Source organism: Oryza brachyantha, chromosome 9 (genome assembly GCF_000231095.2).
Source record: "Oryza brachyantha chromosome 9, ObraRS2, whole genome shotgun sequence".
NCBI lineage: Eukaryota > Viridiplantae > Streptophyta > Magnoliopsida > Poales > Poaceae > Oryza > Oryza brachyantha.
Window position 1 is genome coordinate 12,001,678 of NC_023171.2, and position 123,327 is coordinate 12,125,004.

Here is a 123,327-nt window from a genome sequence, read left to right on the forward strand (position 1 = left end):
AGTCAGCAAGAACATACATTGGTTAAAATGTCACGTCAGTGAAACCACCATTCCATACAGCTCTAGGACCTATTTTAAACGGTATTTGTAAGTTTAAGATCCAACATTTCTGGTATTGTGGTTTAGAGATGATTTGTAAACTCGACGTTAAGTTAAGGGACCTCTTATGAACTTTTTCCTTTTATCACTAAAGGGAAGCAGTGGCAAATCACGATGCCTAAGAGGCCCAAAAGTTCTGGCCCAATCATAACAACTAACTAGCCTGTTTACAAGTTTAGTACAGGCCCGACCGAACTCAGCCCAAGGCTCAGTAAATCTGGGCCTCTTTTCCAGCCCAGCTCTGCACAAAACACACCCTAAAAGGTCATCTTTTGCACCAGCAAGCTGCACACAACACTGTCCTTCCCGTGAATACGTACCAAAGCTTGCTTCGGCCAGTGACGAACTGACAACTGAAGACGGAGACGTGCCTGCGTCCGAGGGATTTTGGTTTATTAGGTGACGACAGCCGAACAACGAAGTATTTACGAATGAAAAATAGTTTATAAATAAAAATTTCATATATGTGTTTTTAACAATTTAAAAATTAAGACTTTAAAATAGACTATGATTAAAAAACCATAACCTACATAAAATTTAAATTTTGACTTATAAATATAAAAATAACAGCAGTTTGCTTTGCCCGACCATGCGGCTCGCTGCACGTACGCGGCAGCTACTCCCGGTTGCAGTACCATGCGTGCATGCCGCCGGCCGTGCCCCTGATAGATGGTCGACCAGAGCAACGGCATGCATGCATGCAGCAGCGATCCGCTCTTCTCGCCGAGACGACGGACGATCAGCTGATGCCCCTCCACTGCATGCAGCAGCATGGAGATCCAGACTGATCAACCGTAGACACGGACACATGCACATATACGTAATATAGTCTTGTCAGTGACTTGATCAATATCCAAAATCCTGAACTTAAGGTGGTGTTTAGTTGCTAAAATTTCAGATAAACGAATTTCAGATTGAGCCCTGACCTCAAATCTACGCACGTACACAAGTCATAATTAAGGTGAGATGTACAGTACGTATATGCATAAAGAAATGAAACGAAACCTCTAGCTACCTTTCTCTTAGCGTACTTTATAGGTTGTTTAGTTGGCTAAAGGATAACAGACGTGTGATCGGATGTCGTAAGGGATTTTTGGACATGAATGAAAAAACGAATTTCACGGCTAGCCTAGAAACCGCGAGACGAATTTTTTAAGCCTAATTAATCCGTCATTAGCACGTGTTGGTTACTGCAGCACTTATGGCTAATCATGGACTAATTAGGCTCAAAATATCAGTCTCAAGATTTCTTTCGCAACTATGTGATTAGTTTTTTAATTCATCTATGTTTAATGCTTTATTTAGATATCTAAAGATTCAATGTGATGTTTTTGAAAAAAAAAATTTAAGAACTAAACAAGACCTTAATTTGTTCCTTCTGTCTGCTGTATCGATACACTGTAGATCTTATATCATTCATTGATGTGTCTCTCGCTGTGTGGGGACGGACATGGATAAACACTTATGATTTCTGTCCCAAAATAAACAAATTTCTATATTTTTGATAGAATTTTTGACTCTAGTCTTATTTAAAATTTTTTTATGATTAATTTTTTTATTGTTACTACATGATAAAACATAAAAAATACTTTACGTACGATTAATTTTTTAATTTTATAATTAATTTTTTAAATAAAACGGATGATCAAACGCTTTGAAATACAAAATCAGCTCTTTTTTTTTTGGACAGACTAGTACGCCATTGCACCACACGCCTTCAATTGATCATTTGGATGCACACAAACGACGACGCGCCCCCCAGCATGCGAGGGTGTAGGCCACAGGACCGGCCGGCCATCGCATGCAGCTGTCAGATGCATGGTCAGGCTCTGCCTGCTGCCTGCTAGATCGATCGATCTGTGTACCGGTGTACGCTTGATTCGTCTTCGAAAAGCGTTAATGAAATCAGGTATGTGTAACGTACGTGTTCCAGGTATTGTATTCGTTTCGTTCATTGACGGTCCGCGTTCTTTTCCCGGTTAACTAAACCACATTTATATTGCTAAGAAGCTGTTTTCTTTTCACGAAAATTTATATTGTAAAATTGATTTCAAAAATCATAAAATCTATATTTTAAGGTTTTATAAATAAAAATTAAATAAATAATTATGTATTAATTTATTATTATGTTTTTGGTGTCGGTTACTCGTCCAAAGAAAAGGGCGACCGTGCTAACCCGTTCTGTGATGCAAGAGAGAGGAGCAGAAGCAGCTAGCTAGCTAGCAGCATGTAGCGGCAGAGAAAAGTGAAGAAGCTGCAGGCTATGGCGATTGCTTACGACGTGTGAATCGTGATACTATGGAGGAGTCGAGCAGAGAGGAGCATGCAGCACATGCCGTGCTAGCAGCTTGCCGCTGGATGCCGTTATGGGCAACTGGGCAGCAATGGCATGGGCAGTAATGGGATATGATTGTTGTTTATCAGGAGGTATGTTTGTTCAATTCGGATTGTTCATGCACCCCTGCCTGTCCCGGGTCTGTGACTGTGCACCGTGCCATGCATGAATACATCTTACTAAAAAAAAGGGAATGCATTATTTATTTTGCAAGTTTATTGCTAGCAAACATACATAAATATCACTTGAGGAGAGACTGGATTATCTGCATGAAAATTATTTTTCTACATTTGATTAAAAAAATTATAATGTTGTGTCAGTGTAGTAACTTTAAATACAGAGAAGCTATTCTAACACTTCGAATTTATCAGGTATTTTTTAAATCTTATTGGTCTTAGCTAGATAGCATTTGATATATATACCGCTTCTCTACCAACGGGAGAGGCGGGGAGGCTGGGCAAGAGTGGGAGATCGAGGGAGAGAAGATTGGGAAGTTAGAGAGAGGCGAGTAGTCTAGGAGTGCGAAAGAGAGGTGACTTAGCACTATCTCATCCAATTTGTCCCACTGATTTTTATATCCGCTATGATTTTTCACCAACGAGCAACTTAAAAAAAAACATGCGAAAATATTTATGCTTTGGTAGACAGGACTCTTAAGGAGATGTTTGTGAAAATAGAAATATTTGTAGATGTCTCCTTAAGAAATTTGCTCTGTCTCAGGAGGCCGGCCTGCAAACATAAACTTTAACATGTGAGCCTTCAATGGGGGAGTCGATCCTATGCATTTCTGATTTTGCCCATTTGTAAAAATGCAGGGGAGTGGCTATTTCCACGGTAGCTCACAAAGGATATGATGCTCTGACTACTTAAACACTCCAAAGTAAATACGCTTACTATAAGGGGGTAAATCATGAGTACGTAGATGGCGGTGGCTGACTAAAAGTGCTGAATTATTCATATATAATTTTGCTATGGTAAATAATTAATCATCCTTTCTCTTCTTGGAATGCTCCGGGAGAGAATGTTCCTTGGTGTGCCATTTTCCCCGTATACTCATTCATCAGTCAATTGTCATATGCATATCTGTAGCCGCGTTCGGGGGAATGAAAAGAGTGGTTAGTTATCCGGCACAGAAAACGTAATATAATTTTCTGTACACAATTAATTAATTATAAAAAATAAATTAGATTAATATGATTTTTAAGTCAACTTTCTTATATATATATATATTAAAAAAATTACACCGTTTAACCATTCGAAAAATACGTAAAACATGCACGTGAAAAACGAGAAAACGTGGGGTTAAAAAGCTAGCAGCCGAACGCGGCTCTAGTCAGTCATCTCTGAATTAACTCTCCCGTCCCACTAAAGAAAATATATATTATTTCCACCGCACATTGAAGGGAATTGAATGATCCTTGAAGAGGATAAACCATGAACAGATAATGGCGGCTACTAAGCAAAAACTCCAATTTTCATGTTTTAAGGGGTGATTAAAAAATCAAACAATATTTTTACAAATAAAAATAATTTGTAATAAAACTTTTATGTAAATGTTCTAAGCAATCTAAAAGCTAAGACTATAAAAAAAACTATAATAAAAAAAACTCAAAATCAACTCTAAAATTAAAGCTAAAAATTTAACTTTTGGCTTATAAATATAAACAGAGAGTATTAATTCTGCAACTGTCAAATGAGGTTTTTTTTTTCTCTTGGAATGTTCCAAAGAAGCATGTTCCTTGATGTGGCCTTTTGCCCCTAAGCTCCTCTGTTCGTGGTACGAATGTTCATCATAGCTTTAATTTAGACCACTCTGTCACGTCAAATACATTGATAAATCATCACTAAATTAATCCTCAAAAATATCAACTCCAACTCTTCCCGCGTGCCAACGAATTCCACAATTATACCCTACAGAGAGTCGTCTCGACACCGACAAGATTGTATTGGCATGCATGTCTAGGTACTGCACGCACAAACAGCCAGCTAAACCCTCAAGGGTAGGGCAAGCGATGATACATGCTCCGGCCTACTTGATCAGACCATATTGATTCAGGCTTGTTTAGTTCATAAAAAATATACACAAAAACATCACCTCTAATCTTTCAATATTTAAATGAAGCATTAAATATATATAAACATTAAAACTAATCACACAGTTACGAGGGAAATCGTGATATGAATCTGTTGGACCTAACTAGTATATGATTAGTCATAAGCGCTACAGTAACCAATATGTGCTAATGATGGATTAATTAGACTCAAAAGATTCGTCTCGCGGTTTCCAGGCGGAATCTGAAATTCGTTTTTTCATTCGTGTCCGAAAACCCTTCCGACATCCAGTCAAACATTCGACGTGATCCTTTTGCCAAAAATTTTTGGCAACAAGGCCTCAATTCACATGAGAAACCGATTGCAAGGCAGGTATTAGTAGCTAGCAGGCAGGAAAAGGTGAAGGGAAAAGAGAGAAACGAGAGAAGAAAAAATTGTGCCTGGATTGTGACGGCCGTGTGGAGTGGGATTGTGATCGATGGTTTCCCTCTCCTTTTCCATGTCCTTTGATTTAAATGCACACACCCATTTGCCCTACCGTGCAACCACATCACTATTGTACGCATCACACCACCACACCCCTTGTTCTCTGGCCACTATTTCCCATTCAATGCCACCACTGTTGGGTCCTTTATTGCTTATACCTTGAACCCACTCTGTCTGCTGGGATCTTCTACCTCAAACAAACCTAATGCATGGATGGAGCATACCCATTGGATGCCATGTTCAAATCAAAATAAATATATATATTTATGGCACACTATTAATTAGTAGTATATGCACTAATCTCATTGCGACTTTTTGGAAAAGAGGGTTGCTAATAATTATGTTTGTGGAATAGAACATAATATATTGAAGAAGATACGTGATCATAACTTCATCCTATTAATAGAAAAGAATTATACAAGATTTACGAATGTAGAGGGCGATGGTTTGGCGGCATATATATAAATAAAAATTAATTGTAAATAAAACATTTATATATATATTCTTAGCGACCTATTTATAAATAAAAATTAATTGTGAATAAAACTTCTATATATGTGTTCTTAGCGATCTAAAAGCTAAAAACAGAAAAAAAAAACTTTGATAAAAAACTCAAAATCAACTCTAATTTTTTTTAAAAATTTTAAATTTTGCCTTATAAATATAATAGAAGCAAAAGGATAGAGATGATTGATCGGTCATATGCTACAGGCCAGAGGTGATCCTGTACTTTTCTGGTCTAATTTATTTGATAATGGGAAAATTGAGTTTAGTTCACCCAGCATCGAATATATTTAACCAGAGTGAGAGAGTAGTATTCCTATACGTACTTGATAAAGCTCAAGCAAATTAATCAGAGCAGTATACTCCTTTCATTTTTTTAACGTCGTTGAAAGCCAAAATTCAATAACGCTAAATAAAAAGAAATGGAGAGAGTATACCGGGAGGCCGGCCATAATTAAACCTTCTCCAGAATCGACATTCCCTCTCAAAATTTAAAGAAAAAAAACACAAGTATATATATATATATATAGACACACACCAGCTGCAAAACTCGATCAAAGGTCGCCGTCGCAGGTGATGCAAGATCGATGCATATATAGCGTAGGAATGAACGCCCAAAACCCAATTGAAAACACACGGCGGCCTCGTTTTTGGTCCAGTAGTGGACCAGACATATGTATATGTATTAAGACGCATGTGTTTCTTCAGGCAGCTGCATGAATGGATCAATTACCTCTTAAATCCCCACCGGCTACGCACAGAGATCGCACCAGCTGCCCTAATTAATTGGAAACAGTAGACGGCTAGCCGTCGAGGCCGGCCGGCCACCTGTGTGGGCATTACGCTTCAATGCTCTCCCACCCCGACAATTCGATCTGTCTATGGCTTCTTAATTATGTCATGTAGCCCAATACTACCACAGCAATTAGGTCGGTCTAAATGTATGTTTTATAGGGTGTCATGTATATTAAGTAGGATGTCATATCAGCAAAATTACTGACTTGGCAGTGTCACTGAATGAGAGAGTTTCATGAGATGAGAGAGAGGGGTTTCATCCCCATAAAACTTATCTAGGTAAAACTCGGTTACCTAGTTTACAGTCTCGTTAACTATGTCATGACACTATGCATTGAGACTAGCATTAATAATAATCTCTTAACCAATTATATATGCGCTTGATCGATCAAATATTCAAACAGGGTGGCTATAAAGTACCTGCCCTGCAATAAGTTGCTGCTTCATTATGGCAGAATAGGGGAGCCAACATGATAGGCAATTAATCATGGACGATGTATTATTTAGTCTTGTGAGTCGTTTACAGTTTTATACCGAGTCGCAGAATTAATTGGACGAGTCATGCAAGTTAACTGGTCAGCTATACATCTTATTTAAAATATTTAGTATGCATATATAAAAAGAAAATTACAATGCGTACGACTCAACCATCCGACTTACGTACGACATAATTGATCAACAACTGCAGTGTCACTCACTTTACCTTCTTTACCTAATTAATATTTATATTGTTTCAGTCATACGTAGTTAGTATGGTTAGGTTGTACGTATAACGGGACTGATATAAAAAAAGATTAGTCATGCTTTAAGCATCTATGATAAATGGAACATGTGATTCTAACGATGGAACATGTGATGTCTAAAGCTTTTAACAGCGTTCTATTTAGAAATAGAAATGAAGGGAGAAGATCTCTAATTAACTATCCAAGTGCTCTAACATATTATATATCTGCATATTTGAAATGTAAGAACAATGTTGTAAGGAGTTTAATTAATGGAGATATTTTTAAAGGAAAACTAAAACTAGTTGAGCTGACTAGTCAATGGTGGTCCTTAGCAACAACTGGGTGTTGACTCTTGAGCTAATGATTTTTCCCAATTATTTTGAAATATTTCGTTAGCTATAATATACTGATTAGTTTGAAGGTTTGTACTTGTTCTAGTGGCAAGTTCCAAGCGAGCATCCTTTTGTCGCCAGTAGAGTTGTACTCTTAATAAATTTCCATACTACTAATTAAGTTCAGGTTAGCATGAACAATAATTAAGATTAAACCCTACACTAATTCCTAATCAATGAATGGTACCGCTAGATCTGTCCATTCTTCCCGGATTTATTGCCTGGCTTGGGATTAGCCCTCACTCGCATTCTCACATCGATCATCTACAGGGATTGCACGGGCCACTATAGCTAATTGAACAGTAACTTGCTGGTAAGGCCGCCTATATCTATAGTAATACTGTTTGCTCCTTGAATGCTAGTTTGAATATATCCTACTCCACGTGTAATTAATTAATGACATTTAAACTTATTCTTCTTTTCAGGTGTTAAATGTATGCATAGTAGTGGACAGAAAAGGCTAATCATATATGATTCTAGAATTTATAGCCAACTTGGGTACAGAGAAAAATAGGCAAAATATAAATGACATTTCTATCGATCGTGCAGTGTGCATCTCTGTCACCTCTGTGCATCTCCAGTTTAAAATACTTGTCGTTTTGGGTAAGAACATGAGATTACATTGTTTTGCTTATGATTAATATGGTAAATTTAAAAATCAGAGCTTTATTTTAGAATTGATTTTTATTGATGTTTATTTTTCAACTTTTAAAAAATAAATATTATAAATATGCATATAAAAATTTTACTCATAAATTATTTTCCGGTTGCTAATAAACCATTTGGTTTGTATATTTGTAACTGTTACTTTCTAATTAATTAATTGCTAGAAAAATTAGTCCTAACCTTTTTTTTTAAAAAAAATGTTTCCAACAAGCGATACGATGGGTCACCAAAAATAATCTTTGGCAATTGTTCCATTGCAGTATATAGAAGTATCATATATTGCTTTTCAAGATTGATCTATACATATATATATCTCCATGTTTCTGAAGCAAATGTTTTAAACATTATTTATAGTTAAATTCATAAAAGTTTGACATCAACCTTATCTAAAATGATATATATATAACGAGAAAATAGAAGGATGGACAATAAGAGATAGCCATCAAATGATTTTTGATACGAGCTGTAGGAAGTTTAATTTAATCCGTGTCATAATACGTTTTTTCTTGGAAAATATGGAATAGCCTATGGCCTATGCATTCATATATATGCATGCTCGGTTTTCCGTCCATCCTATCCTTTGAAACAAAGTCACCCTTTCTTATGATTATTTACCGGATTATTGAAACTGCAGGTTATTCTCTTCACAAGCTAAATATATGTTTTCTCAAAAAAATATTTTATTGTATTACTTAAGTTTGTGTTCTTTCTCCATATTACTTTCAGATTTTTTTCCCTTGGTTTTTTTCACACACGTTTCTCAAACTACTGAACAGCGCATTGCTCGCAAAAGCTTCTATACCAAAGTTTGTCATCCGATAATTATAAACTATATTTTTAACTTAGCAGTAGTTAATTCCACCGTGTATACTATTAAACAACTATAAAAAATAAGCTAGAAAATAACACAACCTTAGACTATCTATTTTAAATTATTTATTTAAATTTATTTTTAAAATAATAGTTAGATAGTCTATGAAAATAATCCACTCTGTAACCTCAATCAAATGGGACCAAGAGTGTCCACTTGGAATATATATATATATATATATATATATATATATATATATATATATATATATATATATATATATATATATATATATATATATATATATGAAAATTGGTCGTGTATTAGCAGACTATATATATATATTGGTTCATGATGCATTGCCACTCGAAATCAAGATATTGGAATTGGGTTAGTCAATCGATTCGTAACTGCCTTTCGAGCACAGCCATTTCGAGCACAACCAATATATATTAGAACCCCATTTACTTGCCGGAGCACGTCTTGGATCTGTCAATTATGTTATGGTCGGAGTTTCACTCATGCCGATCTGGTCGAATTGGGGGAATCCATAGGTATTATTGCCGGTCAATCTATTGGGGAGCCAGGGACTCAACTAACATTAAGAACTTTTCATACTGGTGGAGTATTTATAGGGGTACTGCCGACCTTGTACGATCCCCTTCAAATGGAAAATCCAATTCAACGGGGATTTGGTTCACCCCACACGTACCCGTCATGGGCAGCCTGCTTATATATATATATATATATATATATATATATATATATATATATATATATATATATATATATATATATATATATATATATATATATATATATATATATATATATATCGATCTCATACAATAGTACTCTCTCTGTCCCCAAAAATTCAACTTTTCGGTCTTTGTATCGAGCGTTTGACCATATGTCTTATTTGAAAAATTTTCAAGAAATTTTAAAAAAATTAGTCACACATAAATTACTACTCATGCTTTATCATCTAATAAAAATAAAATTATTAATCATAAAACTTTTTTAATAAGACGAAAAGTCAAATATTGTATCTAAAAATTGAAAAGTTAAGTTGTTTTGGGACGGAGGGAGTACGTGTATGCAAGTCAGATCACATGTACAATTTTTTCTCACAACTTGTAAGCAAAACAACAATATTCCTCCTCTGCCTGATGATCCAATGATTTGTGTAGCTAGATAGCCATCGAAGCGGAAGTGCGAGACATTCGCCTCGACCATATATTTACTACGATCACAAATGGTCCAGGTAAGAATCACACCATTTGCTTTCAGATGGCGAAAAGACGAAAACAGCATTAATTCAGCACTGTTCGTTGGTCCCTTGCTCATTCGTTCTCTCTAGCTAAAATCTCGCTACTTGCCTATTAATTTGTACTACGCGCAGTCAAAACATGAAATAAAAATTATAAATAAAGATAAAAATATCAGCATTTTGATTAATTATGGAAATCATACTATTATTTTTAAAACTATTTTGTATATTTAATATTTTTACAAATATACATTTTGAGAAAAAAAATAATAAAACAAATGCATTCGAGTGCCGATGTATAATACATCCATCTATCGACAAGGGAGGTAGTGATTAACTAAGTTTTCTGCGCAAGTACCGCACTCTCGATCATTACATCAAAGAATATTTTACGCTGTTAATTTCCATTTTTTTATTCCATGATCTGAATTATTTTATGAGTATACCATTGTAAAGAAATTCAACTCAAAAAAATATGTCAGTAAGATAGATGTGTCCATGTTTTCTTCGCTAGCTGTGCTTATATATTATTGTCTAGAGTAGCTAAATGACTTCTCAAAAAGAGCATATTTATATACCATTAACGTCACATGTTACACCCTTTTATATTCTTACTATACGTTTCAAAATACCATTGATCCAGTATGGCAGTATGTACATTTATAGTAAGGCAGTATCAGTTGTAATATCCAACGATAATTTCGAAATTTCAAAATAATATTTAAATCAGTTTTGTAAACTTTAGTTTGGTACTTCAAGCAGTAACTGTACATAAAACATTTGATAATTTCAAGCAAGCAAAAATGAATACTAATTTATTTAAAAACACCAGTAACTGAATCCATGGACTGAACCCACCTTCCGTACATTCTTTGGGAAAGGGCGAACTGGCAAAGTTGTGACCAAAATAGATACTACTATGGATATTTGACTTTTTTGGTTGCAACATTTGACCATTCATCTTATTTAAAAATTTAGTACAAATATAAAAAATAATAAGTCGTTGTTAAAGTTCTTTTGATAATAAAGTAATTCACAAGAAAAACAAATAATATTTTCATAATTTTTTGAATAAGACCAATGATCAAACATTGCAAGTAAAAAAGTCAAACATCTTACACTATGAAACGGAGGGAGTATTACAAACTAGACTTAATTACTACCTCCGTATCAAATATACTTCATTTTTAGCTTGTTATGTTTGTCCCACGAATACTTCATTTTTGAGCATTTATTACATGAAATTTAGTAAATTATGGGAAAATGTATTGAAATTTAAAAAATTAGAAGACAAATGTATTGAGAATTAAAAAAGAAAATAACATTCTACTCTTTATAGCTTTCTCTAGAAATATGTGAGTTAGACTTAAAGAAATCTTTTTGGAATGGAGAGAATAGTCGCTAATATGCAAAAATTTGACGGCAATGTTTTTTTTCCCGTCATTACCAAGGGCTTTCACGGTTGCTGTGACATGTTTCACCATGGGATATTGAAATATTTAGATGAGTAGTCATACAATAATGCTATATGCAAATTAAAATGCCTCAACAAATATTTTAATATAGATTAAAATTCTGCTATGTTCTATATAGATATATTCTCTTTATATGGACAAATGTTTGCAATACATGTTCCAAACTATCATGTCAAAAAGGACTAGCATCCAAACTATTTTGTAGCTAGCATACACAACTAGATTGTGCCCCTAGAATTAGATTAGTGATGTTGATGTTATTTGTCTTTTGACATGAGCTAGAGCTCATCTTTAAATCTCAGCATCTCATTAACCCGTGAATTGTGGCCCCAACCAAACAATTGACCATTAGCAAAATGCTAATAATTAGTGTATATAAGAATCAACAGTACCAGGCCGAAAGGAAAGACAACCCATCCAGACAATATTATTTCTCCATCAAAATTTTAATTAAAAACCTAAACCAGATATATATGTGTAATAGTACATGTACCATCACTAGGGCACACATAAAAATATTCCTCTAGCCCGAAATGTGCGTAAACTTTAGTTGACTTGTTATGCTGCCAAATCGCCTAAAACTGTTTTGGTAGACGCAACAACAATGAATCGGTGCCAATTTGACTATAAATCATTTTCATGAACGAGGACAATTGGTCGTCATACATGATTTGGTTCCCGTTAAATAACACGAAACTCTAGATTCAAAAAGTCTAATCGCGCATCTCTGGAATTAACACAGCTGACTTTTCTACTCAAAGTTGTATCATCCCTATTTCACATCCCCAACTAGATTCATATAGATACTAATAAATTTTGACATATACACGACATATACATTGATCCTTTGATGAATCTAGTTAAGATCAAAATATCTTTTTACCATCAAACGGAGGGAATGATATAAATTCACCATATGATGGTAATGTTTGGAGAAGCCGAAGACTCTATGAATCATTTGCATGGTGAGTGGTTCAGAACCACCTCAATCTTTTCACTTTTGCTTATGCTTATAAGCCAAATTTAAATTTTTAATCTTAAATTTCAAGTCGATTTTGAGGGTTTTTTTAAATTTTATTTCCAGCATTAGCTTTTAAACCGCTAAGAATAAATATTATTTATAAATTATTTTTTATTTACAAATATGACGTTCAAAAAATCAACCCCTATAAAAGAGCTGGAGTTCAAACAATCTAACTTGGATTTCCAGCATTATCCAAGTTAGATGATCAAAATTCGTCGAGCTTCTTCTCTCCTACAACCATGCACTAGCTAATTTACTTTAAAAAAACATCTCTGTACACCTTATATTTATAGTAAATTAAGATACTAAAATTTTACGCTAAAAACTTTAAATAATTCAAAATACTCGTTAAAAATGGTAAAAAAGCCCAGTGTAAATACTGCTGCTCCTCCCGTCCATCGCCTTCGCCCTCACGCTCACACGCCCTAGGCTATAATAACCCCTCGCCAACTACCACGCCACCACACACACGCTCGACCTGTATCCCTCTCTCCCTAGCTAGCGAGCTACCTGAGCTTGCTTGCTTGCCATGGAGAACCCCTACTACGCAAGCTTCCTCAAGAACCACCGCCGCCGCTACTACTGCTTCTCCGCCGCGCCGTCACCGTCGCCGCCGAGCGCGGCTTACTCCTCCTCCTCCTCCTCTTCCTTCCCGTTCTTTACGACGGCCGGGGTCACCGCGACCTCGGCGGCGCCTCCCGCCGCGGCGCCAACGCCTCCTGCCCCGCCGTCGCCTCCGCTCCGGGAGGCCCTGCCGCTGCTGTCCCTCACACCCGCCCCGCGCGGCGCATCGCATGAGGAGCAGGAGCGGCGGAGGGGGGGACAGGACACCGACGAGGACGACGAGGAGGATGAGGAGGAGGCGCCGGGCACGGCGAGCGGCGGTGGAGGTGGAGGTGATAGACACCATCGGCGCGGCCGCCGCCGCAGTGCGGGGAGGCTCTTCGCCGACCTGAACTCCAAGGCGGGGGACCCGATGGATGTGGAGGGCGACGGCTCCGGTTCCGCCGCGGCGGCGGGGGACGTCACGGTCGCGCTGCACATCGGCCTGCCCAGCCCCCCGAGCGCCGGCGCGGCCGACCTCATCTCGGGGCTCTCCGCAGCCGGGAGGTCCGCGCGTGGGGAGGACGACGACGACGTCGGAGGAGGAGGAGGAGGAGGCGCCGCTGCTAGCAGGGACGAGCTAGGCGACGGCGAGGCCGACGCCGCTGCGCCTCTAGGGTTCGCGTCGACGCCGATCGGGCGGCTGAACAAGGGGCAGTACTGGATCCCGACGCCGTCGCAGATCCTCATCGGCCCGACGCAGTTCTCCTGCCCCGTCTGCTTCAAAACGTTCAACCGATACAACAACATGCAGGTCAGCCATTACACTGCACTGCAACGTAGTTCTTCCTAAAATTCTTCCTAGCTAGCTTCTGCTGCAACTGTTCTTGCTTGAATTAGATCACTACTGCTTTGAATAATCTTCATATATTCTCCTCTTTCTGTGTGCTTTTGTTTAGTTTTGCCGCAATTCACAACTATGAAGTGATTAATTTTCTTGAAATCAAGACACACATGCATGATCCCGAAGTGGTGCGTATTCCTCCCCTTTGTCGTCACAGCATGACAAAGCATATATATGATCTTCTTCATGTAGATAGATAAATCCCTTTTCTTGAGCCAAAATAAATTCGATCTAGAACTGGTATTTTTCTTTAATTCCAGCGTATCCTACTTGCAATCACCTAACAATAAGTGATGCCGACAGTGGGATACGCAATTCCCCTCTTTTCTTTCCAAGATCTGTCTAAGCAAATTTCTACAGTGGTGTCGTAATTACTTGCTAGTTCTTTCGTCTGAATAATGTTTGGCAATGCGTCTCTCTCATTCTATGTATACCTCTCTTGATCTCATTAGCGTATGCTTCTTATACTAGCTTCTATCGGCATGCTAACAAAAAACTGAATTTGTCTGCTTACAGTACTATATATGCACTCCATTTCCACCTCTTTGCGTTATAGGTATCCTCCTGCTAAACATATTGTCTGAAATCCTGAACAAAAAACTTCTACTCCTGTGTAGTCCTGTTGTCTTGCAACTAATCCATCCTGGAATTATCGCACACAGGCGAATCTCAAGTGTGTCTACTCCAAGAACCAAGCTAGCTACATGCGTCTCATCTTTTCTTTTGCTCGATCCGTTGGACCTAACAGTGAAGTTCCTGAACTGTAAGGCGCGATGTATGAAGCTAACAGTGAAGTTCCTCATCGATGCCATGGCTAACTGCTCCTGCCTCTAGCTCGTACAGTAGTACCTTTCGTTTAGGTTCTCGTGTGAAAGACGCCAAGTGCTAGCACAACTAGTAGCAGCAAGCTTAAGAGAAGGGAGTTCATACATGCGTAAGATTTGCTTCGGTCCAACAAAAAGTATTTCGAGATATCAAATCGTTTTTCACCATTGGATATAGCTGAGTAGGATGTACACCGTTAGATCAAACAATCAAAAATTTGATACCGAGAGAAACCGGTACCGCCGTACTTTTTATTGGAGTGAAGCAAATCTCTACATGCATACACGTGCTGGTGTCTGGTCTGGTCTCTGATCACCGGAGATTGAGCTGAGCCTGAGCTGAGGAGGAGAGGTTGCACTGGCACAGTGGCTGCCTTTCCGTGTGATTGAACAAGACAGATATGTCCAGGGGCAGCCATGCATGCACGCGACTTTTATGCTTTTCTGGGGGCTCTTGCTTTTCGGGGGACTCTCTTTAGAAATGCGCGAATCATACGAGTGGTGTGGTTTCAGAGCTAGCAGAGATCCCAGTGAAGATCTCCTCCTCAGGCCTCACCTTTGCAATGAATCAGCTGCATCTGCATGCATAGATAGATTAGATGGTGTATCTCTTGATGGATGGAAAGAGAGATCTGCATTAGCATGCATGCAGCTTAGCTATAGTGTGCCTGATACTCTGATCTGATGAAAAAAGCTAGCTAGCTCTGGCTCAGCTGCAGGCAGGGGCCAGCAGGTGCCTGGTGCCACTTTCTTCTACGCCAATGGTGTGACAGTATCTCGATCGCAGCCAGCATGCAGTCCACTACACCGATCTCTCTTTCGGATGATGAAAGCTTTTGCCAAGCTAGGTTGGATGTTTGATGATCTGGGCACATTAACCTTTTCTTCCTCCGTTTCTCACTTGTCAATCTTTGAGTATGGTTAGGCATATGGATTTTGGTTTGCTACAGCTGCCGTTTACCTCTCCCAAGAACTCCAAGAGATCTGCAGTGCTCTTGCTGTAGCTTAGCTCCACTGTCCCTGACACAGCCACTGTGCTCCTCAGATGCAAGCACGCCACACACTCTCTTCATCTCAAGCAACACAAAGCCAGTCACAAACATACAAGCAATGGTCTACTAGCTAGCCTTGTCTGATCTGAAGAGCCCTCACTTTCAAAAGCCTGCCGCTTCTCCGGTTCCACCCCTGACCGAGTGACCGGAAAGTCTATTGAGAGCAAAGCTAGGAGACTGTGATGAGCCATTCTGATCATCCGTAGATGTTTGCATATATCTCAAGATAAGCCAATGCATTTAAAAAAAAAAAAGCCAGTATACGATTTGGTAGCTCCACCACCGCTGCATGCTCACATGGAAACCGCCTTTGCCTGAACCCAACCTGCAAATGCAGCATACGATCATATCATATATATGCAGATAGCAACGAGACAGTGTTCTGAACTAGTAACATGTATGTACGTACTAAGTAGCAGCTAGCTGCTGGCAGTTTTTCAGGAGTTGTGTGTTGCGTAGTTAGGACCACCACAGCACAACGCTGATCGAATTATGTGTAATGTTTTGATGTGGTGGCAATGGCAATGGCATGCAGATGCATATGTGGGGGCATGGGTCGCAGTACAGGAAGGGGCCGGAGTCGCTGAGGGGGATACAGCCGACGGCGATGCTGCGGCTGCCGTGCTACTGCTGCGCGGCGGGGTGCCGGAACAACATCGACCACCCGAGGGCGAAGCCGCTCAAGGACTTCCGGACGCTGCAGACGCACTACAAGCGGAAGCACGGGCTGAAGCCCTTCCTGTGCCGCAAGTGCGGCAAGGCCTTCGCCGTCAAGGGCGACTGGCGCACCCACGAGAAGAACTGCGGCAAGCTCTGGTACTGCCTCTGCGGCTCCGAGTTCAAGCACAAGCGCTCCCTCAAGGACCACGCCCGCGCCTTCGGCCACGGCCACGGCGCCCTCGGCGGTGCCGCCGCCCTCGACGAGGACGACGACGGCGCCGTCTCCGACCTCGACCACGACTCCTCCTCCTCCGCCGCCGCCGCCGCCGCCGCCAGATCCCTCTGACCACCTTGTACATGCATGCGAATCAAGAACCAATGTGTACGTACTACTACCGTATACGAGCTGATCGATCGAGTACGTTGCTCATCGATTTCGCTAGCTAGAGCTTTCTTGCTGCTGCTGCTGCTGCCGTTCGTGATTGTCTTCTTCTCTCGTGGTACTGCGTGGTAGATAGCTACTGTTCATAGGGGGTGTCGCCATCTCGTTGGGGCGTACACGCCTTGTTCTCTTGTTGATTACACGTACTAGTGCGACGATCCGTGATCGATCTGGTACTAGCTCTCATCGCTTTGTGTTAGCTAGCTAGCTAGCCTTTGCTAGGGCGATCTCAAACTGATCGCGCCTATAGCTTTGTCGCGATCGTGGAATCGATCGATCGTGTCTTAAGATTTTTTCTTTTTGTCAGCTTTGATTTATTGGTTTGGCTGCTGTACTTAGTGTGGAGTACGTGGCCTGTAAGCTGTGCATATATTGCCTGTGAATGCAATGTGTGTGCACGTGTACGTTCGCGCCCGTCGACGTGTCGATCTGCTCGATTTGTTTCGATCGCTCTCTCGTACTTTTCGTTGATCCAGAATGCTGCATTGCAATTTATAAGGCCGTGATGTGCGTCAATCCATTTGCTTTATTCTTTTTCAGAACATGTAGTACATGGGAGTTTTTGTTTTACCATATATTTGTCGAAAGGATCAGTGCGTAATTTCGGTCCTTAAAATGTACCAGGATGGAGTCAGCAATATCATTGAGCCCGAGTGAGTACTGACCGAACATTTTTTTTTTCTACATGTGTAAAACAACGGTCACCAATGGAGAATTTATCTCGGTGCTTTCTCAAAAATCGTAAAAATCTCTCTTATGATATATACACATAGTTTTGGTGGAAGGAATTGTTTATGAGAGTTCACTCTTCACCCGGAAGGCATCAAGAGGCTGTGCTTATCTTCTTTTGCTACTATTTCGACATTATGCTGTCGGTGGAAACACACGTTTCTATATATATTTGCCCCCCCCCCCCTTCGATTCGGCTTATGTTTATAAGCCAAAATTTAAATTTTCAATCTTAAATTGAATTTTATTATGGGGTTTTTTATCGAAGTTTATTTTGTAGCCTTGACTTTTTGATCTCTAAAAATACATATATATATAACAATATTCATAAATTATTTTTTGTTTGTAAATATGCCATTTGACTTTTTTCATAAAAACATCAAACAATCAGCCCAATGGTGAATGGTGGGTATGTGTAACTTGACTCGTTGGGTTTAAATTCGGAGCTGATATTCATAAATATGTGTACATATCAAAATTGTATGAATATGACATAGTTAATATATCGATAGACATTGTGTGTTGGGGGTGCTAAGGTCTTAAGGCATGCCTCGTGTTTGTTTGTGGGTTCCATGTGTTTGCCAAAATAGTGTTGCCATTGGCATTTTATGTTCTTGACAAAAGTAAGCACCAAGAATGTACCATCACACTTGGATGCACATGGAACGTGGCCCTTTATGGGCTTGAGATGGCAACTAATGAGCAGTAGATAGCATATATAGGCCAGGATCACACAAATTATCTATCAGAGGCATCAAACTAGAGAACTGGTGAAGCGGTAGGCAGAGGAAAAGTAATAAGAGAAGCGGAGGAGTGAGGGATGACATTAGGCAATGACGTAGTCAGGAATTTTTTGTTGGGTAGTCATGTCATACGTAGCCATGATTTTTTTGTTTAGTAGTCAGGACTCATAAGTTAGCATCACAAATATAAAATTTGATAATATCCCATATATAAGTCTAAATTTAGTTAAAGATGACAAAATCATAGAAAACTAATCAATAATTGAATGGTAACATCTTGCTCGTTGGTTTGACATGCAAGGCGGAGGTCAGAAAATTGAGATTACATTGAGTGGTGGGAAAGAAGTTGTGGCAACATTTTTTTTTTGCTGCTAGGTCCTGTATGCATAAATTATTTTTTTAATTGAACATGGTGATGTAAGACTTATAATTTTGTACTCATTTTTATTAAAATAAGTTTATATTTCTAATTTAAATTTAAACAAAAAAATAAAGTTATTTTAAGACAGATGAAGCAGTCTTCATCTGTTGATAAAAGAAACAAGGTATTCTTCTCAAATGAACGAATTCCTGAAGAATCTGTAGAGGAAATGGACTAAATTTCCTATCAATATCCTATAAAATTCTTACGCTGCAAATGAGTACAAAATGGGTTTCTAATAAAACAATTATTAGTAGGCACACCCCAAGATTTAAGGGAAAAATTGGAACGACATATTTGCAAACGAAAAATAATCTATATAAATTTTTATATAAGTGTTTTTGGTGATCTAAAAGCAAAAGCGAAAATTTAAGATAAAAAAATTTAAATTTTGACTTATAAGTATAAACAGAAGCGGAAATTTTTCCATAGATCTCTTTTTAGTTTCAACTGAACATGTCGGTTGAAATTTGAAACAATTCCTGATTTGCTAGCTATGCATTTGGGATGGATCCAATTTTATCATCTTCGTCTCTTGGTCTACATCTGGAAAACAATAACCTAGCTCCCAGCCAGCCCTGTATTGGTCAAGTTTCTACTATAGCCATGGTGTTCTTTCCTGTGCAAGCATCCGAACCTCCCTGCAAAAAGGCTGTGAGAGGTGTCCAGTTGTTTGTTTGCCCTAGAAAAGGGAAAAAGGGGTGCAAGGGGTATTGTAGCTGGAGATACTTCCAAAAACAAAGATGTCTCCTAGCCCAAACATTTATACTCGTCCCCTACACTTGCATATGCAGCTTTGACCTTCCTGTGCATTGCATGTACTGCTACTGTAAAAAAGAAACAAAAGCAGAGATGTTTGTGTGTGTCACTGCGTGCAAGTGAGAGAGAACAAAAGCTTGGGGATCTTCTTTTCATGAGCAGATAGATGGAGATCAACTTTTTGGGCGCACTTGAAGGCTCACGGAATGGCCGACAAAAATATGTCTAGGCAAGGCTGATGGATGGATGGATGGAACATCAGATGTACATGCTCTTGCTACCCTGCTAGCTGCTGCAGCTGCACACACACATACCATGAGATGTTCATGTCAAATGATGAGCTTTTTTCATCTCTTGATAGAAAGGGAAAGATGATGCCATGAGAGGGAATCAATGGGGGGACCTGGAATATTAATTATTATTGCAGCTAGCTTAGCTAGTCAGGCATGGAGGAAGTTGCTCTTCTGCCAGAATAACGGAGACGTGATTAATTATTTGTAACAGCTAGCTTAGCTGCGTCGACCGATGGGAAATAGTTTTTAGCACACGGATATATATACATCTGTATGCTTACATGTCATCTAAATAATCATCAAAAAATATAAAAAATTTTGATAATATGAGTTGTATCACTTTACAAACATACAAGTTTAAATTCAACTTTTATAAGTTGTAGCAAAAAAACAAACAAAACTAAAACTAAGTATACACATATCATAATTATTTTTGTTATTTTGCTACAATTTATAGAAGTTAAATTTAAACTTGCATGTTGGTGGAGTGATATAACTCATATCAAACTATCTTGTTAATTTTTTTATATTTTTTATGACTATTTAGATGACATGCAAACGACGGATATATATATATCCATGTCTCGATGGAGGGTTGGTGCTATGACCACTGCATGCAGAATTGCCTGCATGCCCTCCTCTTTGTCGTTCTACCCGGCCCTCATTAACACTAAGTTCATGCGTTAGTTTTGGCGCTAAACTGGCAGGTAAAAAATTGGTTCCCTCTGTTACCTTCATTTTCCGAACAATTTAGTCGTGGATTTTACTACGGGCGTCTTGCGTTTGCGTTTGATCCGGCGTGCAAAAGCAAGGCAAGACGGCGAGCAGGCAGGCAGGTGGAGTGGATCGGCGCGACGCTAGCTGCCGGACGGGTCACCTCAACGGACGCGACGATCCGGCCTCCCGTCGTCCATTTGGCCGCGGCCGCGCGCCGCGCAGGTCGCCGAGGAGATCGAGACCGGGCAGGGCAGGGCAGCAACGTGACCCGGACTCCACCCCTTCGCCCCTGACCCATCTCTGCCCCCCTAGCTTCTCAGCAATCTGCCACGCAGAAACCCACCATCAATGCGCTCTTCCGCGCTTGCGCACACTATGGCCACTGCGTTTCTTTTGTCAAGAAAAAAAGACGACGAATTATTTGATTCCTGTGATTGATATATTTAATAGCATACACGATATAATTAATTATTAATAAGTTGAAAATTTACTTTGTAAATATGAGATAACAAACTTATAAATATTAGGCCCTGTATAGTTCGCAAAAAGTTTTCGCAAAATCATCACATCGAATCTTTGGACACATAAATAAAGCATTAAATATATATAAACATTAAAACTAATTACATAGTTATGCGGGAAATCGTGAGACGAATCTCTTAAGTCTAATTAGGACGTGATTAGCCATAAGTACTACAGTAACCAACATTGCTAATGACGGATTAATTAGACTCAAAAGATTCGTCTCGCGGTTTCCACGCGGATTCTGAAATTTGTTTTGTAATTAGACTACGTTTAATACTCAAATGTGTGTTAAAAAACTTGATGAGATGTTTTTTAAAAAATTTTGCAAACTAAACATGGTCTTAAAAAATCGTGGGAAAGTATACGTAAAGACTGTTTCTCTCTCAGCTGCCAGTAGCACACTGGGTTTGGCTGCAAGAATGCAAGTACATGGGTCTTTTTCGTGGAGAGAAACTGGGAGATATGGAAATTATTGCTCTGCTATGCAAAGTCTAATCAACACCAGCAGCTTGATCAGTCTTTGTCCTGAAAAGTTGGATATGCCGGTGCCCAAAAGTACAACCTGCCGCTACCGCCGGCCGGCCGGCCGGCCGACCCTCCCGCGCCTAGTGATTTTTTCTTCAAGAGACAAAAATATCTTTAAAAAACAGAGTTGACCTTTTCTTGCTATAGCATTTAGCAGTACCTGCAAATATTATGGATTAATTAGATTACCGTTATAACTTTTACTCTTTTGAAACTGCCGTTACTATTTATGTATTTGGTTATACGATAGTTGATACGAAGCCATCTTTCCTCAATTCGTCCAAAACGTTAGTAGCATGTTCAGAGTATTTGATCCCCTCCTAAGCATAGGAATACGAATTTAAAGTCGTTGCATGAAACGTGGCCGATGTGTCAAGGGTATTGGACCTCCCAACATGAATAGGACCACCCACCTAGCAAGAGTTATGTTGTAAAAGCTAAAGTCTATATTATCTATGAAGTGTTTTTTCAGCAATACAGTAAAGGCATAAATGATGAAGATGCAAAGGGATTAAGCACTCAAGGAGGGGTATTTGACAAAAGATGATATGAAGCTTGCCAGTTACTCTTCCTCAGGATATTCCCTCTAAGATGCCTGGGGATCAGCACTTAAGTGTTATTGATAGATCATAATGTGGTTCTAAAATATTGCCTAGATTACCAAAGTACCCATAATCCTTAGTAGGCCGAGAGTGAACTACTAATATGTCTAGTCAACAAAGACAATGAAAGAGTATACTTGAGCAAAAACTAGTGGAGATAGATAATAGAGGCATAGAACCGAGGAAAAACATAAGTATTTGAGTAGGAATGAAAGGAGAGATATGAATTAGAGGAGCCGGATGATATTTACCATAAAAAAGAATTACTATGGAAAAGGAGAAGTGGTGTACGGCGGTGACTTGGTGGGAGATGCTAACAGTAGTGAATCCAATATGAGTTTTGATTTACTTATTTATTTTTGGAGAACGCACACACGTAAACCCACCATCTTAGAAATTGAAGTAACCACAGGCGTATCGCTATTAATGGGTACGTCGCCTACAGCTAAAAGCCCAAAGCTGTTAGAAACCACAGGCACATCGCTGTCGACGGGTACGTCGCCTATCACTAAAAGCACAAAACCGTTAGAACCCAGAACCTTAAGTGCTACTGAGGCCCTTGGGCTACGTGCCCTTTCGCGTTGAATAGCCGTATTTTTACTTACTAGCTGTATCATTTCACATTGGAGAAAGCTTCTTTCGCTAAGTTTTGGTTGGCCTTTTCCTTTTGCTATGTAAAGAGTTCGATTCCCATATATTCTCAGTTAATCCCCCTCCCCCTACTTCCTACATAGCCTGGTTACTTTTCTTTGAAAAAGACATCGATTATCTTTGAAAATCATGTTTATGCAGCAAGATATGTAAATCTTGAATGCTCGCCCTTAAAATCCAGCGCCCACTGCTACTGGATGCTAACACATTTTTCTTTCACTGGGTTGTCAATGGAACAAAGAGGAAGAGATATATTTTCTCCCAACAACAGGTAGAAACCACACCCACATATATCCCCAGCAATTTCAGGTACGCAAAAGAACTATTTGGAAAAGAACTAGAACTACCTAACGTACACTTGCGACATGAGGTTTGGAGTGAGGAATTGAGAGATTATTGTTCCGGGTCGTTAAAAACCATCTCGACCCTCAACATTCGGCAAATTAACAGGTACGTACATTGAATGTCCAATGTATCAGTTTGTTTGCGTCTGTTCTTGATCGATATGTCAAAATTCAGTTATCTCTCCCCATGCAATTCAGGAATCAGGACTACAAGTTGGAGGCAGACCGACCTGTTTAAATGCCTGCTCGGCGAAATTGGGTACGCAGGTGCACCACAGGACATTCACCCATGTCGATTTACATGTCCGAGGCCTTAGTTCCTAAAATTGTTTTTCAAAAACATCACATCGAATTTTTAGACACTTAAATAAAGCATTAAACATAGATGAACCAAAAAACTAATTACACAGTTATGGAAGAAATCTTGAGACGAATCTTTTGAGCCTAATTAGTCCATGATTAGCCACAAGTGCTACAGTAACCAATATGTACTATTAATGATAGATTAATTAGACTCAAAAATTCGTCTCGCGGTTTCTAGGCTAACCGTGAAATTTGTTTTTTCATTTATGTTCGAAAACCTCTTTCGACATCCGGTCAAACATTTGACGTGACACTTCTCCCAAAAATTTTTAAAATCTAAACACCCTCTGATTCAGTGATGAGCAGAGACAGGCATAAATGCTATTACTCTCTGTCGACCTCTCCAACGCAGCAGATCGAGAGAGAGAGATTGAGAAACGTGATCCATCCATCTGCGTGTTCTAGCCGTTGCTGTAAATGTGGAGACCAAGTGGCACTGTAAACGAACAGTTGGGAGCTACTGGTCAGCCAGGACGAGGAACTGAAGGATGACGGGGAGCTGGAGATCGCCAGAAAAGCTGACAGCAACCCACTCGGGGAAGGCAAGAACCGAACGCAACGCAGAGCAAGTCAGGCTCGCCGTTCATGCATTGCGAGCAGCTGCTTCCTCTGCTCTCTGCGTCGTCATCGTCCTCGCCGTTCAAGTCTATAACTAATCGCAGTTTCAGAGTTTTGTGTGTGTTTAGGGCATCTTCAACACGTAGTGTTAAGACAAGTACTTAAAAAAGAGAAAAGGTTAAGCACTTTAAATAAGAGGTGTTTCAACGCAAGGAACCAAGCACTTTAAATAAGAGGTGTTTCAACGCAAGGAACCAAGCTGAACGCTTGACTGTGTATGTGTATGTGTTTGTGCTTGTTTGCCGTTACATGCATGTAGTTAAAGTGCTCATGCGATGCCAAAGAAAGCAGTGGCCTCCTAGCATAAGCGTCATGTGAAAGGAAAAACCGGTTTTTTTCTCTTAAGCATTCATCTAAAAATCGTATTGCGGATGTCCTTATACTGCTTGTTTGGACCACCTCCACCTTCCGATGGTAAGGACCATGGAGGTGATTGTTTGCGTTTCGAGGAGAAGCCAAATGATATATTTGTAAACAAGAATGATTCGTGAACAAAAATTTTACATACGTGTTCTTAGCAATATAAAAATCAAGGTTAAAAAATAAACTAAGATGAAAAAACTCTAAACTCAACTCCAAATTAAAAGTTAAAAATTTTAATTTTATCTTATAAATATAAGCATAAACGAAAAATGGGGGATGGCATGGTACGTCAATGGCTGGATGTTGGTAGGAGTACTGCCTAGGTAGAAAACCTGGAAATTCAACTGCACGGAAGCATAGTTGGTTGGTTCAAATGCCACAAGATCCTGGTCCTGCCGTCCTTGCCATGGAGAAAGACACGGGCACATGGCATTATCAGACTCAGTATCATGAAGTGAAAACAGTTCGAAAAGTTCGGAACCAGGAGCATGTTCACCGAAAATGACTGAGACAACCATATTTACCGATGAACTCCATTTCATATTATAAGATTTTATGGATTTATCTAAATTTATTCATGTAACAATATATGTTTTGTATATGTATTTAGATCTAGGGGGACGCTACCGTACGGTAGCCCGTTGATTAACGGGATCGACACACTGATTCCGACACGTAGCAACAAAAACACAAAACAAAAATTAGACTCCATGTTGTTTCTTCGTGCCCACGTGCTAGTCCCAGCCTCGGCTGCGACGTCCGCGTCACTGAGTCCCTGCCTCCGCGCTTCCTTGCCGTCGCGAATCCTGACGCCGCGCTTCCTCGCCGTTGATTCCTGCTCGGTGTCGCGCGCCTCTACGCACTCTAGCTAGCTCAACGTCGCCGGCGAGGAGTGCGTCTGCTGCAAGCCGAGGAACGGAGCAGGAGCTATATGGTTCTGGCTCGGTCTCGCGGGCCTCCGCGCGCTCCACCTCGCTTAACGTCATCGGCGAGGAGCACGTACGCTGCAAGACGACAAATGAAGCAGAAGCTGTGGCTAGTTTCGGGTCGGTCTCGCACGCCTCCGCGCGCTCTACCTCGCTCAACGTTGCCGGTGAACATGTATCAATTGATTGAACTATTACACAATAACAACATCCCTATGTGTCATGTGATGTCAATTTTAGGTGATTTGCATTGAGGTATCATATATAAATGATGCCATGTCAAATAACATGGTACATCTGTGGTATCATGGTACTGTTCCATGTTTGATATCTCAAAGGTATCAGGCAGGGTTATATGTCTAATTGTCTGGTAACATGGTTCTTGAGACTCGGGTAACATGTGTTAACACCAAAATTTCCAGTTTTGACGTTAACAACATGTTACCACATAGGTAACATGTTTGTTACCTTAAGGTATCAACCACGAAACCATGTCTGGTAACATGGTTCCTCTTAGATAGCATGGTACCTGACAAGTACCATTCATTGTATCATGAGTAACCATGGTACCACACATATATTATGCTTGATACCTCAAGGTATCAGCCATGGTACCATGTCTGGTAACATGGTTCCTCTTAGGTAGCATAGATCCTGACAAGTACCATGTATGATATCATCAGTAAACATGGTATCATGTCTGGTACACATTGTTCCTCTCAACTAACATGGTACACTAACAAGTACCATGTATGATACATACCTAATAGGTATCATTCATGGTATCATGAGTAAACATGGTACCACACATGTACCATGTTTGATACCTCAAGGTATCAGTCATGGTATCATGTGTGGTAACATGGTTGCTCTCAGATAACATGGTACCTGACATGTACCATATTTGATACCTCAAAGTATCAGACATGTTATCAGTAGTAGCACCCATGTTATCTATGTTAACAGTGTACAAAAAATGTCAGGTTGCCATGGTGCCATGACAACGTGATGGTGAGTGGCATAGCATATCAGATATAATGCCAACAAAGAAAAGGATAAAAGAGAGGTCATTTTTCTATTACATATGTACGAATGATACCCTTGGGAATAAATTGACAAAATGAAGAAAAATAGATGATGTAGAAAAATGGATCATCGTCTTTGTCGCCACCGCCGCCGCTGCCGTCACCGTGGGATGCTAATCCCCATTCCACACATCCACCCAAAATTTGTTGATTCGTACTAAGGAAGGGGGAGAAATGGGGTAAGAAGCATTGTAATACCAGAGGGGATGGAGTGGGATGGAGTGCGCCGCCACTGCCACGGTCGTCAGCGTTGTCATCGTTGTCACGCCCAGAAATTCCTCATACGAATTTCTGAATTTAATTGTGTATTAAAATCCCTGTCCAGGATCAGCCAGGGTACACAAAAAGACAATGTTGATTACATAACCATCGTTCTTAGAAACAACTGAAAATAACACTTATTCTAACGAAAATGCAGCGGAAAGAAAGGTAGACTAGCTCCGGCGGGTACGGCTCTAGTCCACAGGCAAAGCTTCGACGGCAGACCAGCTCATTCCTGAGAGTCACCTCCATCGGATTCCACTTCTAACTCTGAAGGGGGAAATGGGGTAAGGCTGAGTACAAACCACCGTACTAAACAAGTAGCATGGAAAAGAGAGGAATAAATGATGCATAAGGATCATCAAGGACAGGCTTAGGGTTGGTTGCAATAAAGCAGCACTTAAATAAATAACAGTGAATAAACCGAATAAAGGTAATTAAATACGTTAAAGGAAAGTAAATAACAGTTGTAAAATACCACAACACTGTCCAACGTTACACCACGTTGCAACAGGCCCAACCACTACTCAACGTTATGCCACGTTGCAGTAGTTCCAAGTGAAAACCAGTTTACCCAAGTCATTTAAAGGTTCACTAATCACAGTGAAGCTGGGAGTTCGCCTGTAACCATGGGCACGGCTATTCAAATAGGTTATACTCTGATCAGAGGTGTACTACTGTACCCACAAGACACGACTCCACTACACTCGAACGTGCGCCGACATACCACCATGCCATACTGAAAAGGAGACCGTGATAGGACCCGTCCCATAACCCTCCGTATTTAATCGCACCGCACTTCAGGTTTCACCCCTCCTTTACACCAAGTCGGGCAGTCCCCTCTTGTGCCTTGGTAAATCCGGAAGCAGCAAAGGCTTTTGTTACACCACGATTGCCCGTCCATACTCCATCACGCCTATCCTTGCCTTGGTACGTCAGATAGTTCGAAGCCATGCTCCAGATCCCACCTTACCCATTCGGCATGTGGTTAGCACTTAATTACTTCAAGGGTTTTCCGTGAACCGGTCCTTAATTACCATGGGTACGACTCTCAAAACCATGCACCCACAGCCCACCATTATCAATATGAATCATTATTACAGCTATTCAGAACTAAGCATGAGTAAATGTTATTCCATGAGCTACTTGTTCTAAGCACGGCTAAGCATTAACCTAGGCCTAACTCTAATCAAGTTACCCCTGGTCTAGCATGAATAAAGTTGGATAAATAACGGCATAATAATAAGGTTTACCCGAAACATAAATACAGTAAATACTTTAATTAAAACAATGTATATTTGAATGAATAAAGCGGGGAATTTGCAATAATAGGTTCAATATGATCAAGATGAGTGCCACTTGCCTTGCTCTGGCCCCTGGGGTACTTCAGCGACGATCTTGAAGTAAATCGACTCTTCGGTGGGGTCCGAATCTAAGCGACAAAGCACAAAAATAAATAAAACAGGCACAAACTCTACTGAAATAGTAAAAGAAAGTATTTTTAATGGATTCTTGACAATTTTATGAATCTAATGAAATTTGAGTGGAACTAAACGGAGACTAGATGAATTACTTATGAATTTTAGAAGTTTTCTGGGTTTTTTAACTAAACAGAAAAGTCCTAAATCAATTATTGCGCAATTAATAGGCTGCTGACGTCAGCGAGGAGAGAGGAGGCGCTGACGGGTGGGGACCACCTGTCGGTGAGAGAAAGGGGAGATGGGCGGTTGACAGCTGGGCCCCACGGGAGGAGAGAGGGAGGAGGACCGACGGCAGCTGACAAGCCGGGCCCGCACGGCAGAGAAGGGGGGACAAGGAGGAGGAGGGGTGGCTGACGGGTGGGGCCCATCGGTCAGAGAGGGAGAACAGAGGAGCAGGTGAGGGGGCGCTCGGCCGACGACGACGACCGGCGGGCGGCAACAGCAGCAGCGCACGGCGACAGCGCACGGCGCTGCGGCGACGGCGCGACGATGACCGGCGGGCGACGACCGACGACGGCGCACGGCCGGAGGTGACGAACACGGCGGACCACGGAGGCGCGACGAGGATGCCGGCGACGGTGCACGGGAGGGAGAGACGACGGCGGGCGCCGGCAGCGGCGACTTGGCGACTTGGCGACCGCGCGGCGACGGCGACGTCGGGCGGAGTTGCGGCGACGAGCGCCGGCAGCACACGACACCCGGCGACGGCGCGGGTGCGAGGAGACCCGGCGGCGACGGAAAAAGAGAGGGAGAGAGGAGGGGAGGGCTCACCGGCGGCGACGGAAACCGGTGGAAGGTCGGCGAGTTCGAGGCGACGGTGGCGATGTGGAGAGGCGGCGACGTCCGGCGCAAGGCGACGAGATCGAACGGCGGCGGCGAGCTGCGGAGCGCGACGGTGGTTCGGTCGAGCGGAGGAAAGGCGGCGGCGGCGCGAGAGCGAGGGGGTTTTATAGGGGAGGGTGGCGCCGTTAGGGTGGCGAGGTAGTTGGAGACCGAGTCGGCGACGAGGCGGACTCAGCGGCGGCGGTTGCGGCGGCGCGGCGAAGGCAGGGCGGAGGCGGACTCGGCCGACGCCCGGATCGGTCACTGACAAGCGGGCCCCGGCTGTCAGTGGCGCGAGGGAGGGGGCGGCAGACTTCGCGCGGCGCGGGCTGGGCGAGCCGGCGAGGAAGCTGGGCCGAGGTGGCGGCCCAGGAGGGAGGGAGGAGGCACGCGCGGGAGAGGGAGGCCGGTCGGCTGGGCCGGCCCTGGAGGAGGAGGGAAGGAAAAAGAAAAGGGAGAAGGAAAAGGAAGAAGAAAAGAGGGAGAAAAATTGGACTTCGGCCCAATTTGAGAAGGGAGGGAAAAAGAAGGGAAAAAGAAAAGCCTCACTTTTGCCGAATTTTAAATTAATTTGTTTGGCCAAATTTTATACTTCTTCAATTTGAGTTTAAATCCAGTTAATCGATTTGCGAACCACGATTTAATTAAATTAATTTCTTTTAGAGGGATTTTTCCTGAGTTGATTAAGCCCATTATTATTTACGAATTTCCTTTACGAATTTAAGCTTGGGACAAAACTCCGGGTGTGACAATCGTCGTCGCTGTCGCCTGCTCCGTTGCATGCTTCATCGCCGATTTGTTTCGTGCTTGCACCTGTCTGCTTTGTTCCACCCAATTTGGCCATCCGAGTGAGCTGTTAGTACTAACCGTAATCGCACCCCTAAGCCGTTACTACTAACCGCATCTCGTCGCTCTCCCTCCGGACGGGCTATCATTCGATAGCATTTCCGGAACTAGACACCGGTATCTCGTCCCTAGTGCTTGGTACGGGATTGGCTTGACTTGTAGCCACATTATTTTTTACCACAATTCTGATAGAGAATCGAGACGCTCAACACTATTGCATGCAACACGCTTCTCTGCTCAGTGTCGATCGCGCTCCTCACCAGCGAGGTGCTGATTTCTTGCCGCCGCGCTCCTCGCTGCCGCGACGTCCATTCCTGCCGCCATAGCACTCCTCGCCGTGAATGACTGCCATCCACGCGCCTCTTGCCGCCGATTGTTGCTCGGTCTCGCGTGTCTCCGCGTGCTCAACCTCGCTCAACGGTGCCAATGAGGAGAGCGTCCGCTGCAGGCAGTTGCACGAGGTACCATGTTATCTAACCATGTTACCAAGACTGGTACTCTCAGATAGCCCCCATGTTACATGGGAAGTAACATGTTACTTGGCTATGTTACCAAGTTTGATACCTGAGAGGTATCATGTACCAAGGTACTATGTTATCTAGTTTGATACCCTTCAGTTACCTACCTGATACATTGAGGTACTAATTTATCTAATGCATCTTCTTTATATTGACTATAAAGCTAGCAAATAATTCTTGTTCATGCAAAACCCGGAGCAAGATGTCAATCTAATCCCTTATCCACCCAAAAGTTGCTAATTCATCCAAGAAAAAGAAAAAGAATGAGGTAAACAATCCTTGGCTTGCCAGAAGCAGGATAGACTGCATCGCCGCTATCATCACCATCGTCGTCGCCGCTGCCGGCGTCGGCGTCGTCGTCATCGCTGTCGCAGCCACTGCAAGCCATCGATGCCGATGTCGCCGCTGCCGTCGTCGCAGCGGCAGCCGCAAGCCGCTGCCGTTGCCGCTGCTGTCTCCGCCGCTGCCGTCGTCGCTGCTGCAGCACCCGCAAGCCATCATCGCTGCTTCTGCAGCCGCAAGCCGTCGCCGTTGCCGCTGCTGTCTCCGTCGCTGCTGTCGTCGCTGCTGCAGCAGCCGCAAGCCGCCGCCATTGCTGTTGCTGTCTACATCGCCTCCTACCCTGTGTTATCGTTGTTGTACCCGTGTCCTAACAAAGCTGCTAGTGCTAACGTATCTAACAAATCCGTCGCTCTCGCTCCGGACGGTATACCCTCCGGTAGCATTTCCGTTAGATTTATTAGCACGTAATAGCTAAGAAGATCGGATTAGGCGTACGTCTCCAACACTATCTGACATATCTGCAGTTTTGGGCCTTTTGGCCCATTAGCCGAGGCCACGTCCTGAAATCTGTTTGTGTGCGACAAGTGCGAGCTCCATTAGCGCACGCCACAAATCCAAGAAATCCCGTCGCCTCTCGCCATGGCGGGCCCAGCTCTCGCACCGGTCCGCACGGTGCCAGTGCCACCGAGGACGTCGTCGCTGCCATGGCGCGGAGGACCGTCTCGCCACCGCAAGGCGGCGGCGCCGGCGCCGGCGCGGCCGCCTGTGCTGTCGCAGATCAGCGCGTCTCCAGGCGACGGCGCGGCGGCGGCGGCGCAGGGCGACGAGAGAAGGGAGGAGGAGAGGAGGAGGCGGTGCCTGCGGTGCGGCAGCCTGTACGCCGACGAGGACAACTCCCCCACCGCCTGCGCCTTCCACGGCCACGTCACAGGTAGACCTCGCCGATAATATCTTCCTCTTCACCGGCTCGTTGTCTTGTGGAAGGCGTCGCGGCACTTCGGCCCATCTTTGAGGCTGCGTGTGTTCAACTTTTTGCAGGGGAGAAGGGGTTGTTCTCGCTGTCGCCGCCGCACCAGGGGATCGACGGCGAGTGGAGCGACAAGAGCGGGGTGATCGTGTACAGGTGGAACGACAGGGGGAGCCGGCCCAACACCGGGAGAGCGAACTGGAAGGGGAGGTGGAGCTGCTGCCAGGAGCGCGACGAGGGCGCGCCGCCCTGCCGCCTCAGCCGCCACGTCTCCTACGACGACGGCTTCACCCTCTTCTAGTTCTACCCTACATGTGAAAGACTTCCACATTGTAGAAATAAAAAGCCAAGCCACACCCTTTCTAGCCTACATTTTGTATGATGAGGGTATTACCGATCTTGGTTGTTAACAGTGCTGATCAAGTGGGCAATACGATGAAAACTCACACAGGTTTGGTTGTGAGCAGCCATATGTTAAGAGTTCGGCCATGAGGACACATCGATTTTATACTGACCAACTGCTAATCCTCTTTGCCCCCAACCTCTGATCAACCCAAAACCTCTGCTTCCACTAACAGTACTCTTCCTATGCAAAGACAGAAAGAAAGAGAGCAGATACAACCTACGCACGCGATAGTAGAATGAGCAAGGCATTGAGGCTATCTTACAATGAAAACAATATCAGCTAACAGTGAAGTACCATTAAGTCCTTCGGCTTTTGAGTCTTTCCATAAAAAAAACATTAAGTCCTTCAGCTAACCACGAGTTCTTCGAGTAAACTGTCTTTAGGAGAAGATAATAATACTTCATAATCGCAGACAAAAACAATGTGTAAGATAAGATACCATGCTCCATTACATCCTAAATAAACCACCAGTACAAAATTCAGTCTCTCAGAAAATTGCATTGCAACCCAGAGGATAATCGAACACGGGGGACAGAAACAGAACTTCTTGATACTAGGTGGAGAACGGTGTTTATGCATCCTCTGTGATGGTGCCCTTGTCGCTAACATAGATACCATCCAAGAACTTCCTGATATCCTTGTTCTTCACATGGCATTTCTGTTTAGAAACAAAAGTTAGAAATCAAAAAGAGCAAACAAATGGTGACTCATAACAAACTAAAATGGAGGATAAATCACATTGGCAAAACAATTGTTGTATAACTATGGCATTGTACAATCACTGAACTTGAATAAATTCCTGAACATATAACAAACTGAACTCTGAACATTGCCAGCGTTTTCCTAAACAAGGTTAAGCTACTAATATTGCAATTTTAAGGCACAAGTACTAGAAAGGTAGAAAGGAGGCATGGTTGTTCAAGCTATGGATTTGTCCGTTACAAATATGTTTATGGAAGCATGCTACTTAATACTAAACATAACTAGTTCACATAAAGACGGTGAAATGGATACCCATACCTGAGGATCCTAAGTTGATGATCACAAATTATGATATTCACAATAATTACGACCAAATTTAGAGAATAGAACGATCCAATGCCATGCTACATCAGCAATATCACCGTACTACAGTCCAGGACTGATCGTGTTTAAAGGTTAATCAATCCAGTAAAACAGGCAGTGTTTTCACAGAGGGTGGAAACATTCAAATGATTCACCTGGTTGATGAGGGCTGCCGAGCGAGAGACGAGCTCGATGTCGTTGCCGTCGAGGACGAGCTCATCCTTTACCTTCTCGGACCGCAAGATGGTCACTCCCTCGAGCATGTCAACCTTCCTCACCTGCAACACCAAACAGACAAACGAAGACGCGTCAGACTCTTGAGATTTGCGGAGATCTAGCATGATCCACGAACTGCGACGAGCGGCAGCAACACGAAGGTTTACCTTCTTCTCGCCCAAGAAGTTCCTGATCTCGATGGCGGTGTTGGAGTTGGTGATGGAAGCGTTGATGGGAAAGTGAGCGTAGACGAAGCGCATCTTGTAGCGGTAGCCCTTGGTGACGCCGGTGATGAGGTTCTGGACGTGGGAGATGGCGGTGCGGATCGCGGCCATGGTGCGGCGGGTGCCGAACCAGGCGTCCACCTGCAGCTTCCGGCCGCCCTCCAGCAGCTGGAAGTCGAGGTTGAGGTGCTTGAAGTTGCGGGTCAGCTTCCCGCGGGGGCCCTCCACCGTCACCACCTTCGCGGCGACCTGAACCGTCACCCCCTCCGGGATGTCCATCGTCTCGGACGCGAGGATAGTCTTCATCTTCGCCGGCTTCCTCCTGCTCCTTCCTCGGCGGCGGCGGGGTAGAGGAGAGGGTTTGGGTGGTTACTCGAGATAAGGGCGGCGGCGGCGCGGGGAGGAATGGCCTTTTAATATCTCAGGCGATGGCGCAAGTTAGGGTTTCGATCTCCGCCGTTGGATCGAGAGGTCACTGCGATTTTTGAGCCCAAAAGCCCGGGCCATATTACGATTTCATGGGCCAGCTAAAATTCATACCATATTTGAGCCCATTGGTAGTCAGTCCTGCTTTGGTGCTGGGCTGGTAGCTTCATAGTCCAAGCAAATTCAGCCCAAATATTTGCAATTACTTAGAAAAATAATAAAACAAGCCAGGTTTAATTCCCCGCGGAAGTCGAATAGCATGACAACATCGGTCGGACGTCGCCATCTGCTCGCAGATCCTCTCGACGACCTGGGATTAGGGATGGCATTGAGTAAATACCTAACGTGTATTGGTATCACAGATTTATACCCACTAGCAAATTTTTATATCATAAAAATATCCATATCTATCACGGGTAGAAAAATTTTCCCAGACCCATACCCGCTTGGGTAAACCTTACCCGTCGGGTCACCCATATACCCATAACAGTTTAAAACAATCTAAATTGTATAATTTTCATATAGTATAGTACACTAGATAGTTAAAACATCGCTTATTCATATAGTATGTTGGAAAAGATATAGATGGTTTAAATACCTAGGGTTTGGTTAATTGGGCTAGGCTAATTTGATATTGGACCATGACGTGTATTTAAACTTGCGGGTATTTATTACCCATGGGTAAACGGGTATGGAGATCATAAGAACGTTTCCGTACCCACGTATCCATCGGGTGAAGGTATTTATCCGATTACATACTCAAGAGTAAAATATTTAGTTCATACCTACATTCTAATAGAGTGTCCCGTTGTGTTCAGCGTGAACCTCTCCGCGCATCGCCGCTCCACCATCTCTACCACCCAGGCCGCCACGGACGCGAGCGGCGCGCACCGTGCACAGGGTGCTCGTCTCCTGCCGGAACAGAGGATGTGCCAGTGTGCGACCCCGCCGCGTCCCGTGCTCGGCTGGCGGTCCCGCTGAGTGGCCGGGAGACACGCGGTGGCGAGCGTCACAAACATGTGAAGCCGCCGCCGTTCGGGTGGCCGTTCAACGGGGGAGATCGCACCACCTGCCGTACTGCCGGCCGGGCGCGTCCAGAACCATAGTGCAGTAAACGGCGAACCCGCACCTGAAAAACGTTTACGAGTATAAGCAGCACTTGGCAAAGGTGATTGATTCTAGGGGATACAAGGCGGCCATCAAAAGCCAATCCAAATATCCACTCACCAATCTGCGCATCGAACAGACCGATGGTTCTCCATCTGACTATGTTGCTTGCTACTATTGCAAAGAGGGCGACGTGCTTGCCGCAGTAGCTGCCAACATGATATCTTGGGCGGATGTGCCGTTCCTGGTCCTTTGACATCCACATCAAATAAAAACGAGCAATACTTTCTTCTAAAGCCTACATTTCATTTGATGCATGTATGACCGATCTTATCGTGCTGATCAAGCGACATTACGATGCAAAGTCAGGCGAAAAACACATCGATTTTATACTGACCAACTGCTAATCCTCAAACCTCTGCTTCCACTAACAGTATTCTCTTCCTATGGAAACACAGAAAGAAAAGAGAGAGCAAATATAGCCTACACACAAGATAGTAGAATGAGCAAGGCATTGAGGCGATCTTACAATGAAAACAATATCAGCTAACAGTGAAGTAATATTAAGTCCTTCAGCTAACCACAAGTTCTTCAAGTCAACGGTCTTTAGTTGAAGATAATAATACTTCATAATCGCAAACAGAAACAATATGTAAGATAAGACACCATGCTCCATTACGTCCTAAATTAACCACAAGTACAAAATTCAGTCTCTCAGAAAATTGCAACCAAGAGGATAATAGAAAACGGGGGGCAGAAACAGAACTTTCTTGATACTAGGTGGTGAACATTGTTTATGCATCCTCTGTGATGGTGCCCTTGTCGCTCACATAGATACCGTCCAAGAACTTCCTGATATCCTTGTTCTTCACATGGCATTTCTGTTTAGAAACAAAGGTTAGAAATCAAGAAGAGCAAACAAATGACGACGGATTACAAACTAAAATGGAAGATATATCGCTTCGGCAAAACCGTTGCTGTATAAGTATGGCATTGTACAATCACTAAACTTGAATAAATTCCTGAATATATAACAGACTGCACTCTGAACGTTGCCAGAGTTTTCTTAAACAAGGTCAAACTATTAAAAGTGCAATTTTAAGGCACAATTACTAGAAAGGAGGCAGGGTTATTCAAGCAATGTATTTGTCTGTTACAAATATGTCCTCCCTCCGTTTCACAATGTAAGATTTTCTAGCCTTGCCTAGATTCATATGGATGCTAATGAATCTAGGCATATATATAAATTATATACATTCATCAATTGATGAATTTAGACAAGACTAGAAAGTCTTACAATATGAAACGGAGGTAGTATATGTAATTATTATACTTAATACTAAACATAACTAGTTCACATAAAGACGGTGAGACGGATACCTACATGTCTACACCTGAAGATCCTAAGTTCATGATCACAAATTATGATATTCACAATAATCATGACAGAATTTAGAGAATAGAACAATCCAATGCTATGCTACATCAGCAACCTCAACGTACTACAGTCAGTAACCAGTAACCGCTAACAGTGCTAACAAAGAACAGTGGTTACCCTGCATTACATAATTGGAACAAAGAGGAATAATTCCTACAGCAGTGACAACCTAACGAATAATATCAGGAATTCAAGATTGATCGTGTTTAAAGGTTAATCAATCTAGTATAATGGGCAGTGTAGTGTGTTCTCAGAGGAGAAAAGATTCAAATCATTCACCTGGTTGATGAGGGCTGCTGAGCGAGAGACGAGCTCGATGTCGTTGCCGTCGAGGACGAGCTCATCCTTTACCTTCTCGGATCGCAAAATGGTCACTCCCTCGAGCATGTCAACCTTCCTCACCTGCAACACCAAACAGACAAACGAAGACGCGTCAGACTCTTGAGATCTGCCGAGATCTAGCATGATCCACGAACTGCGACGAGCGGCAGCAACACGAAGGTTTACCTTCTTCTCGCCCAAGAAGTTCCTGATCTCGATGGCGGTGTTGGAGTTGGTGATGGAGGCGTTGATGGGAAAGTGAGCGTAGACGAAGCGCATCTTGTAGCGGTAGCCCTTGGTCACGCCGGTGATGAGGTTCTGGACGTGGGAGATGGCGGTGCGGATCGCGGCCATGGTGCGGCGGGTGCCGAACCAGGCATCCACCTGCAGCTTCCGGCCGCCCTCCAGCAGCTGGAAGTCGAGGTTGAGGTGCTTGAAGTTGCGGGTCAGCTTCCCGCGGGGCCCCTCCACCGTCACCACCTTCGCGGCGACCTGAACCGTCACCCCCTCCGGGATGTCCATCGTCTCGGACGCGAGGATGGTCTTCATCTTCGCCGGCTTCCTCCTCCTGCTCCTTCCTCCTCGGCGGCGGGGTAGAGGAGAGGGTTTGGGTGGTTGCTCGAGAGAAGGGCGGCGGCGCGGGGAGGAGTGGCCTCTATATTGCAGGCGATGGCGCAGGTTAGGGTTTTGATCTCCACCGTTGGATCGAGAGGTCACTGCGAGAGGTGGTGACTCACTGGGCTTGCGGCCGAAAGCCCGGCCCATTGTATGATCTCATGGGTCAACTAGACAACAAGCGATCTTTGAGCCCATTTGTAGTCGTGCTTTGGTGCTGGGCTGGTAACTTCGTAGCCCAAGCAAATTAAGCCCAAATAATTGCCATTTTTAAGGAAAAATAATAAAACGAACCAGGTTTAATTCCCCGCGGAACTCGAATATTCCTCTCTTCCTCACTAGAACGGAGGCCGGGACACACTCGATTGCTTTTCTTGCCGTCGCTTCCTAGATCGCTAGTTTGCCCGAACTCGCCGCGACGCGCGTGCTCGCCAAGCACAGGCAATCGCCGGCGAGCATGGTGGTGTCGTACACGCAGGAGCACGTGTACCGCCACCCGTGGCACCGGGTGACCGCCGCGGCGTGGCGCAAGTTCACGGACGCGGACGCCCGGGCGGCGCCGCTGTCGCACATCCTCGAGGTGCACACGCTCTCCCGCCGCGTGGACGCGCGGGAGGGGCGCATCCACGCCGTCCGCGCCATCGCGGGGCGGGCGCCGCCGCTCCCGCTCCTCCTCCGCGGCCTCGCCTCCTCAGCCACCGACGTGGTGTTGTGCGTCGAGCACACCGTCGTGGACGGGCCCGCGCGCGCCATGCGGGTGGTCTCCCGCAACGCCAACCTCCGGGGGCTGGTGCACGTGGAGGAGACCTGCAGCTACCGCCCGCACCCGGACCGGCCCGACGAGTGGACGCTGTTCCGGCAGGAGACGAGCATCCGGTGCGCGCCGCTCGCGTCCGTGGCGGCCTGGGCGGCGGAGACGGTGGAGCGGCGTTGCGCGGAGAGGTTCACGCAGAACGCGTCCCGGGGGAGGGAGGTCGTCGAGAGGATCTGCGAGCGCCTCGCGCTTGCCGATGGCGACCGCTCGGTCCGACCGATGTAGATGAAGAATATTGTCAGCTTCTGGTCTGCACCGGCGTTCGTCTGGTTGCTGCAGTATTTTTCCAATGAAAAATGTACTTGGTTTCTTGCAAACGCTGTGAAAAAATTTGGAGCGCCGCTCTATCCCTCACTCCATCTCTGAATTTTCTGGATTTGGAGCGGCTCCAGCCCGTGCGCGGACGTGTGCATCGGTGAAGTGCGACACGATCGCCTGACCGCCACGTGGACACGATCGCCTGAGGAGAGTGGCCGGAGCCACACAACGCCCAGACGTGGACACGACGAATATGCGGCCGGAAATGTAACAGCAACCCGGCAGATGTTGTACCGAACAAGTCTTGCTGAAATCCATACGGGGCGTCGATGTTGTTCCAGTGGCCCCTGTTGGTATCAAGTTTCAGTTCTGATCTCAACGCTACGGAACTCATGGAGATTACTGAGATGAGAACGAAACACGTTAATTTCCCGATATGGGCCGTTGGCAACATTTCGGCGGTAAAGATCACACGGGACGATGGGCTTCAGCCCACCAATTTCGGCTTTTGCACTCCTCCTTGAACACATGTCTGGGCCCCAGCTCCCCTCGCGGCCGAATCTTCAAAACGCACGCGTGCATCGGCCTGGTCAGGCCCACTGGCCTTGGGTTAAGCTGGGGCGAGCGAGCGGCGAGCCGTCGGCGGCGGCTCACCTGGAAGGTCAACGCGTCAGACCGGCGTCGTCCGGAAAAGGACGTCGGCCTCGCCCCCGGCGGGTAAACGAGGGTGGACCCACGGCTCGACGCGTGTGCGACCCCGGCAGCGTCCCGTGCTCGGCTGGCGCTCCCGCTGAGTGGCCGGGAGACACGCGGTGGCGAGCGTCACACACGTGTGAAGCCGCCGCCGTTCTGGTGGCCGTTCAACGGGGGAGATCGCACCACCTGCCGTACTGCCGGCCGGACGCGTCCACGATCGCCACGTCTGGCTCAAAAGTCTCAAAACTACTATAACGCAGTAAACCGCGAACCACTAGCTGTCACCTGTCGGAGCACAACAGCGACAGTAAAAATCTGTGCACACGCAGTAAAATCCGTGCACACGCAGCGTGACAGCAAGCAACCGCACCTTGAAAAACTTTTACGAGTGAAAGTAGCACTTGGCAAGGGTGATTGGTTCTAGGGGATACAAGGCGGCCATCCAAAGCCAATCCAAATATCCAGTCCCCAATCTGTGCATCGGACAGACCGGTGCTTCTCCATCTGACTCTGTTGCAAAGACGGCGACGTGTTTGCCGCAGTAACTGCCAACATGATATCTTGGGCGGATGTGCCGTTCCTGGTCCTCGTGCTTCCGATAAAAGGATTGATACGCAGCCAAGGCGGCTTTCAAAATGTACACCATTACCTGCAGCTAGTTATCTAGAATAGCTCATTGACCTGTCAGTCACTTGGGCGGCACTCGATCTCATCCTTTTGAGCACCGGGCCAGCCATTCGAATATTCGATACCTTTATAACACTTCAATTTTACAGGGGACTCGTAATGCAATATTATTCATAATTCATAAAGGGAGTATTAAGCATCAAGCATCTGAAGTTACTTTCCAGCGAACAATAACATAAAGCTCAAAACTAAGCACAATTTAACATCGTGTTATGATGATATAGAACAGGTGTTCGTCAACAAACAGCCCGGTTCGTTCGTATCTGCATGATTGTTAGCACAGCAAAAAAAAATGTGTATACCGGCAGCACAAATCATTGTTTCAGTTGGTTGCCGGCCGGCTGCAGGTCTACCCATTGTCGGCAGCGTGCGCAATTAAGCCCGCCTGAATGATCAATCTGATCATGAATCCATGATCACGACCATGCATCCTCCAACCTCTGCAAGTTAGCTCTATCCCAAACGCGACCGGATCATCCATCCCGTTCCTGCCTAGCACGCACGCACGCACAACTGCACAAGAGCGAGACCTATAGATATTTCCGCATATTTTCCTCGCTCGCGCGCGTACGTGATGGTGGCAGGTGATCGATCGGTTGCTGCAGGTAAAGATGGGTATTAGTCCATCCACATATAACTCATACATATAACTCATGACCGGCTCTTGCTCAAATAAATAAGTTAAGTTAACTTAATTTAATTTAATTTAATAATAAAATAAAATTTATTTATTTAAATAGAGTCGGTCATAGATTATCCGTGCTGCTGGCCGGCAGCCGCGTTGTCAGGTGGGGAAAGTTGGGTTCGCTCCGTCGTGCTGTTCCGGCGTCTTTTCCGTCCTCTCGGGGGGCGTGACGCGCGCGAGAGAATCCGCTTATCCGGGGGATTATTGTGCGTGCGCGTCGCCTGTCCGCTCGTGGTTGGGCACCGTGGTGCGCTTGTAAAATTGGGCCACAGCTAAGCTAAGCAGCGATACACATGAAGACGGCAGGGGTGGCTGCGTATGCACGGGGTCTTGCATCGCGTATACGTAGTAACGTAGATGGACCAAACGGGTCCACGAATTCTCTCCATGTCGACACGCATACATCTGATACATGTGTATATCTTATAGAGACCGTGATATTTAGTATTCTCGTATGGCAATTTGGTTTTTGGAAGAGACGGGGAGAGAGAGAGAGAGATTGGGTGTGTATGTACGCATACTGACGGCGACATGGGCACTCTCTAGAGAGAAAACAGGGGAGGCCGGCCTGGGCGGAAGGAAAGGAATGGCCATGCTAATCCAGACAGCTCAGCGTCGGAAAGCGACGCGCGAGGCGAGACCGCAGCTGCAAAGGGAGGATCTTTGCTTTTCTTTTTCTTTTCTTTTACTACTGTATATTTTTATCAACTTATCATCGCGGCGTCAGGCAGATCGTGCGGTGAACCGGGGGATGCCACGCGACGAGCCGACGGGCACGGCGACGGCGACGGCGACGACGGCTTCCAAGTCGCACAGCGGCCGACCCGACCCGAGACGGCAGTTCGTGCCGATGGTATTGGTTTCAGCTTCGGCTGGTTTGCCTTTTTCTCCTGCTACATCTTTATACTTCTAATTATACTTATATAATTTTAAATTTCAATATTAAATTTATAGTTAATTTTAAGAGTTTAAATCATATTTTATTTTTCAACTTATCTTTTAAATTAATATATATATATTATCTATAAATATATATCTTTCCGCTTCCCTTTCGGCCATCTCATCGGGACAGTCTCGTGCGGGCGTCGACCGGGGCAACAAGCTGCACGCCCCGTCCGTGCCCTCGAGAACGAACAGGACAATACGCGGAAAAATACCGTTGTACCCCCTGCTTCACGCTGTAGTCCAGTACCGGTTCTACGGGTCGCAGCCACTGAGCCACGGCACTTCTCTGGATCCAGCTTCCAGTTTTCCAGCCCAGTGGCCTGAATCGAGCCACGACGAGTGGGCAATGTCACGTTCATCTCCTAGTCTCCGCACCTGACGTGTTCTATGTGGTACTCTGCTCTTAAAATATAATGTTTTGGTTTTAAAATAACTGTTTTTTTATTTACCACACATATATTTATACTAATATAAAAAACTAGAATATTATTCTCTTTACTAAATCTCAATATGATTATTTCATGATTTATCTATCAATTAATCAATTCATTTATTGTTTTTATAAACTCCAATACAATGATTTTTAAATAAACTTATATTGAGATAAGCTAGAATATGTAAATATGATCTTATTTTAAAACAGAGGTAGCAATACTCCATTTGTTACAAAATGTAAGTATATTTTAGAAATCAAATTTTATACCATAATATACACATTTCACTAACTTCCATAACTTTAACCATTACATTAATTTCAGAGCTGATCATATGTTTAGAAATAGAAACTAATCAATTCAAGATTCAAACAGTACCGGTTGGAGTGAGTAAAATAAAATCTTTTAATATTTTTCTTAGTCCATGCTAAAGAAAGATTCATAGGAATAAATAGGGGTGAAGTGTTACAGAAGGAAAAAACTCATTGAAAATTAAAAATATTTGATGTGATAAGTAATATGATAAATAATATAAAAATAGTTATATCTTAACACAAAATTTATATGCAGTAAATAATTATATTTAGGAACGGATTGTACGTACGGGCGAGACACAGCCAAACCAAACCAAACCGAAGTGACCCAACGGCCGTGCGCCGTTTACCGCTTTCCTGGGGCGGAATCCCACCCGTGAAACCGAGGGCCGCGTCGCCCATTCCCGCCACAACAACGAGGCCAATACCGGAAATAACACGCGCCCTCGCGGCAGGTCGCTGTCCCCCCCTTCGCTTGCGCGTCCTCGAAGGAACGCCCTCTCTCCTCCTCCTCCATAAAGACCCCCTCCCCTCGCCACCATTCCTTCCTCGCCGATCAAATCCTCTCCTCTCCTCTCCTCTCCTCCGAATCCGTCCTCACAGGCTCACAGCAACCGCGAGCGGGTTTCTCAGCGGCGACCACCAGAGGGGATCTTTTTTTGGGGTGGTTGCAGCTCGTGTCGTTGACGATGGCGCAGCGCGACAAGAAGGAGGAGCCCACGGAGCTCCGGGCGCCGGAGATCACGCTCTGCGCCAACAGCTGCGGCTTCCCGGGCAACCCGGCCACGCAGAACCTCTGCCAGAACTGCTTCTTGGCGGCCTCGGCGTCGACGTCGTCCCCGGCTTCTTTGCCTGGGCTGTCTCCGGTGCTCGACAAGGCGGCGAGGCCGGCGACGTCGCTGGTAGAGGCTCAGGCGGCTCCTGCTGCTGCCCCGGTGGAGGAGCTGGCCTCCCCCGCGCCGGCGTTGGAGGTCAAGGCGCCCGCCAAGACGTCCGCGGTGAACCGGTGCTCCAGGTGCCGGAAGCGGGTCGGGCTGACCGGGTTCCGGTGCCGGTGCGGCTACCTGTTCTGCGGCGAGCACCGGTACTCCGACCGGCACGGCTGCGGCTACGACTACAAGGCCGCGGCGAGGGACGCCATCGCCAGGGACAACCCGGTGGTGCGCGCGGCCAAGATCGTTAGGTTCTGAGAGCCAAAGAATTTTACTATTTTAGCCAAAAAACGAATGAAAAAAAAATTGGGAATCGAAGGTCTGGATGCTACTATGCTGTTCTCTTCGCGCAATTGCTTTCCCCTTTTTATTTTTTTTTAATTCTAAACGGGAGGAAAAGGAATAGTGTAACAATAATGGTGATGTGAGGTGGTTGAGGAGAAAAGAATTGAACAACAAATGGATTGGGTGTGTACTTGTCTCGCACTTTCTGCGCCAATTTCACGCGAAATTATTTGTCATCAGGCAATCGTGATGATTGCCCAATCATTCAACGAATGGAATTAGAGTAGCTTGATTAGCAATCACTCTGCTGGCAGTAGCAGATGCCATATAAACAATCCAATCCAAATTCCAACCCTAGCATTCCGTGTTCTTTTCAAATTGGAACATTTCTCCTCACTTCAAGTCATTCATCCAGGTCAGCCAGCAACCAACCATCGAAAAACAAAACAAAACAAAAAAGATCTCCTAAGATAGTACAGCTCCATTTAGATTTTAGCATCACGAAACTTTTCTGTTCTTCTCGCAGAAAAAGATAGCCTTTTTTGCGAGGAAAAATTATGCGAGAGGAGTAAAAGATACGGCGCGATTTGTGCGTGAACACGGGTTGCTATCGTGGAGGACACACGGCCTGACCTCCGATGGTGGAAAGTGGGGCAGGCAGTGGGTACGATACGAACGCTTCTCCTCCTCCACATGGTCACGTCCACATCCCTCTGCTCGTGATGGCCGGTCGTCTTTTTCTCTCTCGCAAGTGTGGTGGTCTCCGTCTCTCTTTGACCTGTTCTTAACTCGTCTTTGATTACTTCTAATTGTTTTTTCGTGGTCTATATAAGAAGTTAAACAACTGTTAGTAATAAATAATACGTGATGGTAGGCGAATTGTGTTCTTGTAGATGATGATGACGATGATTAGGATGCTCGATGTGAGCAATCGATGGTTAGTCAGAGTTTTCGCGATAGTTTTCTCTTATTGTTTTGTTGGGGATTTCCCAGTTGTGGGTTTTTTTTTGTTGCTGTGCCGGAACTAGCCTCTTGAGGTTTACTTTACTTTATTTTTGGTTGGAATGAGGTAGTTTAGCTTGCTTCACGTGGTAGTACCGAGAACGGGCAAATGGATCAGCGCATGGTGTTCGGGTTGAATTCTTTGATGAAGAAAGTTCAATGATATATTTTCTTAATCATGTCCAATCATGTTCATTGTTGTGCCGTTAGATCAGTGTTTGTGTTCCCTTGAGATTGTCCACACAGCTCAATAGTGGAAATTTTAATTTTAGATATGAGTAAATTAAGTTGATGAAACAAGATTCCGTTCATAGATATAGCTAAGTGCAACAACATGAAAATTGAACAAATTTGTACAACTTAACTAGATAAGGGCGGCTCTTGTCCAAATCGTTGACACCTAAGATATTTCGCCATGTCAGCCGTCCACCTGGTAGATGGTGCCACATCAGCATTGACAAGAGAGGTGGTGCTGATGTCAATTGCACCATACCATGAATCCATGATGGGTTCTCATCAACTCTGGGCAGCTTGTTCTTCGAATTGTTTAGTTGGGAAAATAAAAATTTTTGGATGTCACGTCAAACGTTTGACCAGATGTTTTTTGGACATGAATAAAAAAATAAATTTCACGGCTCGATTATAATCCGTGAGACAAATATTTTGAGCCTAATTAATACATCATGCACACGTGGGTTACTGTAGCACTTATGGCTAAGCATGAACTAATTAGGTTTAAAAGATTTGTCTCGAGATTTCTTTTGTAACGTAACTGTACAATTAAATTTTTTTTTCATCTATGTTTAATGCTCTATTTAGATGTCCAAAATTCGATATGATGTTTTCAGGAAAAATGTTTTGAGAACTAAACAACACCAAATCATCCCGTATAAATTTGAACGATCAAATGCAACATCGTTTGCCTGTGCTTGAATTGGTGAAGAAAAAACCTGCAGGAAAAAAAAGGTCATACGGGATTTAGCCAAGCAAACGAATCGCATAAAACAGAAAAAGAAAAACGTGCAAACTCGAATTCAAGCACAGTGTTTTATAACATATGTGACCATGTACTAATGTTTCGTAGGTAACTATTATATAAATTAGCTATTAAATTAACTATAAATAAATTAAAGCTAGTAGTTGGCTACACTATCTAACTTGCTCTCAATTCAAAGAAGCATGTTGTTGCTTCGAACCTCCAACCACCGGTGTTCTACTTTGGGTCCCGATAACTGGTGGCAGTGAAGTCGTGACAATTGTCATCTTCCGATTTCGAGAAATTTAAGTCCTAATAATCAGGATATGTCTATAGAATTAAATAAGTTATATATGATAAAAGATAATATGTCATGAGATATGATTTCTACACAATATCTAAGACATAATAAAAAATAAGTAATATTAAATTTAAATATAAATTAGTAGTATTTATATTATAAGAATAATATCAACTACTATTTTTTAATAACATTGAGCGTATAGAAATCATAACTAAGAGTATTCGGATTGCTCTAACCCTCACCATGTTGTTTTGAGGGGGAAATGACTTTGAGCTCCCGATTGCAGCTGTGGTACTCAGGAAACTCCAAGCTTCTGGGAGCCCATTGGCGCAACCAAATTCGACACCATCTCGTTGTTGCCCTCCCACTCCTAGAGCAACCATATGCATGCCACTATACAAATAACAACATAAAAAGTAGAGTGAAGTGCACCAGTGATCTCTAAATTTGTGTGCATTTGTCATCTAGGTCCCTGAACTCTCAAAATGCATTTTTGGGTCCCCGAACTTGTCTGGGGTGTCATATAGGTCCAAACGGGTTCTGACCCGCTCCATCCGCTGACGTGGCATGCCACGGTGACGTCTACTGGCGCTGACATCGCCCGGCCACCACCCGCGTTGTCACGGGCCAGCTGTCTCTCACTCGGGCGCGCACACATATGAGAAGGAAATGAGATAGAACAACAAAGAAGTGGAGGAATCGAGAAAAGCATAAGGAGATATATACTGACATATGGGCACACATGGCCTCACCAACACGTAGGCGCCATCGTGGCATGCCACGTCAGCAGATGGAATGGATCAGAGCCCGTTTGAACCTATATAACACCCTAAACAAGTTCAGGGATCCAAAAATACATTTTGAGAGTTCAGGACATAAATAACACATACGTACAAGTTTAAAAACTGCTGATGTACTTTATCTAAAAAGTAGAAGTACGAAGCAACCATGATCTTATCCGTTCCCTTCACAGTGCAAGCTGTGCCATATCCACACACCTCTCTCGGCAAATACAAGCGAGCTTGGCTCTTAGCCAAACTACAGGCTAACAAGACAAGCACCAAGCCAAGTTGAGCTCTCATCGGCGAGCGGCAAGCAACCGGACGTGTTTACTCGTTCAAACATGTAATGATATATTTTAAAGCTAAAATAATTATAATAACATAAATCTAATTAATCAAAAATAATTAGATCGGATTGGATGATTTTTCCTATGAAATCAACACTGTAGAAAAGTTTCACGTATTTTTCGTCCATTCCGAATGGATGAACGGCAACATTTCTTAAAGGGTTTGCAATCCTCCGTTTTTCCTCCAATAATCAAGAATTCCACTGTTGCTGGACCAACCTTTGCCAGGAATCACCATCAACAAACAGTGTGACTCAGATGGACTATAAATATCTATCAGAAATCCAGAACTGTGATCTCTACCGCCAGGTTTGACAAGTCCATGACAAGCAAAGACAGCGCCAACGACATGATACACTGATACATACGTTGCACCTTTCGACTCCATGCTTCGGAAGGGCCATAGTAGAACCTGACACGGAATTACACGTCCGTCCTGATTCCCGATTTTCAAACCCACAGGCTCGTCCCAAAATAAATTTAATTTTTAAAAATTTTAATATAATGTTTAATTTTTCGTTTTATTTGATTTTTTTATGATTAATATTTTATTTTTATTAGATGCTAAAACATAAATATTAATTTGTACATAACTAATTTTTTTAGTTTTTTATAAATTCTTAATAAGACAAGTCATGGAAAAAACCAAAAAAATTAAAAAAAATTTGGAGACAGAGGTAGTAAAGTTTCCGACGATGGGCTGGCCTCGTAAACCCACGCGTTGCGCGGGCCAAAATTTCCCCCGTGAAAACCCCGCCAGGTTTCGCGACTCCACCGAGCAGCTAGGCCCGGCCCGCGCGCGGTCGCGGCCGTTTCGCCCACATTTGTTGCCGATTCGCGCAGCCCATCAGTGCGTCCCCCGCGGGCGGATTCGTCGCGTTCCACTTCCACCACGGCTCGGCTACCGCGACGAAATTGGCTGGTCCCCGTACGTACGCTGATCCGTTGCTCGCTCGTTTCCGCTTCGCCGCCGAACAGTGTTGGCAACTTGACACATTCACCGCGGTTGTCGGTGATTGCACAACAGTTTCTTCCATCGCGGTAGTCCGATCTGATGACGTGAGGTTTCTCATTAACTTTCCCAAAAACATCCCATTAAATATTTGAACACTTAAATGGAGTAGTAAACATAGATAAAAATAGAAACTAATTGTACAGTTATGGAGAAAATCGTAGGACGAATCTTTTGAGCCTAATTATACATGATTAGCCATAAGTGCTACAGTAACCAACATATGTTAATAACGGATTAATTAGGCTCAAATGATTTGTCTTGCGGTTTCTAGGCGATCAAAATTTGTTTTTTCATTCGCATCCAAAAACCACTGCCGATATCCGATCAACCGTTTAATATGACTCTTTTACCAAAATTTGTTGGCAACTAAACCACACCTGATATGGAGTGAAGCCTCATTAACCGGTGAGCAGTGTCAGCCTTGACCACTTTTTGAGCCGCTTTGCATAAAAGCAATCTAACGTGACATCACCTCACTTCTTTGATGTGACTGCACACAGCGGTAAGTGTTTAGTAACTTCATATGAGCAAAACTGCAAAAGTGGTAGTATCGTTAGTGCCTCTTACGGCTGAAAGTTTTTGTTCCTTGGCGGCAAAGGTCAAGGAGCTTAGAGCTACTAATTGTGATTAGCTAGCTAATCATCGGTTCATCACGCACCCAAGACCGGCAAAAAGGCCTCCTCCTGTACCTGTGCAACGAACGGCTACTCTATGTCCCTACGTGTGTCCCCTTTACAAGGCCAGGCACCATGGATGATGCATCGTTCTGATGTCGATGAGCTTACTTAGTGCTGATAACCTCAATTTGATCTAGAATACTCCCGTGTAATGGCCGACCAAGTTAGACACCTAATGCTAAATCGGTAACAAGCTTCGATTTGATTACTCTTAAGCTCTCTGCGTTAGTGTGGGCTAACATGGTAGCAACTGTTCAGCTTTACGACTTGAGAGAGAATACCACTTGTGTCAATGAATTGTTAAAGACTAGGGAGTGTAGCCCAGCATAGGCGACGACGAAATTAACCGATGCCAAAACAGATAGAAGGAAGATGCCAAACACCAAGCTCAGCTCCATTGCTCCAATAATGGAGCAGCAAGATTCTCTCACACACACAGAATGCACGGGCGGAATTTCCAAAAGGATTGTTTGTTAACCCCTGACGCCTTGGCAAGTGGCAACAGCAACACTGATCCATCCCTATATGTACATGTGTATCTTGTCGGTCTCTGCATCTATCTGCAGGCCCCAAATCCATAATTCTCCATGTTCAGATACGTCTCCAAATCTATAATTCTCCATGTTTCAGATACGTCTCCTAGGGTTCTGTCAGAGACATTCCCAGCTGGTATCCCTTGGCGTGACGGCCTTGCGTGCACAGTGGCATGAAGCAACAGACGGCACAAGACGCCATGCTTAGCCGGGGAGGCTGCAGGCACGTTAAGCCAATCTTAGCTTTCAGGTAATCATCATCATTGTTTCAGGAGAAAACAAAGAAGGTTTCGGTTTCGTCCCAAAGCTTAATAATGAGTGTGGTAGATACACAACCACCAAACGAGCTGAGGCCCTTGACCGGACCGGCGCCTGATCAAGCGATCATCCAAAGCTGGCCGCTCTCTCTGTTCAAGTTCAGAGCATCCAAACCGTCGCACTGCTTCACTGTTGATATTTCATCATGCACATGTGCCATGCAAATGTGTTGGACTGTTGGATAGGATGGTTTGGGCATTTGGCTATGCCATGTGATGTTTCTCGCATCCCGACTTATGGGCGGATCTTTTTTTTTTTTAAGACGATGAAATAAAAATTCCAAACTATATAGACTAAGCACAATTTATCTGGTGTCCTATGTCTATAGAGTTTTTTTTTACCATCATTAAAAAAACATCTTGAGGTACTACATTTTTCAGTGTAAAAATTTAGTATCATGAGGTACTAAGTAATTGAAGGAACAAAAATTTCGCTAAAATTTGGGTATCTCAAGATATTTTTCAAGATGTTAACAAAGCCCATGTGTATAACTTTAGCAATTTTAAGTATTACTAGGAGTAACATATTTTTCTAGTGTAAATTCTGATACGTTTATACACTATATATCTTGATATATATCTTGACAGTTGAAAATTTTAGTATTTAGATGTGCTTTCTTAAGAATAATAAAATTTTCTATATAACTTAGTTTTTTTTTACTATTTTTAAAATGGTGCCTTAAGTTAACACAATTTCTACTATAAAAATTTGATACTCTAATTATCGGGTGTCTTGATGAACCAAAATTTTAATTTATTGGTTCCTTGAGAAACTTTATCAAGGAACAAAATTTTCCAGCTCACAAGTTTAGTGCTATTCTTATTTACAATGGAGCAATTTTATCATCTTTTAAAAAAAACAGGAGGTGCCGTGTTTTTATATAAAATTTGACACCTCGAACTACCTAACACATGAATTAAGTAAGTTTTTTACACTATGAAAATATACAGTATCTTATCAAAAAAAGCATGTACCAATATGATCAGAAACTAATGCAATCATTAATTTACCGTAGACCCTACTGCACAATTATATGTAGAGTTTTGAGGTAGGAACTAGTAAAATTTCATAATGACAGATAATCAGGTAGGATTGGATCACTTTCCAATGCAACCATAACAAAAAGGTTTTTTTAATCATTATTAAGAAGTTACCTTGATATACTCTATTTTCTAATGTAAAAATTTATTATCTTTAATTATATGTACCTTGGGTTAAAAAATATATTAAAATTTTGGTACTTCTGAATATTTATTAAGTAACGTAAAATTTATCTTAACAAAAGTGTTAGCAATGTCAATAGAATTAAGGGTATGCTTGGGTTGTTGCCAAATAACCAGCATTGACAAAATTTTGGCAAGGAAACCTTATTCAAGTTAAATTCACTTGCAAAAAATTTGCCAATAGCCAAATGTTGCCTATACCAAAATTTTGGTAAGGTTTGCAATGCCATCAAAATGATCCATTTACCCATCATCTTCTTTTAAACTTGACACTGTTGGAGTTTATGGTTGTTGGTTGAGGTGTCAGTATACAAATTGTTGACCATGGGACAGGTTTCTTAGTTATTCAATAATTTGCTTCTGTAAGGTTACCCTCAAATTCAGGCTCTGGGCTCCACGAAGAACTATATATCTTCAGAAAAGACAGAACTGGAACAATTAGTATCGCTCCTACTTACCAATCGAACCTCCTCTCATAAGAGAACAAAAGTAGCTAACACACTCAACTTCAACATGACTCCATGAAGGTGTTTATTCAAAGAAGCATACCGTCTTTGTAGTACGAACCACCCTTTAATTTAAACTTATGTTCCCTGATGGCTGCGTTGTTCCTTTGTCAGGAAACTGACCTGATTTTTCCCTTTTTTTTTTTTGGTTTGCAACTTGATGCTGGATTTCAGGCCATTTTGGATGGCTCCTGTTCCATACTGAAATTAAATAGGGATCTGAGTGTTTTGTTTATCACACACATGTTTACAGACACAGTGTTCCTGGTAGACTGGTGGACCAGGTGGTACTCTGTCACTCCTGCAGCTAAAATTAATTAGTAATTCAATTATATAGGACCCATTTCTGCCAAACGAGCTTACCAGCTGATGACTGTAATACTGACTGTATACTGCCATGAAGCTCCTCATATTGCACAAATGAAAGAACTAACCAAAGAAATCTACAATTCAGTAGGACATGTTTGAAGAAAGCCAGATGATCCTGATTGATTATTCTAAACTATAACCGAATTTAAGCACTGTAATTTGGTGGCACCTAAGCAGTAATCCCAGTGTCAACTTCAACTCAGATTTTTCTTTTGTCACATACATGCAGCACACTGTGGGGAGCAACCTTCACCTAAAAGGGCAGCACATTCAAAAAGTAAAGCTAACCATATGAATTAAACAACAGACATAGCTGATTCACGAAAGCAGATGTTTTGACTTTCTGATCATTTCTTGATTTCAGAAATAAAACGCAGTATGATGTTAGGAGGTAAGCATCAATCGCATTCTATTTGTCTCACTAATCAAACCAATTTCGTACGATCAAAATTTGACTCCCAAGTCAATCACGGCGAAACGCAGAACAGCACAAGTCGCTGAAGTGAAGGACGGTTATGCTCTTCAGCTCGTGAATTTGCATTCATAATTCGTTCGGTACGTCGTACAGAAAAATACATGCAAAATTAACGCAGGCCATGACCCATGACCAAGAAAAATTAAGGGTACGGCTCGTCCTATCAGTATCATAATCTTTTGTCATGTGCAATCGCAACACGAAATTCTCTCGATTATCCCGTACCATATCCGAATTGGAATATGCCTGTTCCGTTGCATCATACTGATTGATGACCTGCAATTTTTTTTTTCGTTTTGAATATTACTATTTGGAGGAGTAACTGTTTCGGATGGTCACCGTTTAAAAAAGAGCAATGGTACGGTATTTGAGTATATACTGAGAGGTATCAAAATTTTAGTGTAAAATTTGGTACCTCTAGTACGTAGATACCTTGTGATACCTTCTTAATAAAATTACTTAAAAAAATTCTCATTCACTTGCTGATACTGTACACACGTGTAAAGCTCACCTTTCTTCACCTTGAGCTCCACGCCCAATGATCTCTCTTGAAAGCATAATTAAACATGCACAAGATTGACATAATTTAGCTTATCATGTACACGGATTAGTGAGTGGACCAACGGCATCCACCACCCACTTACATCATGTTGCTGTAATTCTCATGCTGATGTGTACTAAAACTAGCGTTCAAATCTGCCGCCAAATAAGGGCATCTTGGAAACACAAAAAAATTATAGGATTTTTACAAAAAAAATCCAAATTCTTTCTCTATATATTTTTTAATATCCTTAGAACCAGAGAAACCCTAATAATAAGATTTGCTCTGGTCCAACGAAAAGTACCGGCATCTCACGGTATGAAATCGTTTCCCACTATTGTGAGCAGATGGACACTGTTGGATCCAACGATCAAAAACAATTTGGTACCGTAGTATACCGGTATCTTGAGGTATTTTTTGTTGGACTGAAGCAAATCTCAATTGATTCACATCAGGGTACACCGGGTTGTAAGAACAAGTCAAATGCATTCTTGACAAGAAGGCCGGCAAACGCAAGGTTATCGAGCTAGTACGAATTGTGAAACAATTCGATCATCCGGTCAAGATTTTTTTTTTAAAAAAAATTTAAATTTAAAACCTAGAAACACAGTCGTCCGAAATTCTTTGGTTTTCATCAGCAACCAAGCAATACTCAGACACTCAGTCATTATCGATTGGTTTTGATATAAATCACCCAAATGATTTTTCTTTAAAATCACACGAATGTGACAATAAAAAAAATTATATTGTAATTACAATGTAACTAATTACACTAGATATGAGAATTTTCTTATTTACATGTTAGTTATATAGCAGCTACATTTGAAACTGCATGCTAGTTGAATTGTAATCATATTATAATTACATTATAGTTATATCCGTGTGATTTTAAGGAAAAAAATCAATCAGATGATGTACAGGCACTCTCTTTCCGATAGATTGTGATATTCGGTGACCAAACGGTTTTTGAAACCATACTCCTCACAAGATCACTCTCAAGAACTACCCTTTCATCTCGTTGATAGAACCTATGAGAAAAACGCCAAAGATGTGCCGGAGACAACAATTGCATAAACCTTGAAGGGGCATTGCCACTATGTGTTTATTATATTACTAATAACAATCGCTGCAGCGTAAACAAGACAGATAACTGATTAGACCGTCAGTACAATAGCAGCTATACGCTAACTTTTAAGGTGATAAGAGAGTAGAGAGAAGAACAACGGGCTACAGATTTATAGTCAGCTACGGCACGGATTTTAAGACACATGTGTTATGACAAATAGGGTCTGATATCAATTATATAGTATATAACTATTATATAAATTATTTATTAAGTTGGCTATAGATAATTTATAGCTACCAGTTGGCTATCCAAGTGAACTTGCTCAGCCGGCCCCCTACACTCTTGCTATATCTCACGTACGCCTCCACGTCGTCGTCGCGCGCTCACCACAACGCGACACACGCTTACACACAAACACACCACCCGCACGCGCGCCCATGCAGCGCATGGCGGACATAGACCTCGACGCCGTGCGCGCCGTCCGCGTGCTCGGCCGCGGCGCCATGGGCACCGTGTTCCTCGTCGCCGGCGGCGGCGACGAGGATGGCGGCGGGGCGTACGCGCTCAAGGTCTTCGACAAGAGGCCGTCCCTTGAGGCGGCGCCGGCGCCGGCGGAGGTGGAGGTGGAGGCGGGGAGGCGAGGGGACGCGGCGCGGCGCGCGAGGTGGGAGGTGTCCGTGCTGTCCGGGCTCGCGCACCCGCACCTCCCGTCGCTGCTCGGGCACGCCGAGACGGATGACCTCGTGGCGTGGGCCGTGCCCTACTGCGCCGGCGGCGACCTCAACGCGCTGCGGTACAGCCAGCCCGACCGCGTCTTCTCCCCCGCGGCCATTAGGTTCTACGTCGCTGAGCTCGTCTCCGCGCTCGCCGAGCTCCACGCCGCCGGGATCGCGTACCGCGACCTCAAGCCCGAGAACGTCCTCCTCCGCGCCGACGGCCACGTCACGCTGACCGACTTTGACCTTTCCCGGCTGCTCCCGCCCAAGTCCCCCTCCCCCTCCGCGTCTACGTCCACCTCGTCGTCTTGCTCGACCACGTCGTCACCGCCGCCGCAGCTGCACGGCCATGGCCGGAGCCAGCTAAGGCGAATCTTTGCGAGGAGTGAGTCCTCGGTGGCCGCGACGTCGACGTCGTCCGGCCAGGAAACCCACAACCTGGCCTGGTTCCTCAAGAGAAGCGACGGCGGCGGCGGGGGCGGTGACCAGCTCAAGAAGGCGAAGTCGGCGAGGGTCTCCCCGGTGAGCCGCGTCAAGAAGCAGGCGAGCTTCAGCTCGGCCGCGAGCGCGTGCGAGAGGTCGTTCTCGTTCGTGGGGACAGAGGAGTACGTGGCGCCGGAGGTGGTGAGAGGCGAGGGGCACGAGTTCGCCGTCGACTGGTGGGCGCTCGGGGTGCTCGTCTACGAGATGGCGTACGGGAGGACGCCGTTCCGGGGACGGAGCCGGAAGGAGACGTTCCGCAACGTGCTGCTCCGGGAGCCGGAGTTCTCCGCGGACTCCCGGCGCCGGTGGCCTGAACTCACCGACCTCATCACGAGGCTTCTCGACAAGGAGCCAACGAAGAGGCTCGGCTTCGCCGGCGGAGCCGACGAGGTCCGTGCCCACCCGTTCTTCGCCGGGGTCGCGTGGGACCTCCTCGGCGAGCTGTCCCGGCCGCCGTACATCCCGCCGCCGGCCGACGACATTGTCGCATGCGAGGGTTTCAGCGTGGTAGAGTACTTCAACAAGCTTCACGAGACTCCGCCGCAGCAGGAGGAAGAGGAACTGACGGAGTTCTTGCCGGAGTTCTGACGTCCGGCGCCGTTCAATACTTTTCTCTCTTCATTTTTCATTTGCTCCTTTGAAAAACCTTTAATTGCGAGCCGATAGTTACTTGGTGATGGGTGCGAGTGCAGTAAAATTGTGTAGAAGAGATTGTGCTGTAAGATTGTGTAAGGGTAGAGTTGTGGAAATAAGTGTAACTATTTTGGAAGGGGACTAGATTGACTGAAAATACTGTACTTCACAAGGGTTTAATCCCTGCAGTCTAATTGATTAAGCTGCTGCAGTCTAATTGATTAAGCTGCAGTGTTGAATCAGATAGTTGTTCTATATAATGACTCCAAAATTTTCATGGTATGTACTTCCTATTCTTTACTGAGAAATCGTAGTCTGAATTTCTGACACTAACATCTTTCAGTAATGAATTTGAGGTGAGCCAACTCGAGTAAAGGTTTCTTCGGAACATATGAATTTTACAAGATTTTAATAAAAAATAATTTAGCTTTTTAAAAAATTATCATGAAATTCTTTTAATTCTAATTGGCTTAAAATGTAGAATTTGCTGAATAATTAACCGAGATTAAATGGCACGTTGTTGTTGCTGATCTATGACAGCTGACAAAGGAGTTCCAGCAGGGGAAACATGCCATCTTCACGATTTGATCTTCAGAGAAAAGATGGTCAATAAACTAAGCAGAATTGATTAGCTAGATCAATCATTAAACCTCGTCTCAGTGTTTGAACATGTAGAGTACGTACGCTGATTCATACCCATGGTTCGTACAGCTTGACTGTTCGATCTATCTGTACTTGCTTCGAGATGTGGCTGCAGCTAGGCTGGTTGTTGAACTACATTCATATTCTTCATTGATCAGGATTCAAGTAACATCTGCTCAAGAGTTTAGAACGCTTCCCTATCAATTAATTAGGGCTATAGACGATATGAATTTACGGTACAATGCACGCAGAGTTTTAATTAGAGAGGGGATGATGTTTCGTGACTTAAAAATTAATTTCAGCTCTGTGTAGTAAGCTCTGCCTTTTCTTTAAACCTTCAGACTATACAGAGCTGAAACCTTCAGAGCTCAGACTAAACAGTTGCACAGAGCTCCACATGGCTTCAGTCGTTTGTAGGCTCGTGGTGCTTGCGATTCTAAAAAAAAAAATCGAAATACATATCTATTACTCGGTGTATGTTTTTATAAGGTACACATGTATTTTAAAATTTAGATTTTTGACAAGTTGCTATATGCATCAAACGCACGTGCCTTATGTTTCCTTTAGACGTCATCGGCCACTACACGTACATGTCATGTTTTTTTTAGTGTAAATGCTGCTATCTTCACTTTCTCTGAGTCAACGAAAGATGCCGAATTTTGCACCAAAATTTTATTACCTTCTGGCACCTATTCGATGCAGCCTCCTCAAAATAAGTGTAGCTTTCTAGTCAAATTTTAAAGTAGAAAATTGTACTTATTTTAAGACAGAAAATAACTATAAAATCACTAGTTAAGAAAAATACACTTTTAATTTGTTGATGGAGTTACCTGTGACTCTGAGTGTATAACTTCACGTAAGAAAATTCATATGAAAAATTAACTACCATGGTTTAGGCCTGTAGGGGGTTATTCATTAATCATTGTAAGAGCAAAGGTTAATAGTACGAGCTTTTTTACCATTTTTGAAAAGTACCTTAAGGTACTAAGAAGAATTTTAGTATCTCAAGTTACAAGGTACCATATTTTTTATACTAAAAAATATGGCACCTTGAGTTACTTTTTCAAAAATAATAGAAAAGCTCTAATAAAATAGATAACAATTGCTAGCCCAAAACTAACCCGAAAGTCCATCTATATAATAATTGGATATACAAGTAATACTTGTTCATTTGTGTCCAGCCAACCACCCGGCCGGAGCGCGCCCACAGCACGAAGCTAGATCAGCGAGCTAGCCGTTCTCTGGCGAACGTGCAACTTACAATCGAATCCACAGGGCTTCGCTTCGACTTCGGCTTCGGCTTCGCTCCGGTGTCTTTTTCTTGCCGGACAGAGTAAAAAGCAGGCGATCGATCGACGTACGGGGCGGGGCGCGGGCGCGCGCGTCCGTAGCCACATCCCTCGCGACGTGCGTGCATGTCGTCGTCGACCACGAGCTGCTCCCCCTCGACCGATCGATCGATCGAGCCCTCGCGACGTGCGTCCATCGGCATCGATCTAGTCATAGCTAGTGCGTGCGTACCGCTGCCCGGGCGGGCGGGCGGACGGACGGACAGCGCGATGTTTGAGGTGCGACACTGCGACCCATCCTTGATTTGTGCGAATTGTCGGCCGATCGGCGCGCGGTCGCGTCGACAAACCGAACACTATGGCGCCAGGGGTCACTTGCCTCTTGTTGGTTATAGAAAAGAGTAACTGGTCGAATAAGGTAATTTATGTGCGTATATCAATCTACAGCTGCATCATCTTTTTCTTAGAACAACATGAGCGAAACAACCTATTAACGACTACAGACATACATACAGAGGACTTTTATATACACGTTTTTGTGATCTACCAATAAATTATGAGGAGAAAACAACAAATAACCTTAAATTTAAGTTTTAAATTTATTTTTTTGTTTATAAGCATTAACATAAGCAAAACAACTTATTAACTATTAAAAAAAATCTAGTTCACTTCCCTCTCGTTGGTTATAAAAAAGAGTAACTGATCGAATAGGGTGATATACCTGCGTATATCAATCTAGCTACAGCATCATCTTTTTCTTCAAACAGACGTCGGTGAAACACAACTTATCAACTATTAACGCGTTTTTAGTCATTTAAAAATAAATGCTGAAAAACATCTCTTGATGCTGTCAGGTTAACCCCCGTGAAAGCACCCTGGCATGTACATGTTGCACCAAATTAACTACAGGCCGGGTATGAAAATAGCCCTATTGAAATGGTCAAGATAATCTCGACCAAAATTTCGGTTCTCACAAGATGAACTTGTCAGTCTAAAATGCAAAGCCCTATAATACTGCATTACTGCCCCCATTGAGAATGCTAGCTTTGTCTTCTAGCTAGCCAAATGTGTGCCCTGGGTAGAGTCGTAGTAATAACTAGGCATTTATAGACGGTCAATACACAGATAGATCGCTCTCACACACCAACTCCAAATGAACACGACGTGTAATTAAGCATCATTATCCTATCATGAATCCCATGACATGCCAGCTGAGTTTGTTTCATCGACTGATCCTATCGATCACCAGGTAGCCACTTGGATATAGAATTACTGGTGCATGGTTTGACATCGCCATGCACCTGTGGCAATTATTTGAATAGACTGGACGAACAAGCTAGCCAGCCGTGTCAACTCGTTCGATTCATGTGTATTGCTTCTACTACTTGAATTGGCTAGGAGCACTCTACATGTCACACGTGTGATGTGTTGCAGTGCTTAGCTCCTAAATCCTAATTAAGCAACTCAAGTTTTTGGCTTCACCCTGCACACGTGGTTGCCACATGGTTAAGTTGCATGCATGCTGCAGCTGGTAGCTTTGTTTTACGCTATAGCAAGTAACTAATGCTATGTGTATTGCGAGAAAACCATAGACACTTCAAAGCTATATATAAATTAAGTTGCATGCTTAAGGTAAGTAGATCAACTAATTGGGTTTAATGAATGAATCACCTCAATGGACGGCAGTGTAGTAGGTCATATATATGGCGTCGTAATTGCAGCACGCAAACAACGCATGTGAAAATTAAAGAAGCTTCGACAACGACAACTGTGTACATTTGCATTACTGTGATGTGCATGTATACGACCTCCGGCTATCACTCAAGGATTTTTTTCTAAAACATAAATAAAATAAGATCCATTTTTAGTTCTTGAATTTTGATCAAGTCTAATTTTCATCCTGACCTATAAGTTTGATTATTTGACTTCAACATTTTTATCTAAATATGTAAAATTATAAATCATACTTTAAGTTACTTTAGTAATAAATCAAAATATAACAAAACAATCAATAATTGTATAAATTATTTAAATAAAATAAAGGGTAATATGTAGACCGTAAAGTTAAATACGCCATTTAAAAAATGGATGGAGTATATTTTATTAGTGTAGATATTAATTAATTAGGTCCACGATAATAGAACTTAATTACGGATTATGTTGGTAAAAAAACCACTCACATACTCTCAATCCTATAATATAAGACACAACTAACATTAACATGGAGACCAAAAAAAGTAATAAATATCTTTTCGTTTATATTACCCAAGGATATGTATGCATGCATATAATGTGGTTAAACGTTTTGATGGTGAACACTATACTAGTTAATGTATGTTTGCATGCACGATTTATATTATAGGACAAAGAAAAAAAATAATTGTCTTATATTATGAGATAGACGGAGTAGATCGAATCCATCATGAAAACTGGTTCAAAGTGTTATTTATCTTACTTATGGTCATGCAGTTAAAAAAACGATTTTCTTACTTACTTACGGTGATACAGTGAAAAATAGACTTTGGACAAAGTTTAGGAGCTGAAAATAGACTTTACTTTTTAAAAAAATAAAAAAAGAAGAAGGCCCCAAAGCAGGAGAGAAACAATTGAAACGAAACATGCTTTGAGCACCCTTCGCTGTGTGGTTTATATACGAACCTATATTCTCCCTAATATTTTATTCAAAGTCATTGACTTTTAGATTTATTTGATCATTTTTTATTTAAATTGTTTTTACTGATAAATCAAATAAAACATTCATGCAACTATGCGGAATTGTTAGTCATGCTTAAATTGCTTTTAGTAACAAATCAATAAAAATAATTAATAATTATATATATATTTAAAGACTTAGAAAAACAACGGCGTGAAATGAATGAAGAAAAGGAGGAAGTTATATATACCACGGCGTCCTTTGCGTAACAGCTGGTTGATCCGTGGTGGTAATGGGGGGAGACTTTTATTCGCCAGACAACACCACCAACACGTCCTGCTTGCCATGTTGTTTGCCTACGTGAGGATGGACAAAGCTACGATCCCTCCGATGGCGACGCGACGCGCGGCGCATGCCTGCGTTGCGGTGCGGGCGGCGATACGGTATGATACGCTGCGACAGTCGATCAATCCGTCAAAACTCGCGGGGGTGGGGAGCGGAGAAGTTGTGGTGCGCGTCCGCCAGCGCGTGCGTGTGTGCCGTTTGCAAACCATGGCGGGTCCAGGCGGCCTGCCTGCCTGCAGCCACAGAGCACGATCAGGCGGAGTTTTTCCGACGGAAAAGTGGCGCCGCGCAGCGGAGGCGGAGGTGGTTTGGTTGCTGTGTCGTCGGGTGGAAAAAGGCGCCGGAAAAGCGTGGGGTCGTGGCCGCGTCCGGCACGCGAGCGAGGCGGACGGCAAAGGCAAGGCGAGCGCGGCGAGGGGTTCGGTGGTGGGATGGGATTGCGGCCCTGAGGTTGCGGGGTGCCGGGTTTCTCGAGAAAATGGTTTGATATGCCCATATTTGAGATCAAGCTAGGCCCGTCAAATTCTGGGCCACGCTCACATATGAGACATACCAGCACACATACCAGTATACCACTTCCAGACTTCCAATAAACAAATCCACCCCATTTTGCAAAGAGAGAAAACCAACCAGCTGCATTTACAAAATCAAAATCCAAATATGTATTATTATTTTACCATGAGAAGATCTAAAAGGGAACCCAACTAAACCAGCCATCTTCCAACCATGCACCTCGTCCTGTTCGTTCAGGACATGTTGCAAAGCAGTTCCATCACAACCAATTCCCCCACCCTTTGCTTTTCACCTCACAGCAAATCAGCAGGTCCAACAGGTTCACTTCCATTTCAGAGTTTTTCACTGGTTACTCAAGCCCTCCGACCATACTTCTCTAAGGAGCTGGTATCTTGCATTAACCATGGAGAATCCTTGCCCTGTGGTCGAATGGGAGACCCCATTGCAAGGTGAAGGTGGAGCACTCCTGTCGTACAGGGACGCCAGGGGGTTGTCCAGGTCGTCCAGGTCGTCGTCGCTGGTGTACCCTCTCCTCTGCACCATGGAAGCCCTCAGGTCCGTCTCCACGTTCGCACCGGCGTCTGCTACTTTGTCCGCGACATCGTCCGGTGGAGGGGGGCAGTACACAACAGGAGCGGCGGTGCAGGGGAATGTGGTGATCATGTCTTTCTCCGTGAAGCGCTCCAGCAAGCTCTGCGCGAAAATTCAGTAACCAACACTTACTGACAAAGTGTGGGAGAGTGTAACTACAAAAGCATCTTGTTTTTTGTTAAAAAAATTTGAAAGATCTTTCTTGGTTCAGTTCTTCGGTCTTTTGTAATGCTACAGCATAATGTGTAATAAATAGCATTTAGCAAAATTGCAAAATGATGACATACCTCGTCATTCAGCTCCTCTAAAACCATTCCAGAAACAGGTTCAGGACAGAACTCGTCAGGAGTGAAGTTGCATAGTATCCTTGTTACCAGTGGAAGGCCAATAGAAGGGCAGACCTAAACAAAATGATAAAAATTTTAAGTACGGCGTTGAATCTGAATATATACTCTGACTTGACTTAAGAGTTGGTAGTGAGGGAGCAACTATGCACGAATACTAACCTCTTTCCTAATAGACTTTTCGAGAAGCATGTCCTTCGGGAGCATCAGAAGATCACTCAGCTGGTTGAGCAGCTTAAAAGAACTTACATCAACGGAATGTCTTCTGTCATCACTATCATCTCCTGCTTGACCGTCCTTCTCAGAGGCAGCAGCAACCATGCCAAACTTATCTTGCAACCATCGAGACCAATTCCCAATCTGAAGAAGCATTTCGTCCATTAACATTTCGTTTTGTTTGCAAGGAACAAATAATGAAAAATCACATGTTCTGGGTTGTTCTTCGTGCAGTTACAGGAAACACTCCAAAGTGGTTTTAATCTAAGGATATTTTCTTTTGATGCAAATTTAATCTAAGGATATAGTTGTTTTGCAATCTAGGTACATACCGAGTTCTTTAGCTGTGCGCCTGATCCAAAGCTGAAGTCCCCAGCTGGAATTGGTAGAACTCTTGACTCAACAATTGGGTCAGATATAGGATCAGAAGGTATTTCATTCGCAGATTCACGAAGGACTGCATTAAACATAGCAACATCTAAACGGGCTACACACTGCTCCATCACCTGGTAATAGCAGAACAATTCATTTATAACCTTCACAAAAATGATTATTCTTTTCAACAAAAGAAAACATGTTAACGAACCAGTTTTGCCAACACTGGTAAGCATCCACATTCATGTCCACCAGCACGAAGAGGACATATTCTGCTGAAGGCATCATGGAATGCAGTTTTCCAAAGATGAATGGAGAAGTTCCCTTGTTGCTGATCACCCAAAGCAGGTCCTGACAAACTCCCAGCCTTTGGACTTGATATATCTTCTCTTAGTGTTTGCATGTGGGGTGTCAATGCCTATAAAGGAAACAACCTTCCGAAAATTGATAAAAAAAATGGATAAAAATGTCTGCTATCCTAGTTTCAAATAGAGTAAAAATGTATCCAGTTTCCTAAAAAGTGCTGAAATAGCATAAAACGAAGCTTTACCTGCCACCACACTGACTCAACAATCCGAGAAAAGATCCAGGATTCAATCTTCTCCAATGCAAGCACAAGTGTATCAGTTTCCCGCCAATCATCAGGTAATGGCCAGACAGCAGGTCTAGCATGCTTGCCATTGTAGTTGCGTTTCCGCCGCATTGCTGAAGAGTTCTTGCCAAGCATGTTTGCATTACCATTCGTGCTGAAAGCCTTCATAGCAAGACTTGGCTGGCATGAAATTCCAAAGGTTTGTGCAATGATTTCTCTCAAAACAACCGTATTTGATAGCCAGAATGTCAACCTACATCAAAATTAAACTTTTAAGACAAACAAAAGGAGTAAATATCATGCTGGCATGCACGAATAAAAGTTGGACTTAATAGCTAATAGCCATAATACTTTACCTTGAAACATCATTTCCACAGGATTTTGCAACAATGACAAGCCCAGAAACAAAGTTCTTGGTGACAGAAGCTTTCTTATCTGAGGACCAAAACTTTGATGCATGAATATATAGCCTAGACAGACGCCGAGCTGGTGTATGCAATTTATGTGATGAACATCCGTGCTCTGGCACTACTGAATACAGAGAAATTTCAAGTGCAGCAACTTCACGTAGTTCCTGCTCCAACCTTTCACATTTTGATTTCAATTCCTTGTTCATTTCATATGCAGCTGATTTATCATCTATGCTTTCTTCAGTATTGGCAGTTTCCTCATCAGTACCAGTACTCTGATCACAATTTGGAGCTTCATCTAATATATCGATCTCCTTTGCCTCTTCATTGGATTTATTGTTAGATGGTATACCCTCAATGGCGTTAGCATCAGTTGCTATACCCGCAATGATCTTATCATCAGTGGCTCTACCGTCAGTGTTACTGTCATCAGTGGCACTGCCCTCAATGCTCCTATCATCAGTGGCTCTGCCCTCAGTGATTGCACAATCGACATCTCTGTTCTCGAAGGCCTTATTGTCAGTGGTTTTGCCCTCAGTGGCCTTATCATCAGAGGCTTTGCCCTCAATGGCCTTATCTTCAGCTACATCCTCAATGGATTTATCATCCGTTGATATATCCTCAACAGCTTTATCATCCATCTCCTCAGACACCTCAGATGAAGGACAAGACGGAACTTTCACGTTTTCTGGCCTTGTTAACTCAGCAGTTTTACCACCATTGTCTGCTTTGTTTGGCTTTGGAGATTTGTTCTGCAAATTGTTTGACGATATATATTGCAGCTTAGTGTGCACTTGGTGATTCAAATTAATTCTGCCTAGGCGCGGGCTGTTTTCCTTTGATTCTTTCTTCACTAGCTTCTTTGGAACCCTGGAAACTCTTTTGACTCTGGTAGGAGTATCTTCGTTACTGTTAGCCTCAACCTGAGATGAAACGGAGTCTCTATCTGGCTCGTAGTCTAACCCTGCTTCTTTTTCTTGTTTAAGATCTCGTTCCACATCAGTCGAATGCTCATCCCTCTCTTCCACATTCTCTATTGCACCCATGTCAATGGTTGTTTAGTGAAGTAGAAACTTGATACCTATATATAACACCAACAAAGTAAGTAAAGTAAGTAGCAAGAGCAAAATTCTTGGCAACTTGATCAAGTCAATGAGCAAGATAGCAAAAGTGATTTTCAAGGGTGGCCCAACCCTGCAGCATAATGATAATGACAGCCAAAAGTCAAACACAAAACAGCTTGTACATAAATTGGTTTAACTGAAGAGATCAATAACATAAGAAGTACACATTGGAAGTTCATGTTCATAGAGGTAACTTCAACCGCACCCGGATTAAAACGCTAAGAAGCCCATGTTCATAACTTCATAGTTCATGAACAAGTGATAGGACATCAAATCAATAACTGATCTCCAGCTTGTCTCAACAACTGGACAGCTAAGAAAAATCCCCATGATAAAGAAACATTTGAGGCAAATTTTTCACCTTAAACCGATGGTGTAACATGAGAATTCAGTACAATTATGCCTCCTTGTCTATTTGATTTCAGGAGGTAGTTGGGGCGCACATGGCAGTGGGGCACGCTGGTCTTGGACCATCATGCGACTGGATTGCATTGGAGAATTGAGGTCCCAGCTGGACGAAAGAGCCCCAGACAGAAAGCTATACAATAACTAGACTACAGGCAGATCTGACAAGCCGCAGATTTGGAAAAGGTAACAACGATCCATGATGAAACGCACACTAGCCACCAGTGACAGCGAGCTATCCAGTACTCGATTCCATACCAAATTACAGGTCCTAGCCGTTGCCCACATTTACCAATCACCACACAAAGCAGTTCAACATGCAAGTGCAGTACTAACTTTGGATAGAACAAATGACAGGAGCAATTCACCACGGTAAATTTCAAGAATCAGCAGGAAAAAAAGAAGCAAATATCAGATGACAGGGTAATACACGGCAGCGATAAATGTTGGCTGAAACCAATGGACTCCAAATTGGCATTGAGAATTCAGGTGTTCCGTACGCGCAGAATTTATCAGGTATCTGGCTAACTGCTAGTCCAAGAACATCCAAGCCAATCGCGTGCACAGAAGAAGTAAAGAAACGGAAGCACGAGACTATGAGAGATCATCATATCGATCAATGCTGCAAATGCGGAACACTGAACAATCGGCTACAAGACTAGACTTCCACCGTAATCCCAAGCAAAATTTACCCAATCGGCTACAGTTTGCGAAGTAGGCGCATAGAAAATGTTCAGATTTTCAACAGAAACGTGAGGCTAGTTGGGTGCCTGGCTCACGAACTTACGAACTAAAACGCAGAGATCTCAGTTCTCATCCATGCCGCAGGTACAGCTGCGAAGGTGCAGTACAGAGAAGAAACCCAAGGAACCAACAGCAACAAAAATGGAAACCAACTAACCAACTAACCAAATCAAATCTCCGATACGACACCGAAATATCACACCGCGCAAGAGCCAGATTGGGGGGGCGGGGTTGGAGGTGGTGGATTCTCGGGGGAAGCGGAACGGCAGAGAGGAAGAAGAACCGGAATGCTCCTCACCCTCCGGGTCGTTGCGGTTCTGCCGCTTCGGTTGCTGCGACGCCGAGCGGGACGAGCAGTTGCCACTCCACTCCACTCCACTCCAATTCTTTTTTTTTTCTAATGGCGGCGCGGGGTTTAATGGCGACCGGGAGCGGAACGTGCTTGCCTTGGATCAGCGCCGCCGCCCCGCCCCCCGTGAGCGTGCGGAATGTCCGTGCCCGGCGGCGGTCGGCGCTGCCGCCACCGGCCGGCCAACTACGCTGCTGTGCTGGCTGATGCGGCCGCGACGCGACTACGGCGAGCGTCAGAGGCGGGCACCGCGTGGGCGCTGCTTATATCAACGTGCATTTCGAGGCCCCCGAGTCGGGCCACCGCGTGCGGTTAGCCTACCAGGCGATTTACATGGCACCTCAGCCACTTTTTTGAAAAAAGAAAAAAAAAACGAAGAAAGGAGTTGCTGCTGCCGCCGCATCAGCCATTTTTTTCTCGAACTGACGATTCCAATTTAGGTTTTTTCAAAATGTATTACCCCTTTTTAAAATAGTCCCTTTAATAAGATGGTGTTATTGACTCTTGATCGTCTTATTAAAAATATAAATATATAAAAAAATTACGTTATGATTAAGTAAATTTAGTGATAAATACTATCACAATAAAATAAATAATAGTTATATAAGATTTTTAAATAAGGCAAATGGTTAAATGTGCATAAAAAATAACGGTATTAACTATTAAAATATGAAGGTAGGTAGTATAGTCTATTTAGTATTCGTGTTACATTATAAATAATATTGTTCATGTTATTATTTGTTTTCAGCACTCACTTCTTATATTTTTTTAAAAAAATCTTACCTCTAACTAATCTTTAACCTTCGTTTATTCCACACTTATAGGGTATCTAGTTTTTTCCTTATTATCTTTAATCTTTTCTCGTTTTGGTACCGAAGGAGTATATACAAATATTACTCCCTCAACAGAAAAAGATAGGAATAGGAGAATTCGAAATTATTCGATTGTCATATAATCTTTTCGATTTTGCTTATATTTATAAGCTAAAATATTGATTTTAGGAGTTTTTTCACCAATATTTATTTTTTTTATTTAAATTGCTAATAATATGTATATAATATTTTTATTTATAAATTATTTTTTATTTATAAATAAGATAATTGACAATCACGAATTAGGAAGGTGACCGTACTCGTCTACTGGAGATCCCCGACCCTGGTCATCCGAGGCAGAGGCTGTGTCGGTGGTGGTAGGTCACCATCGGCATCAGCATCACTCATGACAATCGGATTAAACCGGTGATTAAACAAAGCCACGCGCGGTTTTGTCATGCGCCGCCGCTGTGATGCTGCGCCGTGCACCGGCGAGCACCAAACCGGACAGACGCACGCGGTGGCCGCCGGCGACGTGACCGGCCGGTCCAGCTCAGTAGCTCACCGACGCAAGCACCGCCGGCTCCTCTGGCCCCCACCCTGTACGTTTCTGAACACTCGAAACACGCTTGTTGTACTATCGAAAAAAAAATATATATTCAGCAGAGAGCTCTGGCCTCTGGCATCTGGATGAACACCAACCCACCGGCAGCGCCATTGCTACTGAAAGTTGCTTAACACGCCGCATAATGTAGATGCAGTGGTTAGAATATTTACTCCGTTTTCTTTCGAAACAAAAAAAAATCCCACGATTCCCACGTTGAGAGACAGTATTGTTTTTTCTCGAAACTAATAATCGGCATTGCAACGAGCTAAGTCCGTTTCATCGTGAAATTTGGTAGAAAAATGAATTAAGTATAATACACATAAAATGTTACGTGCAAGGATAGGGATTAGGGAATGACGAATGACTTTTACTTTTAATTAGTAAAGACATAATACTGACATAGAAACTAGTAACATGTGCATACCCATCCCTGTAAACACACATCTTGCCTACACAAGCACATCTAAAATTTGGATCAACATACCTTAAGATTAAAACAAGCCATCATAACGTTGCCTACGCATCATGAATTAATTATTCTTGTCTCCCAGAGCTCAGGATAACAGCCAACCACCGGCCGTATTATTGCTACGAAAATGACTATAACACACCGCAGAATGTAGATGCCACAGTTTGGATATTTATTCTTTTTTTCTTACAAAACAAAAGAAAAATCGCCATGATTCCTATGTTAAAACAGCATTGTGAGAATTGATTACTCTTTTTTTTTAGACAAGGGCCTCATCTTTGTTTTATGCGGTCCCTCTGATCTATTATTCGTGGTCTCTGTTGATCATGGTATAATTATCTACCTTTTCTTTTAGGTGTCTTTGTCTCCATGTACTCCCCCTACCTTTCATTTTTGTTGCCTTGCATTTTGGCCGTACGTGCTCTCCAACAACTCCGCACCGCAATAGATCTGTTGTGCCCGACGTTCAACACAATTTTCATTTTGAGATTTTAGAACTAAATACCGTCAAAATTATCTAAATCTGTATCTTTTGGTCATGCCAACCTATGGCCAAAACCCACCTAGATGGCCAAATAATTCTGCCATATTATGCCAAGTAATTGCAAGTAGCCCCAATCCCCAATCCTGACAATGAAAACGGCCATGCTCATATGAATATTTGTACTACTCATAAGTATTTTTAGAATTTAAATTTGCACATTGAAAAAAACACTTTTGCATGGATTGTTATTATTTTAGTCACTCCAATGATTCTAGGGCTCATATTTGCAAAAAAAAATATGAATAAAACTCTTTTATATATATATATATATATATATATATGTATGTATATGTACTCTTAGCCATCTAAAAATCAATACCGAAAAATAAACTTTGGTAAAAAAATCTAAAATCAACTCCAAATTTAAGGTTTAAAATTAAAATTTTGATTCATAAACATAAAAAAAACGAATAGATGGGGCTTGAAAAAGGAGCCTAATCAATTCAAAACTCAAAAATTATTAATGAAGTGATTTAAAGAGAATCTTCTAATATCACTTTAGTATTTACTAAACAACTGTAAAAGACCTATATTTTAGAAGGGATAGATTGGGTAGCAGGTAGTAGTAATAATTTAGAGGTCAAACAAAATTAAAGCTTACTACTATGTTCATTGGATGCCTCCGCGGTCATACAGCTTTTGGAAATTAGCACGAAATGATTTGAGGGCATTAGTACATGCCAGCATGAGTAAGGCCGTGTTCGGTAGGTATGGAGTAAGTTAACTTATCTCTAACATGAAAAACGTAGTAATAGATTAATATATGATTAATTAATTAATTATTAATTATTAAAAATATAAAATAGATTAATATGATTTTTTAAAACAACTTTCCTATAAATTTTTTTAAAAAAATATACCGTTTAGTAGTTTAGGAAACGTGTGCCGTGAAAAACTAGGAAAATAAGTTAATTTAATGAGGGCAAAGAACGCGGCCTAAGAGCAGACGCATCTACGTACGGAGCGCCGTCGTCTGGCTTCTAGACGCTATATAGTACAGGGATGCATCGCCTTGCATGGTTAGCTGCTCACAGTCTCACAGGCTCACAGCAGAGGGCAAGAGGCCAAGGAATAATTTAGGCTGTAACAAAATGATAGTTCATCTGGCACTATCCGGGACCTCAGGAAATTTAATTTTTTACTAATCTTACGTGTCAGTGCACCCCCCTCTCACAAGCCTCGTGAACTGGATAAAATTATTTCCGTAAAGAGTGGCACAAAGTTAAAAGCATGTATATATCTTCCTTCATCCACTGTTGAAAGCGCAGTTATTCGTCCTCCCCTGGCTGCCACATTATCGATAATCACCCTTCCCTTGCTACCACATTATCGGTAATCACCGCATGATCCAATATTTTATTCTCAACACATTCTCTCAGCCTATCCCCTGCATATGTGTATGGCCAATGTGCTTCTCTCTTTTCGGAATATCTAGACCCACCCTCTTTCCGTTTGTTACACTGCATGAGCATGTTTTTGGATCTTTACACTGCATGAGCATGTTTTTGGGATCCAGTGACTTTTTTCTCTTATCACATCAGATGTTTAAACGTTAATTAAAAGTATTAAATATAGACTGATAACAAAACTAATTGCATAAATAAAGATTATTTCATTAGACAAAATTTTTAAGCCTAATTAATCCACGATTAGCAAATGTTTATTGTAGCATCACATTCGCTAATCATGCATTAATTATGCTTAATAGATTCGTCTCACGAAATATTCTAGAGTATAGAGTGGGTTTTATTAATAGTCTATATTTAATATTTCTAATTAGTGTTAAAAATTCGATGTGACTACGACTTAAAAAAAATAAGAGGAAAATTCTAATGTATTCATATGAGCTAACTGTGTGACGATATGAGTGTGATGCGCTGACGTTACATAACACTTGGACGGTGGAAATGGAATGTTCTTCGGAGACAAGAGTTCTGATGCTAAAGGAAGAGTTGTCACACAAGCTTTATTGGATTAAAAGCATTGCCTCGCCCATTAGGCCATTACAGCTGCCAAACAAAGGAATTTTTAGGCCAAAGAATGGACGGAGGCAAGGGCCTGATGACATGCAGTGATGCAGACAGTGCGACCACCCACGGCGGGGTCATGGCAATGGCATGCTACCGACACTGTTCATGGCGCTTTTTTATAGTAAAACATCATTTCATATTATAAGACTTTCTAGTTGTTTAAATTCATCAATATATCTATGTATATATTTTGCATATGTGTCCAGCTTTATTTGCAGACATATAAATCTAGGCAAGATAAAAAGATCTTATAATGTGGAATGGATGGAATAACTATTAAATGCCTCCAACATCTCAGCAGGTCACTAACGCAGAAACCCCACACACACGAACTGGAACTCGCAGTAGTACCTTTTGGATTGAGTGAATTTCAATGAAATATGAAACCAAATCCCACAGGAAGGATAATATCCTACAGACCATTGGGAAACCAAATTCGAATTAGTACATTCAGTCTCCAGTGAAGAATAAAGACTAAGAAATACCAGTAGGGACTTCACAGACATTTCTCTCTATACACCCAGCTGCCTACGACGATCTGGCTAGAAGGAAGCAGAGACCAAAGCAAAGTTGCCAATAAGAGCAGGTACAATAGAGACTATAAGCTGACTATAAATATATTTTAAAGAGAAAGAGAGGAGAGTGAGCTACTAATTTGTAGCTAATTACAGCACGTGCTCCAAGACGCTTAGTGTGTATAACATGTGGGACCATGTATTACTGTTTTATAGATAACTATCGTATGAATTGACTATTAAATTAATTATAGATGAATTAGAGCTAGTAGAGCTATACTATTGAACTTACTCTAACCAAATAATCTGTCCGGGGGGGGGGGGCATGACAAGTATGCAGAAAAGAATTGTCATCACAGATAATGGACGGTGGACGGTGGTTGGCTAGTATTAAGTCATTAACAGCTTTGCCAGCTATTCAGTTTTCCACATCTGCACATTAAAACATAGCGGACCACACCAAAAGGTCTTTAGGACGTGACAACAATCGGGCCATGGTAATTGAACCACATATAAAACTAACCCCATCTGAATCGCCAGTAATGCTGTATGAATTTCATGGCAAGTGAGATAACGGCAAAATGGGGTTCTATAAGAAAATTTAGCAGGAATTGAGGTTCTGTTAAAAATCCCATGGCTGCAATTTTGGAGCATCTGCATGGGGGTCACACAGCAGATCCAAACTACAGGGAAATTTAAGAAAAAGAAGAAATTTGCTAGTGTCGCACAAAAATACAAGGAGCAAATTTAACAAAATACTGGACAGGCAGAACAAGTATCCAGTAAAAGGAATGGCAGACCTGTTCAGAAGTTCATGAAAGACATATTAGCTTTGGATCTATGCAGAAATTGACATATGACTCACATCAAGGCAAGCGATTCAGGAAAGTGGTCTTATAAAGATGCATCCTGAAACAAAGCAAGCAGAATAAATCTACATGACATAAAGGATGAATAAGTTGTCGATCCAGGTCTAAAGTGTAAGACAAATGCTAAAGCTTGAATAGACAACATCTTTATTTTGTAGATCCCAAATGTCCAATTACCTATTTCCACTTTTAGAGCAGTAGCTAATAGTCTTACAATACTACGGATTGGTTAGGATGGCTGTTCTGCTGCTCAATCCATAAGAAATCACAAGGAAACAAGAAACAGCCCTTATGGTCTGATTCTCTATGTTACTAGCTTAGGTATAAGAAGAGAACAGTATACGCCTCTTCCTCATGTGCACTGTAACAGACTAGCAATCCAGATTCACGTGTCAGTGGCATATTTATATCTCACTCGTCTGCTGAGTTAGACCTCAGAACGTTCAGGCCACCCCTTTGGTTCTCAAATCTGTCTAACCAACCATGGTCTGCTAAAAGTTAGAATCCCTATATATTTTGACAATGTTTTTGCTTACAGTTGTAACATTAAAAGGCATATGTGAAAAACATAGGTTGAAGTTTGTAAAAAATAAATATGTAAACAAAGTTGCAGTGGTGGGCTGGTGGCATGGTGTTTTGTGTCTAAAGCCTACGCAAGCCTGTGCTAGACCCTAAAACTAAAAAAGTGAAGTACATCCGGGATGTGTTTGGTTTCAAGGATGGGATGGATTGGGTCAGAGCCATCTCAGTTTTACTAGTGTTTGGTCATGGACTAGGTGGGATGGGTCGGACCCAGTGGGGAATATTCCCTCGATGGACTGGTTTGACAAATTTGGCCGAACTGATCCATCCCAGGTCACGCGCACAGAGGGAGAGAGGGAGGTGAGGTCGCACGGAGGGAGGGAAGGAAGTGAGGCATCCCACAGCGCACACACGGAGAGATCCCTGTGTTGTTAATTACCCCTTCCATTTCTAAATAACTGATGTTATACATAGTTAAATTTTCAAACATAGATTTGCAAAGAAATTGAGAGAAAACAACCGAAGATGTATTTATTTTAAATATTTTACTTATATAAATAAACATCTAATTACTTTCAGTTATTCATATATTAATCCTACTACCCAATGTTTTATTTGGGAGATAAGAGGTAACCTCATCAACTCATTATGGAAACTGGAAAGGTAATCATATATACCCATCCCATCTCCATCCCTCGAACCAAGCATGTGATAGGTTCACTCCATCTTATCTCATCCATCCAACCAACCAAAAAACAGTGTCCAACCCATCCCTCTAACCAAATAGAAAAATAGGATCAACTCATTCTGTAATTCAAGGATGGATCTGACCCATCTCACCTCGTCCGCGAACCAAACACATCCTTAAAAGATAAAAAGTTCAAATATAAGCGTATATTGCAAGATGTTCCACTGTAGAAGGAATGACCAATGCAAGATAGTAGGGTTAAACAGATCCTAATTCCTTATAGAGCACAGTTCACTACTGATTATCTTCCCGATCTGCTGCACGACATTGAAGCTTCCACAAAACCAATCAAACTTCATAACCCAGGCCCCAGAGATCAGTTAAACCAGTTAATTGAACCATTCCTATGGGATAGAAGAGCAGTCAGGATTCAAAAATATTTCCCAACTAAAAATGAAATGTTTAGAAGAACTCTACAACTCGTATAACATGCGAGAACAAGGTTGGAACGTGACATTGAAGAATCAGCATGTATACATGAGAAAACTCAAACAACATAACTATTAAATTCATGGACATTATGCACCAATAACAGATCTGATCAGCTAGAAATATTCAAAATTAACAGAATCCCATTTTTCTTTCTTCTAAACAGAAAATGAAGAATTGAGACCACAAAATTTCCTGCTCAAAGGAGTCCTTATATTTCTCTGCACGTGTGTTTAAAATTGCTGTGGATGAAGATGAAGAACCATTAAGCGTCTCAGAACTGATATTTGGAAAAACAGATCTCCTAGCTATATGTTTATCAAGGTGCCAAAAAAGGGCACTATGATCATGGTTGGTCTACGGTAGTAGCCAAGGTCCCTGAATATCCTGGTACCTGACCTTAATATGTGATATGCTGTCATGGACTTACCAGGTGATGGTGAAAGCCTTTCAAAACTAATGACACTATAATATGTGTCATTGTGTCATTGATATACTAATGTTTCATGGTAGTGAACTAGTGATAATATGCATACGGATGTGTTCAACTTTAACAAATTGATAGGCTAGTTGGCATCACCGTAAGTTGTAACAGCCACTGGTGCCACAGTACAAAATCATCCCTTACGACATTTTCTATGTTATTTCCAGTTAGCTTAACAGTAGTGCCATGATCCGTTTTAGCAACAAGGCAACGGCCATCATATTTGGCAACAGGAACAGTTATCCGTGTTTACAGTTTGGCTTCATCATTCATCAAGACAATGCTTGCTCAGGCAACGTCGACGTTGTTCAACCTAACACCAACATGTCATCTGCAACTGAGTTATTTGGGAATGGGAGAGACTAATTAAATTCTAGCTGTGCTCACGAAAATTTGCAGTGCAGCACATCTAAAGGAGGGAAAAATAATACAATTGCAAAGCATTCCAAAATGTTGAAGGCATTCGCCACCATCGGATAAATTCCACAAGGAAACAGAAACAACAGCACAGTGTTTTAGCCCGCACATCTCAACCATCTTATTGGAAGCAAAACAGACGTAAATCTATGGTTCGGGGTGACCTGTGGCGCGCAGATCACTCGGCCTGCGCCTCCGCGGAGGCCAGCTCCTGCTGCTGGAGGCGCTCGAGCGCCTTCTGGTGCGCCCAGGTCTCGAGGGTGAGGTCGGGCTTGGCGTTGAGCCCGACGCCGAGGATGACGACGGTGAGGAAGGAGGTGAGGTAGCAGGGAAGCTCCCAGTCCTCCCACTTCCGCGACTCCCCCGGCGGCGGCGGCGGCCGGTTGAACAGGTAACCCTTGGGCCGCTCCTCGTGCCCCGGGGTCGACCACCGCCCCGCGCCCTCGCCTTGCCCGCCGCCGCGGACGCGCGCCGCCCCGCGCAGCCGCGCCCGCAGCATCCCTCCCGCCGCCGACGAGATCGCCCGCATCGAGCCCGGTAGGTGGAGATCGGAGAGAGGTCGCCGCCGATTTGGGAAGAATTGCTCAACAACGAGGAGACGAGGCAGGCAGAGGTGAGGTTGCAGGAGATGGTGCAAATGGGCTGGGCTTTGGTCGAGTAAACTGGGCCGGTTTGCAAAAAGTTGGGCCGGATTTGGAGGTTCGGACTCTTCTCAATTTTTGTATGCAAAAGGTTGGAGTGAATGCTCTCCAGATTCCACAAATTTTAATCATTTTTAAACCAGAAATTTCAACTTGAACATATTTCTGTGAACTCAACATTTCTGTGATTAGTACGGAGTACCAAGCAAATAAGCAGTTGAAGTAGAGTTATGAATAGACACGCACATTGAAATTTGGAAAGCGGATCGGAATAAGAGCATAGGTGATTATTATAGGCAATTGAGGCTAAATTTAATTCAGTTCAGCGTAGAACACAAATCAAGCCATTCTCACTCCTTTATAGAAGTTTATGGAGAGTTGGGACTTGCAAATTTTGTTGACCGGTGAAAGAACTTACGCCTTTCATGCAATGTTTATGAGAATTTAGAGTATTTACCACTAAATTCGTTTGCGTTAACTTTTTTACCGCCCAATCAAATTCTCAATGTTTATTGACATGGCTAGAATCATATGCCTTTCAGGAGGATCTTTATTTACAAATTTCAACAAAAGAATCGGCATTTATTCACGATACAGATACATGCTCAAATGTGATGTTCAGTCGGCTTGTTCTTCCCTTACCTACTGACATCCAGCGACTGCCAGTTATGGAATGACAGCTTGTCAATTGTTGATGCCCGGAAGAGGAGAGGATCAACATCCCAGCCTTTGAGGCTTCCTCTTGTCCATCTCATCCTCACATTGTCGATCTCTAGGCCAGAGATGTGCTCTAGCATCATACCACCGGTCCTGTGCTTCACCATCTCCTGGCATCCAGGTCTGTAATCATACAGCCCTCCCGAGTAGTTTGTCCATCTCTTGTAGGTTAGGTCGACATTCTTGAACTTGAGGTTGCGAAGCAGCCCGTGCTTTGATCCAGCCAAGAAAACTCCATTTTCTGATACTGAGGAGATGTTGATGAACTGTATTTCTGAAATGGTTCCTTCTTTGGAATCTGGGTGCCTCGGACATGTGGTGATGTAGATCGGCTCAGCTCTCCCCCACCATGAAGGATGGTAGTACCTGGTGCTTATTTTGATGTTTGAGAACACTACATCTCTCACATTCCCTGCAGAAACAATGCAAGTCTGTTTTAGAGGGAACTTTAAAGCAAATCTAATTTCTAGACTAAAAACCTTAAAGTTCCAGTTTATAGTTAATGCAAATTCACTATGGATTTTTTTTTCTGTATACAGGATAGGTTCACAATCACTAGTGCATAAAATTCTATACAAACACAACGTTCAAGTTCAACAAGAGGCTCAGATAGACTAAAAAATGTCCTTGAAACATTATAATATATTTTAATTGTTGCAGAAAGTTTAGAGTGTCCTGGTTCAGAACTTCAGATAGCCTAAAACATGTCCTTGAAAACATCATCATAGTTTTCATTGTTGCAGAAATTGTAAAACGTGCTGGTTCAGATAGCCAAAGAAATGTCCTTGAAAACATGGCGATAAACTTACAACAACAAGTATAGGTCAGTACCTCCATCTCTGATCTGCATTCCAAGTCCTCGATGTGAATCAACTATCGTAATGTTGTCAAATACCAGCTTCTTGAAGTCAAAGAAGCTAGCGCTTCCAAACTTGATAGCACAGGATTTAGTCCGGATCCAGCAGTTCGTTGCCGTAAAGTTGAAAACAGGACCTGTGGTTGATTTTGGGCATATTGCATCGTCTCCGGTGTCGATGTGACAATCCGTGATGACCGTGTTGTTCGAATCCTCAATGTCGATGCCGTCGTTGTTGGGAGTGTCAAAATCCCCATATATCGACACATTGTGGATCACTGAATTGTCACACCTGACAAGATGTAGACTGCAGGAAATGCAAGTGTATAGCCTGTTAACTTTGCCTGAATATCTCATCACTAGAAAATTGCAGTGCATGTTTGCTCATCAGATGATACCTATAGCCGTCCAGTGCGAATTAGCAGGATTTTTCGGCTTTGGGATGAAATAATACGGAAAATTTTTAGCATCTCTGCTGTTCTACTACGAACTGACCAATGAAGTGAACTGAGGACCAAGAAATGCTCACCACCAGTAGGCGGGCTGGTTGAGGGTGATGTCATGGATCCTGACATCCTTGGAGTCGATGAAGCCGACGAGCCGCGGGCGGCACTCGTCGCCCTTGCAGTCGCCGGTGACGTTCCAGCTCACCATGATGTTCTTCTGCGCGTTGGGCGTGACCACGAATGCCCCGCCCTGGCCGTTAATCTCGCCGCCGCCGGTGACCCCGGCGCCGGTGGTGTTCTCGGCGAGCACGACGTACCAGCGGCGCGACTCCGGCGGGTAGTCCCCCTGTCTGGTCCCGCCCAGCAGCCGCGCCCCGGGGGCGACCTCGAGCACCACCCGCGAGCGGAGGTGGACGGTCGCCGTCAGGTAGTCCCCAGGCGCCGGGAGGAGGACGCGCCCGCCCCCCGCGGCCGCGCAGGCTTCGACGGCCGCCTGGATGGCCCCCGTGTCGTACCGCACGCCATCGCCCGCCGCGCCGTAGTCCGCCACGGAGAAGACGCGGGCATGCGACGTGCCCGCTTCCGCCGGCGCCAGCAGCAGCAGCAGCAGTAGCAGAAGAGACGCCATTGCGATGTTGACTCACCAAGAATCACTCTCTTCCACTCGAGCTGCACGGGGTCGCTTGGAAATTGGAATGGAACTCAGTTGGATCGGGATTTCATCGTGTCGCCGTCGCGAGGACGACGAGAGCGAGAGAGACGGAAGCTGATGGAAAAGGGATAGGCCGAGTGGAGTGGACTCCATGGAGCCTGGAATCTTCGATCGGTCGTACTACCTCCTTCCAAGAAATAAGGATCGGTACTATTTACTCATAACTTTTGATTATTTATCTTATTCAAATTATTTATCTTATTCAAAAATTTAGTGTAAATATAAAAAATTATAAATAATACTTAAACTACTTTTAATAATAAAGAAAGTAATGAAAAATAAATAATACTTTCAAATTTTTTAATAAGACAAATAGTCAAACATTGCAAACAAAAAGTCAAAATCCCTATGATCTAGGAATAAGAGAGTACTACATGGCACTAACCGATCTCAACACAAAGACATTAAGGGTCTCTTTGAATTACAGGAAAGAAAAAGCGGAGAAATAGGAAAAAGATTCTGACAGGAACGTAGGTGTAAAACATAGGATTGCAAAACACAGTAAAAACGTAGGAATGACCGTTTGATTGGACCACAGAAAAAACATAGAAATTTAAGGAGAGAGATGGACTCGAAGGATTTTTCCACGAGGTTCAACCTTCCAAAACTTGTATAGGAAGATGCATTCCATAGGAATTTTATACGATTTCATATGGTTCATTCCTTTGATTTAAAGGGTTCTGTAGAAAATTTTTTATAAGAATAAAATCCTCCAAAATTCCTATAAAATTCTTTTGAATTAAAGGTGTTCCATTTGGTACAATCTTGATCCAGATCTTATTCGGTAGAGCCGAGGTTGTATCAAAATACTTTTAAAAGCATCTTCAAGCCTCCAATAGAACGCTAATATTTTAATTTTCAAGAACTTGTATTGTATTAGGTTCATCTAAATAAAATATTGGACACAGAAATTATACTTTCTCTAACAAAAATCTAAAAACAAATAAGTTATATTGTAAACACATATTTTGTTCCAAATTTAAAATACAAAAGAGCTAATTGTAGACATATGTAAATATTAGTAATGTATTTGGTAATCTATTGAAGATATACCAAAAGGGCTATTTTTTGGGGTCCGCACCCCTATCCCAAATTGACATCATATAAGGTTAGGTAAAAAACCAAGAATCTATTTAGTTAGTCACAAATCCCAAGCTGTATGTATATATGCAAAATCGAAATTTATAAATCACATCAAAGTTGATTAGGTAGATACATGTAAACATTTAATGTGGATGAACACAAGAGCTTTTTACACTATAATTAATGCATAATAGAATCTCTGGATCAATTTAAGATTTTTATTTTTCTCTTATATGATGATCAATTTGGAACGAAGAGAGTACGTTTTTGCTTTAAAAGTTTATATAAAAAATTGTTTAACAAATTTATATTAATCTATTTTAAGGTCTAGATAATACTTAATTAATCATATGCTAATGACTTGTCTGTTTTGCTTGAACTGATTATACTCATTTGCACGTGCGAACGAGCCAATGTGCGACGTAAAATGAGATTTTTATTTTCCACGGCATGGGCTGTCTCTTGAGCATTTGGGCGGAAAAAACCGGGCCCCTTCTCGGCCGGCCTACTGATTCGTGTGGGCCGCATACTTGGGCCTACAAGCGAGAGTACTCGGCCTGCTTCGGGGAGCTCTGGGCCGCCGCGTGGGCCACCACGGATGGTATGGTATGGTCCCGATCAAATCGGAGGGTTTACCCCAACCGTCCGATCTATCACACGCGGTCGAGATCGGATACCGTCTCATCGTCTTCGTCTTCCTCTTCCTCGGTTCCTCCTCCTCGCGTGCGGCGTGCGGCTGTGCGCCGCCGGCGGCGGCGGCCGTGCGCACGGCGAATCCCCTCGCCTCGTGACGTCGGCCTCCGCGGGAGAACGGGGGTCGGAGGGCAGCCCTCTTCGGCTCCCGCTGCCGTCCCCAAGGGCTTCCACTTTTGCCGGCGCAGTTCTAGCAGCCTATCTCCTTCCGGAGGCGGCACTTTCTCGCGGCGTTTCTTCCCAGGCTCCGTTTCGCCTGAGCCCGAAGGCTAAGGTGCAGATTTTTTTCTTGCCTATACTCTTTCCTATTGTGAGTAATTTTGAGCTATTGTCTTCCAATTTAGCTGTTCCGGGTGAGGAATGGGGTGCATTGGCGCTTGAGGTGTAGAATGCTTCTGGTTCTCCGTCTACAGTGTTAGGGTTTATGGTAACTAGGGGATTGCCCGTGTAATTTTGCATGGAGCTAGATAATTCATGTAAAGTTAGATTTCATATACAACTCCGAAATTTTGTTTATATACTACCTCCGTTTCATATTGTAAACTTTCTAGTCTTACCTAAATTCATCCGTTGATGAATGTATATAATTTATATATATGTTTAGATTCATTAGCATCTATATGATATAGGAAATACTATAAAGTCTTATATTGTGAAACAGATGGAGTAGATAGCACGACGTAGAAGTATATTTGGATTTCATATACAACTCTTAACTTATATTTTTACTATTCCCACTATTCTATATTGTAAGACTTTTTAATCTTGTCTAGATTTATATATGTGCTAATAAATTTAGACTCATATACATGATACATGTATTTGCCTAAGTTACACGGGCAAAATTACATGGGTTATCATGTGGATCCATGCAAAATTACACGGGCAATACCCTAGTTACCATAAACCCTAACAGTGTAGACACATATACATGATACATGGGTTAATCCTATTACAATCCAATGGTTTAGATTTCTTTTTATTTTTCTCTAACTAACGTGATAATTTATAGCTTCCAGAGTGAACGTAGTGTCTCCTTTTCGAGCTGTCTTTATAATATAATAGATAGAAGATAGATTATGGGGTGTTGTAGTCTTGCCAATGGGGGTACGGAATGGATTGGTAGCAGTAGCATGGAAGCTCGGCTTTGCGGCCATGATAGGAATTTGAACAATCGTAATGGAACTAGTATTCCGGTGATTCGTTGTTGCCCTGACTCGAATGCTCGGGATTTGGGGAGGGCGGTTTATCTTTGTAGCACATTCTTTGAAGTTCACAAGGATAATATGGATTCCCTATGCAAGTGTGACCAACATTACAAAGAAAAGGAGAGCAAATTGCATTTGTTCTAGCAAGTGTATGCTTATGATTTAGCATGCCCATCCCTCTTGTTCTTTTGTCGAATCTCAGCAGAAAGCGGTCAATTGATAGACGTCGGAGACATTCACAGCCTTTCTTCTCACTAATCAGTATCTGCCACACATTTATTTCCTGGATGTAGCATTGATAAAACTTTTTTTTTTGCTGAAAAATAATTTAATCTTCTTACAGTGATGCTACTATTGACATCAATCATATCATAGGTCCATTTTGTCATGGTGGATCTTCTACTTAATTGTGATGGTTTGCTTTAGTTAATTATCATAAGAATGATCTCATGTTCCAGTAACTCTTCATTATGGTTCTCCAAACACGTTTTTTTCATTTCATACTAGGTGCTGCCTGAAGCAGATGCCACTCTACACATCAACTGTCTCTGTCTGTTTACAACGCTGTACTTACAGCATGTATTCTCAGCCTAGTCAGTTACAAGGAGCGCTGACACAGGGGATGGCCTTATGGAAGTATTCTCATTCACGAGCAATCAGTTGTCATGTAAAAACTGGATTAACTGGTTTGCCTCCTAAGATGAACATAAAATCACCACAATCATGTTTTGTCAGTTTGGGGAAACAGCTGTGCTGCAGACTACCTATGAGAGACCCTATCCTAAAGCTAAAGCTTGATGTGCCCTCATGTCGGAAGTTCTATAGTATTCTCTTGGATAGAAGCATAGGACAAAAAGTTGGAGGTACAAGCACTGGACTTTGCCTATGTTTTGCGGTTCCTGCAGAGGCAAATGCTGAGGGTCCTGTGGACAACAATACTGATAACCCCCAAACTACTGAATCAGCCACTAGTTATGCTCATGGGAAAAAAGTTTACACGGATTATTCTGTCACTGGTGAGAGTTTTTTTTTAATTTAATTTACACTATGCATGTGGTCAAAGCATGCATCATCTGGTCACTTGTGTTTGATTCACATGGGAACCCACAGGCATTCCTGGAGATGGAAGATGCTTGTTCCGCTCTGTGGCTCATGGTGCATGTATTAGGTCAGGGAAACCCACACCTGATGAGAATCTTCAGAGGAAGATGGCTGATGACTTAAGAGCAATGGTATGCTTGTATTAATGTTCTGCTGAAGTACTTGTGTTATTGATCAATACTGCTCTTAAATACTAAATGTTACTCTAGAAGCAACACAACCATTTCCTGGTGAATTTATCGTGTAAATGTTCTAAATGGTGCCACTGTTAGGTTGCTGATGAATTTATCAAGAAACGAGCAGAGACTGAATGGTTAGTTCTACCTGTCCTCATTATTCTGTTAGTTACTCTGCATCTAAATATTGTTGGGTTATGCATTCTTATTCTTCACTATGACATCGATTCACAGGTTTGTGGAGGGGGACTTCGATGCATATGTCTCTCAGATTAGGAAGCCACATGTGTGGGGAGGTGAGCCAGAACTGTTAATGGCTTCACATGTTCTTCGGTGAGTATTAGGGATGATGGTTGGACATTTTTTCTTCTTCTTACTATTTCAAATGCAATATTCATTAGTGCAGTATCCTGTTGGAATGCTTATGCCCTCTTGGTCATATATATAGGGGTTGATGGAATAAGTTAGTTCACTTTTACTCCCCAGTAGGATTTCTGTGGGATAAGTTTGTTCACTTTTGCTCTCTTTTGTTTTTTTGCAACTGTTTAACATTTTTGACAAACACAACCCGCGGAAACAGTAATGTGCTTTTTTTTTTTTATGTTACGCTTTTGACCGTAGTTTATTAAATGTAGCTCAATAGCAAGTCAGCAATAGTGGATAATTCCATATAAAGTCTTGTTGCATGGTCCTTTTTTTGAAAATGGGAAGTACCAAAGCACTAATACATCATTACCAATGTGGGCAGGATGCCAATTACCGTGTACATGTATGATAAGGAAGCTGGTGGTTTAATAGCAATCGCTGAATATGGTCAAGAGTACGGGAAGGAAGATCCAATTCAAGTTCTTTTTCATGGTTTTGGCCATTATGACGCTGTTCAGATAGCAGAAGAGGATGGTCCAAGGTCAAGACTGTAATATTGGACCCCAGATTCCAGATGGTGGTAAGTTTTGAATTAACTTTTTGTTCCCTTTCTTTTTTCCAAACACACCTACTGTCCAAATGTAACTAGAAAAAAAAAGTTCCAATACAGTTGAATTTGATTTCCTCCTTCACGTGGTTCTACTTATCATCTCCTGTCCTGAGTCGTAGACTTGCATCCTCGTCTTTTCGCTTATGCTTATAAGCCAAAATTTGAATTTTCGACTCTAAATGTAAAGTTGATTTTGAGGTTTTTTTTTCATTGTTGTTTATCTTTCAGCTTTGATTTTTTGGTCAGTAAGAACACATATATAAAAATTTTATTCATAAATTATTTTTCGTTTGTAAATACGTCGTTTTGCTTATTTCAAGAATAAGCCAAAAGATAGGCATCTTGTAGTACATGTCAAAAAAACCTGCATGTAGCATTTGTCTGAATCTGTGATCTGTCACTGCACTTGCAAGGCCTGCATGCTGCAAGCAGCTTCAGGTTGCTTACCCTGCCTGCAAAACCAAAACCTCCCTGCCGCGTGAGCCGGCCGGCGGCCACAAGGCGACGCCGTCTCTGGTCAAGGCTGTGTGGGAGGAGGAAAAAAAAACGCGGCTCCCCCGCGTTACGCCCCTCACCTGAGCCCCGGCCGGTGCCGGCGCCGTCGTCGTCTTACGCTGGTTGCTAGATCCTACAGCCGCATGCTGCTGGGCGCGCCATGCGGCCATGCCTGCACTGCACCGCCGTACAGGGTCCCGTTTCCCTCACATCTATGCAGAATTTTGCAGGTGCAGCAGCAGTACGGGGGTGGGGGTGGCCTGCAGTTACGTAGGCAACCACCACCTCTCGCAATTGAAGGGCCAATAAAAACTGGACTTGGCATCTGCTGCTGCTCTGGGACGCAAGAGGGCTGGTCGTCTAACTCTCATGTGTTTATGCTGGCATTCAGTTCAGATCAGATGGGAGCCCTTCCTGTCCCAAAGAAAGTAGAGAGCTTCACCTAACTAAATTTGTGCCACGGCCATGCACTTGTGTCCCAAGTGAGAGTAGAACATCTAGGCCTCCTTTGTATTGGTGTTTTTGTTTTTAGAAAAGCAGCCATTTTCTCCATGAAAAATCCTGGGAAATTCCTAGGCTCCACGACCACAGGGTCCTAGCTAATTGGCTGCTTTTCTGAAAAAAAAAACCCATTGCAATAGGGCTTTAGTAAATGATTTTAGGGCATTTGAATTTGGACTCAGATTCTCACATAGAGCTGTTCGATTAGAAAAATGAATTACATCCCTGACCTCGCATCTAGTTTGAACACAGCCAAATGGTTATTCGAATGTGCAAATCGAAACGATAATTGATTATATTTACCTAAGGTGGCTTAGGATCTGATACCGCGTAGGGAAGACATTATTATTTGGACAGCAGAAAATCTATAGACCACCACACTCTGTCTAGTTAAATGTTTCTTTTTGCAAAATAAACAGGTCATCTTTTGGCTTTCTCACTGAAAAACCAAACGACATATTTATAAATTAAAAATAATTTGTGAATAAAACCTTTATATATGTATTCCTAGCGATCTAAAAGCAAATATGGGAAAAATAAACTACGATAAAAAACCCTAAAATCAACTCTAAATTTAATATTGAAAAATTCAATTTTTGTCAATAAGCAAAAGCATAAGCAAAAAGTTGAGTCCCTAAATATCCAAATTAAGCTTTACACGTAATTTCTTTATCTTTGCCCTTTCATGCTCCCGTTGTGACACTCCCTGACCAGAGGTGACAATAATGTGAAGCTTATCCCAAGCAAAGAATAATGTGACGTGATTATAGGTAGCGAGAGAGGAATAGTGTTCCTACAACGATCACTTCGATAATTGTCTGCAGAGTACCTTCCTCTGGACCTTTCTGAGGCACAAAATTTTGCGATTGCTGTCAGAGTTCAGGAGATTATTCTCAGGAGAATATATCGTAGAACATTAGTACATAAATGGCATAGGCTGCTTTAGATAATAATGCATAGATACTCTTGCCTTCTGTATATTCGAACAAAATGTCAAGCATTATTGGGGGAATTTTCACCGGTAGGAATAATGGGAACATTAGGTTCCAGAGACGGTCAAATTCCTGTGAAGATCATGAAGCACACTCATGGCTACATCCATTTTCACAAATGCCTTGGCACTTAAATCTGAAGATGGTATTCTCTACTGTTCTGGCAGATAAACTTCAGAAGATTTTTTCTTGCTTGCAACACCTTCATCCATTCATCCATGGGGGAAGGTCATTCTTGTTGATCAAAGATACCTTATGCCATCAAGAGATCCTTATCAAGATGGATAATTATATGCCCAATCTTATGTACAAAAAACGCACATACGCTCCATGCACTGGGGGACCTTCTACTGCCGTTGGATTCTCGAGGAATAGCATCCTCGGATATGGTTCATCGCTTTATCAATATTAGGGCACACGATTCTTGATGCGCCTGTTCTCGAGAATAGATTCATGCATACAAAGGAATTATTGTTTAGTACACGCCCATAATAATTAAGTTATGGAACGAGCGAAGATGTCAGCATAGTTTCATAATAGATAATACAGACGTATTCTTCGAGCTTAGCTTGTTATCATGTAAAATTCAGATGAAGCTATCTAACTACAAGAGGAAAATGCATCTACAAAAACTTCAATAAGGTCGAAACAGGGTAAGGAGATACGTTTGGGTAGTGAACTAAGATGAACAAATTGAACTTATTACATTCCTATTTGACATTTAAAAAAGACATACCGGTTAGACTTGCTACATGGGTACGTATTAACAGGCCAGGTTTTATATGACAAGACCGATGAGAATAATCACCACACTAACAAACAAAGGGATGATCATTTGGCTTTTTAAAGGAAAAAGTCAAACAACATGTTTATAAATAAAAAATAATTTATGAATAATATTTTTATATAGGTGTTTTTGTCATCTAAAAGCCAAAGCGAGAAAATAAACTACGATGAAAAATCTCAAAATCAACTCCAAATTTAAAGTTAAAAATTTAAATTTTGGCTTATAAGTATAGACATAATTGAAAAGATGAGGTTAAGAGAATAGGGATCAAGTTGCATTATTATATATAATATTAGGAATGTAGGGCTAAAAAGAGCCATCATATTCGTTATACATGCCTATAAATTATCATATTATTCAAAAAAAGAAAAAAATACACACGCTTGTTGATTGTGGTATATCCAATTTATTACTCATAAATTAATTGAAGTTATACAATTATATATTTATAAAGATCAGGGGTAAGAGTTTGCGCATCAACTTTAAGTCTATTTTAAAATTTAGCTCCGCGTAAAACCGCGCAAGAAAATCAAGCCACCAAACATCAGTATTGTTAATTTTGTAATTGTGTCATCATCCAAGTTGCAGGGTCAACCTCTTGATGAAGACCCTCCTGGCCTGGGGCTGAACGACTAGTGGCTGCTGCTTGGCTGCCCAGCCGGTGTCAAACCCAACCGTATCACCTCCTATTCCCTCCTTTTTCTAGGGCTTTATGCCGTGAGACCACCCCCAAAAAAAAAAGAAAACTCTCCAAAGTGTGGCCATGTTTTTGTCTCTTGTTGGTTCACCAACAAAAGTAGAGGGAGCCACACCTCCCCTTCTCCTTTTCCTGCCTACCTTTTTCTCTGCATGGATAATGGAACAGTAAAACACAAGCTTAGCACAAAGCAAGCAGGAGAGAGATAGAGATTGACACTGAGAGATCTTGAGAGAGAGAGAGAGAGAGCATAGCATTGGAGACACATGTGGAGCCACATGGTTCACAAGATCTTGTGAGTTGGGTGAAAAGGATGGCATTTTCTCTCCTTTGATTCCTTGAGATGGAATCAAAATGGGGGGAAGGGTTTGATTAATGGCACCGAGGGAGATGGCAGCAGGGCAGCAGCAGTTGATTATCTTGATTGCAGTGTCATCAAACTCATTATGATCAATATACTATCAGTTTATTAAGCCAGATCCAGCCTCTTTTGTAGTACTGGGGTAGGACCAAGATTGTTAATTTATAGGGCTACAAGTACATCCAAAGTCACCCTAGATAGGATGACAACGCCTCTAAACACCTACTACTGTCTTGCTCAATTATCTTAGACCTTGTTTAGAACGCAAAAATTGATATCCAACTTTTCTAGATATTGAATTCCATGAAATTCACATGCTCTGAATGTGAGTACTCTTTTGAAATTGCTGTGAAATTCATATGATCTTCCGAGCGTGAAAGGTTCCAAATCGAGTAGTACGGCATCCAAATATGGACCTAACATCAAAGACAAAATAGCCTCAGGAAACAGCTTTTGATGGCCTCTCCTGCATCATATCAGAACTGCTTCTGTCATATCCTTGCAGATATTGCTGCTCTCACAGTGGTCATTTTGTTTGCTCAAACTTTGGAGCTATCACAAAATGTAAAAACCAAAAAGAAATAAAAGAAAGAAAGAAAGGAAGATTTTTTCCTCCCTCTTGTGGAAAGTTAGCATGCTTTCAATTGACCAGTGGTAACTAAACATGGTAGACAGAAGACTGAAGAGTGGATGCATAGCTGATACTAGTAGCATATAGTAGCTTGACAGTGACTTATCTGAGTAGTAATTAACAAATAAATACTGTAATGTAACTGTCCTTTTGGGCTATCTGAAGTTGTTAATTAAGCATACACTGATACACTTATTTTTGTGCAGCTGAGTTGCTGCTGCTCCAAGCAGGCACAGCACTGTATCTTTGCCTGCAACACATGTGCATCCCTCGTGAAGGTGATTTTTTTCCCTCTTTTTTTCCATTTCATGCGTCTTCTTTCTCTACCATATTTAGCTTTTTTTTTTAATTGTCTTTCCGACAGCCGAGTTCGCGGCTACGGTGGGTCCACGTATTCGAGCTTGATGGGCCGGGCTGGGTGAAAACGTCGCTGGGCCGAAACCACTCTGCACCGGTGCTCTGTGCATGTGAGTAACCCTTTTTGGGGTTTTTTTTTTTGCCCATCTAAAGTTATAAGAAATAGAAAAGGTAAAGGTTGTAAATACGCACGAGCCTTGTATATCGAGTATGACCAATACTGAATAAGGTTATCTGAGATCGTTGAAAGATGGAGGATGGAAGATTTTTTTATTTTCTAATAGTTATTTAATGATATAAATAATAAATTTAACTACTGTAAATTTAAAAAAAATCTATTTTAGAAATATAATATATTAAACTTCTGTATATAAACTTTTTTATTACAAATGTACTGTGAAAAAATGGATAAAACAATTGAGAATAATATGGAAGAATGCAACCTAACATCCTGCAAAACATAGTAACTCATATGCTCATAATGTATCTATAAACACATGCACACACTATCCATATAAGTATCTCACTGCACTGGTAATATATTAAGATTAACGAAATCAACACAAACAACCCACCACAGGTCACTGCACAGGAGAAATGAATTTCGTAAAACACTTCTATATATACCTAGAGTTAAGAAGTTCGCATACAGAAGTTAATCCTTATGGTTTACGAATATTACACACATGACATGTGCATGTGTTTTCTTTGTCGGTTCTTTAAACATATGCCAATAGATACACTATACAAATCTCCAACGGAGAAAAAGAAAAATAAATCGAAGGCTCGATTATTTGACGTCCCAGTCCACCGCTATTAATTCAGATAATCTCCCTATGTTATATTTACGATGTCAACTCAATTAAATTAACGACGAAGAGGGTTAAATCACCGGATTTTTTACGTGTGGATTAACCAATGGATATCCGTCAAGCAGTAAAGTAGGCCGGTGGCCGTGGCTAAGCAAAAGACGGCGGCGGCGGCGGCGGCGACGACGACGTCGACGTCGACGAGCGAGTGACCCAGCCACGAGGGCACCTCACCTCGATCCCCTCCTTCCTTTCCAGTAACTTCCACCGTTATAAATACTCCGGCTTGGAGAGCTCTCACTCCCACATGCTCAACTGCTACACGTCCCCAATCAACAGCTCCGCCTTCCTTCCTCCTCTCGCCGTTCCGCCATTAAATACTCCCCTCGCCTCGCCTCCACAAAATTCTTGCAACTCACTGTAGCGCGAGCTGAGCTGCTGCTTGTGGGCTTTGTGTTGGTGGTGTGGAGTTGGGTGATGTACGGGTCGCCGGTGTCCAAGGACCTCAACCTGCCAGTCCAGCCGCAGCAGCAGCTACCTGCAGCTGGTGGTGGTGGGGGTGTGCGGACGCCGCCGCAGATGAGCTCGCCGGGACTGCTGAGGTACAGGTCGGCGCCGAGCACCCTGCTCGGCGACGTGTGCGGGGACTTCCTCCCGGCCGTCGGTGGTGGGCAGCAGCAGCAGCAGCGGCCGGCGAGCCCGGACCACCACGCCGCGGATACCGTCCTCGCGCGGTTCCTCGCCGGCCACCACCCCGAGATCCGGGACAAGCCTCCCCGCCCCGCCGTCGCCGCGGCGGCCGCGCACTTCGTCCCGGAAGACGCCGCCGCAGCCGCCATGGCCTCTCAGCAGCAGCAGCAGCTCATGTACCAGTCGCATCAGCAGCAGCAGATGGCCGCCATGGAGGGGCTCTACCGCACGGTCAGCTCCGGCGGCACGGAGTCCACCGCCGCCGCCGCCTCCGGCGGCGGCAACAGCCTCCTCCGGCAGAGCAGCTCCCCTGCCGGATTCCTCAACCATTTGACCATGGACAACGGTTGGTGCAGCTCCTCTCCTCTCCTTCTTCTTCCTCCTCCTCCTCCACTCGAGCTAAATCTTTCTTGGTTCTCGCGATGTACTAGCTCAGTAGCTAGCTAGCTCATCCGATCCTGCAAGAAGTAGAAGCAATCATGAGCTAGCTACCTTTCCATTTCTGGAATTAATCGAGAGGCATCGTATTACGCAATTAATATCTATGCCAATTATAGGATACGGGAATATGCTAAGAGCGGGCATGGGCGGCGGCGGCGGCGGCGGCGACGGGCGGCTCAAGGGGCAGCTCAGCTTCTCGTCGCGGCAGGGGTCGGTGATGTCCCAGATCTCGGAGATGGGCAGCGAGGACGAGGAGCTCGGCGGCGGCGGCGGCAGCCCGGAGGCCGCCGGCAGCAACCGCGGCGGGTACGGCGGGTACGGGATGGCGTCGTCCGGCTGGGAGGAGCCCTCGCCGCCGCCGACGTCGCTCCTCCCGGACGGCCTCCACTCCACCAAGCGCCCCCGCGGCGGCGGCGCCCCCGACTCCGCCTCCGGCAACGCCCACCTGCCGCGGCAGCTCAGCCTCCCGGCCAAGAGCAGCAGCAAGCCGCCCTCGTCCGCCGCCGCGTCGCTGGAGATGTCCGCCATCGAGAAGTTCCTCCAGTTCCAGGACGCCGTCCCCTGCAAGATCCGCGCCAAGCGCGGCTGCGCCACCCACCCCCGCAGCATCGCCGAGCGTGTCCGTACCCCCCCCCCCCTCCCCTCCCCTCCCCTCCCCCGTCCCATGCACCACGCCACGCCACGCCATGGCACGCGTCCATTCCTTCCTGCCCTGTCCTGCCATTTCCTGAGCTCAAAAAATGTCTCTCCCCTCTGCAGGTGAGGAGGACGCGCATCAGCGAGCGGATACGGAAGCTGCAGGAGCTCGTCCCCAACATGGAAAAGGTGAGGAGGCGCAGACCCCCCCGATCCAATCCAACGCGATTGCGCGCACACACACACACACACACACTCCATGATTGGTTTCTTCCCCTGCTTGGGTCACTGGCACTTCACTTTGGCAGCTGCCACTGCCGCCATGGGAGGACCACGGCTCCTACAATAGAAGCAAACAGTGTACTAAGCTAGTTACTAGTAGCTGATGTGCTGACCGTTTTGTGATTTGGCTTGGTTCTCTTGCAGCAAACCAACACTGCTGACATGTTGGATCTGGCCGTCGACTACATCAAGGAGCTCCAGAAGCAAGTCAAGGTAATATATACTACTCCGTACATATGTTTGATCAAAATTCAGAACTGTAGCTTGCTTGATTGTCCCGTGATATGGGAGATGTTTTAGATCAAGTTACATTTGTTATATCCTCCAGATCAGGGCAGGGGTCACTGCAATCAGCTAGTGGTAGTAGCTAGCTAGGCACATCCAGAAGATTTGTTTCATCGATTGGCTACTAGTTACTGTATGCACTCTAGCTAAATTAAAAAAATGGATGTTCTTTTTCTATTGAAAAAAACTTTTTGAGGTGCTCACATGAGGATGAGGTTTCGCAGTTTGGACAGTAGCTACATGTAACCATAACTATCTGCTCCTAAAAGAAAGAATCAGCCAGCTTTTCTCCAAGTTGCTCACGGTGTTTCTGTTCTTGATTCATCTGAAGGTGTTGAACGACAGCCGCTCCAGCTGCACCTGCTCGGCGAGCAAGCAGAAGCACTTCGCCGGCTAAAATCGACGAGTCGATCAGAGGACCTGACCGGTGCAATTTGGCGACGCACGGGTGGCCGCAAGGCAGAAAAGCTTCGCATCAGCACCGGCGGTTTCTTCATTTTCTTTCTTCAGTGAATTCCCTGTTATCTGGTAAAATTGAACACGAGGAGGGCATTGGATTTTGGAGGAGCTTCGTCATGCATGGAGCATCAGAAATTCAGAAGAAGATGAGGGGGGTCCCACATGGTAGCGGTAGACTACTGTAGCTGCAAGGTTTGATTAATTAGTCGGGTTTCTTTTTGATAATGAAGGAGATGAGAGTAACTCAGAAGTGTATAGATAGTTGTCTCTCATCTCTGCTTGTCACACTACACAAGTGCAAGTTGCAACCGTGTCTGCATGCCCCATGTACATTGCATCCCTTTGCTTGACAAATGACATCCCAGCACCAGCCTCCCTGTAGCCCTGTGTTTGTGGAGTGCTTGTTTTGCAATAAGAGTCACTGACTAATGGTAGTAACATGTACTCCCTCTGCGACTAAGTCATAGAAAAAAAAAACTATCTTCGTTTCATAATGTTACGATATAATGTTACGATATTTGACTTTTTTTTCTGGTAATTTCTGATTATTTGTCTTATTTAAAAATTATGGAAATACTATTTATTTTACTTGTGACTTACTTTATTATCCAAACAACTTTAAACATGACTTATTATTTTTTATATTTGTATTAAATTTTTAAATAAAACGAATGATGAAACGTTGTAACCATAAAGTCAAACATCTTGTATTAACGAAGATAGTACCAATTTCTAAAAATAAATCTGGATAACCCAGAAATTGATTTTGTTCAGGATATGACAGGATTGTTCAGAAATTGATTTCAGTTTGGTGTTGGGAGAGGATATAGCAGAGAATCGGTACAGTGAATCGTTGGTGATCCTGCCACTCTCGTCGCTGTCGAACTCCTCACCTGGTATTGCAGATTTGCATCAGCTGAATGCGGTGCATGTATCGGCGTACGTGCTCGTCTATCCGTCGCGCGCCTCTGAAACCGGGGGCGGTAGAGCTCCGCCGGCCGGCCGGTCGGCTCGCCGGTTTCGGCCGCCGGCGATCGACGGTATTTTCATTTTTCCTGCTGCGTGCGAGCGAGCGACGATGAAATGAACGCGTGGGCACGAGGACGTGAAAAAAGTTCAGTCCTTTGATGCTGCAGATAGTCATGGTACTACTGGTACTTGCCTGTCAAATCGCTGGGAGAAAACTGAGGTGAGACAAAACCGGCGGCGGCGCGCGGCCTCCGGTACCGGTGCCTGCGTGGGTTTGCCGGCGGCGGCCGCCACGTATCTCAACGGTTTCTTCCGAGTACCGCCGCCGCACCATGGTAAGAGATTTAATTTTATAACAGTTATTTTCATAATTTATAACGCTAATAACTATTAAAAAAAGGTTAAGAAATCTTTTATCTTTTATCAAGAAAAAACATAAGTTCTCTGGAGTTGATTTTCTAATAGAGGAGGTACTCACCGTTGGGAAAGAGAACTTAGAAGCCATGCTGTTCAACGATGGAATTTTTTTTTTGCGACTTTTGAGTTCTCTTATATGCTAAAACAAAGTTTTTTTTTTAAAAAAAAATGCTTCTGCAGGTGTAAAACGTTTAACCATGGCATTGGCCGTGACATGGCAAATCAACTTTATGCTACATGGACAAAATGGTTTGGAATTATATCAAAGGGTCTGTTTTAAATTTTATCAAAACAATATCACTATACACCTACTGAAATTGCACGTACTGTACACGTGTCTCCTAGATTTGGATCCGCATCGTTGCTGAGCCAACAGCAGAGTGCAACCGCCACCAACCCTACAGATTAGCCCCTTTAGGGCCTATTCGGTTGGAGTAAAAACAAAGAATTTGATTCCCACGAAAGTTATTTGGTCGTAGAAATGTAGCGTAGGAGAACCAAATGATATTTTTCTTTCCTTTAAGTTGAATAAAAAAACATAATTTTTTTCATCCACTCAAACCTTTTGAAAAAATCATATAAATTGATGCGGTTATGCATCTTATTCCTCTATTTATTTTTCTATTCCCATGGATTAAAATTTCTTCAAACCGAATAGACTATTTGAGGACAATGATATAATAGACCAGTTGTTTTCTAAATATGACTTTTTAGTCTCATTCCCTTCTAAAAAGGAACTCTTAGATCATATATTCATCATAGACATCTTTATTACTATAAAAGCCTACCACCTACTCCCATTACATTTTTACAATTTACCCCCTTAACTTCGTAATATTAAAAATCAATCAAATCTGATGGATATCCACATAAAATCAAATTGATATGGATATTTACTATATAAAAAAGATGGTCATATATTTCATGAAAATATTTTTTATTTATTCTAAGAATAACATAATATGTTTTTTATCCTTTGCAAAGCGCAGGCATTCAGCTAGTGCTCTAGAGAAAGCTCAATTTCTTGGTACTATTATTTTGAAGAGTTACACATTATCAGGTAATATCTATGCCCTATATTTTCAATTATGCCTATGCTTATAACCTAAAATTTAAATTTTAAAATTAAATTTGAGTTTTTTCATCATATTTTATTTTTCAGCTTTTGCTTTAGATATGGATGAGAAGAAAAAGATTAGGACTGAGATCAAGAAATTTGATCAAAGACCAAATTTTTGTTCGGTCAATTCAGTTGATAGCCTTGGTTGATAAAAAAAAAAGATCAAACAATCTAAAAATGAACATGTTACTACGCTACATGATGCCATTATCTTTTGCTACTATCTTGTGGACCCTGGTACATTGTTTTTCAGCTGTCGTGATATATTGTAGTACTCCTTACTCCTTAGCCACCAAAAATTTGACCTAAAAAAAGGCCATCATCGCCAAAATTTACTTGTGATCTGTGTGTAGCATCCCAAAACCTGTCACTAAAACAAATTCCATCGAGTCCCAAACCAAATTGACCGGCGATGAAAATTTCAGAGTATAATTCGATCTTTTCACTTTCGAAACACTAGTTATCCCTGATGACTAAAGATCGAGACCGAAATTTTCGGTTCAACGAAATGGCCACCTCTATCTGCAGGTACCATGGTGACACAGAGCACATTGGGGTATTTCTTGTAGGGTTTAGGGATTGTGGGAAAGCCAAAATGGTCCCTGCATGTGTAAACCTACCAATTTTCCTAGAGGCGGCGGTTTCATTTGAGTGAACGTCCGTATCGCCGGTTGCCTTGTGGGCGCAACATCAGCCGTCGGATCCATGGCCGAGGCCAATCCGACGGCTGAGAAAGCCGCTCCCGTGATTACGACGTCGATAAGGGGGCCCCACCTGTTTCGTGCGCGCGAGGGCCACCGCGCACGGAGAAAGAAAGCGACGCATCTGTGCCCACACAATATTTCTCTCGCTTCTTTATGATATTTTTTTTTTGATTTTTCGTTGCTTCTTTGGAGCGCTTTATTATGCAAAGTGTTTCATCAAAGTACGAAAAGTGCTTGTTGTGATCTTTTGGCTTTCATGAAAAAACGAAAGACATATTTATAAACAAAATATAATTTATGAATAAATTTATATATATATGTTCTTACATATTAGAAAATTTAAATTTTGACTTATAAGCATAGACACAGAAAAAGATAATGACTATTTTTTTTTCATTTTCTGTAGATTACTACTTTGAAAAATCGATCTAGGAGTGAGAGAAGAAAGGCAAGGTAATTTAAGTGAACGATGGTTCCAAAAGACACCATGAGAAGAGCCTGTTTTTTTTTTTGTTCCACTCGTTTTAGTATTAGTCTGTTTTCTGTTATTAGTGGTAGTTTATTAGTGGTAGTCTATCATCAACACGCCAGTGCAGTAATATTATATCATGACTGAAGCAGATCGCATCAGCTTTAGAGGTTCGTATCAATATATACTTCAAGGTCAAAGTTCTGTCGTGCTAAGCCTACCCTGCGAAATGAACCTTTGCCGCCTAGTATTTATCCGTTTCAAAATACAAGTAATTTCAAAATTTAAGTAAAAATATAGTAGTGCCCTTATTTCATGCACAAATGAATATAAATAATGTAAAATTCAAAAATTAACTAATGAGATGACATAAAGGAAATACTGTACCTTAATTTTGGTATTCGCTAAATAACCTAAACATACTTATATTTTAGAATCTTCGGTTAACCAGGTTAAGGTCTATTGACCATGCGTGCCTTGAGTTTACAGAACGATGTGTACATATGGAGTAACTCATTTATTTTTAAGGACATGTCCAAGTCCTCTCTGCTGCCGATTAGAGTAGGCTTAACGTCTTAATTGGAAAGCATCAGTATCAGATCACGACGAGATTAACTGAAAGAAAATATATTGCTAGATTGAGCCGTCGCCCTTCATAGCATTCAGCTAGCAACCGTGTAGCCAGCGATCGATCGCTAACGGTGATTTCGCGTCAGGAAAGAAAAAAAAGGATTCAGCCACACGGTTAAAAAGGGAGAGGAGGACGAGCAGCCAAGCAGGCAACATCAAGAAACTTTCCTCCTTTTCTTGACAGGATCATGGAGAAACTTTTCCTACGTCGCCGTCGCCGTCGCGTCGCCTTGAGCCGTCAATCCGTCACCGACCCCGGCCGTCTTGCCGCTCTTTTGTTTTCCCTCTTGCCCGGAAAGGGAAGACGCCACCACCAGCGGCCGACCAAAGCACAGCCACAAGCTAGCTATCTAGAATATAATTGTATATGGGTCCAGGACTCCAGGCCGTTTGCAGTAACGCAGGCGATCACTGTTCACATGATAATAACAGTAAAAATGCTATGCACAGTATCGAAATACCGGAAACACAATGTTACTCACGTTTTGTTAGGCCTTGTCTAGTTGCCAAAATTTTTTAGCACAAATGTCATGGAAACGAATGAAAAAACAAATTTTAGATTTCGCCTGAAAACCACGAGACAAATTTTTAAGTCTAATTAATTCGTCATTAGCACATATTGGTTACGGTAGCACTTACGACTAATTATGTCCTAATTAGACTTAAAAATTCGTCTTATGATTTTCCTGTAACTATGCAATTAGTTTTATTGTTCATATATATTTAATGTTTTATTTGTGTCCAAAGATTCAATGTGATGTTTTTAGAAAAGTTTTCAGAACTAAACAGGACCGTATAGAGTACTGTAGCACCAGTGTAACGCTCTATCAGAGCCGTACGTTTTGATTCAATGGTGCCCAAATGCAATGTAACTCTCTGCAATAGCTATATCCTACTACATAGGATCTCGATTTCATTCTATATAGCCCAAACACCACGACGAATATGAGAATTTTACGGGATTTTCGTAGGAAAACAATTAACTACCTCTAAACCAAATAAGCTAACATTGTTGCGTTCGGGGTTGGATGCTCTCACTCACGCACGCATGCCATCGCCATGCCGTGGTGGTGTCGTACGTGTGTCTCACTGCTGCAATGGTACAGAAAGAAGAGAGTGCACGAAGAATGCGACAACGATACCGTACCTTCATGTTCTCGATGAACAAGGTGGTTTGGTCAGTGAAGGAACCAGCCCTATATTGCCAGCCAGTCTTGCTGTCTTACACGAGGATGAAAGTAGGTTTGGTATGAAGCAGAGGAGATAGTGCCTGCCTGCACAAGAGTTGGAACGGAGTCATGAACAGAGACGCAGAGTAGTAGTAAAAGTGGCTGCAGCGTGCAATAATAATAAGTGGGAAGGATGATGAGGAGAGCCACTGCAACAGTGGAAGACAGTTAAAAGTAGGCGGGGGCACCTACAGGACTCACTCACCTCGTGCTGCAACCGAGCGGCAAAGTTGTTGCCATGGCCACCACCGGAGAAATCATGCCCCGGATCCTACAATGAAATGCACTGTGAGTCTGTGATAACTTGAACGGCACAAGGAGAGAGCTGGCCACATGACGGTACCTTCAGGTTTGTCAGGCTTTGATTGGAAGGGGGAAAAAAGTACTGTCGCACAGATCTGGAGAATGGAGAATGGCTGGCTCATCCTCTGAATGAATACTATGCAGTGCATTGCGGCTTATCCTCTGAATGAATACTATGCAATGTATTGTGGTGGTTCGAACAGACGGCTGCAGGAGATGCAGTGCCAGCAAAATCTTCAATAATGCCTCCACCTAGGGGATTCTGCATGTGAGAAGGTCCAGAGTGATCAAAGTCTGGGAAGAACCTGCTTTGGTGCCGTCTATGATAGGGGCCGACTCTACACTTGCACCTACATCATGACAGAGCCAAAGAGGCCATCTATAATCTATCACAATGGAATAAACAGTAAGGTTTACCTTTTGACAGTACAAAAAGAAAGAGAGGGAGTACTATGCAAAGCAGATAACAGGGACAATAAGCAGTCAAACCTGGCTGCTTGGCTCTAGAAGATTTGAAAGTGAACTTTTAGTAATAATGTTCCTCCCGAATGAGCTTCATGAACTCTGAATTTCAGAAATCACTGTGGCATGTTCTCTGGCAAGATAACCAGCTGGTTGAATTATGATCAAAAGTTTCTTTTCTTGAAAATATCATTATGATCACAGTCAGATCAATTTAAATTTTGGAAACCAGGGAGAAAGTAAAAGAAGCAATCCAGCACAAGCTGATTCAGGGATCCACTACCATACCATTTGATTGTGTGACCTTTCTTACACTATTCAGACATTTTTCCACCTTTCCGTTCCCACTATCGGCAAGTATAATGCCAGCCAATCACAGAATATTCATCCATCACTAGGACTTCGTTCAGCTTGCCCTTGTGCATTCTACAGAGTAGTTACCGGTATAATACAATGGTATCAAAGACCGGACCTAAAAGGATATGAGCATGCCTTAGTTAACAGGACCGTTGCTGTCAGTAACTCAGCATACTGGACTATGAAATCAAGAAGTTAACAGCTAAAGATAATAATAGACTAAGGGAGTGGAGGATTAAGAGAGGTGAAAGTAAGAGTTACCTTAAAGACAGAATAAAAAAATATTCTCCATCTTGAGTAAAAAAGTGGATCGTTCATAACTTCAAACTAGGCATTGCAAAGTTTAAAAAGTTTTGCTCTTCCAAACATGTATTCAGCATACCTCCTTGGTTTCATAAACCTTTGTATACCATTCAACTTTATTGTTCTAAAGGGCAATCAGATCTATTCAATTTATGCTAAAAATTATGAAATACTCATTCTATATTTTGATAGATGACACCATTGACTCTTTGGCACATGTTTGACTATCCGTCTAATTCAAAAAATTTGCAAATATGCGGAAATGTAAGTTATACTTCAAATGCATTTAGTAGTACAAAACCACATCATTTGCAAACCTGAGATTTGCACATAATTGGATATAACAATCCATTCAATTTAATGAATGCACACATTTTGGCAATGCAAATGCAAATGAAAGACACGTTGATCAGTAATCCATCCATACATGGAGCAAGGACTGACATAAACTTCCTTATTATTAACTAGTACTCCTACAACAATAGTAGGCAGAGATCCAAGGAGGCGGAACCTAGATCAGAAGTAGAGCCCCATCTGGACGTTCTTCTCCACGAACCCGCACTTGGCGTAGAACCCCGTCAGCTCCGTCGTGCAGTTGAGTATGACCTTGTAGCAGCCCCTCCCCCTCGCGTGCTCCACGAGGCAGCGCACGACGCGCTCCCCGAGCCCACGGCCGCGCGCCGCGGCGTCCACCACAACGTCCTCGACGTGCCCCACGCGGCCGCACCGCCGGATGAACTTGCGCTCCACGAGCAAGGCCCCCGCGGCGGCGAGTCGGCCCGTGGCGGCGTCCTCCGCGACGAGGACGAGGTGGTCGGCGCCCAGGGCCGCGAGCTCCTCGAATCGGGCGCGGAAGGCCTCCTCCGCGAGCGGTGGAGAGGGGGAGAGCTGGTTGAGGAGGTCCAGAAACCCCTTCGAGATGTCGGCGAGCTCCAGCGGCCGGATGAGGTAGGCCTCGCCGTCGCCGCCGGCCGCCGCCGCGGCGGAAGGGAGCGTTTGTTCCATGGGCTTTGTCGTGTCACTCGTGTGGAACACTCCCGGTTAGTTTTATCATGGGCCTAATTGCTGCTAGATTTGATTTAAGCCTTCCGGCCCATGATCTACCCAAAATGGGCTAGATTTTACGATGGGCCTACTAGATGCTATATCTACTTGGGCCTTCCAGCCCATGATCTATTCAAGATGGGCTGGAATTTCAGATGGGCCTACTTGATGCTATATTTTACTCGGGCCTACTCAACATGGGCTGGATTTTCCGATGGGCCTACTTGATGCTATATTTACTTGGGCCTTCCATCCCATGAGCTACTCAACATGGGCTGGAATTTCAGATGGGCCTACTTGATGCTATATTTACTTGGGCCTTCCAGCCCATGAGCTTTTCAAGATGGGCTGGATTTTCCGATGGGCCTACTTGATGATATATTTTACTTGGGCCTTCCAGCCCATGAGCTTTTCAAATTGGACTGGATTTTCCGATGGGCCTACTTGATGCTATATTTTACTTGGGCCTTCCAGCCCATGAGCTACTCAACATGGGCTGGATTTTGCGAATCCCGATGGCCCGTCGCCACGTCAGGCGTCTCGCACACGTATCCTCCAGACTCGTTTCACGTTTCGAAAACCCCTTCGCCAAAATCACCCGCTCAAACGCAAAGAGTGAAATTCTTTTTCCCCAAATCGAAACGCGCCTCCTCGCCATGGTCGCCGCCGGCGACGGCGAGGCGACCCCTCCACCAGATGGACCTCCCTCCCGCGTTTCGGTTTCCTCGGCCTCGTCCGCGTCTCGGCGCCGGTGCGCCCTCGCGAGCCGATTCCGCGAGCCGGCGAGCCCGCGGCGGCACGCGTGGGTTTCGCTACAGGGCCGCCTCGTCGGCGCCGAGGAGGCGACGTCCGCCGCCTCGGCCGCGCCGGGGCTCCATCCGGATGAGGCGGTGGCTTGGGAGTTCTTCAGCCCGCTCCACCGCGTGCTCCTGGTCGCGACCGTCGCGGCTGCCTCCTCCCGCTCCCACGCGGCCCGCCGCATCGAGCAACTCCAGCGATCGATTCATATTAGGGTTTGATTCTGCTGATCTCATATATCTGTTCTTATTCCAGATTTATTGGTCACATAGTTAATAGATTGAATTGGTGAACCCCTTTGTTGTGGTAGCACTGAGCCTGTATGTTCATGTCATTTCGGCCCGACCCGATTGATGGTGACTAGGTTTCACTGGGACGATGCATATTTTAATTTTTGAAGTAATATGTGCGACAGCTTGATGTTGTTATCGCAGTTCGAAGTAAGTAATGGTGCAAAATAATTCTTCCGCTATGCAGGACGAGGTACTTCAAAGCATGCAGCAGAAGCTTGATGATCTGTTTGACGAGATGAACTCCCTACAACAGCAGTATGTCAAGTGCAACACTTTCATTTCCTCGGAACTGGAAAAATCTGAGTTGGTGGGAAGCAAGAAGCTAGGAGAAGAGGATGGAACTAGATGCTGTGCGTGCACAAGGCCAGAGATTTTGACCACTCCTCAAAAGACAAAGGTATAATGTGTTTAGAGAGAGCATGTTCCATAAGGTAGGTTTATCTCCCTTCCTATTCATATGGTGGACAAAGTGCAGGATATTGATGGAGTGGATGATCCAAAATGTGATGTAGTTGATAGGTCCAGCGTAAGTCATATGGATCATGACGAGCGCCGTATGTCAGACCTCTCTGACTTTTGTTGGAGTGTTGTTTCGTCAGTGGATAACCATGCAAATGGCGACAATCAGGTAAATCCTGTACCGTTCAGCGGTGAAATCATCTCATTTATGTGTTATGTCATCATCATAATTGTTCGTGGACAATTTTATTTTTCAATATATGAATTATTGATCAACATTTCAGTATTACATTCGCTACTGGATTGGAGTGCTTTGATAAAATTTGAACACTTATCCCTGTTTAAATATTGTTGAGTGCTGAAATTCTGATCAATTGCATTCAGCTAAGTTCCCTTGCGGCAGAACAAGAATTGTATAACCTTCAGAAGGAATGTGAAGAGAAGGATGCGATCATAAAGGAAATGGCTGCAACTGCACATGCATCCAGCACTATTGATGCCAAGGTACAAATTGTCTTAGTGCCTGCCGACTGTACGAATTATATATTTATGTGTTCGCCCTGTTTGTGTAGAGAATAGCAGAGTTGCAAGACATTCTTAAAAGGAAAAACATGGTGATATCTAAACTGAAGAAAGACATGTCAGCTTTAAAGCAGATGGTAAGCAGTGCGTTGCTACTTACATCTTCTGGTCTCTCATGTTTTCAGGTAAAGAGCTAACATACCATGTTTGCTAATGAAGGTTGTTGAATTAACAAGGGCTAAAAGAACATCTTCTGTCAATTTAAATCCTAGCTGCTCTGAACTACCAGTGATGTCAAATAACGTTCTTTATGATATGAGCAGCAGTAGCCCATCATCATCGGATTCTGAGTCTCCTGTAGCACCGACAGAATACCTTGACGAACATGTTATGGTTGATGGCATTGTTGAACACAGTGAATCCAAAGGAAGTTCTAGAGTCTCAATGGAAAAGACGTATTTTCCAACTAAAATTTCATCCGCTTGCAAGCTGCGCTCGACTAGTCCATTAAAAGAGAATCGTATAAATCCAAATGTTGAAACAAGTTCGGTTGGTAGACAGAAGAAACGTATCTCCTCCAATGGAGATTTTAAAAAGATTAGACGGCAAAGCCAGCAAGACTCAAGGAACAAAGTTACAAGGAGATGGACGTAGAGTTTAGATTGCAAGATATCCCCAATTGCAGGTACACGTATTACATTATACTAAATTCCATTCCACTTATCTTAAATTTGCAATTATCTTCTTGAAACAGCAAGTCTGCCAAATATATGATTTTATTTAGTGCGTCTTTCTTCAATCTATACTGTTTTCTTTGTGCTGTATCCTTTTGTATTCCACTTCCATCATTTCTGTTGCTAGTCCTCTTGAATTGTAGAAAATATTAGTGCAGTTGGTGATAGTCTGACTTCCTTTGCAAGATCTAACAAAACTTGCACGTCGAGATTCTAAATCACATTTTGAAATATGTATTAACTGTATCTGAACTATCAAGATCCTGTTACTAGATATACACTTATACAGTGATATCTGTTTATTCCCTGGTTTAATATTTCTATCAATTAGTTGCTCTTTTATTACTCGGATACTGTTTAGACGTTACATTAAATCTAAGAACACACTGGCGGAACATTCATCTTTTCTGTTTCATTGATATCTTTGATTACTGTATCCATACTTTCATAATGTCTCTTTTATGATGTCACATTGTGTTAAACGGCAGTGAACTTCATGCCCTCCTTTTCTTTAACAGGGTGCAACAGCTCCCTTTTGTTGCTTTAAAAACTTGCTTGATACGCTGACCAATCCACTGTTTTGGCATTTCAGAGCAGGAAGAGACGAAATTGGTAGCTTCATGTCGATCTGGATGGATGATCTGTCAGAGTGATGCGTCCTGGCTCCTGCTGTTTCTGTAAACAAAAAATGTCGATGCAAGTTGCTACATACTTTATTTATGTCTATGATGAAACCGACCAATTGAAGCTGTTCATCTTCGTCATTGGTATCTACTCCGATGTATAATATTCCATTTGGATCTGAGCAGTCAGCGTCTCTCTTCTCTTGAATCTATCGCTCTTATTTTATTAGTGGCTTAATTTATCAGATGGAATCCAGCAGTTCATACCTACGCAGCTTCCTATATAATTCGTTTATGAGGCATACAATAAAGTTCTTCATGCGAGGTGCCAGGTGTAAGTTATACTCCTGGATTCTGTACATTTGACGCCCCAGATTCCCTCATTCCATTAGACAGTACTGTCATCGTATTCACATTAAGATATGCCACACTTCGAGCCAATACTACTACTGTGTGCGATGCATTTGCTGCACAATTTGGTACTAAATTGCTTGTTGCTGGCGGTTACTGCATGCCATTGCTTCCAAGTTTCATCATCGTTTATACTTATAGCCACTGGCCTGGGAAATCCAGGGGCCAATCCGATGAAGTTGACTACCCCGGAAACTCTCCAATTGCATCTAACCACCAATACCTTAGCTTCGAAAATTGAAATACATGAAAGTCATAGGCAATGGACCTTGTTCTTCCAATGGGATTATCAGATTTTTGGATTATCTGATTTTGTGATGGCTACTTAATAATACAAACAAAAAAATTACATGGAAAATTTTTGCAAGGTATGAAATGTTTAAAAACCTAGGAAACATGGCTGATATTCTATAATTAATACTCCCTCTAGTTTGATATTTTTTGTCGTTTTAGATAATGACAGGTTTTATAAAAATATTTTTAACTATGATTTTCTATTACAATATATCAAAAAACTAAATAAATATTTATTTTTATTGAAATACTCTTTATATCTCATCTATAGTACATGTTATCATAGTGTTTTTAAACTAAATATTTTAAAAAGTTATTAATGGTCAATGTTTTAAAAGTTTGATTGCATGATTTTTCTAAAACGATAAGATTTATGGAACTAAAGGGAGTAACGAGAAAAGAACATGCCCAATTAGTTGGCAAATTTCCTTAGAGTAAATGGAGTTGGCCCAAGGCGAGACAGGTGATCCAACTGTAAAGGATCATTATTATACCCTAAAAGTGAATTTCTTAGGGTAAATAGTGTTGGTGTGAGATAATTGGCCCCACAGGGTGTGAGAAATCCTTATTACACTCTAAAAGTGAATTTCCTTAGGTTAAATTGTTAAATAATGTCCTTGCCCAAGCTGTTAGAAATCATTATTAAACTCTAAAACTAGTTTAAGAGATAAGTGATTTCCTTGCTTTTTAAGTTGGTGTATTTACCATTAACTTTGTGGGACTATTCCAATAAATAGTACTCCATATAATAAATGTCTGGCATTTTAGAACAATATTTGATCAAACGTCTAAATTAACTTTCATTTTGATATCAAAATAAGTTTGTTAAGTCTACTTAGTTTGGGATATTATAATAGTAGTACTCTCTTTTTACTTTGTTTTCAAATTAACTATTTAAAAAAGTCTCATGAATCGATTGTATTTTCTCGTAGACATCAAATCAAAACAATCCCTACAGACTACACATTTACAAACTACCCACTTTACAACCTGATACCATCGTACCAATAGCATTCTCTTCGTCCAAAAAATATAATGACATGTAGAGTTTAAATTTTGTCAACAATATAAGAACATCTACACCTATCTACTCATCCCAATCAATCACAAACCTTTATCACTTAATTTTCCACTAATTCTCCATCTCAACCAATCAAAACACATTTTTTCAACTTTAATCTATTTTAAACAATTTCAGATGTTCTTTTTATTTTTTGACGGAGTAAAGTGAGAGGGGAGGGGTACCAGACTCGCTGAATCGCATTCAATTCGGAGGTGGACGTTCTAAACCAAGGCCAAACAATCCAACGAGGCGGCTGCTCTATCCATCAATCCACTGTACGTACGCACGCACGCAGCGCCTCTCCCTGACACGTGGGCCCGCGCAGCAACGAACCAAGCTCTCGCCCTCCCCCGCGGCCCCGCGCCCGCGCGCGCGCAAGCGAGAGGGAGAAACGTGACGCCGCGCGATTGGTCGCCCTCGTCAACCACCGCGACGGCGACTTGCCCTCTCCGCTTCTCCCCTTAACCCTACCCGCGCCGCCTGCGAGGGGCCGCGAGTATTCTAGAATCCTTTGAGGCGCTCCTGCCACTCGCCAGCGTCGTGGACCGAGGGATACGAGGAGAGGAGGAGAAGGAGGAGGAGGGGGGGCGGCGGAATCCCGGAGGCGCACTGCCGCCGCGCGCGCGGTTCACGGGTGGCACGTGGGTGCTCCCCGGCGAAGGCGGTGACCGCCGCCCACTTGGCCACGCACGCCGCCACGGGATACGCCCATACATAACGCACGCACCCGCAGGCGATCGTGTCTTCTCTTTGAAGAGATTGAGGGGGGCGATGGAGCAGGAGGACGGGAGGAGGAAGAGGGAGGCGGCTGCGGCGGGGACGGCGGCGGGGGAGGGGCAGGTGGTGGTGCTGGAGTGCGTGGCGGGGAGCTCCAAGGCGGAGGAGTGGGGCGGCGGAGCGGGCGTGGTGCAGGAGGGGGACGTGGTGGAGGCGGTCCGGGTGGGGCGGGGCTCCGGCGCGGCGGTGCTGGAGGCGCCGTTCAAGGGCGGGCGGGCCGCGCTGCAGAAGGCGATGCACTCGGCGTTCAAGCGCGGGGACACCTCCGTCGAGGTGCGCGTCCGGGGAGGAAGGGAGCTGCAGGCCTGCGTCTTGCCGCACCCCGGCGGGGGCGGCGCCCCCGCCGGCGGCGGAGGCGGAGGAGGGGGGAAGAAGCAGTACGTGCTGCGGTCCCTGCACGACCCCAACTACGTGCTCGGCTTCGTCGATCGTCTCGAGAGCGAGTGCCTCTTGTTGCAAGGTAAACTTCTCGCTGCTCATCACTGTGAATTCTGAACAGTTGATCCGTCTTTGCCGTGCATTTTGCTGTTCCTGCCGAATTCAACCTTAAAAAATACTGTTTCAAGTTAATTCAAGCACTTTTTCCATTTTTTTTTCAAAAAAAGGTTGGATTCAACCACTGGAATTTTCTGCTGTTTCAGCTTGAATTCCTACTTTTGGGTTTGTTAGCCTTACTAAATCGTTAGCAGCGTTACGAACTGAACCTGTAATTTGTTAATCACATCCATGCCAGAAATGTTTGGTGTGCAGTTTTCATAGGAGAATTTTCTATGTGTTCATCCAATTTGTTGGTAAATATAAATAAGAATTAAACGAGCGAAACAGGAGTATCAACAAGACAGATGCCACATTTAATCCTGTTTTCAGTTTGTGCTTCTTGGCCTCTACATGTGTTTTACACCTGGCGTAAAAAGACAAGTTTTCTGTCAAGTCTGAGGTTCAAACCTCACCAAGAATATTCTGATAAGCTGATCTTTCAGCGCGTTGTTGCAGGCCTAATTTCCTTGCATATAGTAATAGCTCCGTTTTTCGCTTCGCTTTATGCTTATAAGCCAGAATTAGAATTTTAAATTTTAAATTGGGGTAGATTTTGGGGGGTTTTCTATTGTATTTATTTTCATCCTTGGTTTTTAGATCGCTACAAATATGAATATAATAGTTTTACTCACAAATTATTTTTTATTAACAAATATGTCGTTTGGCTTTTTCTTGCATGTCTTTCTCTCCATAGAGAGAAAACTAATATGCCTGTAGTTATCAAATGATAAGAGTGAAAGCTACATGACAAAATAATGGAAGCAAAGTGGAAAGAAAATTGTAGTATAGTAGGGAGAATGGAAGACGTTTGGGAAGCAAATTGCTTTGGCAGAGATTGGTCGTTTGTCTATGTGGTGGTCAATTTCTAGATACCTCGTAATGTTCACTCGTTTTCTCATCTCCCAGCGCGGAAGATGGCATTTCTATGGTAATGTTGACTTGGTGGTCGTTGTGAACAGTCATCGTTCATTCGTTCGTACCTCCTGATTAGTTGGACCTTTTTTCATTACTGTTTGTACAGCACTACCGCACTATTTTCTGATTAGGTTGGTCGGAACATATGTCCTTTTCTAATTCTACATAGAAGTTATGATTGTAAGTGTCCTGATGCAACATTTACTTGCCAATCATACGAAAGCATGCACGTTTTGCTAAAGAAGTTACTACCTCCGTACCTCCGTCCAATATTAAATTCATTTTTGTTAGATATAATGTTGTCTCTTCGTTTTATTTAAATTTTTTTTGCGATTAGTATTTTTATTGTTTTAGATGGTAAAACATAAATAATACTTTATGTGTGACTAATATTTTTAAGTTTTTTTATAAATTTTTTAAATGAGATAAATGGTCAAACGTTGGACAGTAATCGAAAAATGAAAAATGAAGTTATTATGGGATAGAGGTAGTATCTACCTTTTAAGTTATGATTGTTAGTATCCTGCTGCAATGTTTATTTGTCAATCATATGAAAGCATGTGTGTTTTCCTGAAATATTTAATGCTTCTGAACAATCTGTTTTGTTGTGAACTTTTGGATGATGAAATAATAGATTTTGTTGTGAAATTTTGGATCATCTTTCTATGCAAAGTGTGTGACTTTACCTTCATGAAGGCACGAGGAGCACAAGAGTTGCATCAGCCCTGAGCAGGGCACAACTCCAGGATGGTTACGTTGCATACCCATGGGAGAAGAAGATGCGTGACTCATTGCGCATGCCCAACTCCAGCAGCTACCTCTCGATGCTCGTCCTCCCCAAAGCTGTGGACTTGAATTCATGTCGATATGAGTCCTTTGAGGACACCCTAGCCCGTGCCAACGCATGGCTATACTCCTCGCAGGTCTCAGGAGTCCCCATCGAGTTCATGAATGTGCAGAGTGAGGCTCTTCTCACCAAGGTGCAGATACAATCTCCTTTGCTTCAGGCATTTTGCAGCCTAAACTGCCTGTTGCTTAAGTGAATGTTCAGTTAGAGACTTTGAGTGAACATAAAATCCCAGATAAGATTTGGTTTGGTTGATTCTACTTTGCAATCCAAAATGTACAGATATCTGGAGAGACAGCTTCTGCCACTGTCAACTCAGGTTCATTGTCTGATTTGTCGAATGTCACGAATGCGACCCTCTATGGTTTTGAGGATTACCATGGTGTGGACATTGGGGTGGTGAAGGCAGCCCGGCTTTGGTACTGCTCCATAGCAGGAGAAATGCCGCTGGAGATTCCACTTGAAGAAGGTGACACGAGACTAGGATTTGCCATCAGCCGTACAGAAGAGGTACTTTCTCAGTTGACACTATACATAATGCCGACAATAGTAGCATACTTGAGCAGTTAGGACTACACATGGAACATACTGTGACACACTGACAATTATCTTTCTTCCAGGGTTTTATCTTCATATCTTCAGTGGTTGACAATGACAAGGACAATGAGGCACCATCGACGCGGTCAGGGCTCCGTGATCTGTTTAACCAGGCAAAAGAGGCATCAAAACTGCTAGTCATCTCAAGGGTGTCCAACGAGAAGGTCCTCCCCTGGATGATCGCCAGCTCTGGAGCGATCCGTTGCTTCGACACCATCTCCCTCAGCCAAAAGCTTTCCTTGCACCGCCTTGCGGTGCGCCCCATCCAGCTCCACCTGCTCATGTGGGAGAAGCCTAGTGATCATGTAGAAAGAATTATTCGCTCTCCGAAACTTCCCCCACAATCTGAGCTACCTCAAGTACCCTGGAACCTAATTGAGAGCCTTGAGCCTGGAGTAGACGCTGAAGAGGACTATGTGGGGGATTTGTCATTTCGGCTTGATGATCTTTCTGTGGGGAGCAGCTGGGTGTGATCTTTCATGCTGCAGGCTTCTAATGTGCATATGTATGTCTTCATTTTACATAGTTTTCTTGGCAATATGCTCAGTTTTGTGCCATTTTAAGTGTAGATGCCTGTCTAGAAATGTCCAGAACATCACTAGGTTTCTGGAGACACCAGAAGAGAGGCTTTCATAAGATCTGAACATTATGTCGTGATGCAATGTTTTTGTTGATCATGACATACCATTGGAGGAATACATAAGCATTTCAATACTTGTCTAAGAATTCTCCCACTTCTGGGCTTGTTAAAGTTACTTGCAAACATATTGATCAACATACATTTCTGTACTTTGCACTGATAATAAAATTTGTTACACTTAAATCCCACACTAGCTATTGGTCAATGGGAGCTAAACCATGGATCACAATTATGCTACTTATGGAGTTGTGAGGACTCTGCACTTCAGCACTCGATCTTGGACATAGAACCCTGGCATTACCATGATCTTTACCTGACAGGGATTGTGCAGCTGCTGCTTGTCAGGAAGGATGTCCTCCATGTACATCTGATCAAACACGCGGCTCTCTTCGACCCGCATGATCGTCAGCGCGGGGGTGAAGGAGAAGGCGAGCAGGTGGAGCAGCCAGACGCACTTTGTGGCGACGAAGAAGCACTGCAGCAGCTGCTCCGGCCATGGCCGGGACCAGTTCTTCAGAGTGGATAGAATGCAGCTCATCTTCTGGTCACAGAACCGGCTGAAGTCCTCGCTGTAGTACTTTGTCCCCTTCCTCAGCACCTCGTTCCAGCTCAGGTTGCGCAGCGCGACGAAGGAGGAGAAGTTCTCCTGGGAGTCCTGCTTCGGATCGAGCCACCTCGGTGACCCGTTCTTCTGGAACGTGCAGTTCTCGAAGTCCTGGTACATAGCCTGGTTCATTAGAGCTTCGAGATGATAGAGCACAAGCTTGGAGCAATGCTTGTCGGTGATCATCAGCTGGTAAGGTTGGAGAAGAAGGTTCAGCTTGTCTGCAAGGCCATTGTCAGGTTCTTCCTCGACCTGCTGGATCAATGCCTTGCAGAATTGCTTCACCGAGAGCCGCGCCTCGGACGCAATCTGCAAGAACCCTTCCACCATTGCTTCATGGCTGACCGGGCCCGGGAGCTCTCGGCTAGCTCCGATCGATCTGGTTGATCTCCTTGACAACTGCGTGTTGCTGCTCGAGCTCGTCGCTTGCCTCAGTGCCTTCTTGAGCTCCGAGCAGTAGGATTCGAGGCCGACGAGCTTGGTGGTCAGCTCTCCCAGTGACGACCTCATCTCGGCGGCTTCCTGCAGCGCGGCGTCGCGGTGCGCGTTGGCGTCGGCGAGCTCTCGCCGGAGGGAGTCGAGCGACAGCAAGCCCCACTCCTTGAGCAGCTGCGACATGTTCTCGCGCTCGATGGCGTTCGGCGACATCATCTCCGGCTTCGCCTTCTTCTTCGTCCTCGGGAACAGCCACGAGAGGATCTGCGCCCCTCTGTGCTTCGGCCGGGGCTGCGACGCCGACGCAGCCGCCGCCGCGGCGTGGTTGGAGGAGAGCGGCGGCACCCTGCTGCCGCTGAGGAACTTGAGGGCTCCGACGTCGATCCCGTGGTCCCTGCCGATCGTCGCGGGCCGGAACGCGCGGCCGCACGTCGCCGGCGCCTTGAGGTCCCCCGTGCCGGTCGCCCTCCCGGCGGACGCGAGGAAACGTTCGGCCGACGGCGCGGAGTGCAAGAACGCCGGGTGGACCTTGTGTCTCCGGTGGTGGTCGGTGGACGACGGGAAGCGGACCTCACTGTTCGCAGAAGAGAAGACGTTGAGGTTGTCGTAGTCGGAGAAGGCCGCGTCGTCATCGCCGCCGCCGCCGCGGTCCAAGGCGATGCCGCTCCAGTTCTCCGATCGGCTCCGGTTGTCCTGGCAAATGTAGCTCTCTCCGGCCATTTGCTCCTCTTCGTAAGCCTGACAAATCAGCAAGAAAACAAGCCAAAAAAAATGTTTACTTTCAGGGGATGGATTGGTCTCAAAATCTTGCAAAATAATAGGATAATTCAGTACGAAGAAATCAAAAGCTTGGGCTTCTGAGCCAAACACAATGCCACATTGCAAGCCAAAATTTCTGCCACAATGCAACCCAAAATTTCTGCAATCTGCATGGAGTTGCAAGTTGAGACCGGTACTGCCAAATTCTCATTCTGAAAGCTTCCAGTTTTACCAAGTAGAGCTTACTGACGTAGGTTGAATCAGAGCAAGAGATTACAGATGTGACATCAACCTTCTTTCAGAAAAGGTAACAATGTCACACCAAAAGAATCTGAAAGAACCGATTTTTCCTGTAGCTTAACTGCATGCCATGCCCTACTAATTGCAGAGTAACATTTGGGATTAGCTGTCAAGAGGAGGAAGAACAGGTAGCAGCAAAAAGAGCAAGCTCATAAATGACCCAAGTTTATCACCAATGACACTTCAAAACGAGAAGAGAAATCAAGAAGGCACATGGCAGCATCAAAGCAAAAGGAGAGATAGCAGCGACTGCATCATCAAAGAAAAGCTCCCTCACCGGAGTAAACACCGGGTAGTCCTCATCCACGGTGGCCGCCGCCCCCGCCGCCGCCGTCCTGGAGAGCGCCGGGGACGCGACCGGCGGGAGCCGGATGATGGCCGGGCTGCGGCTGGCGCTGGCGCCGCCACCGCCACCATTGGGCCCGCCGCGCTGCAGGAGGGCCGCGTGGAGCGCCCGCAGCTCGACGGCCTTGGCAATGGCGGCCTGCACGTCCTGCCGCGTGGCCGTCACGGGCGGCGTCCTCGGCGCCGGCCCCGCGGCGCCGAACGCCTCGGCGGCCATGGCCATGGACGAGTCAAAGGCCGCGCCTTTGCTCACCCCGAAGCCACTGGACGGACGCGGCGTGCTTTCTTGGGATTTCGGAAGAAACGCAGAGCGAGGCAAGCAAGCAGAAGCACGGGTGAGAAGTACTGAGAAGAGAAGCAGAATCAATGGAGATGGAGGGGAGAAGGAACAGTAGATTCTTCAGAGAGAGTGGTTGTTGCAGTTGCAGAGGCGAGTGACGGAGTGAGAGAGCGAGGTGGAGGGAACTGCACATTTGAAGAGATTTTGCCAGTGGTTGCTGCAAGCGTCTTTTGAGCTGTTTTTTGGGTTCGCTTTATTTAACTACACTTTGGAGATTCGATACTGCTTTCTGTATACTTTGCTTGCTGTGTATCCCTCAAATTCGGGTCTCCTTTGCCAAAAAATTTGTAAAGGTATATATGCTATCGAGTACCGACTGATGTAGAAGGTCAGCGGAGGAGTTGATATTTTGAGCTATAAAAATAAGTTATGAATAAGACTTTATATTTGTGCTACGAACAGATCAAAACCAACGATTTAAAAATAGAAAATACTTTAAATTTAAATTTTAAAAATTTAGTTATGATTAACATAATGAGAGGTTGTACCTATTTATAAATATAAATTTAAAGATTTGCACGTTTTACCTAGGGTCCTTGCGTAAGTTTGGTCTGATTTTATGCGTTGTGTAACGTAATTTCTGTTCTTCTAATATATTAACCTGCAAATCTTTTACGCGTTCTAGAGGTAAAATGCACTTGATTTCATAGCTAGCTGAATCTTTTCAAGATGTGTTTATATCTGCCCAGATTTTGGGCCGTCGTCACTTGTATTTTTCACCGGTTTATAGCGGGTAGTTGGAGGTAGGTCAACACTCAACACCAACGCCAGCCATTAATGGACATCTCCCTCTCTCTCTCTCTCTGTAGCTATGCCTTGCAGGCTTTCTTGCTTGCCCGTGGATGGATGGCTGTCCAACCGAGCGCGGCGACGGCGCATTAAAAACCCAGGGGCCGCCGTCGCCCTCCTCTCCGGCCACCGCGATCGCCGCCGGTGGCACACCCGGTGTGCTGCCGTGTCAGGCGACGCTCGTGGCAACATTCTGGTTGGAGCCATGCTCTCTGCATATTTTATTGTTGGCTCAGAAACGAGACAGAAAGACATTCTGGCTTGGCTCGGCTATCACGCGCGACCGTGGACCGAATACTCTGATAAAACTATTAAAAGGATGAAAGCCTTTCGTCACGAATGCAACCTTGACTGTAACTAATACCAGCATTACTTTTTGGGAAAAAAAATGCATTCGTTCTATTAAAATAAGTGTTTTTGAGTATCTATGTGTATCAAAGTATAATGATTTCTAAAGCTAAACATGGGGATTAAGAAAATATATGAGAATAATTAAATGAATGTTACGGTTGGTTGAGCTAGCGTAGGTAAGAAAATTAAGTGGATAATGATTTTGATTGGTTGAAATGATGAGGTAGGTGAAACAATAGTTTATCTTAGGAGAAAGAATGGACAGTAGAAATAGCTTTGTTTTGGAATGAATTGAATATTTTTTTGAAATGTACGTCAAAAAAGAGATTTAGGTGTATTTAAAATACGAGCAGAAACACTTATAAGACATTTTCATTAGTCTTTTAAAAGACAACTGATAAACTATTAAAAAATGCAGTAGCTGTGGACTATCCAATTCATCAATTTTTATTCTAGTTTTATCATTAACAAATTAAAGCGGTCTATTTCACGAACTGCTATCAACAAATATGATTTCTACGAAACACTGTCACACACTCATTTTCCTTCTCTTTTGTCATGGCTAGTCGACCGTTAGTTTACCTCACACTCCTCTTATTCAAAAAAATTATATAATTATTAGTAATTTTATTATAATTTAATTTATCATTATAGGAACTTTAAGTATGACTTATAATTTTACATATTTAAATAAAATTCTTAAATAAGATGAATGAAAAAAAGTAGATTTAAAAATCAATGACATCATATAAAAAACATGCTTCTAAAGGTAAAATTGGTTTTTTGCATGGGATTAACGAAGGTCAACTAATGGTGATGACAAAAAGAAAAAAAGAACTTGTCCAATAATAGTATTTCATAGAACCAGTGTTTATCGGTGGTAATGTATGCTTTCCTATTTAAAATGGACTCCGAAATCTCTCTATTGTGACAGTATAAAGAAGGATAATCTGTGACAGATGAAGTAAACTCATGGATTTAAAAAATCTTTTTTTTTCGGTTGTTTTAAAAGGGGGGAGGATCTCAAGGAGACTGTCATTCTTCGCATTGTTTTGAGCTTAGTGCATGATTGGTCAAAAGTTAGCTGTAAAAAGCTTTACAAGATCCAAGTTAACTTAAACTAAAACCTCGGAGCAATGCAAGCAGTCAAGCAGAGAGCATAGTGGTAGATGTAAAGCTCAAGGTCCTAGCTGTGCATATGTCCAGTCCAAATGGCCCAAGAATCTTATGCCAAGACTCAGGATAAGTTAAGGGTAGTAGGTTAATCATTCTTTAACTTTATCCATGGAAATTTCTCAGCAACTTATCTGTGAAAGGTTTTGCAAGAGACAACACAACCAACAAAAAAGTTGATCTATCCATTCCCTTTTTTTCCCCCTCTTTACACCTTTACTGAATTTTCCTTTGTATCGAGTGCTTTTCCAATGGCATCTAGCTAGATGGATCTTAGCAACACTGGCACCATGGCCATGCATGCATTGGAAGGAACAAGATGGGACGTCTCATTGTCAAGTTATTAGCCACAGGGTCTGCGTGCCACTAAAGCCTAAAAGGGCACTAAACCAAACACTTTGAGCGTATCTTAACCTTTCAAACTTTTGATCTGAACCTTTCCATTCTCTTGCATTGCAGGCATCTGATCTGCCCATTTTAAAAGGAGTTTTCAGGGAAAGAAAACGAAACCGGACAGGCAACACCCCAAGGAGGCCTTTGTCTTGGCACAAAGCAAGGAACAAAATACTCCAGCTAGGGGGGCAGTATGCAAAGCCAAGCTTAGCTGCAGATTGTTCACAGGTTGTAAATCTGGAAGAGATGGATGTCTGTTCCATGATGGTGTTTGTTTAGTCCAGAATTCCAAATGGCTTCCAGTGATACCCACCCATTATACTAGGGATGTGTGTGTCCATTTTGTTTGAGGGTGATTGGTTAATAATCCTTTGTGATTGATTTACAAATGGCAACAAAATAGCCATAGAATCCTAGTTTGTCCGGGCTGTTGTTCAGGACAAGGTGGTGCTAAGTTCATTTGGAATTCACCCTTAATTTAAGTATGACAGGTGCATGTGAGTTCCTAGTCCTTTCTGTCCACTCTTGGTTAGGCTAGGTTAATTATCTATTTTCTCTTCCTTCGATCATCGACGTTCTTGCTAAAAATAAAGGAAAACATATATAGTATCCTTTCCAAATAGGATATCTGAAATGGCATAGAAAAATAGAAGTGCAGAATGTTATCTAACCTGTACCGAAATCAACATCAATAACCAAATGTAGAAAAACATTTATTGAAGATTCTAACATGAAAGCAACACAGACATAAGATATTTGTTAACAAGGTTAAGTCGATCAAAACCTATATCATTGGAAAAACTGATTTCAAACGTTGCTCGCTTACTAACATAGCTATAACATATCAACATATAAACGACGCTCAATCGGCTAAACCGGCCAGTCATTTTCTCGTCTAGACACCAGTACCGGTTTTATAACACCAAAAACCGATTTAAACAAAACACCAGTAAAGCGAAAGCAGTACATCTTTGGGCAAGAAAGGGTACAGGGAGCACACAGCTTGTGTGCTGCTGCTGCTGCAAGATTGCAGCGTGCACAGCACACAATGGTGCACAGGACTGAAAAAAGCTACAGGCCTTGTCTTTTGGCTTTTTTCGAAAAGTCCACACAACAGGTTACCACCAAAAAATAATTTATAAATAATATATATATATACTCTTAACGATTTAAAAGTAAAACTAAAAAATAAACTATCTTATAAATATAAACTCAAGTGAAAAAAGATAGGCTAGGCTGACAGCAGCTTGCAATGCGTTAGACAGAGACAGACATTACTGCATTCTTAGACGCGGACAACGGCGTCGGATCAGCGGAGGTGGCGCCACCGCCGCCTGCCTCGGTGGGCATAAACACAACAGCGCAAAGAGTGAAAGAAAGAGTAGTGTGCTGTTTGGTGGCTTGGTGCAGCTTCTTTTCCGGCGCCTAGCCCTAGCTTTCGCCTCATCGCCTGCTGGTCCAGAGAGAAAAAAATGTGGTTCAGGGAGAGAGATACCAGGATGGTGCCGAAAGACAAGGTGCCAAAAGAGTTAATGCTGATGGCTGTGTCTTGACAGTCATGCTGCTTCACTGTGGTTAAGGCATGGCATCTGGGGCATGGCTTTGTGGCTAGCTGTAGTACTCCATGGAAGGGCCCTATTGTTTTCTTTTTCGTGTTCTCTTTCTCTCTTTCTTTGCAACTGTAGTACTCCATTTGTGCGTCTCAAGAGAATGGATGCTCAGTCAGTGTCGTTCTTGGAAGCTGGAAACAGTAAGATAAGTAGACTAGATTAGCATCAGAATGTCTTTGCCATCCTTCCAAGGGAATGAGTTGCAACAGTGTAGTAAGAGATTCCTTGCATCCTGAAATAAAATTATTTGTGTCACCTACCATTTGTCCCAAAATTAAGCTATTTCTCCACCCAATTTATCATTTCAACTAATGACAACCAGTCTTTATTTATTTTTTATTTACATTCTCTTCTCAACCCATTATAACATTTCTTGAATCATTCTTATCCACTTTCTTAGCCCCGGTGTCTAGCTTTAAAAATGGTTACATTTGAGATTGGCCGAGCATGTTTTGTAATTAGCCGGTAGGTTAGGTCCAGGCTTCCAGGGTGGTGATGTGAGTCCATCGTGCTAGCATGGTACAAGTAATGCCACTCATCATGAGAGGCCCACAAGTTTAACCTGCTTATATTTATTTTCCTTCTTGTGAGAATTGGCAATATATTAGATACATAAAAATAATGTCATTAGGAAACATACCAGGTTGGTGGCGTAGCATCGATGGTATTGACTGTTTATACAAGATGCAGAGGACAGGGATGTGATCATCTTCTATATCTAAAACAGCACTGATCGCCTAATGTGGAGAAACACTGAAAATAACCTTACTGATAATTGTTGTGAAAATGGGATCCCATCATAACCTTACTGATATTTTTTTGAAAATGGGACCCATCTGCAAATGGGTTGTTATAAGTCACAAGAATTGAATATGAAGCTTGCAGAAGTAATAAATCAACCCACAAAGAATCAGAGGTTACCAGAAGGCAAATGACATTGTTACATTTGGTATAGTAGCAACTACGTGTTTAATCATAACAGGGGGAGTAACAATGTACATCTGCAATAGTATGGCCACATCCATGCAATAGTGGATGTTGAATTGAAGGCTTCTGTCAGGATTTCAAAGATTCAGTGGTCTGGTTCTGGTGTACAAAGATCAGAATCGGCGACGCTATGAACCCTTTGAAGGTAGAACAGCTGCACGCCACCAAAAGCTAACGGAGAAACTAATAGAAAGAGATTTCACGTAATGCCACCATTTTGGTGGAATGTAGAGCAGGTCACCCTCCTCCAATATACAGTCCATGAAATCAAGATTTTCTACCTTTGGGAACTCCTTCAGATCAATGTGGTCAAGATCTACCTGTGCAAACATTTCAGCTGTGTTGATAAATGGACAGTTAAGCGAAAAAAATAAGCAGTGCTAAAATTATCACAGGGCTAGCAACCTCTGTATCGTCACATCTTACACAACAGACTTGGACATAATGCTATCACAATTTACAAAATAAACTAAGACATAGTTATGACTAGCAGGTAAATAAAAAATGATCTATAAAATGGAAGTCAAGAATTGTTTCCTAATATCAGCTCTTCAGCATGTACTCATAACTCATAAGTAGCTCCAGCTTGCAATGTCATGCTTAAGAGTCATGAAGAAGAGCATACTAAGAATGCAAATCTTTGGCTCGTGATCTATATACATATATTGTTGGGATCACCTGCAAATTTCTTTCCAAATATGTAAACAATTGAACAAAGTTGTGTACCTGACTGGTGTTACTTAGCATAGTTTCTGTGTGTGGGTACAAGTCCTCAGATATGGAAGCAGGATATAGTCTAATATACTTTCTTCCCAATACCTATCAAGCAGAAAGCAGAATTATTAGCCAACAGTTGATAAAGTTACCAAAAAGGAATTATAATGGCACTATGCAATCACCTCAAAGTTACCATCATGGATTAATGCATGTGCAGAAAGTCACCTGAATTTGTCAACTAAACTCCCGATATGTATCAGATGGATCATTAATTTGGAAGGACTATCAGATGGACATAAATGTTTGCATTTGCAGCTATACTCCAATCTTTTGCACAACAATGTTTATATTTCAAATATCTGATTCACTCATATTAACTTTCTTCTTGACTGCTTTAATCAATCATCATTGCCAAGTTTGAAGAACCATTTCAATTATTTCTATCTGGTAATTAACTACAAAATGTAAGTATTAATCACCAAAGTAATTTTGAATCGATTTATGCATTTCATTATTCACATAGATGGCATATCAATCAGCACCTAATCATAATGTATGAACAGAATGAGTTACATGATTATATAAACAGAGAGTATGAACAATTGAACTTGCTCACGGTAAAAAATATTGACAATAGATTCGAATAGGGGGGGGGGGGGAGCAGCATTGACAGTATACCTGAGCTAAAATGTTGTGATGTGGATCATGGTGCAATGGTGTCACAGTCCCATGTGGACCGAACCACGCATTAAGTGATTGAAGCTCTCCTCCACCAGCATAACAGTAGTCAGGAACCATTATATCTTCATGAAGCTCTTTTATCTGCCAATGTCACATAAAAAAGAATCTGACAATTGGGCTCAGATACTTACTAGAGAATCCACAATGATAGCATGGCTACCTGTTCAAACAAGGGATGCTGAGCTAGATATGTCAAATTGGAATGACAGCCAGTTGACCACATCCTCTCAAGGAACTGCGAAAAAGTGATTAGTTCCTGCTTCCACTCACTGCACACATAATTTTTTCCAACCTGACAAAGATTGAACTATATTAGTGTTATAAAGTATTCAGAGGTAGATCAATACAAGAGGAACTGTTCATCATAAAATGTCTTCGAGTAAGCTCCAAAGTAGTTGACAATAAGTGTTCTATCCAAATATGTAAATACTTATTACTTGATGCATGGAAAAGGTTACAAATTGACAATAAGTGCTGCATATTAATTGGACTAGCCATGTTTCTGAATAAATAGCATTTTTGAGATACTATGCTATCAGGGAATTTCTTTGCATGACTATTCTACTGTGATCAAAATTTCAGGTAAATGTCTCACATAGGCTGCGTTCGTCCCCCGGCCGTAAGTTAACTTAACCCCCTCTTTTTTCCGCACACGCTTCCCGAACTGCTAAACGGTATATTTTTGCAAAAAAATTCTATAGGAAAGTTGTTTTAAAAAATCATATTAATCTATTTTATATTTTTTTAATAATTAATAATTACTTACTCATGTACTAATCTATTACTCCGTTTTCCGCACCGGGTAAGTTAACTTATCACCCCCTTACTGAACACGGCCATAGAAGTGTTGTGAATAACAATGCTGGTAAGAAAAGATAGTGCAAGCAAGAGCATTGTAAAGTTAATTCAGCTCACATGTTGAACAATCACACAATAATGTAAAAAATCTTTCAAAATAAGTTTGTAATGAAGGATCACTAAATATATAGCATCAGTAACTTAAAATATTAAACCAAAAACGGGACATGGAAATACTGTATCAAATTGAAACCAATATATATGAAACAAATCAGTTTTAAATAGGTTCAGTCTACCTAGTGTTTTGATCTCCAAGGCAAAAGATTAGTGTTCCAATTTGCAACCATAATAATAGATTGTATCACATTTCTCAATATTAAACCTTTGTACAAGCAAGTTGAGTCAGACACAAATAAAAGATACACAATGTTCTACTATAACTTAATGTTACTTGCAGACAAGTGGCCAAGTACACTAATTTTTTTTTGTAATGAATATAGTACTTAGAACCATGTTTAGATGCACTTAATTATTTTACACAAACTGAAAAGGGCATAAAATTGATGTTTAGATTTATTTCCAGGGTTGTTAATGCATTTGATCTATTTAGAACTTTAGGTGCACATCTAAACAACATTTAATAATCATGTTTAGATAATGTTAACTAAACAGAAACGGTTTGTTTCCATATTATATAGTATTTCAACATATAGTGTAAAGAACAAGAATTTACTTCAACAGGAACAGTTCGATCTCCAGCTATTTTCTTCAGGTATTGGATGTCCTTCCACTTTGTCCTAGCAGGCCAATGATCAATGCTGCCACTGATTATAACAGGGGATTCCCGCAAAAAGTAATCACATATAAACTCCTCCAAAGAAATGCATGATCGCCTCTCAACCTTCTTATAAGATAAAGACTTCAGCGGAAGAATGTTCAGTGCCTGAAGAAAGTGTTGTCAATAACAATACAAGCTGTGAAGAAGGTAGCAATTACCTACGCCCTTATGTGCACGACATATTCAGCAAACAAGGGCATTTAGAGTGAATGGCACAATCCATAAGGAATGGTCTTCACTGATCATTTCAGACAAAATATTCCGACAATTTTATGACATGATAATGCCCTAGTATCGTAGTGTGCCCAATCCTGCATCCATCTTTGTAAGCAACCCAGATTGCTTCCTACCCTGATCTAACTATATGAATTACTACTAGTATATAGTTGCAGTCTTAGTTAATTACGCATACCACAATAAGCCCCTAAAAATTAAGCTAAAGTTCGAACCAGCATTGGCGCAGAAAAGCAATAAGCCCGCAAAAAAATTAACCTAAGTACAGACCAGCATTGGGCGCAGAAAAGCGCGCAAAACAAACACGGAATCTTACAAAGGCAACAGCGATCTCACATCGGCGATGTCTCGATTCCTGTCGAGCCCCTCCCTCCACCTCCGGCCTTCCTCATCGACGGCCTCCGCGTCCCCGCCGTCGCCCGCTTCCGCGGCGATGCGCGCTATCGCGGCCTCCAGGTCGGCGCGGAGGAGGTTGCCCCCCATGATGAGCCCCATGTCGAGCGCGCGCAGCGCGGCGCGGCGGTCGGCGGCCACCTCCAGCCGCAGGCGCGCGACGTGGAGGCAGGCGAGCGCGTAGGCGTCCCTCCACGCGGCGCCCACCTCGCTCCAGGGGCCCGAGTGGAGCTGCTCCCACGCCATCTCCCGCGCCGCCTCCGCCGCCCGCAGGTCCCCGCCCGCCGCCTTCTCCGCCGACGCCACGAACGCGAACCCGCCCTCCTCCGTAATCTCCCGCAGCAGCGCCGCCCGCCGCCCCGCCCCCGCCTCCGCCTCCGGCGGCTCGCCGCCGGCCATCGGGTCGCTGCAGCGGCTAGGCGGCGCGAGGAAAGAGAAGGAGAAAAGCGCAAAAGCGAAGGAGATATTTCTGGTCCTCGTTGCTCCGGATGCTTCCGTTTTCTTCAACGGGGATATTTGCTTACTCCGTTTGGCATGCTCATGTCCCCAAACGGCTTTCCAGTTCGGGACACAGAATGCGTTGGGCCCATCAACGGGCCTCGATATTTTATTGGGCCTGAATGTAAGCCCATAAATTTTGGTCCCAGTAGTAGGTCCATGTCAGGTACTCCTAGGCTCCTAGCAGAGAGAAGGTCCATATTTCCTCCCTCAACTATGACTTGAGTTCCATGAGTTTCATTACCTCCCTTGGTCTCAATCGCAAAACCCAAAGTGTGTAGCCCTATCGTTTTACTTATATTTATGTTTATGGGTTAAAATTTAAATTTAAAACTTAAATGTTGAGCTGATTTTATGCTTTTTTTACCTTTACATTTAGATCACTAACAACACATATATAAAAGTTTTACCTATAAATATTTTTTAATTGTTAATAAGTCATTTCGCTTGTGCTTGATTTTAGCAACACAATGAGGTTGGTAGTCTTCCTCAGCAATTGGAACATGTTCGTTTTTCACCTTTGGGTGGTTTGGACAGTGATTTCATCTTACATGGTGATTATGTGGTAGTGTTGAGTTGGTCTTTGTTCATATGGCGCTTGTGTGGCATGCTTATATGGCATTAGATAAAAAAAATTAAAAGTAAGAAGTAAAATCAATGATCTACGTTTGTCAGTGAACATGCCCCCATCCTCCATCCCTCGTCCTCCTCTAACCCTCCCATTCCTTTTAAGAGCAATGACTCACGTAACCAACAAGCCTAGAGCCCCAAATGATACATGCTCCCGGAATATGGTACGTTGAGGTGATGGCCCAAACCCAAAGACAGACCATCGAGGATGGTGTAGGTAAGAGGATCACTTGGTAATGTATGAATATGACCACCGTAGACGCGAGGTTGTTCACCTCCTTTTTGCATCCAACTATGCTAGGCTATCATACCCTTCCTTGCACGTAGGGGCGAACCTATGTATATGCTCCCGGGGTCCGAGGACCCCGGGTAAACTATTCTATTCTTACTAAATTATATCAGATTAATTAATGTAAAATATAAAATTTAGATAATTAGTACGTATTGGATCCCCGCTAATTTTTATTCTGGATCCGTCACTGCTTGCACGGTTGAGCTCTCATGCTCGCCTCTACATCTTGGTCAAGGGTCCAATAGACGAGCGCTGGGGAGGAAAGGTAGCAGCACAGATCATCAATCCACTAAGGTGGTGGCAAGCGGCAACTAAGGCTGAATGGGGGGAGGGAGGGAGTGGATAGTCCTGGGTCGAGAAGACAATCTGATAGAAGAAGGTTGCGTCCGCAACTGATACTCGGCCAAAACTTTTTTATTGATTTTCGTGCGCACATTTCTCGAACTACTATATAGAGTAATATTTTTTTAAAAAAATTATATGAAAGTTGTTTAAAAAAATCAAATTACTCTATTTTTGAAGTTTGCAAAAGTTAATACTTAATTAATCATATACTAATGGCTTTTCTCGTTTTATGTGCATTGAATTGACTCATTGGCTTTTCTCGTTTTACGTGCATTGAATTGACTCATTGGCTTTTCTCGTTTTACGTGCATTGAATTGACTCATGGCCAGTGCCATTTGCGAACACAGCCGAAATGGAGGGAATGAGGGAGGTGGTGGTGGATGACAGACCTGCTAACATGTGGGTCATACTAGGAATCTCTTTATTTATTTTT

At 43.0% G+C, this 123,327-nt stretch overlaps 17 protein-coding genes and 1 long non-coding RNA gene across 22 annotated transcripts; 9 read left to right on the forward strand and 9 right to left on the reverse strand.

The window, feature by feature from the left end:
• Positions 1–13,135: 13,135 nt before the first annotated feature.
• Positions 13,136–17,759, forward strand: LOC102703423 (zinc finger protein WIP2-like). The gene is made up of 2 exons (XM_040527369.1): positions 13,136–13,991; positions 16,493–17,759. The coding sequence occupies exons 1-2, from the start codon at positions 13,164–13,166 to the stop codon at positions 16,961–16,963; spliced, it is 1,299 nt and encodes a 432-aa protein (XP_040383303.1). The 5' UTR covers positions 13,136–13,163; the 3' UTR covers positions 16,964–17,759.
• Positions 17,760–31,496: 13,737 nt separating this feature from the next.
• On the forward strand, positions 31,497–32,370 carry LOC102703716. The gene is made up of 2 exons (XM_006661306.3): positions 31,497–31,864; positions 31,972–32,370. Exons 1-2 carry the CDS (start codon positions 31,573–31,575, stop codon positions 32,199–32,201), a joined length of 522 nt encoding a protein of 173 aa, XP_006661369.2. The 5' UTR covers positions 31,497–31,572; the 3' UTR covers positions 32,202–32,370.
• A 270-nt stretch (positions 32,371–32,640) lies between these two features.
• Positions 32,641–34,227, reverse strand: LOC102708363 (60S ribosomal protein L9). The gene is made up of 3 exons (XM_006660698.3): positions 33,755–34,227; positions 33,527–33,649; positions 32,641–32,964 (listed from the first exon to the last, which is right to left on the reverse strand). The coding sequence occupies exons 1-3, from the start codon at positions 34,115–34,117 to the stop codon at positions 32,878–32,880; spliced, it is 573 nt and encodes a 190-aa protein (XP_006660761.1). The 5' UTR covers positions 34,118–34,227; the 3' UTR covers positions 32,641–32,877.
• A 1,482-nt stretch (positions 34,228–35,709) lies between these two features.
• LOC102708643 (60S ribosomal protein L9) lies at positions 35,710–37,737 on the reverse strand. The gene is made up of 3 exons (XM_006660699.3): positions 37,290–37,737; positions 37,062–37,184; positions 35,710–36,225 (listed from the first exon to the last, which is right to left on the reverse strand). The coding sequence occupies exons 1-3, from the start codon at positions 37,650–37,652 to the stop codon at positions 36,139–36,141; spliced, it is 573 nt and encodes a 190-aa protein (XP_006660762.1). The 5' UTR covers positions 37,653–37,737; the 3' UTR covers positions 35,710–36,138.
• Positions 37,738–38,074: 337 nt separating this feature from the next.
• On the forward strand, positions 38,075–38,839 carry LOC102703998 (PRELI domain containing protein 3A-like). Its single transcript, XM_006661307.3, has one exon. It carries the CDS (start codon positions 38,176–38,178, stop codon positions 38,755–38,757), a length of 582 nt encoding a protein of 193 aa, XP_006661370.1. The 5' UTR covers positions 38,075–38,175; the 3' UTR covers positions 38,758–38,839.
• A 4,239-nt stretch (positions 38,840–43,078) lies between these two features.
• LOC102708921 (zinc finger A20 and AN1 domain-containing stress-associated protein 1-like) lies at positions 43,079–43,988 on the forward strand. The gene has a single exon (XM_006660700.3). The coding sequence runs from the start codon at positions 43,241–43,243 to the stop codon at positions 43,739–43,741; it is 501 nt and encodes a 166-aa protein (XP_006660763.1). The 5' UTR covers positions 43,079–43,240; the 3' UTR covers positions 43,742–43,988.
• A 10,351-nt stretch (positions 43,989–54,339) lies between these two features.
• Positions 54,340–55,982, forward strand: LOC102704277 (serine/threonine-protein kinase UCN-like). The gene has a single exon (XM_040527345.1). The coding sequence runs from the start codon at positions 54,340–54,342 to the stop codon at positions 55,687–55,689; it is 1,350 nt and encodes a 449-aa protein (XP_040383279.1). The 3' UTR covers positions 55,690–55,982.
• A 5,161-nt stretch (positions 55,983–61,143) lies between these two features.
• Positions 61,144–66,582, reverse strand: LOC102709200. The gene is made up of 8 exons (XM_006660701.3): positions 66,276–66,582; positions 63,651–64,785; positions 63,253–63,547; positions 62,914–63,120; positions 62,660–62,833; positions 62,274–62,471; positions 62,055–62,168; positions 61,144–61,869 (listed from the first exon to the last, which is right to left on the reverse strand). Exons 2-8 carry the CDS (start codon positions 64,748–64,750, stop codon positions 61,519–61,521), a joined length of 2,439 nt encoding a protein of 812 aa, XP_006660764.2. The 5' UTR covers positions 64,751–64,785; positions 66,276–66,582; the 3' UTR covers positions 61,144–61,518.
• Positions 66,583–74,700: 8,118 nt separating this feature from the next.
• On the reverse strand, positions 74,701–75,374 carry LOC102709486. The gene has a single exon (XM_040527503.1). The coding sequence runs from the start codon at positions 75,299–75,301 to the stop codon at positions 74,951–74,953; it is 351 nt and encodes a 116-aa protein (XP_040383437.1). The 5' UTR covers positions 75,302–75,374; the 3' UTR covers positions 74,701–74,950.
• Positions 75,375–75,797: 423 nt separating this feature from the next.
• LOC102704553 (probable polygalacturonase) lies at positions 75,798–78,219 on the reverse strand. Its single transcript, XM_015841037.1, has 3 exons — positions 77,516–78,219; positions 76,962–77,293; positions 75,798–76,542 (listed from the first exon to the last, which is right to left on the reverse strand). Exons 1-3 carry the CDS (start codon positions 78,058–78,060, stop codon positions 76,052–76,054), a joined length of 1,368 nt encoding a protein of 455 aa, XP_015696523.1. The 5' UTR covers positions 78,061–78,219; the 3' UTR covers positions 75,798–76,051.
• Positions 78,220–79,991: 1,772 nt separating this feature from the next.
• LOC102709765 (OVARIAN TUMOR DOMAIN-containing deubiquitinating enzyme 4) lies at positions 79,992–88,443 on the forward strand. 4 transcript variants are annotated; one of them, XR_001551117.2, is made up of 8 exons: positions 79,992–80,194; positions 81,636–82,144; positions 82,239–82,360; positions 82,502–82,542; positions 82,640–82,738; positions 83,154–83,351; positions 88,052–88,123; positions 88,210–88,443. XR_001551117.2 is itself a non-coding variant. In XM_006660703.3 (7 exons), the coding sequence occupies exons 2-6, from the start codon at positions 81,652–81,654 to the stop codon at positions 83,323–83,325; spliced, it is 927 nt and encodes a 308-aa protein (XP_006660766.1). In that variant the 5' UTR covers positions 79,992–80,194; positions 81,636–81,651; the 3' UTR covers positions 83,326–83,351; positions 85,537–85,951. The 4 variants fall into 4 exon arrangements, 3 of the variants coding, with proteins under 3 accessions (XP_006660766.1, XP_015696820.1, XP_006660765.1); XM_006660703.3 differs by lacking the exons at positions 88,052–88,123; positions 88,210–88,443 and adding an exon at positions 85,537–85,951; XM_015841334.2 differs by lacking the exons at positions 88,052–88,123; positions 88,210–88,443 and adding an exon at positions 85,092–85,475.
• A 728-nt stretch (positions 88,444–89,171) lies between these two features.
• Positions 89,172–92,272, forward strand: LOC102704836 (transcription factor bHLH130-like). Its single transcript, XM_040527873.1, has 5 exons — positions 89,172–90,047; positions 90,259–90,761; positions 90,902–90,967; positions 91,205–91,273; positions 91,677–92,272. Exons 1-5 carry the CDS (start codon positions 89,489–89,491, stop codon positions 91,740–91,742), a joined length of 1,263 nt encoding a protein of 420 aa, XP_040383807.1. The 5' UTR covers positions 89,172–89,488; the 3' UTR covers positions 91,743–92,272.
• Positions 92,273–95,894: 3,622 nt separating this feature from the next.
• Positions 95,895–98,650, reverse strand: LOC107304950. The gene is made up of 5 exons (XR_001551016.1): positions 98,135–98,650; positions 97,686–97,907; positions 97,548–97,613; positions 97,261–97,387; positions 95,895–96,524 (listed from the first exon to the last, which is right to left on the reverse strand). It is a non-coding gene; the product is annotated as an uncharacterized LOC107304950 (long non-coding RNA).
• Positions 98,651–99,093: 443 nt separating this feature from the next.
• LOC102710235 (glucosamine 6-phosphate N-acetyltransferase 1) lies at positions 99,094–99,794 on the reverse strand. The gene has a single exon (XM_040527736.1). It carries the CDS (start codon positions 99,770–99,772, stop codon positions 99,284–99,286), a length of 489 nt encoding a protein of 162 aa, XP_040383670.1. The 5' UTR covers positions 99,773–99,794; the 3' UTR covers positions 99,094–99,283.
• Positions 99,795–100,406: 612 nt separating this feature from the next.
• LOC102705103 lies at positions 100,407–103,672 on the forward strand. The gene is made up of 7 exons (XM_015841126.2): positions 100,407–100,824; positions 101,087–101,299; positions 101,378–101,530; positions 101,746–101,865; positions 101,934–102,020; positions 102,103–102,568; positions 103,210–103,672. Exons 1-6 carry the CDS (start codon positions 100,468–100,470, stop codon positions 102,535–102,537), a joined length of 1,365 nt encoding a protein of 454 aa, XP_015696612.2. The 5' UTR covers positions 100,407–100,467; the 3' UTR covers positions 102,538–102,568; positions 103,210–103,672.
• Positions 103,673–105,480: 1,808 nt separating this feature from the next.
• Positions 105,481–109,497, forward strand: LOC102710811. The gene is made up of 4 exons (XM_006660706.3): positions 105,481–106,245; positions 107,934–108,217; positions 108,367–108,594; positions 108,705–109,497. Exons 1-4 carry the CDS (start codon positions 105,780–105,782, stop codon positions 109,152–109,154), a joined length of 1,428 nt encoding a protein of 475 aa, XP_006660769.3. The 5' UTR covers positions 105,481–105,779; the 3' UTR covers positions 109,155–109,497.
• LOC102710523 (IRK-interacting protein) lies at positions 109,397–112,391 on the reverse strand. The gene is made up of 2 exons (XM_006660705.3): positions 111,697–112,391; positions 109,397–111,098 (listed from the first exon to the last, which is right to left on the reverse strand). Exons 1-2 carry the CDS (start codon positions 111,985–111,987, stop codon positions 109,560–109,562), a joined length of 1,830 nt encoding a protein of 609 aa, XP_006660768.2. The 5' UTR covers positions 111,988–112,391; the 3' UTR covers positions 109,397–109,559.
• Positions 112,392–116,056: 3,665 nt separating this feature from the next.
• On the reverse strand, positions 116,057–121,616 carry LOC102705376 (lysine-specific demethylase JMJ30-like). Of its 2 annotated transcripts, XR_005812527.1 has the most exons (8): positions 121,072–121,616; positions 120,397–120,606; positions 119,026–119,157; positions 118,803–118,946; positions 118,134–118,226; positions 117,342–117,727; positions 117,061–117,256; positions 116,057–116,551 (listed from the first exon to the last, which is right to left on the reverse strand). XR_005812527.1 is itself a non-coding variant. In XM_006661311.3 (6 exons), the coding sequence occupies exons 1-6, from the start codon at positions 121,525–121,527 to the stop codon at positions 117,536–117,538; spliced, it is 1,227 nt and encodes a 408-aa protein (XP_006661374.2). In that variant the 5' UTR covers positions 121,528–121,616; the 3' UTR covers positions 117,272–117,535. The 2 variants fall into 2 exon arrangements, 1 of the variants encoding a protein (XP_006661374.2); XM_006661311.3 differs by lacking the exons at positions 116,057–116,551; positions 117,061–117,256 and having other exon boundaries at positions 117,272–117,727.
• Positions 121,617–123,327: the final 1,711 nt, after the last annotated feature.

What these genes read in the sequence shown, in the direction of transcription:
- LOC102710523 (XM_006660705.3), bottom strand. Translation starts at nt 111,987, where the DNA reads ATGGCCATGGCCGCCGAGGCGTTCGGCGCCGCGGGGCCGGCGCCGAGG. An exon ending in ACTACCCGGTGTTTACTCCG is followed by an intron (nt 111,099 to 111,696) that starts GTGAGGGAGCTT and finishes CTGATTTGTCAG; the next exon opens with GCTTACGAAGAGGAGCAAAT.
- LOC102704553 (XM_015841037.1), bottom strand. Translation starts at nt 78,060, where the DNA reads ATGGCGTCTCTTCTGCTACTGCTGCTGCTGCTGCTGGCGCCGGCGGAA. An exon ending in AACCAGCCCGCCTACTGGTG is followed by an intron (nt 77,294 to 77,515) that starts GTGAGCATTTCT and finishes CATTTCCTGCAG; the next exon opens with TCTACATCTTGTCAGGTGTG. An exon ending in AATGCAGATCAGAGATGGAG is followed by an intron (nt 76,543 to 76,961) that starts GTACTGACCTAT and finishes TTGTTTCTGCAG; the next exon opens with GGAATGTGAGAGATGTAGTG.
- LOC102704277 (XM_040527345.1), top strand. Translation starts at nt 54,340, where the DNA reads ATGCAGCGCATGGCGGACATAGACCTCGACGCCGTGCGCGCCGTCCGC.
- LOC102709765 (XM_006660703.3), top strand. Translation starts at nt 81,652, where the DNA reads ATGCCACTCTACACATCAACTGTCTCTGTCTGTTTACAACGCTGTACT. An exon ending in CACGGATTATTCTGTCACTG is followed by an intron (nt 82,145 to 82,238) that starts GTGAGAGTTTTT and finishes GGGAACCCACAG; the next exon opens with GCATTCCTGGAGATGGAAGA. An exon ending in AAACGAGCAGAGACTGAATG is followed by an intron (nt 82,543 to 82,639) that starts GTTAGTTCTACC and finishes ATCGATTCACAG; the next exon opens with GTTTGTGGAGGGGGACTTCG.
- LOC102708921 (XM_006660700.3), top strand. Translation starts at nt 43,241, where the DNA reads ATGGCGCAGCGCGACAAGAAGGAGGAGCCCACGGAGCTCCGGGCGCCG.
- LOC102703998 (XM_006661307.3), top strand. Translation starts at nt 38,176, where the DNA reads ATGGTGGTGTCGTACACGCAGGAGCACGTGTACCGCCACCCGTGGCAC.
- LOC102708363 (XM_006660698.3), bottom strand. Translation starts at nt 34,117, where the DNA reads ATGAAGACTATCCTCGCGTCCGAGACGATGGACATCCCGGAGGGGGTG. An exon ending in ACTTCTTGGGCGAGAAGAAG is followed by an intron (nt 33,650 to 33,754) that starts GTAAACCTTCGT and finishes TTGGTGTTGCAG; the next exon opens with GTGAGGAAGGTTGACATGCT. An exon ending in CGGCAGCCCTCATCAACCAG is followed by an intron (nt 32,965 to 33,526) that starts GTGAATCATTTG and finishes GTTTCTAAACAG; the next exon opens with AAATGCCATGTGAAGAACAA.
- LOC102704836 (XM_040527873.1), top strand. Translation starts at nt 89,489, where the DNA reads ATGTACGGGTCGCCGGTGTCCAAGGACCTCAACCTGCCAGTCCAGCCG. An exon ending in CCATTTGACCATGGACAACG is followed by an intron (nt 90,048 to 90,258) that starts GTTGGTGCAGCT and finishes TGCCAATTATAG; the next exon opens with GATACGGGAATATGCTAAGA. An exon ending in CCCGCAGCATCGCCGAGCGT is followed by an intron (nt 90,762 to 90,901) that starts GTCCGTACCCCC and finishes TCCCCTCTGCAG; the next exon opens with GTGAGGAGGACGCGCATCAG.
- LOC102709486 (XM_040527503.1), bottom strand. Translation starts at nt 75,301, where the DNA reads ATGCGGGCGATCTCGTCGGCGGCGGGAGGGATGCTGCGGGCGCGGCTG.
- LOC102705376 (XM_006661311.3), bottom strand. Translation starts at nt 121,527, where the DNA reads ATGGCCGGCGGCGAGCCGCCGGAGGCGGAGGCGGGGGCGGGGCGGCGG. An exon ending in ATCGAACTGTTCCTGTTGAA is followed by an intron (nt 119,158 to 120,396) that starts GTAAATTCTTGT and finishes AATCTTTGTCAG; the next exon opens with GTTGGAAAAAATTATGTGTG. An exon ending in ATCACAACATTTTAGCTCAG is followed by an intron (nt 118,227 to 118,802) that starts GTATACTGTCAA and finishes TCTGCTTGATAG; the next exon opens with GTATTGGGAAGAAAGTATAT.
- LOC102703423 (XM_040527369.1), top strand. Translation starts at nt 13,164, where the DNA reads ATGGAGAACCCCTACTACGCAAGCTTCCTCAAGAACCACCGCCGCCGC. An exon ending in ACCGATACAACAACATGCAG is followed by an intron (nt 13,992 to 16,492) that starts GTCAGCCATTAC and finishes AATGGCATGCAG; the next exon opens with ATGCATATGTGGGGGCATGG.
- LOC102710235 (XM_040527736.1), bottom strand. Translation starts at nt 99,772, where the DNA reads ATGGAACAAACGCTCCCTTCCGCCGCGGCGGCGGCCGGCGGCGACGGC.
- LOC102709200 (XM_006660701.3), bottom strand. Translation starts at nt 64,750, where the DNA reads ATGGGTGCAATAGAGAATGTGGAAGAGAGGGATGAGCATTCGACTGAT. An exon ending in GCGCACAGCTAAAGAACTCG is followed by an intron (nt 62,472 to 62,659) that starts GTATGTACCTAG and finishes ATGCTTCTTCAG; the next exon opens with ATTGGGAATTGGTCTCGATG. An exon ending in AAAAGTCTATTAGGAAAGAG is followed by an intron (nt 62,169 to 62,273) that starts GTTAGTATTCGT and finishes CATTTTGTTTAG; the next exon opens with GTCTGCCCTTCTATTGGCCT.
- LOC102708643 (XM_006660699.3), bottom strand. Translation starts at nt 37,652, where the DNA reads ATGAAGACCATCCTCGCGTCCGAGACGATGGACATCCCGGAGGGGGTG. An exon ending in ACTTCTTGGGCGAGAAGAAG is followed by an intron (nt 37,185 to 37,289) that starts GTAAACCTTCGT and finishes TTGGTGTTGCAG; the next exon opens with GTGAGGAAGGTTGACATGCT. An exon ending in CAGCAGCCCTCATCAACCAG is followed by an intron (nt 36,226 to 37,061) that starts GTGAATGATTTG and finishes GTTTCTAAACAG; the next exon opens with AAATGCCATGTGAAGAACAA.
- LOC102705103 (XM_015841126.2), top strand. Translation starts at nt 100,468, where the DNA reads ATGGTCGCCGCCGGCGACGGCGAGGCGACCCCTCCACCAGATGGACCT. An exon ending in ATGCAAATGGCGACAATCAG is followed by an intron (nt 101,531 to 101,745) that starts GTAAATCCTGTA and finishes AATTGCATTCAG; the next exon opens with CTAAGTTCCCTTGCGGCAGA. An exon ending in TGTCAGCTTTAAAGCAGATG is followed by an intron (nt 102,021 to 102,102) that starts GTAAGCAGTGCG and finishes TTGCTAATGAAG; the next exon opens with GTTGTTGAATTAACAAGGGC.
- LOC102710811 (XM_006660706.3), top strand. Translation starts at nt 105,780, where the DNA reads ATGGAGCAGGAGGACGGGAGGAGGAAGAGGGAGGCGGCTGCGGCGGGG. An exon ending in CGAGTGCCTCTTGTTGCAAG is followed by an intron (nt 106,246 to 107,933) that starts GTAAACTTCTCG and finishes ACCTTCATGAAG; the next exon opens with GCACGAGGAGCACAAGAGTT. An exon ending in GTGAGGCTCTTCTCACCAAG is followed by an intron (nt 108,218 to 108,366) that starts GTGCAGATACAA and finishes CAAAATGTACAG; the next exon opens with ATATCTGGAGAGACAGCTTC.
- LOC102703716 (XM_006661306.3), top strand. Translation starts at nt 31,573, where the DNA reads ATGGCGGGCCCAGCTCTCGCACCGGTCCGCACGGTGCCAGTGCCACCG. An exon ending in CTTCCACGGCCACGTCACAG is followed by an intron (nt 31,865 to 31,971) that starts GTAGACCTCGCC and finishes AACTTTTTGCAG; the next exon opens with GGGAGAAGGGGTTGTTCTCG.